Source organism: Mytilus trossulus, chromosome 6, assembly GCF_036588685.1.
Source record: "Mytilus trossulus isolate FHL-02 chromosome 6, PNRI_Mtr1.1.1.hap1, whole genome shotgun sequence".
Taxonomy (NCBI): domain Eukaryota; kingdom Metazoa; phylum Mollusca; class Bivalvia; order Mytilida; family Mytilidae; genus Mytilus; species Mytilus trossulus.
The window spans coordinates 31,803,154-31,947,332 of NC_086378.1; the positions used below are offsets into that span (position 1 = coordinate 31,803,154).

Here is a 144,179-nt window from a genome sequence, read left to right on the forward strand (position 1 = left end):
AATTTATTATTCAAATATTCAACTTTTGATAATATGTAAAGAAACTGATTTTTTTTGTGCTGGTCATTAAACTTTTGGCTTTAAGTTATCCCCAAAACCACTAACTCTTTCATGTTGTAAATGTTTAAATATAAAGTTGACACTTCTGGTAAGGTACAAAAAATGTAAGTACATAATACCCAATCATCATTCTCGTTAGGAAACATCTTGAAACTGTACCAACAGTGGGTGTTGTGTCGGATGAGAACATAGACAATACTGGTAGTTTGATAGCTGTTAAAAGAAGCAAGAGCACAAGTTAGGTGAAAGGGCATACACAATGAATCCAGAGGTAAAAACATCTTCCAAAGTGTTCTAAGAGATGACATCAACAAGATAATTATTCACCACTTGATGATGTTTCAAGTTTAGCACTATGTTTACACGAAGAGACTGACACTAGAATCAATATCGAGGTGTCTGATGCAGCGAAACACAGACTTAACTGAGTCATGACTCAAACAGTCGATACTCATGTCATTGCTGTTTCGCTATTCCGTGACATAGGGGCAGACAAACTTTGGTTTGCATTTGGAAGAGGAAAAGCTTAAGATATATATATACTATATATATCTATCCATGACCTTTCAAATGTACTAGGCGTTAAAAGATAACACGTTTGCTGGAAAAAAAACTGCGTTAGTTACATTAATGGCGTTTGAGGATGTGATTTTAGCATTTAGAATGATGATTGACCAGTCAACATCACAATATGGATTTGATAAATTTAAAATCATTGAAAACAATACGTGGTTTTGTTGTAAGATCGAAAAAAACAAAACTTATCAGATTGGGTTAACAAAGCAAGAAAGTATTTGTTTTTGGAATTGAGGGATGTGAGAAACAATACCACAGTTTTTTTAAATGTGGTAAATCAGCTCTCCGATTGTGAATTACGGAGTTACGAGTATGCTGATTGGGTAATATGTCCTTGCCTTTATAAAATACCATGAAACTGTAATACGAGTGAATGAAGTCTTGGATGCGTATGGTAGTTATAGCAACAAATGGTAAGGATATTCTATCTTAGTGATCAACCAAGTGATGTATTTAAAACTGAGCACCAAGTTCACATTTAGAGACAGACACTAGAATCATGGAGCACGTGTTTGATGCAGTGAAACACGTACTTGAACGAGTCATGATTAGAACAGTTGTTAATGATGATGCTGTCACTACTCTTTCGCTATTCCGTTACATAGGGGTAGACGAACTATGGATTGTGTTTGGGGAGGGAAAAAGACATTGGATTACTATCAATCAAGGGTCTTTCAAATGCATTAGGCAATGAGTGATCTGACACACTTATTGTTATCCATGCCTTTACTTGTTGTGATATGGTTCTCTCTTTGCTTGAAAGGAAAAAAAGACTAAGTGGGAGACATTGATCATGTTGATTGCATTTGAAGATGTGACTTTAACAAAAAGAATGATGATTGATCAGACTAAATCTCCTGGGTTTTTACTGTAAGATCGCACAAACTTAACAGTTGGGTATAGCATGGTTAACGAACCAAGAAAATAACTATTTGCGCAAAAGAGAAGGCTTTTTGAGGTTATTCCCTCAACTTGGTCTAATTTTTTGCAGCATGTAAATCATGCAATAAATTAAGGTAGGTGTTTAGAGAGACGAGCTTGGGGTTGGCTCTTATGCTTCCCACTCCAGGCGGGGACAATGAGGATAACTTCAAAAACACTCTTTTTGAGGCCTCATCATTTTGTCAGAAGCTTGTACATTGTGGATGCAAGAAAGGATGACGCGGTCATTTTTAATGTGGAAACTTTTGTATCCCGTGCGCTATGATGTGTGCATTTCGTGGTGATCGTTATTTTTGGCCGTAAATTATAGTAATTTTAAATATGTTTTAGTACTATAGTGATTTTATTTTGTTTTAATCGATCTATCCAAAACTCTACATCGAAGAAATTGATTGAGGACTCATCTTTGAAATTTACTTCATATTTTTACCGGAAGTGTCAACTTTATTTTTAAACATTTACAACATGATAAAATTAGTGGTTTTGGGGATATTTAATCCAACAGTGTAATGATCAGCACAAAAAAAAATCATTTTTCTTTACATTTAAAAAAAGATGATTATTTGAATAATTAAATGATATTTCTATGTCCGCCATTTTGGATATTACCGGCAGTAAGGATTTTTAAGACATGTCATGTACATTGTATTCGTCAGAAGCACCAAAGAAAGGTTTCGGCACAATGTAATGATAGTAGCAAAACGTTAAAACACATTACAAATACCCTCCCTAAATAATAAGCTTATTTAAGTACAATGTCATGTTTTGAAATCTGCAATGAACTTCCTTTTACCGGTTTCGTATTGTATGAATCTTTGAGTAAAATATTTTTTTATCAGTCTAGTATAAAATAGGAAGGAATGCAATACTAATATATTTCATTTTTAATAATTTTTGATAATATGAAGCAGGCATAACCTGTGAATGGGGACGGAGTCTGTATGTATTATTTTTCATAATTCAATCATGTTGATAAAAGAAACCGAAAAACCGTACGTAACGTTCCCGATTTTGGTTCTGTTGTTAGGAAATACGCTGTGACGTTCTTTAAGTTATGACGTCATATTCGATGTAAACAAAAGAGACGCTCTCATCAGGTACGTTTTTCATATCAAACAATTATTAAAATTGAATTTGTATTGAGATCCAATCTTATATTTTACTAGACTGATAAATATAAAAAAAAAAATCAAAGTCTCATGCAAACAAGACAGATATCTGCGCAAATGCGGAGAAAACCGGAACAGGAAGTAGATCTGAAAAAAAAAGTTAACGATTTTGAAAAACCAATTTTGGTTGTGGCAAATACATTAAAAAAAACCCATAATGAAACATAATGAAAACTCGACAATAATATGAGGCAGGCGTAACCTGTGAATGGGGACGAAGTCTGTATGTATTATTTTTTTCATTCAAAATGTTGATAAAAGAAAACGAAATACCGTGCGTAACGTTCCCGATTTTGGTTCTGTTGTTAGGGAATTAGCTGTGACATTCTTTAAGTTATGACGTCATATTCGATGTAAACAAAAGAAACGCTTTCATCAGGTAACGTTTTTTTCATATCAAACAATTATTAAGATTGAATTTGTATTGAGATCCAATGTTGTATTTTACTAGACTGATGAATAAAAAAAAATCAAAGTCTCATGCAAACAAGACAGTTATCTGCGCAAATGCGGGGAAAACCGGAACAGGAAGTAGATCTGAAAAAAAAAGTTAAAGATTTTGAGTTCATTAGTACAATGAAAAATTCGGGAAATTTTCCCGATTTTTTTTTTTTTTTTTTATTGATTTTTCTACCGTAATTGGGGACTTCGTCCCCATATTATAAGAAATATAATAAAACAGTCACTGTTCTCCTTTCCTCAGTTCTAATGACTCTTTAATAAAAGAAACAACTGTTTTTACATCATTTGGTGTTGATGGATTAAGTATTATCACGAGTTTATCAGTAAAATTAAGTGTATTGAAATTTACATATTTTTGTATATAATATTTTAGAAAGATTTCTCTTATATTTTTATTTATTTTACAGTTGAAAAAAAAAATGAAATTCATCGTCTAAGATATTACATATTTTACATTTTCTTTCATTTCGTGGTATTTTGGTATATCATCCAGTTTCTATGAAGAGACAATGATCGCTTATTCTAAATTTGGTTAACATTTTTCTTGTCTCTTTACTTGGGTGTGATAGGTAGTATTGCATTTGGTTATTTATATTAGATTTAAGAAATTTATATAGATATATTTTATTATTTTCATTTAAGTTATTTATTTTATCATCAATAAGAGTTTGATAATAGTTGATATAACTTTTTTTTAATTGGGGTTTTAACTTTTTAGTCTGTTTTAAAGTTTTAGTTTCCTCAATAAGTTTAATGTCAATATTTATATCTTGTGACACATTTTTTGCAAAAGTAAACCAAGAGTATGTTCCCTTGGTATCTAAACTTTTAGATAATTTAAAGGCTTCATTAAGAAGTGGGTTTAGATTTTCATTATTTAATCTAGATAGGTACATCATAGTTTGGGTTTTTATGAAAGTTTCTAATGGCAAAAGTCCTAGTTCATTTCTAACAGATAGATTTGTTGAGCTTCTTTTTGTCCCCAGTACTTGTTTCATAAAATGTAGCTGGGTTTTTTCTAAAACAGTTTTATCAATAAAATGAATAGCATCTGGTGTTGAGCTATTTTTGTTAGCTCGGAGTTTAGCTCTATAAAATTGAATAAAAGTGTCCATATAGCATATTTCACTATAATATGTTAAAATAGGTTTGACCAAAGTTTCAAAAAGGTTGCAAGACACTCTCACAGGAAATTGTCCAAAGCCTGATGAGTAAGATTTAATAGCAAATAAAACTTTTCTTGCTTTTTTTGCAAGATCTGAACTACAACTAGTTAGACTGACATTAGATGTTATAACACATCCAAGGTATTTATATTCATATACTTTTTCAAGGTATTTTCCTTTAAATTTCAAAAAGGGTATATTTATTTTACTTGGGTTATTTTGTAGTATCATGGTTTCAGATTTTTTTGTATTAACTGTTAATTGCCATTTATCACAATACTCAGAGAGATTATTTAAACTATTTTGCAGACCGTTGTCGCTCTCTGATAATAGGATTAAGTCATCTGCAAATAGAAGACTTCCTATGTCTGAATTTATAAGTTTTACAGGGGTAGAGTTTGGCTTTTCAAATATCTGACTTAAGTCATTAATAAAAATATTAAATAAAGTGGAGCCTAAAGAATCTCCTTGTCTTACACCTTTATCTATAATAAAATGTTTTTACTCTGAGTTCTTATGTTTGAAAGAACCAAGAGTATGATCGAATTGTGCTTTAATAATGTTAAAGATGTGTTTACCAACTCCTAGTTTACACAATTTATACATTAGTCCTATCCGCCAAAGAGAGTCAAAGGCTTTTTTAAAGTCTTTAAACAAATATATATTTTCTTTTTATTTTCATGAAGGTATTTATTTATAATAGATTTAAGAATATTAGTAGAATGAAAAAATCGGGAAATTTTCCCGATTTTATTTTTTTTTAATTTTATTTAATTGATTTTTCTACCGTAATTGGGGACTTCGTCCCCATATGAAAAAAAGTCACCTGATGATAGCGTTTCTTTGTTAACATTACTTAAATAACTTAAATAACGTCACAACTAAAATCCCTAACAACAGAACCAAAATCGGAAACGTTACGGTATTTCCGTTACAAAAAAATATTTTTTTTTATACAGACTTCGTCCCCATTGACAGGTAATGCCTGCCTCATATTAGTTGAGGACTAATACTTGAAATTCGAAAAGGATACATTTTTACGTGTAGTGCATTTGAATGTGAACATACGCCTTCACAAGCGCTTATTTTGTTTATTTTTTCCTTTGTGGATACTGTACAAGATAATCCGTATGACTGAATTAGCGCTTTGTTTCAAAAGATATTGACACTGATTGATACCATTTGGTTTTCCGAAATATTTGCAAATACTGTTTCATTTTTATCTTTGTTAGTATCGTGATGTTGCACAAACCTTACGATGGATATTTGACTAAATAGATATAGGAAGATGTGGTGTGAGTGCCAATGAGACAACTTTTCATCCAAATAACAATTTAAAAATTAAACCATTATAGGTTAAAGTACGGCCGTCAACACGGAGCCTTGGCTCACACCGAACAACAAGCTATAAAGGGCCCCAAAATTACTAGTGTAAAACCATTCAAACGGGAAAACCAACGGTCTAATCTATATGAACAAAACGAGAAACGAGAAACACGTATATATTACATAAACAAACGACAACTACTGTACATCAGATTCCTGACTTATACCTACAATGATAAACACATTTTTTTTTATAGAATCATAACTTTTTAATGTTCTAATTCAACAGTAGGACAACTACCGGACGATATATCGGTAAAGGTGGGCGAGAGTGTTTCGATAAGAGCAGTAGTAGACAACGCAACCACTGTCAGTTGGATTAAAGGAGCAGAACGAGTCATGAGTTCTTCTACATCTCATACGGAAGAGTTCGATATTAACAATGGATTAGCTACATTAAGAATTACAAATGCAAGACTCCAAGATGATGGTGATTACACATGTGCTGCAGGAATATATGGGAGCTCAAAGCGAGAATTCCATCATAAAATTCGATTACACGTTTTGCCTGGTATGTGTGTCTTTTGGTCATTGGATTGTGAAAGCAACTAATTTTATGTAAATGCACGAACACACAGAAACATAATCGTGTTTATGCGCAATACCTGATTCTAATCTCATATTTTAGACAAAAAACTTATTTTAAATTATTTAGTATATAATGATATACTTAAATTTATACCAGCCCAGTAGCCAGTACTTTGGTACTAGCATGAAAATACGGATTTTTTGTGTTATTAAAATTTGCTGTTACAAAATATTAGAAATTATTAAAAATTAAGGAATGTATCTCCCTCATGCATAGCTCTGAGTCCTTTCACGGATTTGGCTATACTTTTTGAACCTTTTGGATTATAGCTCTTCATCTTTTATGTAAGCTTTGGATTTCAAATATTTCGGCCACGAGCATCACTGAAGGGACATGTTTTGTCAAAATGCGCATCTGGTTCAAGAAAATTGGTACCGTTAATTTTATTATACTTAAAACCCTACATTGTATCTGATTTTGACTTAAGGTCAAGTTACAGTAAATTGGCTATGTCTTCGATTTCAGTAAAATTTGGCAAACAGCTCGTGCTCGATGAACTTCAACTGAAAATCGAAATGATAATGCATTTATCTCAATTATCATTTGAATTATTACTGATTAAATTCTTACAAAATGGGTGAACATTTGTATAGAAAGCACATAAAATCGGCGAAAACCCTTCTTAAATTTGTCTTAAAATCGACAAATCTTTAATTCTACTCCATAGATTTTTCTTAAAAAACTATATGTTGTTGATACATAAATTTCCGTTATAATGATGCAAAATAAAGATAGGGTCACCGACTTCGTTTGTACAGTATACATCATTCAAAGTTGCGTTCTGTGTGAAAAAATCCAACAAAACGTCGAAATAATCGTAACGTTATCGCGGTGCAGGCCGTAAAACGTTGATTTTTGACGTTTTTCACTACCAATAAGGTAACAAATTGATTATTAGATAAAAAACGAAGTCGGTGACCCTATGATTATGTTATATCATTAAAACAGAAATTTATGTGTCAACAATATATAGTTTTTTAAGAAAAATCTATGGAGTAGAATTAGAGATTTGGCGATTTTAAGACAAATTTTAGAAGGTTTTTCGCCGATTGTATGTGCTTTCTATACAAATGTTCACTCATATTAAGAGAAATCAATCTGCAATTTTTCAGCAAATAAAAGATATAAATGTATTATTTTTTCGATTTTCAGTTGTAGTTCAACGAGCCAAGGTTGTATGCAATTTTGTAGCAAAATCTGCGACATAGCCCATTTACTGTTCCTTTACCTTAAGCGAATAAACTCATCATATACACCAGGAATAAATTTTGTATATACGCCAGACGCGTGTTTCGTCCACAAAAGACACATCAGTGACGCTCGAATTCAAAAAAGTTTAAAAGGCCAAATAAAGTACTTAGTTGAAGAGCATTGAGGACCAAAATTCCTAAAAGTTTTGCCAAATCAAGCTAAGGTAATCTATGCCTAATGTAGAAAAGCCTTCTTATTTTTCAAATATTCTTAATTTTGTAAACATATAATTCATGAATATAACCATATCAATGATAATTCATGTCAGCACAAAAATGCTGACTACTGGGCTTCTGATACCCTCGGGGAAATAAATCTCCACCAGCAGTGGCATCGACCCAGTGGTAGGAAATGAACTCATCACATATAGATACCAGGACTAAATTGTGTATATACGGCAGACGCGTTTCGTCTACAAAAGACTCATCAGTGATGCTCGAATTCAAAAAAGTTTAAAAGACCAAATAAAGTACTAAGTTGAAGAGCATTGAGGACCAAAATTCCTAAAAGTTTTGCCAAATCAACCTAAGGTAATCTATGCATGAGGTAGAACAGCCTTCGTATTTTTCAAATATTCTAAATTTTGTAAACATATAATTTATGAATATAACCATAAAATTGATACTTCATGTCAGCACAAAAAGTCCTGACTACTGGGATTGTGATACCCTCGGGGAAATAAAAGTCCACCAGCAGTTGCATCGACCCAGTGGTAGTAAATATCCTCATCATAAATACCAGGACTAAATTGTGTATATACGTCAAGCGCGTTCCGTCTACAAAAGACTCATCAGTGACGCTCGAATCCAAAAAAGTTTAAAAGGCCAAATAAAGTTCTAAGTTGAAGAGCATTGAGGACCAAAATTCCTCAAAGTGTTGCCAAATCCAGCTAAGGTAATCTATGCCTGAGGTAGATGTTGAGGAATGTGCCAGTAAACTGTTCTTTAGAAATTTGTGTTTGGAACATTTTCATTATGCATGAATGTATATATTGGGGTCTTTAATCATGAGACAGCATACCAAAAAAAAAACACCTGGAGGTTAACAAATATAGACCGGTGTCTATACCATATGACAAGTTCTTAATCATCCCAGTTTAAAACGTTGTGAAGGAATTAATTATCTACTACTAAAGATCTACCATGAAACCAAAATAACAAAATAGCAAAAGAACATAGTACAATAATTGTCTGATCATAGATCATCTTGTTCGAAGAAAAGGTCCGGAAAACAAAATGTCCAAACCATTAACAATCGAATTATCAACTTGTATTTTATGGTTTATGAAATAATGATAAAATCTAATTAAAAAAGTATTTTGAACAGATGTTCTTTGATTATCATCCCTGTCTAGGTACAGTAACACACACATGCTGCAAGATTAACCCACCTTTCCAAGATTTATAAACAGTCATACCCGACACCTTTTTGTAGGTTGACCTAAGGACCATGGAAATGTATAAAACATAACACGCAATACAATCTGTTCATAAAAAATCTCTTTTACAACGGTATAATTTATAACGCAAAACAAATGCACAACCTAACGATGTTATATCATTTCAAAAGCAACAGCTCATACAAAACAAAAGGCACGACCTGATGCAATACATGTCTATAACAAACTTGAACAGGGTATCAAAACATAAGGAGAAAAGAACTGTTTAGTTTCTTTTCGAACTTATAATTAGTGGTAAGTTGTCTCTGTATTCATATAAAAACACTGATTCTAAACTAAGGCCGTGTTCACATTGACCTAAATTCGGTGTTGTGTTAGTGTAACTCACACGTAAACTAAACACAATTGCGTTCCCATTGATAAAACTCAATGTTTACATGCAGTTAAAATCATGGTTTATCTACACACAGTCGATAGTCAATGTTGGCCTTGTGTAGGTTAAGTGTACACAAAACTAGGCATTTAGGACATTAGTTTTACCGTGTATATGTTTAAGGAGGAAACTATTTTTGAGTAAAATTGATATTTTTGATAATTATTAGTATAGTTCTTTACAGAAATTGTTGTCTAAATTTTACACGTACAAATTTTACACGTACTTTATTAACCCCTGATCAAGACTCAAAGCAGCATCATTGCCGAACCCATAAGACAGAAACCAATTGATTTTTCGGGAGGGGGGGCTATCATAGTTGAGTGTAAAACATAAAGGCAAGGGGTGGTGCTGGTGAGCTAGGGATTTTGTTTTGGAAACAAAAATGTTTCTAGTTTTTGGCCCTGAAATTTTTTTTGTTTGTTTCACTCTCAGATGCCACTTATATATGCTAAAATTGATTTAGACTTGTCATCAAAATTTGTCCTGAAAAAAATCAATAGCCCACGCCCCTCTATCCCCCTCCCCTCCCCAAAAAATGAAGTAAATAGTTGCTGCCTAATACATTTGAAAAGGTCTTCCCAAACCGACTTGACGTACACAGAAATATTCGCCACTGGTATTTACTCAAACAACGATTCACGCATTAAGTCATGACTAAAAAAAGTGTTGGGTAAATGATACGTTTGTCTAGTTTCTCAGATCCGTTAAATAACACTTAAAATAAATAAAAAAACGTTACCCTATTCCTTTACCAAATACTCCTTGGAGAAGAAATACCATTTGAAACAAACAGAAAAGATAAAAATGTAGTGATCCTTAATATCTCAAACCTTTTTTTTCGGCTGTTAGCACGCTGCTGCAGCTAACGTTCTAACGCGTAATCGAGACCTCTCTTGTATATTCAAACTATTGCAAATTATAAAAGTGGCTTTCTTAAAGTAGCAACCACTTAACTAAAAAAGGGGGAGGGTTGTGTATTTTTTTTATCTGAGTCAGATTTTTTTTTTCGCGCGTACGTTTTTATTCCTTTCTTTTCGATGCTTGTAATCAAATTCAATTTTTTTCAATATTCAATACTATAATATATGGGGAAATTCTTGATTCAGAATGTATTTTATCATCTGTATGACCAATTTTTTTTTTAATAAATTGTGGATCGGAATATTTCCATTCCCACCACCACCCTCCTTTTGAAGTCAAATGGTTCTTCCCTTATCGCTAGAAAAATTGTCAAAAAATTTTGAATTCAGTTCTACGTAATGAACATTTAAATGACATATAGTTTACAAGTGGGAACAAATCTTATGTACAGGTAGCTAAACAAGGTGTATAGATGTGAACAAAATGTAATGTGAAACCTGTGTACACTACACTAAACTAATTGTAAACATGTTTACTCTACACGGCGTTTGGTGTGAACACGGCCTAAGAAAAACATATTAGGCCGTGTTCACATAGAACTAAACTCGGTGTTGTGTTAGTGTAACTCACACATAAACAAAACACAATTACGTTCCCATTGATAAAACTCAATGTTTACATGTAGTTAAATCATGTTTTGTCTACATGCAGTCGGTAGTCGATGTAGGCCTTGTGTAGGTTTAGTGTACACAAAACTAGGCATTCAGAACTTTAATTGTCCCATGTATATTTAAAAATGAAACAATTTTTAAAGAAAATTGATACTTATAACACTTAATTAAGCTTGATATATTTATTTGTTATAAAAACACGTAACGTAGCCATATTAACCCCTATAACAAGACTTAAATCCATCATCATTGCGAACACATAAGATATTTGCCACTGGTCATTATACTCAAACAACGATTCACTCATACATGCATTACTGAAAAAGGGTGAGGTTAATTGTTTGTTTGTGTAGTATTTCAGATCCGTTAAAATACAATTAGAAATAAAAAAAAAATAAAAAAACCTTTGCCAAATACTTCTTGGAGAAAAAAATACCATTTTAAACAAACAGAAAAGATAGAAATGTAGTGATCCTTAGCATCGCAATTTCTTTTTTTTCCCCGTCTGTAGGCACGCTGATGGCGAGTCTACGTTTTTAATGGGTAATCGACACATCTTTAGACTACTGCAAATCATCTAATTTGCGTTTCTTAAAGGAGCAACCACTTTACCACAAAAATGGGGGAGGGGGGTCTGAGTCAGATTTGTTTTTTGCGCGCGAAAGTTTATAATTTTTTTTTTCGATGGTACCAATTTAATATTTAACACTGTTATGAATGGGTAAACTTTGGGTTCAGAATATTTTTTTTTCATTCTAATCATCTGAATAACCAGATTGTTTTTTATTCAATTTGTGTAAAAATCCACTCCCCTTTTTATTTTAAAGTCAAATGGTCGTTCCCTAACTGCTAGAAAAGGTGATCATTAATTTGAATTCGGTTCTACGTAATGAACATTTAAATGACATATAGTTTACAAGTGTGAACAAATATTATGTACAGGTAGCTAAACAAGGTGTATAGATGTGAACAAATTCAATGTGAAACTAGTGCAAAATACATTAAACAAAATGTAAGCATGTTTACTGTACACGGCGTTTGGTGTGAATGCGGCCTTAGACTGAATAATATCTAACATCCAATATGACGGACCATCAACAAACAAAGAAAATTTATGATTTACGTTTTGTTATTTGATATTTTCATGATATTGAATAATAGAAATAAACATTATACCTATTTGTGATTTTGAGATATTATATTTCCACAACCGTTCTAGTTGAACGGAGAAATAAGTAAAAAGGCGTAAAAATGAGGGTTGAATCTTGTCTCGTTAAATTGTGAACATTGTACAGGAAGTAAGATATAAACATGGAGATTACAGAAACATGATCAATAAGATGATACCACATTGAGGTCCAAAGGGTCCTAAATTAAAATGTTGTTGAATTTAATAAAAAAAAAAAAAAGAATTCATTGGATTCTTTGATATGCCAATTTTAACATAAGTTTAGTTGTTAAATCATATCGAATTTTATTGATTTTAACTGGAAAATAGATACTAGTATATCATTATATCTAATCTAAGAGAACTATTGTTAAGTGGATAAATCATATATAATTTTAGAAGACTAACGGGTATTTGTATATCGTTTATTCAACTTAGAGTTACTTCTCTTTAACAGTAAAGTCCTAAGTATATGGATAACTTTAAAAAAAATCATTTTAACAAAAAAATAATACTAGAACATTTATGGTTCTTTCAAATGCTAAATCGAAACCTGTATATAAATATTGCCTTTTTGGCCCAGTTTAGAAGTTTGTCGAAATATCGTGAGTCTAAATCCATCAATTGGAAACACAACTTTAAAATTTTGATGGATTCAGTCGAGGATTATGCCAGGCAATGGGCTAAGCGCGAGAAGGAAGACGTAGACACTCTATCCGAATGGATTAAGGCAGTGAGGTCGTTAATACAAATCAGAATTAAGAAACTGAATGGGTCCATCAATGCCCATGCTACGTCAATCTTCAAAGATCCAAATGTTGCTAAACACCTATCTGACCTCCATGATGAATATGTTGTTGTCCCCGCAGACAAAGCCCCAAATAACATCGTTTTTATCTGTAAAAGTCATTACATTAATTGCTTGATTAACGAATTAGGTATAGACAATTCACTTGGAAACCCAACATATACCCTCACGACACTTACCAAAGAGGAAATCCTGGATAATCATAGGTCTGTTCTTTGTTCCTTTGGTATTTCAACCAAAGATGAAGAACTGGATCTTCCATCACTGTATTGGATACCTAAACTACATAAGTGTCCTTACAAACAACGGTATATTGCTGGGTTTTCCAAGAACTCAACGAAACCCATTTCTAAACTTAAACATCCATTTTATCAGCAATCGAAGACGGGCTTCAAAGTTATTGTGAAACTGCCTATTCTAGAGGTGGCCTGAATCAGATGTGGATACTTAAAAATTCCAAAGATCTTTAAGAGTACTAGTACATACAATCTAACTCTCTTTCATCTTGTAACAGTATTAAAACATTTGACTTTTCTACTCTTTACACAAGTATTCCACATTCCAAACTAAAAGACAAATTAAAAGAGTTGATATTACTTTGCTTCATAAAAGAGAATGGCCAACGTAGATACAAGTATATTGTCTTAGGGAGGGATAAATCATACTTTGTAAAGAATCATTCTGATTCAAACAAAAAATTCTCTGAAACCGATATTATCAAGATGCTTGATATCTTGATTGACAACATATTTGTTACGTTCGGAGGACGTGTTTTTCAACAGACTGTCGGCATCCCAATGGGAACAAACTGTGCCCCTCTACTTGCTGACTTGTTTCTTTATTATTATGAGGCTGACTTCATGCAGGAACTTCTTAGGAAGAAAATTAAGAAGTTAGCAATATCCTTTAACTCTACTTTCCGCTATATAGATGACGTTCTTTCACTAAACAATTCAAAATTTGGTGACTATGTGGATCGCATCTATCCCATCGAATTGGAAATAAAGGATACTACAGATACAGTTAAGTCGGCTTCATATCTTGACTTATATCTAGAAATTGACAATGAGGGTCAGTTGAAGACAAAACTTTACGACAAAAGAGATGATTTCAGCTTTCAAATTGTGAACTTTCCATTTCTAAGTAGCAACATTCCAGCAGCACCTGCATACGGGGTATATATCTCCCAATTGATACGATATTCCCGTGCTTGCATTTCCTATCATGATTTTCTTGATAGAGGGTTACTGCTCACAAGGAAGCTATTAAACCAAGAGTTCCAAATGGTGAAGTTGAAATCATCCCTTCGTAAATTTTACGGACGCCATCACGAGTTGGTTGACCGTTATGGAATAACCGTTTCACAAATGATATCGGATATGTTCCTTACGTCGTAACTACAATCCCCTTCCCTTTCATGAATTTGACCTACCGAATTAGACTTTTTACCGGATTTGTAATCACATAAGCAACACGACGGGTGCCGCATGTGGAGCAGGATCTGCTTACCCTTCCGAAGCACCTGAAATCACCCCTAGTTTTTGGTGGGGTTCGTGTTGTTTATTCTTTAGTTTTCTATGTTGTGTCATGTGTACTATTGTTTTTCTGTTTGTCTTTTTCATTTTTAGCCATGGCGTTGTCAGTTTGTTTTAGATTTACGAGTTTGACTGTCCCTTTGGTATCTTTCGTCCCTCTTTTGTCCTAAGTGTCTCACGAAATTTAGTGCTTTATGAATTCGCTATTTAAACATCTTTTACGTATATTGGCTATCATAGTTTTACATAATTTCCTGTTGATATTATCTTTACAGTTAAACCCGAATTCATAAAAGAACTGGTAGACACATTCGTTAACAAAGATGATCACTTACTGTTGGAAGCTAAAGTTAACCAAGCAGAATCGATAACATGGCAACACAATGGCAAAGATCTTACTCCTTTAGAAGGAAAAAGAAAGATATTGTTTATGAATGGAAAAGCTACATTGAAAATTTGCAATGCTACTTTAAAGGATGCAGGAGAATACATTTGCAAGGCAAGGTCAAAGGGAGCAACACAAAATGAAGTTGAAACAACGAGCATTTGTCATGTTACTGTTTATGGTAATTTAAATAAATAATTATAAAGCCCAAAACATTATCTTTAAATTCTAATTAACGTTTTTCTCATTTCACCTTTAATGTCAATAATATGTCCCATTGGCTGTGGCGACAACTCGCCATTCAATTAATCTTTTATGGCATGTGCAGATTTGATCTGATTATTTTCTACAAACAATAAAACTTGTGTCACTATAGAGGAACGCAAATTACTTACTCTTTCAGTACATCTCTGGGATTTGATGTGTTCTTGTTGCTAAATCATTTGTTTTTTTTGCATTCGTGTTATTTTTATTTCGTTGCTATAATCCATGATATTGACAGTTTCGCTTTTTTCTTTTTTTTTAACACCACTGGTGTATTTTAGTTTAATGTTTATCATTTGTCAAATATTATCTTGATTTTATATTCCTTATATAAACATGCCGTATGTTTATCCCGAAAGCCATATAATACTTAATTTTCTTTACTTTGCGTTCCTGTTGAAGTTTTTGTAAACCTGCTATTATTTGCATATTCGTGAGTCACACAAAAATCAGGTTTACAGCTGATCACCGTGAGCTAGGGCATTCCGGTGTTTTGTTATCGCCTTAATTTTCATTACATAACTATAGTTTTGGGTTTTTTAATCAATCGATCTTTAAATACGATGAATACGTAGACATCATCAAGTGCAAACTAACATTCCTTATCGCTTGTTATAAATTCATTTCTTCAATGAATGCGCATCAAATACTTTTTTGAGAAGATAAATTCATAATATTGAAATGTTTTTTTTTCTGTATGTATATACTTACAAGTTAAAAATCAGAGATCGATTGATTAGATATATACGGACGTTCAAGTCAGTTGCTTTAGTGGTTGTTGGTGATAGTTTACTGTCACACTTATTTTTTTTTAAACCTGCTTTTGCCTAAATTAGGCCGATGACAATACCTTTGTAAATCTTTCACATTTGTCATTTCGGGACTTTTATAGCTTGCTATACGGTTGGGGTTTTACACAATCATTATTTATTGTCGTTATATGAACTATAGTGGCTAACATTCACGCCTGTCTGTGTCTGATCAATTGATCTCTTATTTTGAATCTTACAAAATCTCCTTATTCTTAAAATAATAATCAAAATTCTACTTACAGACATTTTCATCTCTTTCATTACAAAGCTCGAATAATATTATGTTATAATCTTAACAAACCGTTTCCTATCACCACTGATTTGTTTTTATACTGCATTCGTTTTATTTGAGCAGTCAAAATGTACTAATTTTCTTGCACCAGATGCGCATTTCGACAATACATGTCTCTTCAGTGATGCTCGTGGCCAAAATATTTGAAAATCCAAAGCTTATATAAAAGATGAAGAGCTATAATCCAAAAGGTCCAAAAAGTAAAGCCAAATCCGTGAAAGGAACCAGAGCTTTGCATGAGGGAGATGCATTCCTTAATTTATAATAATTTATGATATTTTGAAACAGAAAATTAAAAAAACCCACAAAAAATCCGTATTTTCATGCCAGTACCTGTATTTTTGGGAAAAAATATTTCACTTATTAATATTTTTTGTTTACAACCTATAAATCATTATGTTAAATGTTTATTGTTGATATTTTAGTCTGTAAACAAACGAATTCGTTCACCATTGATTGCGGTTTTCAACAGGTTATGATATAAATTTCACCGTGTTGTATATTTCTCCGCCTGTGTGATATGAGGCATTTTTAAAGCAGGATTTCCTCCATTATTTAAATCAAATAAATAACATTTACACACTAAACAACAATTGAAAATGTTTTTTTTTAAATTGCTGTATAAAAACAATAATCGTGCATTGACTTGACATATCAACAATGAGAGGATTTGGCCCGAAACGGTGAAAATGCTCGGCACAGCCTCGCATTTCCCCGTTTATAAGCCTCTTCCTTATATCGTTGGTATGTCAAGTCAATGCACTATTATTGTCTATTTATGTGACCGAAACGCGTGTCTCACTGGCTTACGTAATTATAAAAAAACATAGAACGTTTCTTAATGTCGGGAATTATTTTGCTTGATTGTAGCTCTTTGCCCATCATTTGCAAATGTACCAGGAGACCAAAAATTTCGGAATGGGACAACGTTTGAAATCGGAGTAAGAGTAATAAGTTATCTGAAACCCACATTCGTCACCTGGTACAAGGAAGGATATACTATCAATAAAAGTGAAAGAATAAATATGCTGTACTCAAATGGTGTTGCCAAACTAAAGGTGTACGACTCTTGTTCCGATGATTCTGGTCTCTACAAGTGCGTTGCTAAAAATAAACATAGCAGCAGCGCTTGTTGCATATTAGTCAAAATCGAGAGTGACAAGATTGAGGTAATCAATTTGTTTGGAATTGTCATATTTGTTAAGGACTTACAGGAATGAAAATTGGGAGTGAAAAACACTCAAGTAAAAATATATTTGAGGTATTTTCTTTCAATAGAATTTTTGAGATCCAGAATAAACTCATCATAGATACCAGGCATAAAATTTAATATTTACGCCAGACGTGCGTTTCATCCACAAAAGACTCATCAGTGACGCTCGAATCAAAGATGTTATAAAAAGCCAAATAAAGTACGAAGTTGAAGAGCATTGAGGGACAGTTTGACTTTATATTAAAAATGTAAATTATATCAAACACAATCAACGAAAATAAAATCGTATACAAAAGAACAAATTTAACTTTTCATGAGTCAAAAGCTTTAATTGAAAGAAACCTATAAGAAGGTCATATAATATACTTTGAATAAGTATAAATATGAAACTGTCAGTCACAATCGTAAATGGTCGGTAATATTACACACTGTTTAAAGTGTAAACTACTTCTTTCATTTAACTTTAAAATTTTGCATGCAATAAAATATGGTATGCCCCTTCTTAAGCTATGAAATTACAAAATAATCAAACTGCAATGATATCAAAACAGCAAAGATACTCAATATGGGCCATTTTTTACAAACAAGGGTGGCAATTTGGAAGCGTAAAAAACTATCAAAGTAAGTTCAAATATAAAATTGGCTTTTTTTTTTAGAATATTTAGTACCTTTTAAATGTTCTGCACGGAAGGGACTGAAACACAATCTTTTTCCTGCAAGTAAAATTCATCGTTACAGTGCTCTGTTTTCTCAAACACCTCTCCCTAGTGTTCCGTGTTGCAGATTTTGAGGCTTCATATGCAAATTTCTAGATAAAAAAATATTTTAAACGATTTCTTTCCGCATCATTTGTATAGGATTGAATTCCCAACATTGAATTTAAACAGATACCAGCTTCCTACTAAAAATATATTGGTTTTAAAACTAGTTTTTCTTCAAAATATAGAGTGTCGCTCGGGGTGTCAGATGTTGCATCTCAAGGGGTAGAGGCTTCCAATAAAACACGAATAGATTTGCATATAAATCATGGAAATCTGTCTTTATCTGATACTTTAGTTGTTCAAACACATCTACTATATTATGATAACATATTAAAAACTGAAAGTACCTCATTTTGCCTGTTTTGTAGCATTCTAAAACATGTGATTTTGATTTTATATATATACAGTCCCCCAAAAGTTAAGCACCACCTATTTTTATTGCACATTTTTTTTTTCAAATTTAAAAAATCAATTATTCCACGAAAAAAAGATAACAATTATGTAGCAATTTTGCTTATGTATAACATAAACAAACCAGAAATGTAATTTTAGTCACTTATGAAGGTTCTATGCATGTAGGTTTTCCGTTCATAGAAATAGTGTAAATTACACAATTCAGAAACAGAATTAAAGTTTCACTGTCATTTTATTTTTTTACAACAATTGATCACCCAATATTATTAAAATTTTCTACACATAAGCTTTGGTCTGTTCGGCAAATTAAATGTCAAAATTTGAGTCAATAGCATGTGTAATAACCTCACTTACGGTACATTTTCATAACATGACGTATCCTTCTCGGTTCAAGCCTTCAAGCTTTAGTTTAGGAAAATATGTTGCATTAAACAACAATTAAATCGACAAAATATTGTGATGGTTGATATCTGTGATTGAGATTTCCGCCAATGGCATCTCAGACATGTTTAATAGGGTTTATGTATGGGGACATGGAAGGCTAAAAAAAATGTAAATGGCTTGTTCCTCTTTGGACTCGGTTAAAATCCTTGCCCATTGTGTTCTAGTGTTGTCGTCCATGTACAAGGATCTTGGCAATGTAGACGCAAGTGGGGGATTATTAAAATGAGTGAGGGACTACAATGTTTTAAGGCACAAAATCTCTGTATGTCTGTCCGTTTATGTTACCCTGCAGAATATGCGTACCCAGCTTATAAGGGTATAAGAAGTAACCCCGTACTGGAACACCACCAGCACTGAATGCAGTCCTTGTGCAAACATAGTTTTTGGTCATAGGCCGTTTTGTTTCCCCGCGAAAGTCGTATTATGGCATCTACTGGCAGTAAAAGAAACTAACTACATTTGTACCATATGAACAATGAGTGTTTTCTCAGCTTCTTATGTTCAAGCATAGATAGTCATTATCCCATTAAAACCTGACAGTAGAGTGCCTACCTGTAAGTATATGTCTCTTTACACCAGAACTTGCTCTTCGGTTGCCTCTGAGAAGTCGACTGACCAATGAATGAACACTAACACAACCACCTGGAGAGACAGTGTATTTGTAAACGCGCAGATGACCTTTGATAAGAGGTTGCTTGACTGCTTTCTTGGAGTTCAATCGTTTTGGTCGTAATGGATTTTCTTAGGGTATGTTGAAGGTAATTCATAACATCAAACATTAATATTTTTTCCGCAATAGTTATAAAAATATTGCCAGTTATATTTCGGTGGTGCTTAACTTTTGGCGGACTGTATAGTAAAAAAAAATACTCAAATTTTTTTGTTTTCAAGCTTGAAAGTGATTCCTTTTCCTTTCCAGTCACTAAGTCTATTATGGTCAGCATAGAGTTACTGATGTTGCTCATTGCACCGAAACATGGAGAAATTAGAGAGCAGCCCTCCATATAAGATTTTGCCGAAGACAATTACAGTCAAACTCCATCATTGATTCTTCATCAGGTTTCTATCAAAAGCACTCCTGCACGCTGTAAAAAAATATTTCACACCAAAACAAATTGGATAACTCTCTTCAATGAAACACTCACCAGCATCTTCATCATCAAATGACAATACAGCTTCAATGAGTCCTGAAGACGATGACACGCCTATTCATATCAATTATAAAAAGCGATTTAAAGCCATAAAAAACTTAATCCGGCTGTTGATTTTTCTATCTTCTATCCAAATGATAATTAATTATCCTTTCTATAATATTTCTCTTCTTCTTTTTCTGAGGACGGTCAGATTTATGTCAAAAAGAAGAACATCGGAAATGTGGTATCAGGAAACAAGTAAGAGGTTTAGGAAAACTGGCAACAGGCTTTTTCACGTTAAACTTTTATATGTTATTCGTGGATCAAGACGTTTTGGATACATAATCAAATACTTGTGTCAGCGCAGAATGGGCGATCCCGAAGACGCAAGAATTAATTTTGTAGTTCCAAGCCAAAAGATATTATCAGACATCATCGCCATGGACATTGATGTCTGACCTCTGCTTTAGATATCTTGTTTCTATCGTTCTCCAGTCATTTTTTAACCTGTATTGAATATGTTACGTAACCATCAAAATGATGAGTTTATGTTATGTGCTGACAATTGAAGATGGAATAAATTTAAGGAAAGACTAAAAGACTAAACAAATACAAGGCAAACAATAATTGAATATAGAAAAGTGTTTGGAACTTTTTCTTTGTAAAAGGGTACATGAAGCGCCTTACGTTATAGGTCTACGTTTGAAAGGCTGTACGCCGTACGCCAAAACATTTTGTCTTCATAAGTTTGAAGATTGACAGGTGACAGTTGGCGTCAATCGAGATTTGTGTGTGATCAGTGGATTACAGACGTCATTGTTTCAGCTAACGGAACTTGTTGGAAATTGCTATTTTGTATCAACTCTGTTCTTTCTAGTGCAAGTGACAAATTTGTAACACAATCACATTATGTGAATGAAAGCACAGTAGACATCTTGTATCAAAGTAACCATTTCAGCCGCATGGAACATGATGATTTTTTTCAATATAGAACCAAGATATCTTAAGCAGAAGTCAGACTGTGTGATACTAGTATCAAGGTCCTTGGCGAAGAAATCCGATAGCATCTTTTGACTGCAAAATGTTTTCATGCTTCTTGGGGTCGGCCGTTCTGCGCTCACATACGTTATCTGTAATGTGTCCAATACAGTTTGGTCCACCTATTATTTTTTTTTCTTTCACCATTTGGAAATCAGCAGCCAAATTATTTTTTTCAAGATATTGAATAGTGGTCTTGAAATCGTTAAGAATAGTAGTGTCATCGTTTTCAGGTCTCCTTGAAGCTGTATTGCCATTCGATGTTAAAGATGCTGGTGAGTGTGTCATTGGAGAGAGTAACCGAATGCGTTTTGGAGTTAGTGCTTTTTGCGGCGTGCACGAGTGTTTTTTGGAGGAGCCTGGTGATGAACTTTGATGGAGTGTGATAGTAACTGAAAAGGAAAAGAAATCATTTTCCAGCGTCAAAACAAAATATTTTGAGTAATTTTGTACTTTTTATGAAATCAAAAGCACCGATTTTAATATGTTATCATAATATAGTAGATATGTTTGAATAAAGAAGTATTAGGTAAAGACCGATTTACATGATTCATATGCAAATCTGTTCGGTTTTTTTTTTATTGAAAGCCTCTACCCCTTGAGATGCAAATTCTGACACACCTAGCGACACTTTATATTTTGATGAGAAACAAGTTTTTAAACCAATGAATTTTAAAGAAGAAGCTGGTATTTGGTTAAATTCAATGTTGGGAATTCAATTCTATATAATTGATGCGGAGAGAAGTCGTTTCAAATAGTTTTTTATCCAGAAATTTGCATATGAAGCCTCAAAATCTGCAACACGGAACACTAGGGAGAGGTGTTTGGGAAAACAGAGCACAGAAAACGACTGATTTTACTTGCAGGAAATAGATTGTGTTTTAGTTCCCTCCGTGCATTACATTATATGATACTAAGAATTATAGAAAATTAAATAGATACTTGAACTTACTTTGATAGTTTTTCTTCGCTTCGAAATAGCCACCCCGCATGTGGCGTTCTACACGATGAAGAGGTTTGTGTTAAATAACACCAAGTTATTTTTGTAGAAAATCTACATTCTTTCATATAGAGATTTTTGTTGTAAGATTTTATAATTTTTTTAGGTAACTCACTTATTTTTCTATGATGTGCTAGCATTTGTTGTAAACAACCTTTAAATTCCAAAAAAAAATCATACTGAGTCACTATACTCCAGCGCACCCTAGAAGACGTACTTCAACTGTTCAATTTATATATATATTTTAACCAATTTCTAAATTTATAAACTTGTTATAAGGAAATCATTACAAGCACTGCATTATATAAAATGTCCATGTGTTTATAATTAGCATTTAGTCAACACAAGGGTACATAATTTGAAGGATATTCTTCTGTATGCACTAGACAATGTTAAACGTCTCACATTTTCCTGATAATGTAGTTGATCAAACCTTTACTTATTATAGATAAAATAGAATGTTGTGATTTCTGAATGATGAATGTAGGAATTTTGGAATTTAAATTCCTTTTTTATTTATCGTTGGATTGGATAGGAAACTTTTAAGACCTTTTTTTTTCTCACTACTTCATGACAGTTTTAATATTTTTTTTATAGAAGCAAGAAAACGTTGCAGAATGTCCAGTGTGTATGGATAACCCACCAAATAAGTATCTGCCATGTGGTCATGTCATTTGTGCCAAATGTATGCAAAGGATAGGAGGAGTTTGTCCTATCGATCGAGCGCCATTCAATATAAATGCAGCTACTGATCTCTATCTAACCTGATATTGACATTTATATTATGTCCATCGTAATCAACTTATACTGAAGAAAATGTGTATTATATACTGTACGGCTTTTGTTGAACGTAATATTTCTTACTTACTTTGTTAAGTTTTCTGTTAAGAGCTGTATCAAACAATATATGAATATATCACTGTCGATTTAGATCAATAAATGAAAAAAAAATGCACATTCAAATATTAATAGAAATTATTAAAAAAAATGTAAAATCAATTGTTAAAAAAATGGTGTGGTAAAACTATGAGCTCAAAATTCTTCGTCGTCAAAAATCTCCGCATTACGCCATCATTGCTCTTCAGTTGTAGAAATGTAAGGATGACACGCTGTCAATTTAGCTCATGAAAACCGATAGGTTTATCCACATCCACATCATCATGATTCTTATGCATCTAACGTGTTTAAAACAACAAATGTCTCTACTAGCTAATAAGCATTGTATGATCGGGGGTCAGCGGGAATTGTCGAATGTTCAAAAGCACAAACAAAAAATCGATTTAAATATTTCGTGTTTTGGCATAATATTCAGATGTTGCAGATGAATTACTTTAGATAATACACATGTATTATATAGAAGTATGTCGTCAATGACATTTGGTAAAAGACTGAAATTCAAACACGTCAATCCTCTTTATGACTGATTCAAAAGTATTTCACTTTACTCATGTAATTCACTGTTTTAAAGAGTTTAGGTATCAGCCTGTAGACTGAATATATACATATAATAGAATCTGAAGCGAAATGATTTATCAAACATTTTTTGTTTTATGCGTTTTCAAGACAAAATAGTCGACTCAAACACGACTTAAAATTAAAAAATGTAATCGATAAAAGTAAAATCACAAAAATACTGAATTGAGAGGAAAATCTATTCGAAAAGTCCATACCCATATGGCACAATCAAATAACAAAACGCATAAAAAACAAATGGACAAAAACTATCATATTCCTGACTTGGTACAGGCATTTTCAAATGTAGAAAAAAAGTGGATTAAACCTGGTTCTATAGCGCTAACCCTCTCCCTTTAATGACAGTCTCATCAAATTCTGTTATATTAAAATTGATGCGTTAAATAAATTGACACTATAAATAAAATCGTATATATCAATTTTATAAGGAACAATTTAACAGAACAGAAAAACATCTACTATCTACGAACACATTCATCGATTTTAGTGTCTGACGTCAGAAAATTTTATACGTCACATGCATTTGTCATTCAATGTGCATACAAACAATTTTAAAATTTACATAGGCAACGTTAGCATACAGGGTTTACTCTGGCGTTTGTGGTTCAACGTATTTTGTAATTCTTAATATAAATATATTATAATGACATATAATAGAACAATATCATACTCACGGGATCTTTTAAAGTACAGAGTCACGTTATAAGAACAAAAGAAATACAAAAAGTCGCATATACAAAACAAACAACTAAAATATCAAAGCCAATACAGACACATTGACGAGATGTATACACGTAAGTACCGAGCCACGTCAAACGGATATCACATAAAACCATTCAACAGTAAAAGTAATATTAATTAAAGAAAAAATACAAATGAAAGAACTATAAAACACGTTGTTAAGATGATAAACAACATCAGTACACATAATCTATACATCAAGACCATCGTGATTAATTTGGGATGTTGATACGGAATATTTATCAACACGGTCTTGGTACCTCCCGATGAACTTTTTTTTTTAGAAAAAAGGACGAGACGTTCTTTCACATACCCCTGGTTCATCAACTTTCTACTAGAGAATTTTACGTTTCACGAAACTTACATACGTTAACGCAAGAAACTTAGGCTTAATATAAATTGTGGTTGTCTCCCTTCGCCGGTTTCTGTATTTCAGATTTCAGTCGGATAGTTATAATATTGTTTTAATTCTAAAATACCATTCATGAACCAGGCACGGACCATTCGATTTTCGAGGGGGTATTTAAAATGAAGATATTTCTGCCAATTAGATAATTTTCAAAACAAAATTTCCCCGTCAGAGTCTCCCCCTTCCCCAGTGTAAAGGTTACAGGTTAACAGGTTGACAGGTCAACATGTGGAAAAGTCGATGAATGCATAGGTCGACAGGTTGACAAGTGCAAAGATTAACAGACCTAGGTTGACAGGTCGACATGTTGAAAAGTCTATAAATGCACAGGTCGACATATTAACAAGTGCAAAGGTTAACAGGCCTTGGTTGACAGGTCGACATGTTGAAAAGTAGATAAATGCATAGGTTGGCAAGTGTAAAAGTTAAATCTCGTGTATTGCTACATTATGTGTTGGACCTGCACAGAGAAGATCTGAATTTATAAATAATCTTGATGAAGAACTAGATGTTCCTACGGTTACATAATAAGGCCAGGCAAGATTTGAATTTATTTCGTTCTTACAAGTTAAAATTGTCAATATTTAAAAACCTTTTCAGTCCATTTTCAAATCACAGTCATCGTGTAGGTAAGCAAGATTTAATCAGACTCAACTGATGTACATTACAGCACGGACTGAAAAAAAATGATTCTCAGTCATTAAACATGTTTAAGACTTTTTACTTCGATTTGGCCGCTTCAGTCTGATTATTGGTAAATAATGGCAGGTTTTACATTGCACTACGAAATGTTTTTGTGTATTAAGTTTAACTAATTTAAGATAAACAATTGTAATGTCTTAAACGTTTGTTTCATGATTATATGACTCGAAACACAATAAATGTTAGATATATCGAGGAAAACAGTTATACTGAACAATAATGATATATTATTTGTACATTTAAAAAAAATGAACTTAAAAACAACTAAAAAAGGCAAGTGTCAGGGTCGTCAATTATGGGATTCTGCACATCAATTTCAGCTGATCACAAGAAAGTCAAATATCGTTGGTACTTCTCGGTAGTTTATCTGCAGACCATGCAAGCTTACAATGTACTACAGATAAAAAGTTACAAATAATTTACTCAGTGGCTGTACCAGGGCTGGGGGTTTGTGATTGGGTCCTACTTTTTTTCTCGAAAATACATGAATATTACGGTAAAGGAGACAACAATTCTTTGTTTTCTTTTATTCTGGAACCCTCTGTCCCTCTGGTATCTTTTTTCCCTCTTTTATCACGAAGCCGATATAGTGTGATATCTACCCAAATTGAAACGACAGAAATTTTAAACGAATCAAATATGCTGCTTCATTCAGCTTTGATTGTCGCTTGTGCCTATTATTTGGCTCCAATATTTAATTGAATGCAACTGGGAAAATTATAAAGATTACTTTTTCCGAAAATCCTTCTCATCATGGTTCACCTGTTCTGGTAATGTATTGTTTTTATTGACATCTAAGCCAGTACAGCATTGTCGGAGCCAGTCAATTTCTTAAGTTTATACGCTGATTGTCGTAAAAGGGTCCAATAATATTAGCATCAAGTCACGCTTCGTTGACATAAATGGTTGATATATTATAACATATTCTGCATCATTTGATACTGTATCTCACCTTGGATGAGATACATGTCGCTTTTAATTTTTTTTTGTAGAAAGGCCGACCTTTTTATCCTGCGACAGCTTTCTTTTTTCCAGAGTAATTACCTTTGACCAGGGATGCTTCGAAAGGTAATAGTTACACAATGCTACCTTTAATCGAGCTGTCGGTTCGTAGGTCAGTCCGTTTGTATCACCCCTGTTGCACTCTTCAATCTGCACCCTCAAAGGCATGGCAATTTATCACACCGTGATATGTATTTTTTTCACTTGCAATAATGAATTTTGCAGGTAAAAATTTTCTTGATAGATTGTGGCACACACAACCCAGATCATTCATTGGAAAATAAATGAAAACTGAGTTATCAATAAGTAACAATATGTTTGGCATTCTTACAAATACTAACAAAAGTCCTTACTCATGTTAATGGCAATAAAATAAAATAACACCCAAAACGATCTGATAATCAAATAATCCAGGTATTTTGATATGCCTAAATATTAGGAAAACACCCACTTTAACCGACTACATGTATATATTAACATAAATTACTGAACTTGTACAAGGTCCTAAATCTTAAATCAATTTTATCCTTTTTTAGAATAAATTTGTCCAGAAACTCATTTCCCGTAAACTCACAAAACGAGGCACGCCATATTCACAAGTAAGTTGAGAAGAAACTCTCTTTTTTTTTTAAAGAAAATAGAAAACATTGTTAACTGTATATCATTCAAAATATACCTTTGTCTCTTGTGAACAAAGTTTGCAGTTACGTTACTTCAATTAGATTTGAACTAAATGAAAAAAAGGGAGACACACACAATTTTACAGCGACGAAGTTAAGGTGTATTACGTACGTCAAAGTATATGACTTTTGTATTATTTGCAAGTTAAGGTAGCACAATACATTTTTTTTTTACTTCCAATCACCAACCTGTGAAATGCTATAACTTTCTTATGAATGCATAGAAAATAATAAAAGAGGTATCTATAGATAGATAAAAGATTATTCTTTTAAATGAATGCAATATTTTTATTATGCAAATATCATGTAATCAATTATTATGTAATTAGTGGCAAAATCTGGGTAAGTTCACTTGAATGAATTTAGCTCTTCCATCTCCTCAACTATACAGAAAATTTTAATGGAATCTTAACCAACACATCATGGGCTTCAAAGAGTGTCTTAGATTGTCTCTATAGTATTCCATTCTTTCATAATTCTCTAATTAGTGTAAACATCCTAACCACATAAAAGAAGATAATGTTTAATAAGGTGTAAAATTTGTTCTATACATTCTATCTGAAATCTAAGACACCCTTTTGTAGATAATGGTCATAGAAACAACATATAATAAAATCATCCCTCTAGGGATACCTATGAAGAAGCCAATTTCATTTGAAAGTAGAAATTTGGTGAGAAATATTTTAGACACAGTTAACATTATAATTGGTTACATAATTGTTGCATTATACAAACATTGCATCAATTTGAAAGAGTAATCTGTTAGCTATCCATAACTATCACTTTTATAAATTTTCAAGCATTATTGAGAGAGTTACAGGATTTTATAACTTGGGAGTTGGAGTCATAAAATCTTTGTATTGTGCTACCTTAAATGGTGAACGGGAGATGACAATGAACATTTTTTGAAATGTTAAGGTATGTTGCATATTACGTACGTCAAAAACCTAAAATTCTCTACTCAGACACTGATGACGTTTTAAAAGGTCTGCGCCTTTCTCTTTTTGATGAAATCATTGCCTATTTTGAGAATTTATTGCTAAAAATCTGTCGGCAGGTATAGATATGCAAATTAATACTGTAAAAAAATCTCTCATCTATCTTTCTGTGAATTTTGTTGGAGCAATTTATGCTTAAGCGCATAAAAGATTAACATACATGTATACATACATTGCACCTGTGAAATTGTTTGTGATATAAGAGTTAAAACATATCTAGATTTTTCATTCTGTATTAAATCAAAACACGTTCATGCTTGTAAGACGCGTATATTCGAAATCATGGACAAATATTTTACCTTTAAGTCCAAAGATACAGATGATAAAAAAAGTATTTCACTTTACTCATGTAATTCACTGTTTAGTACCTTGAGTTTTGAAAGAGTTAAGGTATCAACCTGTAGACTGAATATATTAAAATTATAGAATCTGAAGCGAAATGATTTATCAAACATTTTTGTTTTATACGTTTTTAAGACAAAATAGTCGACTCAATTCTAAAATCGCAACTTCGCCATTTTTACCTTCTCTAATAAAGAGTTCCATTTGTGGTGTTTAATTTCAACATATTTCAACTTTCAACAAGGTTTAAACATTGTGGTAGTATAAATTAGTTTTAAGTTTTACTACTAGAAGTCTTCTTAGTGTAGATTAGTAAAAAAAAATGTGTTATAAAAAGAAAACTTTATCATTGAATTTTGAGATAAAATGTCAGATGGTAGCACTTATACAATGTTTATAAACAAGAACAACAAAAAATGAGGACGGGAACTCCTGCTTGTATGGCAATGTGAAAAAAGTTATCGCTAAAATGACAAGACTACGTGATACAGCAAAAACATCAGCAACAACTCAGAGAAATATAATAGTCGACACATGAACCGAACAACAAAGATCAGCTTCCGTCAACGACAGACATTATTGACAAATAGGTGATCTTAAATTTCACACAATTATTTTCACAATACCAGTCCAAACAATTATCAATGATGGTCCTGAAAATGCTATTTCATAATTATTTGTACTATAAATGATAGTTTTACACATTATTCAACCGAAACCACCAAAAAACATCACAATTTAGTACATGAATGTTGATGTATAATATTAAATACAGAGACACGTCGTCTAGCAATGCAAATGCATATTCGAGAAAATGGTCATATTCTGGAATAGGTCACGTTCGGTACTCAGCAGCAGACGACAATACAGATGTTAAACCACAATCTAAGACATGATGAAAATGTCATAAGTTAGTTTAGACACAGAAACATCGTCCATATCAACCTTTTCTTTCTCAAACTATTGCAATTTCGAATCAAATAATAAAAATTGTCTAAACTTATAACGTAAACTAATGACTTTATATACAAGTACTAATATTTTAAGCGTACTGTTGTATATGGGGTTTTTAAATTAATTTTTTTATTCAAATACGCGTTGTTACGAAGAAATTTCACTTCAAAGTCAGTTCATCTGTAAGGTACATTTAAATAGACACCGACATAATTAAGTATGAGATAGTGCTAAAAGATTATATTACCCGTTGTAAAACATTTATCGGAATTATAAAATGCTAAAATTAACAATTTGCAAGGCATGGACTCGAAACTATGTTGGTTCGTTTCGAGTGTAATATAGACTTGGCGCCATCTAATTAATTATCTTTTTGACCTCCAAATACCGTTGATGGTCATATAAATTAACTCATCATAGATACGAGGCTTAAATTTTGTATTTACGCCAAAAGCGCGTTTCGTTCACATGAGACCCATGAGTGACGTTCGAATAAAAAAAAGGCCAAATAACGTGCTCAGTTGAAGGATCAAAATGCATATGAGCGATATCAACATAAAAATTAACATAGATAGAAAGCTAAGCGAACTCGTGAATTTAATTTGTTTAAGGTCAGTTTCATTTTATATTATAGATAATTTAAAATAAATGTTAATTATCGGTTTTTACTTGCATGAGTATGATTTTTTGTTGATCGAATTAGTCAATCAAGTTTTTATCTTTTGTTTCACTTTCAATGTTGACATTTTTTTCAATTAGATAAACGAACACGCCCAGTTAATGCGTTATTCATCTCTAGCTACGGGGTGATGTATGGAAACATATTGCATTTTACCTTCGAAACAATTCTTCAAAAATTTTATGCGTTATAATTACGTGTAAACATGTACAGAAGTGATCGAAAAAGAGGAAGTTGATGAGCAACAAACGTATTATAAAATTCATAACTGTTTTTATTTATTTAGATTAGACATTAAACATCTCTTTCAAACACCACGTAATTCTTGTCAGTTATGAAAAAGGATGGCTTTATTATCATACATCTATGAAAAGTCATTACCTGTAAAACATGTTTTTTTTTCAAATGGTCACTTTAATCTGAACAGCTCTCACAGGACCGAAAAATATAACATTATTGTGCCGTTTTCAATCTTTCATTTGTCTCATTTTAACCCAACTTCAACGGTAAATCGATGACGGTTCATACTATTCACTTGTTTTTAAATATCTGTTAAGTTGATTTTCATATGTTGTTTATAAGTAAAATCTTTTTTGTTGCTTGAACAAATTAAGGTGATGTAAACCTTACAGATAATATAGTTAAACTAACAGTGTAATTTTTCTAACCTTGTTTGTGATATAATTTGTTAAAAGAAGTGTGCGAAGACTGAATCAGATAAAGTTAATGTTTTAAAATTTAAAAGTCTGACCATGTACTCACAAATTTTGACCACATTAGCGATGTTGATTGTTGCATGGATAAAGTGCACCAAAGGATGACATATATTGTTGAATAAATTGAATAACTTTTTGGAAGAAAACGTTGAATAAATGGAATAATATTTTGGCAGAAAACAAAATTATGTGATGCATTTACATCTTCATTAAAAAATTAAATTAAACTCTACACTTTTGATAAAGTTCTGCAAAAGGTATTTAAAAGATTTAAACCAATAGATACCATTATATTCACAGTATGGAACACAGTTTTTGAATAAAGAATATACATATAAACCATTTTATTAGGAGAAAATATTTTGTTATAAAAATTCAAACAAGTTGGTGTCCATTACGTCAATGAGTTTGACAAACATTATATCATTGGTCAGATTTGATATTCATAGATCTTCTCAATATAATGACCATATTTCGTTATTCCTATTATGTTTGTCCTTGTCCGCTGATGATTCAATGGTTCAAATTAGTTTGTAGTTGTTAAACAAGTTTGTATATAATCGCTGATGTTATCATATTTGTATATCACTATTTTATAAGCTGTGTTTCATTTGAAATAATAGACTATTATTTACATTTGAATAGACGTTTAAATATGTATGTTTTGGGAGACAATCTTTTGTTGAGGGGTGCTCTCAAGATTTATTATGATCACAGTTAGTTACATAAACAGTTTTTTTAAATTTAGTATACTATAACATTAATAAATTTCAATGAAATTACTTTCTTCGAATATTTAAAAAAAAAAGGAAAACTAGAATAGGATAACAAAATAGGAAAGTTTGAACATTTTTTTATGTAAATCACACTTTATTTAAATAATGTTATGTTTTTATCGAAGAACAACTGACCTCAATGATCAGGAAATCCAGGCAAAAGTTCACTTGTGACAGTTTATAAATGTGATAAAAAGTAAAGTAACATATTTACCGAACTCCAATGTAATTTCAAATAAAGAAAATCTTTAAAAAGGCAAATTCAAAAGTTAAAACACATCATGCAACGTTTGGACGCAATTTAAAGATAAAAAATGAAAACAGGTACTTTTTGTTTTGAAAAACAACATTGAATGCTGATTATAGATACATATTAATAAAAGATTGAATATTTTATTTTCAATATACTATTTTTGCCTGATTTTAACATTGGTCTGTTTGCTGCTGTAAACTCTTTGAGTTATATCCAGCGTTATAGAATAAGAAAAAGAAATATATTCAAAATATATCGAGTGATATAGTACATGTATTTTAAACGAAATATGATCATTAACGGAATTCAACATTTCACAATGGCATATCCTCTCTTTTTTCTAATAAGACTGATAAATTGGTCTTAAATTTTGTAATGTTTTGACTGATTTTTACTGGCAATTTTCCATCGAAATTCAATCAATATAAGTTCAGAGTATTTAAATATTTTGATATGCTCCCTTTATATTTTAGACAGAACTGGGTAAAGGTGTACTTATAAGTATTAGTATAGACGACTTTTTGAAAATGTCTAATAATAATTTAAATGATCAGATAATTGTTCCTAATTGTATATTTATTCTTTTCAAAAGAAATAAGTGACGTACATTTAATATTGGGTCACACCTGGTTTTAAAAGTTTAAAAATAAAAAAATGTTCTTAAACAAAAGTTGCAATATTAAGCGCCAGTGGACGTTTTACACTTTGTTAATAAATACATAGATAAAATGGAATTAGTGAAAAAACATGCAATTTTAATCATAATTGGATATTTGTTTATTGAGGCTGGTCTTTTATGTGGTCTGTTTACAAACAAATGGATAAAGACTAAAGAATATCATTTTGGCTTAAGAAGATATTGTAACAATACTATAGATGGCACCATCTGTCACAACGTTGTGGATATACTCCCAAATCTTGAATGTAAGTAATAATACTAATAATGGAGCTATGAAAAAAGAAATATAAATTTTATTTTTGAATAACTGATGCGACGTAGAACATGTCCTTCTATATTCATTCTTGCCTAGCTTAACCGAACATAAATAGTTTTAATTAAAAAAAAATGCAACATATGTATACATTATAGTGAGCTCTCCTACTGAATAGCACACTTGTTAATATTTTATTCAGATTATATACTTAAACATCAAACCAACATTGCACACCAATGTATCCATTTAAATACGCTATGTGTATCGGAATTCCTTACAGCAAAAACAAAACGTGTTGATTAGACCGTTGGTTTTCCCGTTTGAATGGTTTTACACTAGTAATTTTGGGGCCCTTTATAGCTTGTTGTTCGGTTTGAGCCAAGGCTCCGTGTTGAAGGCCGTACTTTAACCTATAATGGTTTAATTTTTAAATTGTTATTTGGATGGAGAGTTGTCTCATTGGCACTCACACCACATCTTCCTATATCTATGTACATATCAAACAATTACAGAATTTGTGTATGATATTATTAACAAATAAATGTATTAGCACTTTAAATATTCATGTGGAAGACATATACTTGAAAAATTGGGAACAGTTTGAATGACTTAACTTAAAAAAACGGATACATTTTTTTATATTTCTTAACTGACCGAAAAAAAATCGAGGATAATTTCTTGTTCAAAATATCAACTATTCAATATTGAATTAAAAGAATGAATTAAAATTATACAGTTTTGAAATGATTTTGTGCACTAAGGAAATAATCAGATTTTTTTTCATGAAATTTGGAAATTTGTATTTTATTTGTTATTAGCATTCTACCATATTTATATCAATATGTCAACAGTCTCTAAAAACCATATTCTTTATTGTTATGATGCCTTAATTATAAGGAAACTTGCCTGTTTTACAGCCAGGTAGTATGTACACAATATAATATATATTGTGTATTAATTTTGCAATCGTCAGTGGCAGTCAGCAGGGTTTCAGGAAATCAGTTCTTCGACCACTAAGTCAAATGCGTTTAATTAAAAAAAATCTTTTTTTCTCTTTTTTGGTGTTCGAAAAATGTATTTTGTGTTGTATTTAGACCCCTCTACTAAGAAATAGGTTATATATAGTAGGATCCGTGCCTTTATATAAATTCACAGTGAAGCCGTCAACATGGAACCAATCCGCTCCTCTCACTTACAAGTTTAAGACAATATGTAGCACCGGTTTGAGCGGAATATTTACTCAACTGTCGATCACACCATAATTGCAAATTTAAGAACAAAGCCTTGGAGTATTAAATATGAATGAAATATATCTGAAAAAGAATTGAAGCCTTCACACCCACATTTTAACCCGATAAATATAATGCAAAACCAATGCACATACCAAGACAAACACGTACGTGGCACATCGATAAACATTTTGATAGCTTTAAGCGAAGAAGTAATTTATAGGGCAAATAATTCGAGTAGACGTTGTGAAAGTAAACAACACTCATTTTGTTCTGGTCAAAAGAATATCCAGTTATGTACTACATATTTAAAACAATAAGGTGTATACACTTATCAAAATAGAAATAGAAAACTATGAAGAATACATGTTGAATTTTTTTTTCTAAAAATGTCTTTTTTTTTTAGTCAGGAATATATAAGTTGTTATCAAATAGTTGATTCTATGTTGGTGTTTGTTGTTGTTGCTTTTTAAAGTTTCTGTTGTTCCTTTGTTTTCCTCTTAAAGTTGTTTCGTGTGTCCCTTTGTTTGATATTGTAATCCGGATTTGTTTTCTCTCAATCGATTTATGACTTTTGAACAGCGCAATACAGTTGCCCTTATTTAAATGAAATATGAAGGACTTGTGATTTTTGTAGATAAACTCATCATAGATACCAGGACTAAATTTTATATAAATGCCAGACGCGCGTTTCGTCTACAAAAGACTCATCAGTGACGCTCGAACCTAAAATAATTAGAAAAGGCCAAATAAAGTACGAAGTTGAAGAGCATTGAGGACCAAAATTCCTAAAAGTGTTGCCAAACATCTTTTAGGCTGATAATGTTAGCAAAATCATGACTTGAAAATCGTGCTTGAAATTAATACAAGCGTACATATAACATCTGTATATATTGCTTTGACATCTCAAACTGTTTTCTTAATGGAAGATAATTTGCAAAAAAATATCGCTCCTTTCAAAGAGTTGGTTTCATTAATTGGCGTTATATCATTTAATATAAAATCACCTTAACAGTTATTATATTATACAGATTTTCATCAACGAGGTAGTGTTTCTTGCTCCACCCAGTACGTACAAGTGCTACATGCATTCATAATCGTAATGACAATGTAATTACTGATAACCCTAACATTGTAAGAACTATTCTTTTCTGACAACTTTTATTTACAATGCAGCGCAATTAGTAATTACCACGAAATGAAATTAGCAATGATAATGAGCTATGTGACAAGAACCCGACCAAAAAACAGCACAAGATCAAAAATGAGTCTTCAAAAAATTAAAATCACAAAAATACTGAATTCCATGGAAAATTCAAACAGAAAAGTCCTTAATCAAATGGCAAAATCAAATGCTCATACATCAAACGAATGGATAACAACTGTCATATTCTTGACTTGGTACAGGCATTTTCCTTTGTTGAAAATAGTGTATTAAACCTGCTTTTATAGCTAGCGAAACTTCCCCTCATTTGTATGACAGTCGCATCAAAATCCATTATATTGACAACAATGTGTGAACAAAACAAAATACAATTAGTAAAAATGTCAAAATTAGGGGTACAGCAGTCAACATTAGTTTATAATCCTAATCGCTACAAAAACCAACAAATTTGTAACACAATTCGGCATTAAATACGTTTTGAAGACATTTACTATGTATTGAAAATCTTGCGTCGTGTCAGCGTTAGCTGAACGTATCTTAATCTTTTCAAAAATCTGTATTTGTGTTATACGGGTGCATTACCAAAAAATAGAAGAGTAATTCACCCGCTACCAATTACATTTGAATAGTTCATTAAAAGTCTGAGAACATGCCAAAAATACATGGCTTGGATTTCATTAAAAAAATATAAGATGAGGACTTAACTACATTTGCATTTGTACAAAAAGGTAAACGTACAACATACAAATAAAGCATAGCTGAGAGGGTGATAAAGCTGATTATCACCCGAAAAAAAACCCATTGCAACCTCGGCAAAGCCAATGTTGACAATGCTTTTTCGAGGGGTACCAATCTGCTCTATCACCCTCTCAGCTATGTGTTATTTAATTTATTATACTGAATGTCCTACCATTATAGAATTTTACGGATTAATTTTATTTTAAAGTAGTTTCTATTCACGTCACTTACATAACAACGTTACGGGTAATAAAAATGACAAAGATGTGGTTTTGCCTTTTTTTATTTTGACAGTTAAATGATAGATTCTGAGCCAAAACGTAGAACTTAGCCATTGCATTTAATAACTTGATGTAAATTCGATTTATTGTCCTTTAAACTATTTGATTTTTCATTGGTCTAGACGAGGGGGTTACATTCCAAAAAAAATATCACGCTCTCAGCCATGTGATAGAGTAAGTTAACACCCTTGTATCAGCCAATCAAAATATGCGATGTAACGTGAAGTATGATAAATAAACTCATCATAGATACCAGTACTAATTTCAGTGACGCTCGAATCCAAAAAAGTTAAATTGTCAAATAAAGTACGAAGTTGAAGAACATCAATTATAACTAATAAATATTTGCTCATACTTGAAAATATATTGCTCAAAATATTTCAAAGTTCTTTAAAGTGGTATGGGAGTCTAAAATAAAAATGATAGAATTTGTTCATACTTTGCCAAAATGTAGTATCTATTGATATATGCTGAAAAATATAATAAAAATGATAGGTCAGGACACATTTTGTATGGATTATACAGAAAAAAACACCATTTTGTGATTAGAAACTAAACAAAATGATAGAATTGTTAAATACTTAAGGAAAAGATAGCTTTCAGACAATGCTTTGAGAATATCAAAAAAAAAGATAGGGTCACCGTACTTTTTTCCCGGCTAAAACACAAAATAGGAAAATTCCATGTAGAATCCTTCAGAAAATGCACTGTTTTAGAGTTACTTCCCCTTAAAATGCCATTTTTTTATTTTTTTTTTTTAAACAACCAAAAATAATAAACATTTGCAAAAATATTAATACTAATAAGTTATATTCTTTTAAATTGGTTCTTTTAAATGAAAATTCATATTAAATATCTGCATTTCTGCATCAAATTTTGCTAACTCGATACAAAATCTGGACCTTTGGTTCTCTGTTTTTTACAATCCAAGATAGAGGAAGACACCCATTCCACCTCAAATAGAAAGTTCAATGTGTAAAAGTTAGATAATTATTAATATTTGCATACTTTGTTTTAAAGGAACGCAACAATTGGGTGACATATCTTAACGTATCTATAAAAGAGTTTTATAAATATAAACATAAAAAAGTGAATAGAAACCTAGATGGCAAAATACAGTCGCAAACAATATAAAAGCGTCTATACTGTATATGAAGCTAAAAACGCCAGCATCCTTAGAGCGCTGTAACAGATAGTGAAAAAAAAACGTTCACAAAGAATAAACAAACAGCACTTAAATTGCTGTACGGTTCTTTGTGTATTGGGGTAAAACACCAAAAGAAACATTCGGACAAGCACGGGGTTTACCAAAATATATGGTAGATGAACTGGTAGGAGATAATATACTAACATGATATCTAATTTACTAATTACAACAACGCAAAAACTAAGTCGACAGGTAACTTCAACATCGGTGTAACCTTAATTGTGTTTTTTTGTAGATATGTTTGATGTAGTGTACTATCTTTTAATTGCATCATGTAGTTGGATCAGTTTAGTTTTTATCGTAATGTTTTCTACCTTACGTTGTAATGGATGCAAAGGGAAAAAGACCCGTAGATGTACCAGCTTGGTTATGTTTTCTTGGTGTAAGTCATTTCTTATTACTTTGCTATCAGTAATGAATAGATTAAAAATTTTCCCTCCAATTTTCAAATGTTCTATATCAAGTTACACTATGAGATATTTGTACATGTAGTCAACTATTTATATAAATAGTATGAAAAGTGAAAATCAGACAATTCTATATCAATAGCAAGGTGCGTTTTAATTACCTCAAAAGGATGTCTTTTGTACATATCTGTATCTGGATATATTCACTAAATGAATAAGTATGAGATGGTCCTTATACATCCCCTGCTTTCAAAAATTCCGCTTTAAGAGTTCTAGATGTGGGTAAATTCAGAAAAGCGCGTAGGACTTTTAATAAACTAGCAGAATGACTTATTCAAAACCACGATTATAAAACGGTGGTTGTTAAATGAACACGAAACTGAATGTCTGCGGGATAGAATAATTCTTTTTAATGTAAGAGAACATTTATGCAAAAAATGGTAGAATAGGAAAATATTCATGAACATTTGTACTATCTACGAAAGCTGCTGATAAGTTATTTCCGTACTAAAGTACTCCTCTTATGCAAGACAGACGTTCATCTCTTATGAAAAACACTCAAAATGACATTGAACGACCCTTGCGGTACGAGAAAAGAGAGGAATCGGAACCAACAATAAATAAAACTTTTCTAAAAACTTGACAAAATATTGACTAAGACCCTTTGACAAAAATATACACACACTTTATCGGAAAAATCATTGGCTATATAACAGTTTGTCAAACACTAATTTTGATCATTGGGCAGCTTTTAATTATATAACCTTAACCTCAGAACGTGATTAAAACGTTCAGCTAATATTTACATAGTTATCTCCATGTAGTGTTATGTACCACCTTAAAACCTGTTTCAAAGAATTTTCGATATTTTTTTTTTGTACTTTGACTTTACTTCTGGACTATAATGACGAAATGATTTATCGTAAAATTATATGTTTTAGGCCTGATACAAGGTGCAGTTCTAACTATTTTCGTGACAGCAATTATAGATAGAATGTCTGCAAGTTTAAGTGATGCTGGATGGTCATTATATTTGGAAGGTGCCACTCTTATTTTATCATATGTTCTACTAACTATACAAGTCTGCTGTGAGTATTAATATGACGTGTTTAGACTTTTGGTGAAATTTTTCACAAAAAAGTGACGCTGTTAAATATTAAATGAACGTTCTTTCAGTCTGAAACCAAATATTACTTGAACAAAATGTACATTTAATGGAAACACAATGAAAAAAATCGAAAATAGGAAAGATTAATAAAACATTTACCCGATAAAATGTGGCGAAAATATGTGTTTTTCAATTAGGACGTTAACTTTTGAATGCAAATGTTCAGTGCAGATTTCAATGACTTTTATAAAGAATATACATATATTTATTTTTCAATAGTTGTTCATATTATTGCGCTATTATTCAGATACTGTTTTGATTATTCAAAAAACCAAATAAGTACGATATGTCTACTCTCAGGTCACTTGATGTCGAAAACAAAAATGTTTAATAAATCATTTAATCAAATATTCTGCAGATGCATATGTAAACAAGATATTCGTTTAGTCTCTCAGATACATGTAGCCATACCAGTAATTATATTTATAAATTATGTTCAGCATATTTGCTTTAGGCAATACATTTCGTGCTGTACTGCAAAACACGAGTTGGGTGTTTATAGTCACTATACGTATGATGTGTTGATTAAACTAGATACAATTCTGGAGTTAATCTTTTAAAAAAAAACATTTCATAATCTTTCATATTTTTTTTCGTTATTTTTTTTTTAAGCATTACATGATTGTGATCTGAAATGGTAAAATATATGCCTATTATTATTCCACATCATAGTGGGTTTTGAATCACGCAAGACAACAAAACAAATAAAAACGGTTTTGAATCATTCAAATTTAAACCTTGCATTACTTCAAACATTTACAATTGCTTTCTTTATTCATGAAACTTCAAATGTGAAATGCAGAATCTTGATTAAAAAGTTATCTAATATATAAACACAAAACATTATAATAAACCATATGTTCTTGAATCCAATAATATTACGTATTAATATATTTTTTTCTGTTTTTAAATCCAGGTAAAGATAAATCTGGTCGAGACAGCGCAACTGTTGATATAGTAGACGAAAGTAAGAAATGTTAATAATTTTTACATTATTTGCATATACTAGTATATATTTTGAATGGCAATTATCACTTTGCAGCGGTAGATATGGATTACCATCATAAATATATTCACGACTGTTGCTTATTTAAGTGTAAGCTTTGTAGTTTATGATATTTCTTTCTTGATCTTTTGTTTCGTTTAATGCCTTGAATAAACCTGTGTGTCTTACATCCTGGCTTCATATCGTGTTTTAAGTTGATTGTTCCTTTCCCGGTTTTTTTAATGTCAAATGATGCAATTCAACCATTTTTAGCTAAAATTTTATAGCACATGTTTTATCATATCAGGATATGTAGTATAAGTGCCAATGAGATAACTCTCCAACCAAGTTACTATTTGTAAATCATTATAGGTTAAATTAAGTTCGTCAACACAGAGTTATTAGATAAAGGAAGAGGTGGTATGAGTGCCAATGAGACAATTCCAAATCCAAATCACAATTTATAAAAGAAACCATTATAGGTCAAAGTATGGCCTTTAACACGGAGCTTATGCTAACATCAAACACCAAGCTATAATGGGCCCAAACAATAACTAGTGTAAATCCATCCAAACGGGAAAACCAACGGTCTAATCTGTATAAAAACGAGAAACTAGAAACACTTAGGAACTACGTAAACAAACGACATCCACTGAACATCAGATTCCTTATTTTGGACGATATCAAGTTAGCTATTACTTTGATAGGTTATCTACGAGGTATGTCGACTAAGGCAAAACTACCTCTGGAAAATTAGCCTTGCAACAGACAACATGAAGACCAATAAAAGAGGTTTTCCAATGGTTCTTTCAGATTCAAAGGCAGCAGATATGCAAATAAAACATAGTAATGTCAACATGAAGCACATGGCAAATCTACAATATATGCCATGCTCGCTATCGCCATAGTATATGGAAGTGATAAACAAATTAAACAAAATGAATTAATAGTCTGCCATCAACACCGAATGTGTTTTAATTTACGAAACACATACAAATATGATATATGACAACTTCTGACAATGTATATGTCAGTCACACGAATTCGAGACGGAATTTAACTTGTACTTTAACCTTAAACTTTACCAAAAAGTAATAGTCCTCAATGTTGTTGTAAACTTAATATCATAAATTGTTGATTTGATAAACAAAAATCATAAATGCTGGCGTAAATAACAAAACATAAATGTTTTAGGCTCTAATGACAATCTGTTTATGTCAATTATCGAAAAAATCATTTCTACCTTTGTTTTTTTTACAGCTATGTCATACTCTATTGAAAATATATTAAGAGAGGAGAACGTAATTGAAGGTAAACAATTTAAGCTTGAAGTTGAAGTAAATGATTATTATAGACCGCGTAATGTCTACTGGTATAATAAAGACATTATTATTTAAAAAGAAGCAGCACGAGTACATAGATAGTATTTACGAAGTATGCCAAGGACGAATCCTTCAATATCCATTTTTTTCGATAAAATGTTTTCTGTTTTCTGCTCTTTGGTCGTGTTGTCATATAAAAAGAAGGTGTGGTATGATTGCCAATGAGACACCTGTTCACAAGAGACCAAAATTACATAGATATTAACAACTATATGTCACCGTACGGCATTCGACAATGAGCAAAGTCCATACCGCATAGTCAGCTATAAAAGGCCCCGATATGACAATGTTAAACAATTCAAACGAGAAAACTAACGGCCTTATTTATACATAAAATGAACGAAAAACAAAATATGTAACACATAAACAAATGACAACGACTGAATTGCAACCTCCTCACTTGGGACAAGTACATACATAAATAATGTGGCGGGGTTAAACATGTGAGCGGGATCCCAACACACCCCCTAACCTGGGACCGTGGTATAACAGTACAACATAAGAACGAACTATTAAAATCAGTTGAAAAAGGCTAAACTCATGAGATGGACAAAAATACAAGTGGACGTGGCCGGGTACTTGTACATCCCGACAACAAAAAGACACTAGGAACAGATCTGAGTACTTAGTTATCTTATAGCTACTTCAAAGCCACTAACAATTAATAAAAAAAAATCATGCTTCTAAAACTAAACTATCAATCTGTACACATCCAACATCCTTTGGATTTAGTGTAAAGACGTCATAAACAGTCAGAAAAAAGCACGACCTTGTGCAATGCCAAGTTACAGGTATCGATGTATTGTAGATCCGTGAATGTGTTTATGTATATCACATATTAGTAATATTTAGTTTGCCTTTAATTTACTGATAACAAAAATCAATATTTATACCAATAAAAACAATATTCAATGATCTTATTACAGTTTTGAATTGGTAACCTTTTAGAAAAAGTTTATTTACAGGAGAGATTAGTTTATTCTCTTTGACGAATTCCCCATTTTCATTCTCAATTTAATCTAATGTTTGTTTTTGTCAATCATTTGCAATATTGGTGCAGATCAATGAATGATTCATATAACCATATACTATCTGTCGAGAACAGATGATTGGCATAGGTTCCATGATAGATTTTATACGATGAAAGCGGAATCTCTCTCAATATGGATTCTAAGAGACATTCTTTAGAACTTATATATCAATAGTAGTCAGGTGTTAAAATGACTACTCAGTACAAATACTTGTTTAAGATTATATATAATTGGAATCAGAATTTGGTCGTGTTTATAACATGTATAAGGAAAAATGTAGCAATTTCTACATCGTACATAAAGATTATGAAAAGAAATATCTCATAACATAAAAGTCAGGTCATGTGTATACCGATGAAAGCATATGGTACAGACACGTTCAAGATAATCAAAGCTAAGGATTTTATGGATTGTATCGACCTCTTTGGTGGTACATTTGCCTTCTCCAGAAAAAAAACACAACAGTAGATACAAACATATTTTTTTTCAAAACCAAGTTACCGTTCTGTCCCCCGTTAAACAAAATGAATTTGTTATCATTTTAAAATTCTGCAAATCATTTAAGATTTTTAATTGTTAACACTATACCAGTTGTTTTCTATTCATTTGATGTGTTTAAGCATTTGTTTGTATAATTTGTAAAAGAATTTTCCTTATTGAATTTTCCTTGGAGTAAAATTTATTTTGCTATACTACATAAATACCAACAAATATTACTTTTTGTTAGGGATGTCAAAATAATTGAAATTTAATACACGGATACCCTGTCATGATTATTGAGTATTCGCGAGAACTCAGATGAATCTTAAACGCCTATTGAAAAGTTTAGATTTTAGGTCAGATGCAGTTTGTTTTATTATAATCTTTCATAAACATATTAACGAAAGACAAACGTACTACAAACATTCCTTGATACTCTGTTTTTGTCTCAATTTAATAATGACTTACCGATGCCGTTTCTACAAATAAATTGTATACGTGGTCATGAACTAAATTCCGATAAAATAAAACAATATTTTCATATAAAGTCCGACAAAGTAGATTATATATGTATCATATGTGAACTGACTTGTCAATAAATTTATCAACAACAGAATTGGACTTTCATCACATTCAATATCTTAATGAATGTCAAACAATTTCATTTTTAGGAGGTCATGCACCTTTGAATCACATTATGAATGATCCAAATGCGATATATATCGACGAAGGCAAAGGTAACTACCTCTGAAAAATAAGCCTTGCAACATGAAGACAAATCAAATAGTTTTTCCAATGGTTATATCCGATGCAAAGGTAGCAGATATGAAAATAAAGCATTGTAATGTCAACATGTAGATAAGCGCATGGCAAATCTCCAAAACATCTTAGATGATTTTCTTTTTTGAGAATAAAAGAAGACATCGGATAAACTTTAATGAGACAACAACAAATAACAAGACAATACACGCATATAGATGATGTTATATTTTTTATTCTCATCGGATTTTGTCTAATGCTTAGTCCATGTCTGTGTGTGTTACATTTTAATGTTGCGTCGTTGTTCTCCTCTATATTTAATACGTTTCCCTCGGTTTTAGTTTGTTACACCAATTTTGGTTTTTGTCCATAGATTTACGAGTTTTTAACAGCGGTATACTACTGTTGCCTTTATTTATAGAGCAAAACATATAAAAAAATATATAAAATATGCCAAGCTCCATATCACCCAAAGTATATAAAAGTGATTAACAAATAAAACAAAATGAATTAAGATATCTCATCTACACTAAATTTCTAATTTATGGAACACATACAAATATGATATACGACAACTTCTGACAATATGTATGTCAGTCACATGAATTTGAGACGGACTTAAACTTGTATTTTAACCTTGAACTATCAAAAAAATTATAGTCCAAAAAGTTGTAGTAAGTAAAAAATCATTAATATCAATTTGATAAAAAAAAAATCATTAATGTTGGTATTAATAACAAGTTATAAATATTTTAGTCTCTGATGACAAACTGTTTATGTAAAAAAAAACTTACATTTAGATTATCAAATAATCATTTCATTTTTTTTACAGCTCTGTCATACTCTATTGAAAATAAGTTAGGAGAGGGGAGCGTAATTGAAGGTAAACAATGTAAGCTGGAAGTTGATGTAAATGATTATCATAGACCGCGTAATGTCTACTGGTATAATAGAGTTATTATTATTAAAAAGAAGCAACAACAATACATAGATAGTATTTAAGTAGTATGAAAAAGACGAATCCCTCATAATCCAAAAAAGAATTGATAAGATGTCTTCTGTTATCTGCTCTTTGGTCGGGTTGTTGTCTTTTTGACGCATTTACTATTTTCGTTCTAAATTTTATTTAATGTTTATTTTTGTCAATCATTTGCAACGTTGGTGCAGTTTAATGAATGATTTATGTTACCATATAATAACATTAGATGTATTTTTCATTATAATACGTTATTCTGATTGGCTACACTGCAATCTAGCGTTATTCTTTAATCAACTTCATTACACAATAAAATTTACCATTCATTATGACACGAGGTTCCATTGTAAAGTGCACAGGTAAATTTAACAAAACCTTGATAAAATCGTGTTTTCATGATCCTTGCTAAACAAATGTAATTACAAGTATTGAATGCTTCATTTTGAAACTTCATATGGTTGTAAAAGCGTTGACTGTGCGCACGGTTTTAGAATAAAGCGCTTCCTCGCTTCATACAACATGAACTTCGGTCAGCGCTTTATACCCTAATGAAGTTACAAAAAGAATTATTCAATTCTTAAATAATGTCTGTCTAGGACTGATGATTGGCATATATATTATAATAGATTTTATATGATGAAAGTGGAGTCTCTCTCAATATGAATTCTAAGAGACATTCTTAAGAACTTACATGTATATATCACTAGTAGTCAGATGCTAAAATGGCCACTCAGTACAGATACTTGTTCTATATTGTATATCAGTGGAATCAGAATTTGGTCGTGTTTATAACATGTGTAACGTTTTAACATTTCTACATTGTACATAACGCTTATGAAAAGAAATCGCTCATAACATAAAAATCAGGTTATGGGTATACCTATTAAGACATATTATACAGACACGTTGCAGATAATTTAAACTAAGGATTTTATGAATTTGAAAAATTCCCCTTCATGGTTCATTTGCCTTCTCCTTCGCCAAAACATCAGTAGGTACAAACATTTCATTCGGGATATTTTAAAGAATTATCCGTTTGAATTTTCCTTGGAATTCAGTTATTTTGTTTTAATACTTTCTAATGCTAAAGAACTTGTTCGTACTATTAAATACAAACAAATATTACTTTTTATTTATCAATGATGCAAAAAACAAGGAATTTCCTTCCTTTTTATACTGAGAGAACGCCTCAGTATTTTACATGAAACTGTTTAAAGTATCGTTTATAATTGATATCTCAATTGATTCGGTCCATTAAAATAAAATTAACATCCTTCTTTATCTTAATAAATGTCAAACAATTTCAATTGTAGGAGGCCATGCACCTATGAATCACATTATGAATGATCCAAATGCGATATATCAGTAAATTTCAGTCGGTAAGTATCAAAATGTTTTAGTATATAGATTTGTATTTATAGTGTTTGCATTCAAATTGAAGAAATGAAGAAAATGAAAGTTTGGAATAAATATTCCTACGTAATAAGAAAACAGAATCAGAATTATTCGAAATTATCATTTTGTAAAACGTAATATTATATTTAACCAGTTGTTAAACTGTTGATAGCTTTGGATATGCTTATCTTTTTTACAGAAACATGATAACACAGCTGCGCGTAGCCACCAAATACGGGTGCAAGTGAACGTGGTCAAGCCTTTTGTGAATTGTATTATGAGGAGATCCGTTGAATATGTTCCAACTGTCGGGATCCGTATAAAGAACCGTCCTTCCTTCTTCTGAGCTGACTATTTTGTAGTTATTTTTATATTCAGTTAATTAAAGTTAAAAGATTATATGATTCAGTTTTCAAAATAAAAGTGCAATGTGCACTTAGTGTTATAGCTTTCTTATAGTATTTGTTGAACATCTTCAAACAGACTGTGTATCTTTAAAATCATTAGTACCTTTTAGTTCATGTTATAAAGTTGTGTGCAATTGATATGCAGATAAAATCAATTTCTAGTCTAGGAATATTAACTTAGAAAATGTGTTTTTTACCATTTACCAAATCGCCTTACAAAATAAATTAATATATCATTAGAGGTCCATATTTTTTTTCATATTTTATCCAGTATTTGTTGTTGTTTTTGTTTAATATGTTTATTTATGTTTATTCATTCATTATTTTTATAACTTGTATCATGTTTTAAACTGATTGTTTATTTTTAATTATTCCTGTCACATAACATTGTCATTTTAACGCCTGTGTAAACATTGTCATATAAGTGGGAGGATTGGCTAGCCATAGCCATAGAACCAGGTTCGATCCACCATTTTGTCTTAAAATGTCCTGTATCAAGTAAAAAATATGGCAGATGTTAGCAAATAGTTTTAGACATGTATGATTGATTTTGCAGCACTTCAGATTTTCTGTTTTCCGCTTAAAGTTGATGGGTTCCCATTGCTCTCGATTCATGACCTGACTTGTTTTGTCTTAATCGATGTATGACTATTAAAACAGCGGTTTACGTTTATGTACCACTGTTGCCTTTATTTCCTACTCTGGCCATCGCATGAGAGCTATTTCTCACTGATGATCACCCCGATATAAGTATACAATGCACAATAAGTTGATTAGCTACGGAGAGGAAGAAACATCAAACGGTAAAGGCTAAGCATGCTTATGTTTATTTTTTAAACTCTATATGAGGGAGTTGAAATCTTAGTTTCCTTGTGATTTCGTTGGTCTGCTTTTTTTTGTATTTCCCCTTCTCATAAAAGGAACAACAAATATATAGTTGGTTTTCATATATATCTGGGATGTCATCTTTTTCGACTTCGTTTACAATCAAAGACTAAACAAAAGATTTGATCAATTAGACTATTAGTGTTAATTGTTAGATCTCTTAATTGTTAAACCTCTATTCAACTGATATTTATTGATTCTTTTCAACACTATTGTGCTACTTCCTTTTGGTCAGTTTTTATTGTTGGAGTAAGTCGGAGTTTCCGGAGGGAATCAACGACCTTTGGTAAGAAAGGCAGACATTTCTAGTCAATTAAGATTGGAGTCGAGTGCACCTGTCCCGTGCAGGAAACAAACTCACAACTTCAGTGTTGACAGCCTAGTGGTACAGTAACTCGGCTAATAGGAACATTTGGCTACTGAAGACCATGTTATTTGAGAATAAAGTATTGAAACGAGGATTATAATGACTCCTTTAAAGAACAGGTAACAGAACAAAGGAAGCAAATTGACAATTATCAAAATGTATAAGTAAACAGACTTGTAAAAAACTTGACAAGAAAGCTGAAGACCTCAATTATATTGATGGAAGGGTTATGTCTTATAAAAACAAACTACAAACCCTTCTCTTACGGGTTAAGTTTAATGTAATCAGAAATTATACAAATAGAACCTTACAGGTGTCATGCATGCCAACAACTGATATACTTCCGATGCAAATACCATATGAATGAATGCATATTAATTCGAGAATGTTCCATCTTTAATAAATTAAATACAGTATTGTAACTACATCCTTTGTGAAATGATGTCTACAGTTTGAATGAAAAGACAAGTACTAAAGCTGCAACACCCATCATAGAACATGTAAAGTGAGGCACATTTTTAAGTACATTATATAGCATATGCAGTGATTATAATTTATTGTTTAGTTCTTAGAACATCCCTCTTAATTAAGTAAAAACCATGGTATTATCAGATAATACAACAGGAATAGCGTGACGCAGATTCTGGCGCGAAAGTGGTACGAAAGATACTAGTTGGACATTCAAACACATAAGTCGAAAATAAATTAACAACGCCATGACTAAAACAAGACGGACAAACAGACAAAAAATAGGATAAACTACACAACATAGAAAAGTAAAGAGTTTGCAACACTAATACCATAAAAACTAGTGGTGGTCTCATGTGCGTAAGAAGTGTAGGCAGATTCTGCTCCATATGCGGTATCCGTCGCGTTGCTAATCTTAGTACAAACCCAGTAACAATTCTAATTCGGCTGGTTACATTCGTGAAAAGAGGGTTGTATTATAGTAACGACATTCGGAAAAAAATCGCTATTATCTGACAAACGTGTCTTCTTTAACGGTCAACCATCTCGTGATGGCGTCTGTAAAATTTACAAAGGGTTGATTACAATTTCACCATTATGAACTTTTTGAAAGAGATGTATTATGACTGATAATAGTACCAAATGCAGACATAATTTGTAAAGAAATTATTACAGAATGTCTCCAAAAAAGAATAGTAACTATATCAATAAAAAGTCTATGTCATCTATTTCTGACCTAAATTAGGGAGACAAGGAAATGCCTCTCTTCCATGAGCTGGTAAAACATATTTTGTTAATACTTTTTGGTATTAAAACATGTTTGTTTTCGACTACTAGTAAATTAATCATCATAACAATAAGCGTCGATTGGATGCTAAAGGTTTTAGATGGGTACAAATAACTGTCCTGATTATTAGAAATTATTTGTTTTATCGGGAAACTAAAATTTTCAGAATTAAATGAAGTTCTGATGATCATAAATAATAGGTTATTTTAAAATGTATCAGACTTATTTTATTGTACATGTATGTCTTATAAAATAATCGGATACCTCAGCTTTCAGTGCACGAAGGAGAAGGGCTAATATATTTTTTTATAACTTGGTTAACATAACATTTGCTGAACGATAAAAAGATAAACTCTTCCTTTTTGTATGATTACTGATTTTAATCCGGTTCTGTTCCTTTATGTACCACAGTTTGAGATTCTGTGATTGTAAAATTGTAATGTACCATGCGGCAATGAACGACAACGGTTATTTAGAATAACATTATCTTACCTGGGTATTTTAAGTATAAGAATTTGTTCAATTGGTGCAAATCGCAATATGGCAACAGTACATTATAAAATAATTACATTAGATGTAAGTTTCATTATAATACGTAATTCTGATTGGTCTAACAATAAAGTGCAGAGGTGAATTAAATGAAACTGGATAAAAATCGTGTTTTCATGATCCTAGCTAAAAAAATGTAATTAAAAGTATTGAATGCTTCTTTTTGAAACTTTATAGGGTTGTAAAAGCGTTGACCGTGCGTACATTTTTAGAATGAAGCGCTTCCATGCTTCATACCAAATGTACGTCGGTCAACGCTTTTACACCCCAATAAATTTACAAAAAGAAGCATTCAATTCTTAAATGAAAGCAATGGTATAGCGCTCTTTATTCACCAATTAATTGTTAAGCACGTATTGAAGTCGTATTATTCACTATAAATTGTTTTCCTCTTTTTGAAGACAGTTCTTTCACTTTCTTTATAATCTTCAATCTAAATTTGTCTACAAATAAGTTTTAATCCTAAAACAAAAACAGACAACAATTGTCATTCCAGACCTTTCACGTGCTATGCAAGAATTTCCTTTGAGAAATATTCGACGAGCTGGAAAAAAGAAAGGACATGCGATGTCATTGATAATGGTATATAATAAAGAGCTGCGTTTTATGTGGGTGGATTGGAAATTATGCGCATGATGACACTCAACTTATTCTTTCGAAGAGCTGTAAAGCGCAACAATTGCATTTAAATGATAAGTAATATGATCACCGTTCAACTAAATAAAATATAAATGATTTTCAGAAAATCGTGACAAATATTTAATATAAGAAAAGGCTTGGTAATAAGAACTGCCATACCACAAATTTCATTTTAAATACAACAAGCAATATTAAGCGTCAGTTTTGACTTATTATATTTGGTTCATAATTTACGATTAATGGATTTCAGGAAAAAGTTGTCAATTTTAGTAATTACTGGATATTTGATTATTGAGGTTTTTCTGTTATGTGGTTTGTTTACAAACGAATGGATAAAGACAAACGAATATCATCTCGGCTTAAGACTATATTGTAACGATACCAACTATGAAACCAGCTGTTACAACGTTCATGACGATGTGGATATACTCCATAATCTTAAAAGTAAGTAACACTGATTTAATAGGCCTATGAAAAAGAAATGTTGTGTAATTGATTCAACATATGTTTTTCGACTTTGCGTATGCATGTGAAAGACAAATACTTTTATGTTTTGTAATTGTTTGAAAGACACAACTTGACAAAAACAGATTCGGTTCTTGAAAAAAACGAATTGCAAAAAACGTCTTTGATAAATTGATAAATGCTACCATATCAACTGTTCCGTATCATATGAGCATTTCGACAATAAGCATCTCTTTATTGTTCCTCAAGGCCAATATATATAAAAATAAAAAATATATTAAAAACATGAAAAAGCTGGTAAACAAAATAGGAGAAACGACGGATAAGGAATTAGAGCTTTACGTGAAAGATATATATTATTTTATCTAAAAGGAAATTCAAAATTTTGTAATAGGAAATTTTAAAACGATAATATCCGAATTGTCATGCCAGTACCTATTCAACAGACTAAATTATCAAAGAAATATATATGAAAAAAAATGTATGTAATAATTTCATTTACAAACACCAGAGACATTACAAACATAAAAAGTGGGCATGATATAATGTACGAATATGTCAAATGAGTAACCAACGGTATAGCTACAGCCAATATATAAACACCAATAAGTCATTCGATATGTTAATCGTTACTTTTTTGCAGCTGATCTTAGTGTTTCTTTTTTTCTAAAGCTTATAGTAGAAGTTCCTTCTTGTATTTGCTTGATACAGTGTTTTATCTGTCAATTGGGGCATGTAGCTGGGCCGGTTTGGTTATTATCGTTATGCTGCTTTCTTTATTTTGTAACGGATGTAAAGGACCAAAGACCTGTAAATGTGCCAGCTTTGTCATGTTTGCTTGGTGTAAGTAATTTCTTATCACTTTTACTGTATAATAGTTATTTTCTCCATTTTTTACATACCAAACAAGTACGCTGTTTTTATTTTTGTATGTATTTACATGCAGCCAACTATATTTTAAAGCTATTGAAAAAGTTATAGAAAAAGTGTAATGAGGATTATGTTATACCAATTGCAAAATATGTTTGTGGTTATCACAAAAAAGTATTTATCTCTTGCACATGTATATGGTAACATGCATTATAAATAATTATAGACTAACAGACAGACTATATCGAGGCTAAGAACATGAAACTGATAATGTCAAATTAACATTACATGAAATTTTATTGGTTTAAAAAGGTAGGTTAGACTTTTTTTGCCACAAATCATTTATGGAAAGTATGATAGGAAAGAAACATTAACATTCACGGTACTATCAACCATAAATTCTGACAGGTTCATCCCGTGGTAGCAGCGGGATATATGGTACAAACATTCATTTCAAACGGTGGACGTCGTTTTTGATACACTCCACACAACCTTGGACGACCGGAATAAATAAAAATTAATATCCCGGATCCCTAAATCCGAGAAATTAAATCTTCACATTCCTACAGTATCCATTTAAATGCAAATGCTCTTAGAAAGAATTGTTTTTTACAATTTCTGGTACTCAGTTTTTACTTGTGGATTGAATGATACATTAGTCATTAATTAATTTTGTTGCAGGCATGATACAAGGTGCGGCTTTGAATATATTTTTTACAGCAATCATGTCAGCACTTTCTGCAAGTTTAAGTGATGCTGGATGGTCATTCTATTTGGAATGTACCACACTTTGTATATCATGGTTTTTACTTATAATGTATGTCATAACTTTGTGCTGCTGTGAGTATATGTATATATGATGTTTTCATTTGTTGGTATTAATTTCGTTATAGTAAAAAGATACTGTTTATTCTTTTGAAAAGTATGATAACACCACTTTTGATCCATTTATTTTGAAAATAGTGTAAAATCCTTCCAATCAAAGCAACAACATTACACTATGGTGGCCGGTTAAGGCCATTTCGTGTTTTCGCGTTTTCGTGTTTTCGCCTTTCATATTCTATAGGACAAAAACGCAAAAACGCCAAATCGCGAAGTCGAAAACGCGAAATCGCGAAGTCGAAAACGTGAAAAGGCGAAATATTTGTTCTTTCCTATTTCGCGTTTTCGACCTCGCCATTTCGCGTTTTTGCGATATACATGTTATTATAACATGTATAATTTTAAATATAATTGAAGAAAAGAATACAAAGTATAAGTCATTCAAATGATTATCATATAAATTTCATTTCTGTGACGTATTTTAAATATTTTCATAAATTAGACAATTTCTTTACATTCTTTGTTGACAATTACTGAACAAATTTAAAAACAGATGCATTTGTATAAAATGCCTTTTAATATACAATTTGCTGAAGTTATAGTTGGGACATTATAAAATAAATGAAATCAATCATTATTATCGCCATGGTTACTTAAAGTACATAATCTTTCATTTAATGCTTTTGTTGTGAATCTAGAATTTTTAATATTTAAACTAGCTTGTGTGAAAAAAGTTAAACATTTTTAAAATACATTGTGAAGATACGATTTTAGTCAAATAAAACTTAGGACGGTTTCGCGAAGCTATCATTAGACCTGTTATAAGATACTAGAATATCTTATGACATTTCTTATGATCATCTTAGAACTATCTCAGACCTCGCCTCAAAACTGTCGTAGGTTGATCTAAGCAAAGATATTCTAAACCTGTCGCATGTTCTTTGAATTTAAACAAAAAGTAACCTGGATTTATGGAATATTCATGTAAATGTAGTATGTGTTTCCCATATATTACTAAACGCATTGATAAATATTTCAAATTTTCAAAAATGGAAATTTGTTCATCAACAAGAGACACCAAGGGACAAGGGATATACTGTTAAACAGTAGACAATAACAACAATCCTCCCCGTGTCAGAACCAGATTAACAAAACAAATAGAGAAACTGAATCTGGTCAATTAACAAATATATTTTAAAATGTCACAAATATGATTTCAAGCAAATTGTATACTCAAAGGCATTTTATACAAATGCATCTGTTTTTAAATTTGTTCAGTAACAAACAGACAAACAATAGAACACATGACACAACATAGAAAACGAAAGAATAAGCAACACGACCCCCACCAAAAACTAGGGGTGATCTCAGGTGCTCCGGAAGGGTTAGCAGATCCTGCTTCACATGTGGGTGCATATTAATTTTATTTTTCTGTAATCAAATATAGGTGAAGATGGTTTTTGTCGAGACAGTGCAACTGTTGGTGTACTGGACGATAGTAAGAATTTCTTATAATTTGCTTAACATCCACAAAAAAGTATACGTGAATAAAAGTAGATGTTTAATTAAAGTCAATTAGAGAAAAATGTCAAATATTTATTTCATCCAAAGTCTATGAAAGGGGTGAATAAATTTAGCAATATAAATTACTGATCAACCATCAACACGAGCCGATTCACCTACTAGCAACAGACATGGTGACACGATGAATTATTTACGATGAACATGAAATTTAACATGCATTTGTTTAGGGATCAGGTTTTACTTATTTTAAAACCTTTATCAAAAGGTATATGGGGCAAACGAGAAAAATTGTTAGCTTAATCGATTAAACATTTTGGTCCTTTATTAAAATTCATAACAATGTTAAGGTGTCATGTTTAATCCCACGTGCGGTATAGTTGTTTAAGCCGGGGGGCTTTTTGTTTTTATTATTTTTGTTTTTATTGATGTCATTGACTTGAATCATTTTGTGAGTATTTTTTCTTTAAAGTGGTATCGTTCCGTAGTCAAATTGTCAATAGAATACGAACCGAAACATAATGGGTTTTTTTGCATTTAATTTGTTGTCGTTTTTGAAATATTTCGTGGTCTGTTATTACATTAATGCCCTTGAAAATGACCTGATGCTTTGTTTCAATTAAAGAAATAAATATTATTTTCTACATTTGCTAGTTCCCAGATTCAAACAACCACCAGTTGATCAGTCCGTGAGTGTCGGAAACGACGTCACAATTCATACAATAGTAGATAATGCCAACAATGTTATTTGGAATAAAGGAAGCGATCGAGTTATCAAGTTTTCGACATGCCATAGAGAGGAATTTAATGAAGCCATTGGGCATGCCACTTTAATAATCACCAAAGCGAGGTTTCAGGATGATGGCGTATACGTGTGTATTGCTGAAAGGTATGGGAAGCCCACAAAACAAGTTCGCCATGAGATCCACTTGAATGTTCGACCTGGTATGTATTCATTTAGATAAAGCATATAAATATTAAATATCTTTATTTGTCATATAAGTAACATTATACTTGTGACATAAAGTAAAACAAAAGTAACAACAACAATGAACTAACTGAGATGAACACACACATATCTATATATATATATACAAACAAGTAAAACTAACTAAGAGTCCCCTGTCCTCAGCTCTGAAGACAATTTTTTCTAAAGGAACCGGTTTTTTCACTTGGTTTATATTAGAAGGATTTAGTAGGGCTACTAGTTTTTTGAGTATCAGAAAGATTTGGAAACATAGGATTATCTATTGCCATGTCATTAAAAAGTTGTATACGTAAAACATTATTAATTTGACAGTAGAGGAGAAGTGATTTTATCTTCTAAGGTTTTACAACTTGGACATGTTCTATTGTCTCGAGGTGTTTTTAGATATCTGCCCTTCTCAATGAGCAAATTATGGTAACTAATTCTATTTTTTTTTAAATAAACGTCTAGTTGTAAAATTTGGATATTTTAGATAAAATTCTTGGTCTTGTTTGACTTTAATATTTTTGTATAGAAAAAGTTTGTTTTTTTCGTTCAAGCTTATTATTTTATTTTCCAGTAGTTCTGAATAAAATTTACCTGTAATATTCTTAATCCATATCTTTAGTTTGTTAACTTGTTCCATATTTTGACAGGACATTATTTTTTTGTTTATCAATATTCATTTCTTGTTTTGAATCTTTGATAAAAGTAGACCAAAGTATAAAATCCTTGTGAATCAAGGTGCTTACTTCATGTATAACTTTCATTTAGTAACGGGTTTATGTTTTCAGTATTTAATCTAGCCCAATAAAAAATTGCTTGTGTTTTTATATATTTTTCTATTGGTTGTCTACCAAGTTCAGCTTTAACACCTAAATTAACAGATCTTTTTTTAGTACCTAGAATATATAAACAGAAATTAACATGAACCTTTTCGAAATATTGGAAATTATCTATATCTTTTTTTCGGGATTTTAATCTGCAATTTGCTCTATAATAAGATTGATATGTATCCATGTATGATATTTTAGCATTATATGCTAAAATTGGTTTTATAAGAGAATCAAAAAGATAACAGGATACATTAACAGGGAAAAGGGGTGCATGTGTTTTTAATGAAAACAGAGCTTTTCTAGCTTTTTTTGGCTAAATCTGTTAAACTTGCATTTAGATTTCCATTATTTTTTATCAGAGTGCCCAGAAATTTATACTCAGTAACGTTATCATTTTTTTCATTGTTGAACCTTACAATGTATGGTTCCAGTTTTGTAGTTCTTTGTTCAATGATCATTGTTTTTGTTTTTTTAGTATGTAGACATAACTGCCATTTTTCACAGTAATTTGAAAGTTATTTAAGCTATTTTGAAGGCCTTCTTTACTTTCGGATAAAATTATAAGGTCACCGGCAAATAAAAGACTTCCTATATCAGAATTTAATATTCTCAATGGTTTTGAACCTTTGTGGTCAAAATTTTGAACTATGTCATTGATAAATAAATTGAAGACAGTCCCCTTGTTTTACTCCTCGGTCAATAGGAAAGAATCTAGAATGTTTATTATTATTATTTAAAGATTCTGCAGTATGAATAAACTGTTGTTTTGTTATTTCAAATATATGTTTCCCTACACCCATTTTAGCTAATTTATAAAGCATTCCAATTCTCCAAAGGGAATCAAAAGCCTTTTTAAGATCTACAAAACAGACATAAAGTATTCTTTTATTTCTATGAATATATTTATTAATCAAATTTTTAAGGATGAAAAGACTGTCTGCAGTTCTATGATCACTCTAAATCCATACTGGGCATAACTTTTTTTCCATAGTTTTAATCATTCTTTGATTTAAGATACTGATAATAATTTGGATATACGGTTGAGTAAAGAAATTCCTCTGTAATTGCTTGGATTACATTTGTCACCAGATGCTTGTACTAAAGTTATGTATGCAGAATTCCAGGAAGTTGGATAGTATCCTGTTTTTAACATAAGATTAAATAATTTAGCATATGCTTTGGTAGTTACTGGACTACTAAATTTAATTATCTCGTTCAACACACTATCTGGACCGCTTGCTTTTCCATTTTTTAAGTTTTTTTTATAATACATTTAATTTCAGAGCAAGTAATAGGCCTGTATGTCTCCGGGTTAAAAGAAATAGTATCTTCAATATTGTTCATCTTTTGCTCAATTTTGGTTTGAAAATCTTTATTTATTTTTGAAAACTTTCCTTGATTTTGGAAATGTTTAATTGTGTTTCATCGAATCTGAAAGTTAATCAAAGATTTTCTTTTTACATTCTATTTTTTTTTTGTTTCGTTAACTTTCTAAAAGATTTGAGTGAATGAAAATATGTATGTTTCAGTGAACAGTTAAAGGGATTTTGTCTTATTTCTTTTCCGACTGCATTTATTGACTTTTTATATTCATATACTTCATTATCTGACCATTTTTGTTTCTTTTAAAGTTTAGTTAACCTCTTACATGTCTTAGTGTACAAGATTTTTCTGTTAAGATGCATAAAAATAAATCAAGCTCACTAGCTGCCTGATCTATCCCATTTTGATTTTCACTGTATTTCTTTGATTCTAAGTTTATTATTTCATTTACAAAATTTTCAGCAGATAGGGTTTGAATTAATATATTCGTTCCACTTATAAGATTTCATTGTTTTCCATTTGTCTTCTGGAAACAGATATTGTTTTTTACTTGTATCACATTTAAGAAATATTTTAATTTGTGCATGATCTGAAAGGTAGTTGATTCATTAGTTTTAAAGTATATTCCTGAGGTCAGGAGACTCTTACTTACAATAGCATAATCTACTGTACTCAAGCCATTGGGCGTGAAACATGTAAAATATCCCAAAGAATCACCAATGTACTGCCGTTAAGTATACGTAGTCTTGATGACAAGCATATTCTAAAAGATTGTTACCCTGAGCATTTAGTATTTTATCTTGGTTATTTCTTTTCAAAAATTGAACCACATCATAATTTTGAGGTAATATATATTTTAAGAATGAACATTAGATAGATCTTGATCATCATTTTCTATAAAATCTGGATGACTGCTAGAGCGGGAGTTCAGATCTCATATTAAGGCAATCCTTTGTTTGAATATGTACGTATTTCCTTTTCTAGCTGAATATATTAAATAAAAGTTCATAATTTTAGGCTGTTTCCCAAAATATTATGTTTTTTGTTCATTGTGTCAAAAATCCATCAAATTATTAGTTATGTGTTATTTTTTTTTTATTAGCTTATATTAAAGGCCGATAATTCATTCTTGTTTGAAATACAGGGAAATAAAAACATGCATGGTTATGTCTAAAACTACATAATATCATAAAAGGATTTGTCAGAATGTACTGCGTTGAATTTTAATCGTTTTAAATTACAGTGAAACCGGAATTTCTTCAGAAATTAGTAGATACCTTCGTCGATAGTGGGGAATCATTTAATCTTGAAGCTGAGGTCCGACCGTCTGAATCAGTCACATCAGTTACCTGGCAACATAATGGGGAAGATATTACGTCATCAAATGTAAACAGGAAGTTGTTATGTAGGGATGGAAAACTAAGTTTGAAAGTTTTAAATGCTACTACTAAAGACTCGGGGAAGTACTCTTGTATCGCAAAATCAAAGGGAACTTCAAGCCATGAAGAGGAATCTATATCTCACTGTCATGTCACAGTTCACAGCGGTAATATAATACTTATTTTGTTACAGAAGCAAAAATATCCCAGCAACCTAACATAATCTAATAACAAGTCTTAATATTGTAGCCTTTAAAAAAATTAGTCAGAATTTGAATTAATCTTATCTTTGCACTCATTAAATGATCGAGAAAAAGGAGAAGAATTTCTTTTGAATATAAGAATATAGAATTCACGGACAATGAACAGTATTGCAAGATTTTTCCATTCTGGGATTGTATTCTATATATGTTACATGAATTAAGGTAGAACATCGGTATATATTTTCTCAGGAAGAATTTTCAGAAACTTTGTTATTATGAAGATTTTACTATTATACTTGTTTTGTAAATATAATAAGAAGTGTGGGTACCGTGCTATTTTTCAAGCTACGAGTTGTTCAAAATTGCTTAAATTTGACGATTTGGGCAAAGTACTAAACCGATTGTGTTCTGCGATTGTTACACACAATCCGAGATTGCAGTTATATTAAGTTATAATAAGTTAGGAAAAGACAATGCAGCACACACAGATTCTTCAAGAATAGTTCGATGTCTTTACAATATACTGAAGCTCTGAATCGTCCAGAGTCCCTACAGATTATGAATATATAAACAGCAACTATATATATCAAAGATTTGCAATCAGTAATAAATTCTCCAATTAACAAAATATTTGTTAAGACAACAGGCAACCACTGAAATGGCATAGTTGTGGTACAAACTAACTTTAAATTATTGTTGCTAACATAGGAAACGACTTTAATAAAGAGTTACATTTCTATCATTCCCGACTCAACATGTATTCGACTGTCATAATTGTGTTTTATGACTACTGATTAGGCGAATAGGGAAGATTAAAATGTTGTGGTATCTGTAAATGTTCTGATTATTTCAAAGCCAATTCTTTAAACTATTTTTTTTCTCTGTTTACAGCTCTTTCATCCGCAATTGAAAACGTATTAGGAGATGAACAGGTTATTGAAGGTAAAATATTTGAACTTAAAGTTAAAGTAAATGATTATCCAAGGCTGCGTAAGGTTTACTGGTAAAAAATGATGGGGCGTTATTTTTCAGGAACACAGAAGAGTAAATAAGCAGTATTAAAATCGTAGTCAATAGAAGAATCATGCAAAATCCACTTTTGTGTTAAAATTCAAGAACGGCTTCAAATGTCTATAGTTGTGAATCCGTTGCAATATGGTTGTAGATGAAAGGAATGAAAACTACCTGAACAGTACGGTTAATCGGCATACATTATATAACAAAGTCTATAGGATGGTATTGGCAATTGTTATCAAATAGTCCGTTTGTATGTATATAGGTATTTGTTTTTTGTTGCAGTTCAGTTTTTCTGTTGTTTGCTTTTCGTAGTTGATGTGTTTCCCTCGGTTTTAGTTTGTAGAATTGTTTACGGTGACTTGATTTAACTATTGAACACCGGTATACTTCTGTTATTTATTCATATACTTGTATAAAACTAGATAGCATTTGAATCAGAATCTTCTCAAGTTCGTTCAATGCATAATTAAGTAATAAAATGTAATTTTAACATAATGAAAAAGTTCTCCCTAAAGAACATGAAATGAATGTGCTTACAACATTAACTAGATCATGTCATGTGAAACAACATGACGAAATGATACAGACATTATTCATATACTTGTATAAAACTAGATAGCATTTGAATCAGAATCTTCTCAAGTTCGTTCAATGCATAATTAAGTAATAAAATGTAATTTCAACATAATGAAAAAGTTCTCCCTAAAGAACATGAAATGAATTTGCTTACAACATTAACTAGATCTTGTCATGTGAAACAACATGACGAAATGATACAGACATATTTTTGATAATCAAAACTGTATAGATTTTCATTGATTTAACCTGGTTCATTGAATAGGTATCGCTAAAGGATACATTTGACCACTACAGAAAGAACTTTAGAAGTTTCAAAAAGAGGGGCCAAAATACCAGAGGGATATTCAAATTCATAGATCGAAAACGAATATTTTAAAAAGAAATTATCAGTTTTGTGTCCGCTTTACTGAATGAATCAAACTTTTTTAATCATATTTTGTTTCATTTAGCATATTTTAGTTAAAATTGATACTTTTTCATAATTTATGTTAATCAGAAGGAGTTCACTGTATTGCTTTCTTTATTCTTTTAAAACTGTTGAAAACATCCTTTAGAATTATATATCACCTGGTAAGGGTTCATTTGAAAAGTTATTTATGAATATCAATATCCTTATGTATCCTAAATAACATATCAAAACATTTGTAGGCTGTGCACCCATGAATCACATAATCCATGTACTGCCTGATCCAAATGCCGTACATATGTAACAGTTGAGTCGGCAAGTATTAAAAGGTGTCAGTATATCAGTTTTTATCATATACTTAGCATTAATATGATAGCTTTTGCATATGTGTAACGAACGGAAGTACACAAGCCATAATTTCCCACCCAGGCTGATAACCCATATCAGCCCGGTCTGATAACCCATATCAGGGGCGTCTCGTGCAAAAACCCATAACAGTGCTTCTCGTGCAAGTTACTTCCGGTGTTTCCGGTATCGGTTGTTTATTTTTCCATTGTGACGTCAGATATTGATGACGACGTCAAAATTTACGGGAACTTTTGTGGGGATAGTTTAGTACTTGCTAACAAATGCCATTGGCAATAATTAATCATATTATAGTACAACAAACATGGAGTAATAATGATCATGAAACTCTTCCAAATATTCAATGTGTCAAAATGCCTTTATAGGAAATGTTACCATGCAATGTACATATATATGGAGGTAGTGATGCTGTTGGTTGACAATTATAGTATATTGGATTTATAACTTAACTTCTTTATAAAGTTTTTGACTGTTTTAGCTGTTGCATTTGTTTGGGTTTTTTTTGCCTTACATAAAACTATTATCGGAAGTATATGATAAAGCGATTAATACATGGCCTTTTCCATATCAGCCTGGGTATCATCCCTCGACCCATATCAGCGCCTCGACTCCGTCTTGGGCTGATATGGGGGTCTCGGGATGATACCCAGGCTGATATGGAAAAGGCCATGTATTAATCTCTATGTATTTATAGTGTTTATATGTAATACTAGAACACACCCGTGATATCGCGGGTCCGTGACTGAATTAAAGTATATAACTATGCGCAAGACTTGTATTAGTATTGTCATCTGATAAAGTCATGCCGCCGATTATAAAATAGTTATCACAGTTTTCTCTGCTTTCAAATCTTTCTGTTTGAACCCGTCTAACTGGAACTTATCAATTATTGGTAATATTAATTATTTGGAAAACAAAAGGTCCTGGGATGGAGTATTTTTTTAATCAACAGCATTGTCCTATATTAGTTATAAATAAAGTTGAATTCTTTGATTCGCTGTTTTCATGACGTCATGCCCGCTAACAAATTAAAAACTGTACCTATACGCCTTATTTTTAGTATTCGTATTGTTATCTTATAAAGTCTTACTGATTAAAATACTACAATAGGTAACAATTTGACAATTTAGAAGTGTCAACCCTGTGATTATGACCCGTGTATATAGCATATCCTGAATACACCGTTTGGTGGTGCGCCTGCCAAATGCGGAACGTACAGATAAGGTAATAGGTAACAGATGAATATACTATTGGTTACGGTATCGGACTCGACCCGGAACTTCTTAATTATTGGCAATATTAAATACGTGGAAAACAAAAGGGCCTAGAGTGGTGTAATTTTTAATCTACACCTTTGTACTATATTAGTTATATATAAAGTTGCATTCTTTGATTCGTCGTTTTTACGTGATGACGGCTGACAAATTGGACCTCGTAATTTTAGTATTATAGATGGATAATTTCAATGTTTCGCTGTTGAGACAATTATCACAAGTGACATTTGAAAAAACGATATACATGTACTTTGAATTCAATTTTAAAATGTACATATAAAAAAGAAGATGTGGTATTTTGGCACTCACACCACATCTTCCTATATCTATGATTGCCAATTTGACAACTGTCCACAAGAGACCAAAATGACACAGACATCAACAACTATAGGTCACCGTACGGCCTTCAACAATGAGCAAAGCCCATAACGCATAGTCAGCTATAAAAGGCACGACAATAAATAACAATTCAAACGAGAAAACTAACGGCCTTATTTATGTAAAAATATGAACGAAAAACAAATATGTAACACGTAAACAAACGACAACCACTGAATTCCAGACTCCTGACTTGGGACAGACACATACATAAATAATGTGGCGGGGTTAAACATGTTAGCGGGATCCCAACCCTCCCCTAACCTGGGACAGTGGTATAACAGTACAACATAAGAACGAACTATAAAAATCCGCAATTGAGAAAGGTTTAACTCATCAGATGGACCAAAATATAAGTGGACGTGGCCGGGTATTTGTACATCCCGACAACAAAAAGACACTAGGAACAGATCTGAGAGTACTCGCAGTTATCTGACAGCTAGTTCAAAGCCACTAACACCTAATAAAAAAATCATGCATCTAAGACTTAACACTTTATTTTAAAATCAACTTTAGAATAAACGCTATATTTTTTTTAAGACATAATGCTACTATTTTTTTTTTTTTACAAATTTTGTAGTACTTTCAAAAGAGAATTGTAATAGACAGACGAATGTAACATTAATCATTTAAGAAATAACTATAACTAGAACTCTCTTGCTCCGGAAGAATCATACCTGTTGTAATCAAGGTATACAAAGAAAACTTTTGAGAAAAGAAGATGAGACCACGTGCGTCTGTGAATGTGTCACATGACAAGCGAATCCACACTTAGTCAAAATTATTACGTCACAATCACGAATACGACACAATTGGTTTATTCAAACGCTTATTATTATGATATCTAGATCACTTGAAGCACGCCTAAAACATATTGTATATCCACAAAACTTAATAAAGTTCAATAATTAGCAATTTTAACACTAAAGTAACGTATTTACTGAAATCTCGAGACAAATGGTATCATGCTGCGAGAAATGGGAATGTTGACAATTGAGAAAGTTGAAATCATTAGGTTGTTATAGATTTAAAGTCATACCTTAATGTCAATATCAAGGGAAAATCTCGAAACAACAATGGTGGCAAAATTATTTGCCAAAAAAAATTCTATAAAAACAGGAAAAATGAACTCAAATCGTGGAAGTAAATTTTTTGTTATCATACTAGTATATCATTGATAGTACTAAACATACTTATATTTTACAGAAACAAGACAACTGTTAGTAAAGAAAAAAAAAACAAATAGGGGTAGTGAATGGCAGGTCTCGTTTAGAGACTCTATTCATCTTTTTAGATAATTTTGTAGCTATTTTAATCAGTGAAATGACTTTAAGTTAATAAATGATACTATTTCGTAGTAAAGGAGATGCTATGTGCAATCAGTGTTAGAGCTACCTTTTAGTTGTTTATCGTCTCAATTAATTGTTAGACAAATGTATTGTTCTTTTATTTGTCTTTGTAAATTATTACTTTTGCTGTTAAGTCTTTTTTTGTTAAGATCCACTACACGTGGCTCGGTACTTATACATCCCGTCATTGTATTATTGTGCTATGTAAAATGTTTGTATTATTGTCTTTCGGTTTTGCTTATGTGCTTTGTCTATATGTCTTTGTTTTATAGTGATTAAGATTATAACACAATGTTGACTGTTGTGTCTCTATTTGGACATTTTTACTGATTATATCTGTTTGTTTTGTTCACACATTGTTGTCGATAAAGCGTTTTTGTTATTAAAGTTTCTCTTTATCATTTAAAGTTTTCAAAGTAATAAGGAAATCTAAAAAAAAAATAGGTTGTTAGATTCTGCTAAAAGGCTATAGCTAGTATATATGTCCATGGAAAGTGCTCCGTCGATATTCATTTGAGGGACCAAATGTACTCCTATATTTCCAGTCCTTTTCTTCTTTTTTTTATATACGAAGCAGAATTAAACCATGGACACTTTAATAAGAGGGGGACAAAAGATACCAGAGGGACATTCAAACTCGGTAGATAGAAAATAAACTGACAACGCCATGGCTAAAAATACAAACAGACAAACAATAGCACACAAAAAACATAGAAATTAAGGACTAAGCAACACGAACTCCACCAAACTCTAGAGGTAATATCAGGTGCTCTGGAAGGATACGCAGATCCTTATCCACATGTAGCACCCTTAATGTTGATTATGTTAGTACAAACCCGGTAACACATTACAGATCTAATTCGGTAGGTCACATTCGTGAAAAAGGAATGGGATGCTCTATGTTGATTAGAGGCGAATTTAGAGGGGGCCAAGAAAACAATTGGTTGAATATATAGGGAATAATTGAAGCATGACCGAAGCGCGCCCCCTCTTAGGCAGTCAGTGGGCCCCCACTTACGAAAATTTCTAGATCCGCCACTGTGGTGATAAGATTGAACAAATGCTAGCTTTATTAATTAACTTCAGTTTCCGATACATAGATACCATACATACAGTTTAAATTAGTCTGCTTCATATCTTGATTTTCATCGAAAAACTGACAGTGGTTGTCAGTTTGAGATTAAATATTACGATGACCACGGATAAGTTCCACTTGTCGCATCCACACTCTCCTTCTACGTAATTTTACTGAATGTGACTCATCACCAGAATTTGACTTAACACGAACAACTTGACAGTTGCTACAAAAGGATCAGCTTAACCTTTTCAATCATTGCTGATTACTTAACGTCCAGTAGAAACTATTTCAATCATATGTAGTATATGTATACAATTTATGTTTACAATTTTGACTGATCGTAATGGGGTCAAAATGTATGCCTTGTAACAGGTCAGCTATATGTAAGTCGCAAAGAGTTGCTTCTATGTTATATTTATCATGCAGAGGGTGTAACATGTCATCAAATGTGCTACCGGACGTGACTGCGTATTTTTTCATCACGCATAGCCTTAAAGATATGCCCCTCTGCAGCATTGGTGTACTGCTATATGATAGTGAAAAATCTATTTGACCATATTTAATTCAACAAACGTTATGCGTATCTGTTTCCAGTGCAATATTCTTTTACATTTTATCAACATGACAGTATATATATATGACAAATAAATAATGTGCATTCAATTTAATAGGCATGTATGCAAATTATATTAGGTCAATGTCAGAAAAATATCAACTTTTTTGTATGAGGCTGAGAAACTGGGGAAGGGCGAGGTTCTACCAATTGCAAGCGGCGCCGAGTACAAAAAAGTTTATATTTTTCTGACATTTTCCTAATATTGATTGTTTACTGCAACTCAGATAAATAAATGCATTGCTATTTAAATTGTAACTCAAGTTTCAAGCTTATTTCCACCCCTTAATGAACCCCTAACTGTGGAAAAAGTGTTCCATGAGGAAATTGACATTGCAAAAAATATAGATGTGTTACTATATTTAGGCAATATAAACACAACTATTTGCAGTATAAATATCAAATATGTTTTCTTTTCAAAATTTGGGTTGTCTCTCTTACCATTGCCAGGATCCGTTCATACTCTTTTTCTATAAGCATAATTAATAATAAACTTCCTGAGATTTAAAGGAATTTGTAACATCTATAGATGTAGGAAGATGTGGTATGAGAGCCAATGAGACAACTCTCCATCCAAGTCACAATTTATAAAAGTGAACCATATGATATATAAGTAAAGGTACGGTCTTCACTTTTTCAAAATACGCATACGGTCTGACTAATATTAAGAAGTTAATCAAGTTTATTACATACAAATAAAATTGAGAAAGGAAATGGTGAATATGTCAAAGCGACAACCCGACCATAGAGCAAACAACAGCCGAAGGCAACCAATGGGTCTTCAATGCAGCGAGAATTCCCGCACCCGTAGGTGTCCTTCAGCTGGCCCATAAAATATGAATAATAGTACAGTGATGATGGACGTCATACCAAACTCCGAATTATACACAAGAAACTAAAATTTAAAATCATACAAGACTAAAATGTATATACAACAGATCCAATTAATATAAAAATTTCAATTATAGTAATTGAAATAAAACTTGACTTAATATCTTAAATTTTTTAAAAATCACGTTTATTTAATCTGTTAATCTCCTGTATTAAGCATGTCAGTAATTCATTAATTTCAGCCAAGTATGCTCATTGAAATTATCGGAAGTAAACATAATGTGGGAGGACAATTGTTGAAGAATATTTAGGAACTTTACAAAAGAATGCATATGCAAAGGAACATGCATGAAAATGTAAAAAGGATATGACGTTCCTTGTGGAAGCAAGTGTTACCTTGGGCCAGAGTAACAAATATAAAATCAAACAAATATTAAATTTCAATTGTTCGCTTATTCACTTTATCCATCTTATTGTATTAATAACAATATGTATAACTAAAAATTTGTAAGGGTTCCGCGGAACCCAGTGTCTCGCCTACTTTTGCTGTAACTCCCTGGCTCAACAAAAATGAGGAAAACAACCAATAAAAATATTCCTCTTGATACCATCTTTTCATTGCAGAAGTTTCTGTCCTTGTTTGGTAAAAATTTCAGGATAGTTTATGAATCGAATAAATGTTTTAAAACTGCAGACTGTATGTAATGTTAACTGGAAGAAAAACTAAGTCCATATATAAGTAAAATACAGATACACAGGTACCAAATATTAACAAAATTTCTTCTCTAGATACTAGCTTTTAATCATAAACAAGCTTCTGTCCAAGTTTGGTACAAATTTAAAATAGTATAAAAAAGTCATTAAATTTTTAAAATATTTGACCACAGAGTGAATGTGTTGTTTCCTGGCAGAAAATCTAAGTCCATTTAAAAGTATAATACCGAAAAAAATAATTAATTTTTTTACAAAATTTATTTCTGGATACTACATGTATCTCATGATCATAAACAAGCTTCTGTCCAAGTTTGGTAGAAATCCAGTATAGTTTAAGAAAGTTATTAAATTTTCAAAAACTTTTAACCACAGAGTGAATATTTGTTGACGCCGCCGACGACGCCGACGACGACGGAATGTAGGATCGCTTAGTCTCGCTTTTTCGACTAAAGTCGAAGGCTCGACAATAATAAGGATTTTGATAAATAGTTGTTTAAATTTAACCCATATGATCCCAAAACATGTATGGTCAGCTGGACCGTAGGCGTATGGTCGGACCGTATGAGTATACGTATACGGTCCAGAACATATATACAATTTATACAAACGAGAAATGAGAAACATTTATGAACCACATCAACAAACAACAACTTCTGAACATCCTTGTTTGCATAAAACGTCGAAGAATATATCAACCTTGTTCTACAACAAAATTTGAGTAGGAAAAGTTATGCTAGGTCTCTGAGCTAAACCCTTAAAGCATTAAATACGAAACTAAGTCTTATTGAAATTCACATAAACAACTATTATACATCGGTTTTTGCCGACATGGTAACGTTTTAGAGGGGAAAGGAACGAAGAGCAAAGGTTCAAACGTTTGGTATCAAGTTTTAACATGGTTGATCTACATATGTTTTACGTATGTTTAACTTTTGTATTGTTTTTTTCCATAAAAACTTTTGGCTGGTATGTCGATCGATCGGCTACTTATTGAAATGACCACAAAATGCGAAGTATGATATTGGTCAAACTTAGAAAAACTTTGTGCAGGAGTTTTGGAGATTATTTAAATCATTAAGGGCATAGAGTCATGTCAATATTTTTCATTAGGGACAGATAATGTTGTCAATAATACTCATATACAAATACAGTTTAACCTTGCCAATTCTGTATGTTGGTAGCCTCATTGGCGAATCCAGGAGGGGGTCCGGGGGTTGGAACCCCCCTTATTTTTTACCGATCTATGCATTTGAATGGGGACATATAGTTTGACCCCCTCCCTTGTCCTGGGTTAGGAACTCCCCTTTTTAAAATGGCTGGATCCGCCCCTGAGCCTGTAGTTGTGGTAGTCGTTGGTTCATGTCTCTCATGTTTGTTTTTTTCGTAAATTATTTTGTTATAAATAAGGCCGTTATAGTTTTCCCAATAGAATTGTTCCATATTTTTCATGTCGGGGCTTCTAGACTTTAGCCGACTATGTGGTACGGGGTTTTTCCCTCATCGTACGGCTGCATAAAATCACTAATATCCACTCCATTTTATCTTTAAGATTTCACATTACTTTTGCAATCATACCACATCTCCTAATTTTTCTAAGTATAAGCATATAAGTATATACCTCGGTTTCCTTAAACACCAAGAGCGGATCTAACCATTTTAAAAAGGGGATTCCCAACCCAGGATAAAGGGGATTTCAACCACATGTCCCCATATAAATGCATTGATCGCCCAAAACAAAGGGGGTTCCACCCCCCCCCCCCCCCCCCCCTGGATTCGCCACTGAACAATAATATGCTTACACTTCAAATATATTTACGTGGTAGATCGATGCACATGTAATATTTGGTACATTCATAATACATAGCTTGGAATACGTGTTATTGGACACAATCTTGTCAGCACTATCATTTCATTGTTGTGTTTGAAACATTAATTTCACGAGTTGTCGCTCTTGTATTGTTTCATATACTGTATAAATTACTATAGACACATTTCGTTCGTTAATTGATTTGCTTGAAGACAGACGAACCCTTCTTCAAAGAGTTAGACTACACTTTCGGCATCATCCAAGGTTAAAACACTAAACCCATCAATCCATTTATAGCTACATTTGTATCACAACAAAGTCAGGAGTCTGTGGTTCAGTGGTTGTCGTTGGTTCATGTCTTGTCCCATTTGTTTTTTGGTAAATTGTTATGGTATATAAGTAAGTACGTTAGTATTCCACAATAGAATTGGTCCAATGTTCATGTCGGGGTCTTTTAAGCCGACTATACGGTATGTTTTGTTTTCTTTTTTGTTGAAGCTCTCGTGGTTGCCTATTATTACTATAAACGTACAATTTTATGTTTTTTACATCGGGGTTTCTTTAACAGTAGTATGCTTACACTTCAATAATATTTACGGCGAAGATAAATGTATATGCAGTATGGGGTATACATTCAAGCATTATACATGTGCACGTTATGAGGGTTTGGATGGGGTTAAATGATTAAAGAATAATGCCCTTGAAAAATGAAAATTAGAGAATAACGGGTAAAAAAAAAGAAGATTAGAGAATAACGGGTCAACAAATGAAGATAAGAGAAAAAAGGGGTTATTTTTTTTGAAGATTAGTGAAAAAAGGGGATAAAATTAAATGTTTACAGAGTAACAGGACCCCCCCCCCCCAAAAAAAAAAAAACACACACACAATCCAGACCCTCTGTTATGGGACACACACAGATCATTGTGATTGATACTTTAATTTCACGAGTTGTCACTCTTGTATTGTTTCATAAACACATTTCTGTTGTGAATTGATTTGCTTGCTTTTTCCATGTCTGCACTTTGGACATCATATGAGCTCCAGGATTAATGTTTTACACATCAACTCACTTGTATAGATTCACTGGGGTAAAGCTGATGACCGTAACTGCATTCACGGTCATCCCAAGATGTCGGATGAAAAATTAGGTCAGTATTTTTATTGTCTGTTAAGGTGTTTCTACATCATTTTCTTTACAAAGCATACTTTGATACGATGTAAATATATAAAAGATTCACACGGAAGTCACAAATCTCTACCGAGGAACGTGTAGAAAACGGGAATTTGGATTTGACAAATTCGCGAGGATGACCGTAAATCGAAATCGAGATGACCGTAACAGGATTAGCGATTCATAACAAGGCTGACCGTAATTGGTTAAAAGATGACCGTAAATTGTTAAGAATGACCGTAACTTATAAAGAATGACTAAATTTAAAAGGATGACCGTCAATTGAAAGAACTATCCATATTTGTATATATTGTTTTTTTGTTGAGTTTGTCGCAATAGGGGCTCGGTTAGTTCTTTTTAACTATTTGGCCTGTAGTTGGATGCTACATATGACGAACCATGTATTTGAAGCACGTCTTATTTTTGTCTGCCTGTAGGATAATGTTGTCTTCAAAAATTACACCTTTGTTAAGCCAATTTAGTCTTACTCAAATGATAGATGAACCTATTCATTTTACTGAATCGTCGTCATCATTGTCAGACCTTTTTATAACAAATGTTGCTCACATAATAAATTACTGTGGAGTCGGGCCACCTTTATTAGACCACAGGTGCTTGAGGACAGGATCCTGTATGAGCCCCATATAGTCCCTCCCATTTTTTTTTTTTTTTTTTTTTTTAATCATAAATCTCAGATTTTTCTATATATATCACTTATTTGTACCATATATATACTAATATACCATATTTATACTCTAAATATGCATGTTTACTATCAACGTGAATCTCGACTATAGAGCGAAGCTAAGCTCTATAGTCGAGATTCACGTTGATAGTAAACATGCATATTTAGAGTATAAATATGGTATATTAGTATATATATGGTACAAATAAGTGATATATATAGAAAAATCTGAGATTTATGATTAAAAAAAAAAAAAAAAAGGGGGGAGGGACTATATGGGGCTCATACAGGATCCTGTCCTCAAGCACCTGTGTATTAGACCAAATACGTTTTCACTGTCCTATAATCAGTCCTTTTAAGTTTCCAAAATGTCGTCATAAATCATTTAAGCGGAAAATTTGGCTATATGATCGAGGAGACTATGACAGATATCGTAACATTTTATCTGAAAAAAATTGGGATTCCGTAATTAACTTAAATAACGTTGAACAATTTACAACCGAAATAACAAAAACTATCATAGAAGCTGCTGAAAAATGTATTCAAAATAAAATAATAACTGTTCGCAAAAATGAACCTCCATGGCTAACAAATGATGTTAAAAAAAGATAAGGAAAAAAAATAGAATCCACAGAAAGGCTAAAAAATATAATAACCCATCGGAGTGGTCAAAATTTAAAAAAATACGAAATGAAGTTACTAGTTTAATAAGAAAATCGAAGGGTGATTATAACAACAATTTAATTAAAAAAATCATGAACAGTTACCCGTCAACTACTTACTGGTGGAAAACGGTTAAACAAATATCCGGATTAAAAACAAACGACACAAGTGTACCCCCATTAATGGTGAATAACAACTTAATATTTGATGAAATCGAAAAGGCAAAGAATTTAATCGATTTTTTTCTTCCCAGTCAAATATTGATGATCCAAGTGCTGTGTTACCTGAAGAACTTCATAATATTAGTGATGACACTAGTTATATAGAACTTACTGTTACTGAAGTTGAAGATATATTGAAAATTGTTAATCCCACAAAAGCTCTGGCCCAGACCCCATAAGTCCCAAATTGTTAAAAGATCTTAAAAGAAGCATCTTCTGTTTGAAAGTATTCACTATGTAAACTATTTAACTTATCGTTAACATGGTTAATTACGTCTACTTTTCCAGATTAATGGAAAAGAGCAAATGTTACCCCAGTTTATAAAAATAGTAAACCGAATGACGTTAAAAACTATAGACCTATTTCCTTGTTGAGTGTATTATCAAAGTGTATGGAACGATGTGTATATAAACATGTTTACAATCATTTTATGCGCAATAATATTTTAACGAAAAATCAGTCGGGCTTTACACGGGGGGATTCAGCAGTTAATCAATTAGTTAACATTTCGAATGATTTAGGAAGGCTTTAGATAGCGGTAAAGAAATAAGGGTAGTATTCTGTTATATAAGTAAAGCGTTTGATCGAGTCTGGCATAAGTGACTGCTATTCAAACTTCAACAAGCGGGCATACCGGGTTCTTTACTAAGGTGGTTTGAAAATTATCTTACAAATAGAGTCCAGCGGGTGGTTTTTAACGGTTCAAGTTCCGAATGGTTACCTGTAAATGCAGGCGTCCCACAAGGGTCCATTCTAGGCCCATTTTTTTCATATTTATAAAAGATATTGTAGAAGACATTCAAGCTCAAATTAAGCTATTCGCAGATGACACTTCATTATATATAATGGTTGACAATCCAACAGAAACAGCTAAAATCTTAATGACGATCTAGATAAGATTTGTCATAATATTGGTCAAAAAAATGGTTTGTTAATTTTAATGCCAAAAAAAATGAAAGTATGATAATTTCAAAAAAAAAAAAATAGACCCTTTCATCCTCCATTAAATATGAACATCCAAGAGCTACAAACAGTAAGTAAACACTTTCTGGGTGTCTTTTTTCTATCAACGGATCCTGGAACGACCATATTGAATATATAGTTTCTAAATCTTACAAAAGAATAAATATAATGAGAAAAATGAAAAATGTTCTTGATAGATTTTGACTTGAAAAAATTTACATAGCATTTGTTCGCCCAATATTCTTGAATATGCCGATGTCGTTTGGGACTCTCAAAATCAGAATTTGATTGCTAAACTTGAAAGTATTCAGCTTGACGCAGCGCGTTCGTCACGGGGGTACTAAACTTACCAGAATAAAGGTGTAATACCACCAAATCATGGTATGTCACATCCGGTTGCATACGAAAGTAGGTCTAAAAAAATATTCCCTTGAATTTGACCGTTGAAGGTAATTAATCATACATTTTATTGCAGTAAAACTATTTATGTGTCGTAAACATATGTCTTGGGTATTTCAAAACACCATTATTTTTCATTTGTGATTTCTATAGAAAATTTTGTAATCTTGAGGTAACATGGTGACTAAACCTTGTACTCAGATAGAATAATGGGAGACATTGGATTGGTTAACTTGTAATGATGGTTATTTTCTTATATGCAATGAAATGTTATGTGAAACTTTTTCTATAGAACTGGACAGAATAAAACTTTACCCATGCCAAGTATTTCATTATTTGAAACAAAGATAAATTCTACACAATTTTTTAAAAAGTGCAAATTTAACAAAGACTAATAGAGAACATCAATGGTGGTATAATACCTAAACAATTTATATGTTGAAACTCGATGGGAAAAATTATCTGAAAGACGACGCAATCACAGACTAACTCATTATCACAAAATTTTGAATAATAAAACTCCAGAGTATTTTAGAGACTTATTGCCTGATTCAGTAGGCAGTAGGCATGATCATAATACATGACAGAGAAATAATATTTCACAAGTCAACACACGGACCCGTTTATATTCTGAATATTTCATCCCTGCAACAACAAAATTATGGAACACTCTTAACTTAAACATAAGAAAATGTGAATCTTTATCATTATTCAAAAAACAAATTAGTTCACAAAAAAGTAAGATCCCAACGTATTATTATATAGGACATCATTTTGGTCAAATTCATCATGCTCGCTTAAGAGTGGATTCAAGCTCATTGAATTCTCAGCTTTTCTTCGTAACTTAGAAGACTCTCCAAATTGTCGTTGTGGTGATGTAGAAACAAATTCTCACTTCCTGTTATCTTGTCCTATATATACTAATTTAAGACAAGAACTATTGGATTCTGTTTCAGTTCTTCCTGTCCAAGTTAACACAAAAACTTTGCTTTCGGATCAACGGTACACTCAGATGAGCAAAATAGTCTTTTATTTAGTTTGGTGAAGAAATATATTATTAAAAGTAAACGTTTTAACCCTTGATGTCAATGCTTCATCATTATTATTTTTGTAAAGGAGACGGATTTGTAAAAGCAAATTGCATGTTTCTGAATCCTGAATATTATTTCCTTTGTATAATATCGTATCATGATGAATTATCTGAATAAATATTGTTTAAACTAATGTTGTCTTATATACGTCTTACACCAACACAATTAATTATTTGATACAAAAAAGGTAATACAAATACGGATATTTCTTAGAAATGACAGTTATACTATGAAAGGTACGGTCATCCTTTATAAATTACGGTCATCCTTTCGAAATTACGGTCATCATTTTACCAATTACGGTCATCCTTATTATATGTTACGGTCATCTTGAAAATATTTTAAAGATGATTTACGGTCATCTTAGCGAATTTTTCAAATCCAATTTCCCGTTCTATATACGTTCCTCGGTAGAGATTTGTGACTTCCGTGTGAATCTTTTATAAATTTACATCGTACCAATGTATGCTTTGTAAAGAAAATGATGTAGAAACAACTTAACAGACAATAAAAATACTGACCTAATTTTTCGTCCGACATCTTGGGATGACCGTGAATGCAGTTACGGTCATCAGCTTTACCCCAGTGAGATTACAACAAAACATGGATATTCTGACGATAGTCTTCGTATAATGAACACTACATTTTATTTTATTTATAAAGTGCAGTGTTTATATACCGAGCCAAGGATAGCAAAGACGGCGTGCACAAAGATGAGTCCAAAACCGTAACGTCTTTAAATTACTAAAATGATTTACGACGTCGGCATTTCCCCCCAGAAAACAAAAGCGTAACAAAAACACTGGACAATTAGGTTATCACATAACTTTAAACATAAACCTTTAACATTTTTTTTTCGAATATCAAAGCACAGCAAATGCACATTCTGAAAATCTAAAATATATGTATGCTTAGAGCAGTGTAATGAAAATAATTAACGACTATGTCATGGACCCTATTCAGAAAATTGCGTTTTAAAAACGTCATTTCTTTAATTTGTAACATAATGACTGGACATTTAAAAAATTCAGGTGTTGCAGCCTGGACTATCGAATCATTCATATTTTGCAAATTTTTTTAAAACTCTTTTTATGCACATTTCGAATATCAAGTAATTTCGCAATAAGAAAATAGCAAGAACATATTTTTTAACGATTCTTCCATGTTTTAATATTAAACCTTCAAAATTTCTACTTCTTTAATACATATAACGATCTTCATTTCAAACTCATCCTCCATAGCCGATTTGGATTTTTTTTTGGAAGCTCGTATGACTTCATAGTCCGAATCCGAAAAAATCTACTGTAAATGCAAGAAAGTACATTGAATTTGTACAAATTTCAGGTCAAAAACTCTATGTTATGCTTATTTAATGTTACAAGTTACACATATTTTTGCAGTTTTCCCGATGTTCGTTTCACACTTTATAATAATCTTTTGATGTTTTTATATTAAAGACAAAAAGTTCTTTGAACTGTTCTACATGGGTAGAACTGACTAAATCAATTCTAGCCGTAGAACTGACAAATGTAGGTCTAATCGTAGAACTGTTCTACTAAATGTAGTCGTAGAGATTACCAAAGATTTGGTCGAACAGTAAAGATCAGTTCTATTTGGAATTGTCAGAAACAGTTCTAGGTAGTACTCACTGTACTGTCTAGATCAGTTCTAGGTAGAACTGACCAAATCAGTTCTAAGTTAGAAATGTCTAAAAGTGTCAGGATGACAGTTCTGCATACTGTCCTAGAACAGTTCTCCTGACAGATTCAGTCAGATTTAATGAGAGGTCAGAAGTGATCTCCACTGTAAATACACATACAAATACATGTATCATGCATATTACCAGTTGACAGATAGAAGTACTTGCCATAATATTCATGGAAACTGGCAACATGTATACATGTAGGGTTGCTCAACAAGTAATGTTCAATTGGTGATGGGTTACTATAACGTATTATTTTATGTGTTATCCGCTATCGTGTAGGGTCCATCCTCTCCCTCTGAATATGTTTTAAAAAGTTACTTTCAGCTATTTTCTACATGTGATAACAAATATTCACGGGACTCCATTTTGGATCATTTTGACACTTCATGGTTCGCATCGGCCTTTCGGGTTTTAGAAAGGACGTGAACAAATGGTTATCAGATTTTGTTTACAAGTAACATCATGATTGATAATTACTGATAGGCTTCCATTGTTTTACAGGTCGTGTTAATGTTTTTAAATACCAAGGATTAACTCGTCTTACAAACTGTTGATGGGCAGACGATACTCTGATGTCTGTAGCCTCGTTGTGGTTCACCGCTGCTATTATTCTTATATTAAAGCGTTGTTCCGTTTAAGAATAGAAACATATTTATCTGATCATTAAACAAAAAGTTTTTAAACAAAACATTGTGAATTGAATACATTAAATTAAAAGGAAGTCGACTGGTGTGTAGTTCACATTTATACCTTTGTAATGAATGTATACTGTGTGACAATGGAAACGCAAGAGAAACTCTTCTAGATCGGTTTCTTTTATAATTGAAAACATACTTATTGGTTAGCATTTGACTACATGCTACATTAATAGCTGGGTCTGGCATCCGTTGTTTTATTCAGTTCCAAAAATTTCAAGAAGTGTCATATATGAGTCAAAAGATAATACCACCGTTTTCATCTTTATGGGAGCATACCGCCCTAAATGACAATGCACAGTATAATTGTCAAAATGAATATAATATTATTATCCTTAGTTACACGGTATAAAAACAGAGACACGGATGTAAACAACTAAAGAACACAATACGGCCTTAGACAATTAGCAACACTAATACCGTACGTTAAAAAATCCCAATCTTTGACTTCCCAACAAAAAAAATCTTCAGCATCTTCATACAACTTAGAACTGGATATACCATCCTTAATTACTACAAACAACGTCAACAACGCACAGGTCTAAACACCACCGAATTATGCAACTATAGAAACACCACAACATAGCCTCACAGAGTGCTCGAACTATGAATGTTAAGGAGAAGAAATGTACCACCAATGCAAATTACAAAGGAAATAGGCATCCGTAATATTAACAAAGGCATCTTACTAGCAAGATTAGAATAAGAAAACACTGAAGAATATAAACGGAATTCATGATCAGAAATAATTTCGGTCTTTATTGCAACACCAGGACGTTTTGACTTACCAGAACATCCGCAACCTCAATCGTAACAGCAAAAACTAAATTAAAGTACATGGAGGAAGATTCACATAGAGCGTAATATGCAGCAATGAGAACAGTTGTGCCATAAGGCCATTAGATTGAGGATTGAGGACCGTATAGGTTGTGGAAGAATTCGACGTGACTTATGGAAATATAAAAGAGAAATAATTAACTTGTTAACAGATATGTCTCGCCTGTATGCAATTCTGATAGTTGAGATGTGCCAATTCTTATATCGTTAGTTGATACAAATACTGTAGGCAAATATAATTGGCCTTCCACTAGCGGTTCCCCTTAGATTGAGAGAACTACAAATTATTGTATTAGTGACGCAGATGGAAACGGCTGACCAAACTTAAGTCTCGCATTCACGACTTTGTAGAGGCGAGACAAACACAGTGGGCTTATTTATGCTAAAAAACAAATGAGGCAGGCAGCAGCAACCAAAAACCATAACTCAACTGCAGGCACAGGACTACGAATAGATAGTCGGATCTTTTTTCGTGGGAAAAAAATTGGTTGATTATATAGGGATAACTGAAGCATGAATATGCATATAAATCCATAATATTTGAGGTTTGGTACTTCCATAGATACTTTGGTCCGATTTTTAAATTTGAAAATGTATACAGGTGTTGTGTTATTATTCCTACTCAGTATAGAAAAGAATGCAAGGACAACTTTTGACTATTATAATATAGTCAAATAATTTGTCGTTCAACATTCTTTGTAATATATTATATATAAATCAATCGAATGAACCGAACATCATCTCGTAATAAACAAATATCAATATTTTCAGGAAGAAAAAGATCAGCTTCCAAATAATCGTGACCACAGCACAGCGAATTATATTCTTGCGAACAACCGTCGTATATTTCCGCTGAACTTGTGTTTTACGTTGTTTTTTCTTCTGTTTTTTGTTTTGATTTTTTTTTCTTTCAACATCTGTACTTTCATGCGAGTTCAGAGTGTCTTATTTAATATGTGATACATCGATTTCTCAACACAGAACAGCAAATCAAGAAATAGCGAAAAGGAAACAAGTTGTAAAGATGGTCTCTCTATATGGTATATAGCATCGATATTTAACCAATCGAAGGTCTGTCAGTTTTTTCACAGGTTCTATGGTGTTTTTGAATTAACATACAGTAAAGCTTAAAAGTAGATCAGAGCCAGTCAGTAAGATTCTCTACATGACAATTAAAATGGCTCACAAGTACATTCCCCCTTCCTTAAAAATTACTCTTAGGTTCGACTATTAGCCCATAGGTTACCCCTTCTTAAATCGTGTGATTGTGGAAGTCGGAGAAGAATGGAAAAGTTAAATGTGATTTCAGTATAATAAAGACGTGACCTACACATTTTCGTATGACATGATTGGTATGTGTTTTTCCTTAGGATATACATCAGTTGGTCTTGTCATTCTCAAATCGTAAACTTTTCGCTCATTTGCATGAAGTTGCTACTTCAATAAATCATAAATTAATCCTAGTCACGAAAGCGAGGCAAATGGAACAGTAGTGTCCTATATACTAGTAGGTATAGGAAGATGTGGTGCGAGTACCAATGAGACAACTCTCCATCCAAATAACAATTTAAAAAAAAGTTAAACCAGTGGCGGATCCAGAGGGGGGGTTCCGCACCCCCCCCCCTTTATTTTTGCCGATCAATGCATTTGTATCGGGACATATGTTTTGCACCCCCCTTTGCCCTGGGTTAGCACCCCCCCCCCCTTTCGAAAATTCCTGCATCCGCCCCTGGTTAAACCATTATATATATAAACAATTATTATATGTCTTAATATTGTATGTGTTGTTATTGTTATTAATGTCGGCAAAAAGCTACAGAGCTTATGTTTGTAGTATTTCACGTAACCAGACATAAATTAAAAAAAAAATCTATTCTATTCTATTCTAGTGGCTGACAGAATATTTGAAATAGGAAATGTAACGTAGGTACTTCAAATATCTGTAATCAAAATTGTAGTTGCCAACTTTCCTTGGCAAAAGGGTGCAAGTGGCAATAACTATTGATGTCAATTGGTAGTTACAAATATAAACATTGCATTTTCGTATCGCCCATATCTAAATTATGAACGTTCACAATCATAAATATGGCACTCTGCAACACCATAAAGACTTTTTAGCGGATATTGATGGAGTGTTTGCTTAACGTCCAGTGGAAAATACTTCATGCATGTTCAGGACAAAACCGGGCATTCATAAATAGTTGTAGTTATAGTGATAGCGTACCAGGTCATGTTCCATTTGTTTTATCTAGTCTGACGGAAATCATAGGTACATGTAGTTTTTAAATTTTATGGGGAAATGAGGAAAACCAAAATCACTGAACACAAATATATAACTTAGATCAGTGGCAGATCAGAACGATCAATACATTTGAATGGGGACATGTATATTGAAACCCCCTTTTCTCCTGGGTTGGAAGCCCTTTCAGAAATCGCGGTATCCGCCCCTTGAATTTGAGATCAAGGCAATATAATATGCAAAGTCGAATCTCTCAGTTAATAAACCGACGAGGGAATAGCAGGACATTACATTTGTTCAAGCAGTGACATGTACCTTTTCTATCTCCTGTCAATTTGATTTATAAAATTATAGTAGCAGCATTTATAAAATATGTGCCATTAAAACATTGATTGGTTTTCAACAAATAGGGGATATAATTAGTTTTGGTGAAACACGTGTGGGTCCTTCATTTCCGTGTTATTTAATATCTAAGGTTATATTTTTTCGCTATTATTCTTTTTCTGTACTCTTTAAATTTTGGCACCAAAATAATCTTCTTTATTCTTTTTTTATTCTTTTCATGTGTCCGATTTCCTAAAGAATTCTTTATTACGTAAATCTGATTTAGACTTTTTTCATACTAAAACATAGAGCTAAACCATTTAATGGTTGTCAAACTTAAATATGTGTATGAAATTAAGCAAACCAATCGGTTCGGGTTAAATTTTATACTGCAAGATATGGAGCGCAGCGTTTACGTTTGCAGAGGCGGATTTAGGGGAAGGCTTGCTCCTTTTTTTTTACGGGAAAACCTGGTTTATTATATAGGGAATCACTGTAGCATAATTAGAGATGACTCGCTCTTAGGCAGTCAGTTGGTCCCCTTTATCAAAATTTCTGCATCTGCCACAGGTTAGAAGTTCTTCACTTAACACAGTGACGATGTAGGGATTATATTTAGGTTATTGTTTAATGACATAATTTATTCAATAATAAATTTGAAAACAAATATTAACAAAATAATTTAGAACACAAAAAGGTATTTAAACTTACCTTCTAGTAACAAATTAATAAATTTTGATATGTTAAAACTTAAAATATGATATGTTTATATTAAAAAGGTGACATTAAAATATGAAAATGATGTGTTTAAATAAATAAAATCATGCATCTAGTAAAAATAAACTGACTAGTATAAACACCAGCAACATGCTCCCTACCTCCAAGAATCGGATGAAGGATGGTATATTGCACACGAGGGAATACAAGCAAGATGGTATAATGCTACTGTTGGAGACAAAGATAGGATGAAGATTGGCACAAGTAAACCCAAAAGATGAGTATTGAAGAAGAGTGAAATATGGCACATACGAGTTACCGTACCATCTTGCCTATCAAGCAGCATATAGTGTAATATTATCTGCCTCACACACAACGTTGAACCCATGTTACCTCGGATGCTATTAGTTATAAATATACCCAATCACAGTACTTGTAACATAACCGTTTCAGGGCTTAACCTTCACCTTTGGCAATTATTTTTCACAATATGATATCTGGAGTAGAACAGGGTTCCATCACAAGAATTACCTTATTCTGAATCACTCATTTATAACAAATCCTTCATATATGAAAATATCAAAATTTATTAAATTAATATTTAAATATTATCACAGATGGATCAGAAAAGCTTTATATAAACATATGTGTGCTTCTGCTGCAGTTAACTCCCCTATCACCAGTCAAAATTGTGTTATTTCAAACTTTATAATCTTTGGCGTTAAAACAAAATGCTTATAAATTAATAAAACAAATAAATTAAATAAATATTTCCATATCTACAATAAATAGTTAAATATCCCGTTCCCTAAAAAAAAGCTACTGGCCGAATCATTAAGGCGTGCTTCAGCTGAATGCCATATGTTGACTTCTTGTCCAATCAAACAGTGTTATATAATTGAGTATCAAAATTGTGATTCTTGTGATGGCCCACTATTCCAATGCTCAAAAAGAACCAAGCACAAGCCGCCACCATAATGCCAAAAACCGCACCACCACCAATATGCAAAATTATGTTTTTATTGCAATGAATGATTCATTAGCATACAAATAGTATATACAATGCAAATAACATTTGCGTAGAGCAATGTACAAAGTAATTACAATCAAGTGAGGTACATCATGTATATTACATACAAAATAAAAACACAATCTTATATAACATTAATTTCAAAGATTTATGGTTAGTCAGAATGAAACCAAAATACCCTTCTAGGGTTGAAAATGTGTTATTCGATAAAAGTTATATTGCACTTTTAACAATAATTTAGTAAATTACAAACAATATCAGTTTAAAGACTAACAAAATGATACCTAAAATCGAATCAACTTTTCACAAATGTCATGGGCAACTCTCTTTAAGGAAATATTAAATATATCATTTTTCTCTCCGAGAATATTTATAATTTGAAGATTGTTCAACCAACAGTAATAATAAAACTTAGAAAAGAAAGCATACACTGTATTCCTCATTAACAATTTATATGTAAAATGTAATTTGACTAGACTCGGTACATACATGGGCTAAAATGAACACATACAGTCTGGTTCAAATAAAGAGATTGCCAGTTTAAAAATGAAGCATAAATTCCAAAGATGATGCTACGGGATGTCTACTAACTAATGAAATAAATAGATCTGATTAATTTCTTTGCATAATTTACAAATTAGCCGCATGTAAATGTTTGATTATCAAATATAGATTTTTGCAACACCAATTAATTAACAGATGACACTAAAGTAGGCAACCCTGGCGTACGCGTCATGGAATGTTGAATGATATGTTGGAAGAACTTGAGCTTCATAAACCTCTCAGATCTCAATTGAAAGACATTAAATATCGCAATAAGGCACTTAATATGCATGCATAATAAAATCTCAACAAAATATCAACAATAAAACAAATAAAATATACACAAAAAACAAATACATCTGGCCATTTTATGACTCCAAAAAGCACTACCATTTTGTCACAACCTATTCACTAAGACTACTTGTCAATGATATCAAATGTTTAAATTCAAAATTTACGAAAATCGAGAATATTTTTGAATTCACAAATTATGTTTTGTTGAAATTATGGTCAACATAGGCAATGCATATAATTAAGCTTACTGTAAATATACTATTAATTGTACTTGATGCCTAAAAGCTGTATTGCTTTTTGATTGAAGAATATATACTTGAAAAGAATACTTTTACGTATCCAAAATTGTTTTTCTGCACTTAATATATTTAACCAATAACAAACAAATGGCCAGAAGCAGTTTATACATAAACAACAGATCTAAAGATGAGAGACAGGCAAGATAAAGACTCATAAAAGTAGTATGTGCTGCATATATATAGAGAATGAATTTCCAATTTCTATAAATAGAACACTATTGAACTTTCAAAAAAGAATAAAAGAAACTAATATACTTGTACATACGTGTACTTTTCTTGACTAATTTTAGAAAGAAAATGTAACTTAGCACTAAAATGAGCTGAACTATTTCAACAGAAATAAAATAAATATGCAACACATACAATGAATCAAATAAAACATTTCATTCATAAACAAAAAATAACTTTAAATGTCGTGAAAGTCTATACTATGGAATGCAAAATGTTTATAAATAACATGAGGGTCTACACCATGATAAGGTCGATAATGAACTGTCCTATAGTTTGCTTGTTAAGTGTATTTATTGCACGTTCTGCCTCCGATCTATTCATGAAGGTTATAAGAACATCACCACTCGATCTACCATCTGGTGTGTATTGAATCTGTATACCTTCGGGTGTTACCTGTTAAACAGAAAACAACAAATTAATAACAGAACTGACAAATCGAAATTACATGTAGTTAAGTTTAAACGAAGCATAGAAGTTTAAAAACTGGAAACAATCTTATTTCTATTTTTTTTAAATTTTATTTCAAGTCTCATTTCTTTCTTCTATTCTCTCATTTCTTTTTTTCTTCTCATTTCTCGTATATGTTTTTTTAATTATTTTTTTTATAGTTTTTCATCATTCATTAAGTTAATAAATTAAACAATTGTCTTTTATATTTTTAAAACTCACTAAGTATGTTTTACTAAAATTATTGTCAAATAAGTATTCATTTCATGATTTCATGTGATGTTCAATAAAGAACTTATGTAAAGAAGATATATACACTATTAATCAACTAAGACCGTTTTGCTCAACAGACATCATAGTGGTTAAAAACAAGATGTTTGTGAAGTTCATGAGGGTTCAAAGTTCAAAAGTAACATACTTCTAACTGACTTTCTAACCTCTCCAACTGGACAGAAGTTGACAAACAATTCCAAAAAAAAAAACGCAGCCAAACTCATAAAATTTCCTTCTTTTAAATGCGTTATTGAAGTATGTGATTGAAATATATACAACTTTCCAAATTAATACCCCTTCTCCCGGGCCCATTCACGTCCATTTTGGAAGCGATTCGAAATTTATTGGTTTATGGTACTGTTATCAGAAGAACATGAAAATGCTTTGGTAGTTGCTAAATCTTTATAAAAGAAACACAATCAATAATCTTTCAGAGCAAAAGAGTGTGTCATGGTATGTAAATAAATGCTCTCATTTGGTCCATTTTTGGTTTTTTTTTCAATAAAAAGATTTGATTTTTTTTTAGGCAACCTGTTACTTTCAGATTGCATGCTTACCAACATTTGACCAAAGTGACCACTGCAGGTTTCAAGAATGCACATGAATTTTTGAGATGGCTATTTTTCAGTTATGAAATTATGGAAAGTCAGCATACTTCAATAATCTACACGTATATAAAATTTTCCCAATTTATTTTTTAGTTTTAGTGTAATCAAATCATCACATTCTCGTTCAGAATGAAATTTTAGAGAGGTATTTTCATTGAATATAGAAAGATTATTGGATTTTATCAGATATATAAAACAAGCATAATTAGTATCTAGCTAGATATATTTAATGGATATATATAGATTGGGGAAGATACTAGAAAGAATGTCTAGTACTTCCGGATCAGTATGTTAATTTTGTGTCCAAGATATAGGTGAAGAAATGACAACAATAGTAATGAAATAGGAAGTCTGATCAACTTTTAAAACATTAAATACATTGAAAATATTTTTTAGTTTTTTTCTGCTTTAAATACAATTTTAGACAATTAAACAAGATGGATATAATGTCATTTCTTCAAGATAACTGCTAAGCAAAACGGTAATGGTTATCAATTCTGGTTAGTTGCAGGTAATAAAATTAATACTAAAACCAAACTATAGACTAAAAAGCAAAGTGTATATAAATATAAGTGCTCTAAGAATAGTCAAAACCACACAGTATACTTTACACATTTTATGAGGTATTCCAAAGGTTTCTGTAAAAATACTTGTCTTCAAATTATAAAAATTGTTTGAATTTGCACACGCTTGATTGCATATTCAGGACAGTTTCATCCCAAAATATGCTTGATTGAATATTCAAGTCAGTTTCATCCAAAAATACGCTTGATTGAATATTCAAGTCAGTTTCATCTAAAAATACGCTTGATTGAATATTCAAGACATTTTCATCCAAAATTACGCTTGATTGAATATTCAAGTCAGTTTCATCCAAAAATACGCTTGATTGAATATTCAAGTCAGTTTCATCCAAAAATACGCTTGATTGAATATTCAAGTCAGTTTCATCCAAAAATACGCTTGATTGAATATTCAGGTCAGTTTCATCCAAAAGTAAACGCATAATTTCATACAAAAAATAAATTTCTGAAAGAAGACGTACCTCTGGAAAACCTTGGAAGAAGTTCAAGATGTCTTGAACAGTAGCATTAAAAGGCAGTCCCCGCATGACTATAACTGCGGGTCCTGTATTAGTAAGATAAGTCTGTGGTGAAATTGGAGGGCTTGGGTACCAGTATATAATCTGTGGATAAAATGCTGGTCGTTGTTGATGAAACGCCTGGGCAGGCATGGCTCCTGGGAAAGCTGCAGGCAGTGGCTGTGGAAACTGAGCAAATGGCATCATTGTTGATACTGGCTGTGGTATTAACGTTGGTGCACCTGAAATTTTTAAATTGTACAAGTCAAATTAATGCTTAATTTTAAAAGCCTTAATAATATTAACCGACCAGTGAGCCATCTAGCATGCAACAATGACTTTAGTTTTAAATATATAGAGCTTTGGCGTGGACACAGCTTTAGCATATAAACAGATTGAATAATGTTTCATCACAAATTTAAAAAATAAAAAAAGAGTTTTTAAAACAAAAATTTTAAACAAGAAAAACAAGAAAGATTTATCTTACCTGGTGATATCATTGGCCGATGTTGTGCTAAAAGCTGTTGAAGATGAGCTGCAGGTTGAGGTAAAGTTGGTATACCATTTGTCAGAACGAGATTCATATCTTCTCCAGAACATTGAATGACTTCTATAACTCGCTTTTTGTTTGCATGTACCATTGCTCGCTTACATCTGTTAATGGTTGTCAAAGCTGCAGACTCTTCTGAATCCATCTGAATGAAAGCTTCACCAGACGGTTCACCCTACAAACAAACCAAAAAATGTAAATAACTGTCGGAATCAGTAACGTCAATTGGGGCACCTTTGCATGGACTATAAAACATACAGAAAACGTGCATCATAAGATAAGGAAAAGAAAAGAAAATCATTGTTAAATCAAATAATTCCCTTTCTTGTGAAAAGGAACCCTTATTTTTGTTGATCATATGAATTTAAACACATGTTAATTTTTTTTCCATAAGCATAAAAAGGGGTAATTGTATGAGAGGATGATTTCAGAACATGTCATTGATCTAAAGATATTATAATTTGACATGAGTAATAAAGGTTGATATAAATATACAAATTATACATGTAAACAAGGAAAACTAAAGAATGAAAGAAAAAAACCACCAACCTGTGCTGTATAAACCATATGCACTCCCTGGTATACAATGAACTGTGAAAACTCCCCAAGAAACGTCAATAAATCCGTTACTTGGGATGTATTTGGGAGATTACGTAATCTGATGCAGTCCTTCTTCGTTCCGCTTGTTATAATATTTTGTGGAATGTATGGAAGCGAATTTGGTGGTGGAATCTGGGCTATCAAAGGAGGTAATTGTGTTTCCAGAACTGGCTCCGGGTTTCGTGGGTCCATGCTCCTATTCAACACCTATAAAATTGAGATTACAATATACAATCTTCTGTTTACGACAACCGTTAAAAAGTCTTAAATAGGCCGGACTAAACATGTTCATAGAAGTAGATTTTTTAATGTTAGTGTTACGTCATGCACTGCACCAATGACTATATAATTCTAACTGGTTAATATTTCACACAATACATTAGTAAATAAGTATCAATCATTAACAGAAAGTCTGCTGCTGATATATTTCCTATCATAAACAATTATGCACAATTTTCCTTAAGTTAAATTCCTTTTAAATGGTGACTCTTAATACCTGTTGAACTTCAGCTGCGGTGCTCTTGAACAACTCAATATATCGAGTTCCCATGATTTCCCTGTGTTTCTTTAAAGCTGTGTTCGACTCGTCCTCCGTATCAAACAAGACAAAGGCATCACCAGTGGACCTTCCGTCGGGGTAGTGGACAAACAGTATACCTTCCTCTCCGTCTAGGACATTGGATGCGTGTGGCTCTCTGGCAAAGAACTCTAGCTGGAAGCGCAAAGACACAAAATAGCTAATAGCTTTGTACATAATAAGTTTGAAGACAATGTTTTTAAATCACACCAACATGCAGCAGAGTAAAAGCGACTTTCTTTACCAAGTGACCTAACCGGACATCTCAATGCACACGTGATTTAAAAATTTTTACCGGAAATAGAAGTTTTAAAAAGCAAATATGATCTGCAGAAATGTTGAAACAGGGTTTGATCTGAACAGTACTTTTTGATTGTCAAGAGTTATTCACTACAGGACATTTGGGGTTTATTTAAAGGGGAAAACACCAAACTGTAAAAGCATGCTTGATTATGATGGATTAGAAGTGCCATAAAATGCATTAGATTGGGTGAAAATTGTGTCATTATTCTATTCTCAAGGAATGGTATAACGATTACTAAATATTGTTAACATGGAATTATTGGAGCAATATTTTAAGGTTGCTTAGAAAAGGGAAAGATGTTTTGATAATAAAATTCCTACTGCTTTATCAGGGAATCTTTACAAACTGTAAACTTGTATGCCATTGAGATGTCCGTGAGTTTAAGATTATGTAAAAGGATTTATTTAACATACATAATCCGTTACCTGGGCACCCAAAATATTATAATGGTTATAACCAACTCCACACCTAGGTGGAAGTTTCCATAGTTACAATAGCCTGCAACCTACTGCCCCGCACCGTTTTAAATCTTGCAATACAATTGGTTTACCACTGTCACCCATTTTTCCCAATATGGCGACCCCAAACACGTTTAACCGTTGACTATTCCTGTTACCTTCCTCCACACGTTTTGTTTATTGTTTATCAACTTACCTTTCATAGCATTTTAAGCTAACGGACCAAAAGCTGAAAAACGCATTAAGTTATTTTGTAAAACAAATTTCAATCTTTGCATGATATTGCAAAACCCACACCAACATGTAAGTTCTCTGTTTGATTTTATGTGATTTTCTTTGGTTCTAAAAAAACAACTCATTGTCAAAGTGCATCCATAATGTGCCTGGCCCGTCATCCATGACTATCCCGATAAAGAACCAAATGGTATTTTAAATTATATATTCCAATAACATCTTGGTTTTAATAATATTTTTCGATGATCAAATTATTTCTCTGGGCATTTCATTTAGGCCTAACAAGCCTCTATATGGACAATGGCCAATATCTTCCTATGGTCTTGCTTATGTTAAAGATAAACCACAAGAAAGTTATTTTCTATTTTTTGAAAGACAGACCAACATGACAAACTTCAAAAAGATTCATGCAAAAAGCTCCAACACCAAACAAGTACTTACCACCTGAGAGGCAGTTGCTGTGAATGGTAATCCACGCATGCGTACGATGATCTGGCCACCACGAGACAGAAATGCTTGGGCTTCTGTGTTGCTGCCTATAAGAAAAGAATACATATTCTTAATAATAAGGCTGTAGATAAAAACCATGGACAAGAGAGGTGAAAGTAGCCAAAGGGCCAGATATGTGATTTCTGTTTCTTTATTAGAATGCAATAATAATAAAACATTCTACTTCTTCTTTTTAATATGCACTGTTAACTGTAATGGGTGCTAGTTAGTCTATTCATACATGATTGCATATTAAAAAAAAACTTTCAACAAATCAACAGACTGGAAGAAACTAAAAACGAAACCGGCTTAATGCAAAATGATTGGAATAAACGTTTGGAGCAAAATAATTATATTTTTTTTAAAACATGGAGTTTATTGTGAAGAAAAGCAGATGACATACCTCCAGCTACGTTGACGAAGTCCTTTCCGGTAGCTTTGTATACTTCGATATATCTCTGTCCTATGTGATGTTTATGTCTCTTAAGGGCAAGATCACGGTTCATTTCGTCGTCAAATCTTATCAGTGCTTCGCCATTTCTCCGTCCCTGGGGACTTAGACATAATGCAACTCCTCCTCTGTAAACGGTGAATCAAAGATATAGAAATGTTTTCTCTGCCATTTGATTACGTACATGCATTTCCATAAATTATTCATACATGTATATCATGTATATGTATTGTATTTATATACAGATCAAGTTGAACAAATTTGATGGTAAGATTACATCTTAAAAAATAAATTGTGCTGTGAAATTTATTCGAAATTTATTCATATGCATCGCATAATATGATAAAATTAAATATTACATCACATGCATTTCATGTTAAGCTCATTTAATTTATCAATTCAATGATCTAAAGTAAAAACAAATTCAACACAGAATGGGCTTGATCTTAGTGTGTGTCCAATGGCTCCACTCATTGCCACAAAGTAAATTAGCAAAAAAAACTCAAAATTGAGCATAAATTTTTAACTTAGAAAACCATTAATTATAAACGTGACTGGAGAATATAAAATATTACCTATTTGCGTCAGTCTCCATGCTGGTCATTTTGGTAAATGAAATTATAAAACCGTTGTTTGTGGGGGTATGAAAGAAACAAAGATAATCTCATGAAGTGTCCCAATACCAGGATGTCTACTCAAAACGTATTATGTGATTAACCTCAGACGGACTTTTACGTCGATTAAAAGTAATTACACTAAAAGCTGAAACGGATGTTATTGCTGGATAAACTTAACTAGGGGAATACTACAAATTTCTATACATACTTGGCAATGTTTAGGCCTTTGAAAAATCTGGCAATATCTTGGTCTGATGATTGCCATGGCAACCCACGTGCACGGACTACTGATTCGTCATCTACAAGGTCACTTTTACTACTGTAAACATATTAAAATGAACAATATGTGAAAATGAGGTTTTTACAACAAAGTATAGTTGTGTTTTTAAATGCAGTGATGGTTTAGATTATCTTGTGTTGATTTTCTGGTAAATACTTGAAAAGATGTCGAAAAAGTGCATTTGTAATTAACTGTGACTTTAAATAGAAAAAAGAGAAACTGCCTAATAAACAGGCTATGTTACACAAAAATAATATATAAAAGAAAAAAACGTTACTTTAAAAAACATAAATATCACTTAATAATAATCAGGAAATACGTTATTAGTTTTGAATAATGGTTGTTGTGTAAATCGTTTTTACGAATCGGAACGTTTGTGTAACAGATTTCTAATCAAAAACATGAAATGAACATTTTACCGTGTATTTTGACATTTTGTGTTTAATTAATTCAAATGAAATGTTCGATCTTTTGAAGGTAATAAAATATGGTGACTTAAAACTTTCAATATGTCACAAACGTTTATTGACCGCCTTAAACAAAAATGAATCGGAAGTTTCAATTATTTGACGATCTGTTACCCCGAATCCGTTAGTAAATAAACCGACAGACTTAATATCTTGTATTTACAAGAAGCTTTCTATTCAGACCACAATGGTCCGGAAGCTTAAAGCTGTTTCTGTTGAACCTAACATCGTAGGTATCCAGAGATTTGCTTTTCATATTTACATATATGTAAAAGCTCGGAGCAACATATTTTTCTTTTATCTGTCATTAATGTATTCCATCAAAAATGTTTTACGGTCGATGTATTTGCATTTTATCCTTTAGCCAAATACACAGATGGCAAATATGTTAAGAATTGCATAAATATTTTCATTTTTGTAAATTAATAACTAATTCTAATTTTATCTGACTTGCATTATTTAACTTTCGAGTTTAATGAGTTTGAAAGTGTTGAATTTGAACATATAATATGCAAATTGTCCACGAAATTACAACCATTCTTTCTATATAAATCATTGCTTAAACCAAGATGGCATACACATTATATAAAAAAAAGAATAGGGCGAACAGAAACTTATTTAGAAAACAATGGGCTGTTTAAGACCATATCATTTTCGAGTACAAAAATGAAGTGTGCACGCCTTTCACACACTACAGAGTTTCTATAGTTTCTAAGTGTATTTATTTTTCAAGCATGATTGACCGAATTTGCAACACCCTTAAAAAATGTCCACATACCAGATCCCTGGTTCTAATCTCTCATTAACAACTTCTGGACTATTGAACACATGGCCTGTAAAGAAAAAATTGCAATTAAGAAAAAAGACAGATATTTGTAGGACACGAAACTTATAATTTAATAGATTTACACATCACAAATTTTAAATAATTATTATCACATTAATCTTGTAGGTAAGTAGATAAAGTCTAATAATCCCTGAGAATAGCATTTGTTTTGTGTCAACATCAATATAGCTATATACAAAGAAATAAATCAACAAAAACACCTCACGTCAACACTTCATTGTGTAAACGAGATGCGACAAGGATAAACAATAAAGTGTTGATTTGGTGATATAATAAAGGTATATATCTGGTCTTCACGGCCCAGAGCCCCAACACAAATCGATGACCAATGCAAGACTGAAATACACCCATAAAGATGACTATATATTCGACCCTTAACATATAAGCACTTTAAGATATATATCTGCACACAAGACAGGGTATAGAAGTCTTTATAAAAGAAGTTGTTACTAACAAATATTTTTCTATCAATCCATCGTCACAAAAACAAACAGAAAATGCTGACAAAAATAAACATGAATGAGCTTGATGGTGTTAATGTGTGCATAGGCTGCATTGTACTGAGATTCTTCAACACATTAAAATCGTACGGTCTAGATGATAAAAAAAGAAGATGTGGTATGATTGCAAATGAGTTAACTCTCAGTCAGAGACCATATTACACAGAAATTAATAACTATAGGTCATCGTACGCCCTTCAACAATAAGCAAAGCCCATATCGGCATAGTAAGCTATAAACGGCAATCAGAATTGTTCATCTCTAAGTCTTAATATAATTATCAAGTTGCTCTTCTTAAATCGTACAAGATTAATGGTCATATAAACACTTCCTTCTTACGATGTGCAATACTACCTAATCAAAATGTTAATGTATTATGATAAATACAGTTTCCATTAACATAACTTAATCATAATCAATTTTAAACAGTTTGTTATAGAAATAATTTTACAACTTACCGTCGTTTATAAGTCGATGCATAATGTTAGCCATTTCTTGGCACTGTCGGACACCATATTCTACAGAATGATCCTCTTGTAAGCCTAAATCTGGGAACATGGTTAAGGAAATGTGTATATTGAAGTTGTTTTTAAGACGAACGAAATTATAATGTTTATTTGTTGGTTGTTGGGCGTTCCATTAAAGTATGAAACATTTTCACATCTCAATTAAATATGAAGCGTGAAATCGAAAGTATGAATTGAATAGAATTTTTAATATGGTAGATGCTTTCATGTGTAAATAGTAAGGAAAAAAAACAACATCGAGCACGATCACTCACTAGAAAAGTAAGTAAGTTAAATGACTAGACATATAGTTGCACATTTTTATAGGGGAGAGGTAGAGGCTGATTTAGAGGGGGTCGGGCCCCCTTTCTGTGGAAACAAAATTGGTTTATTATGTAGAGAATAACTTAAGCATAAAATTGATGGACCCGCCACTGGTCCGAGGAGCAAAGTATGTTCTTATACTGGGAACCAGTACACGGATGTAGCCGACAACCATCGGACTCGAACATAGGAAGCTAATGTATTGACTTCCAACAGCCTTGGAAGTGTCATTTGGTTGATACTCGAGGGTTGATATCTCAATATCACTTTAAGGGGATCGGAATGTGACCGAAAACAAGTAAACGAACATATAAACAAACCTAAATAAGTAAAAGTATTTCGATCTATCATAGGTATTACATATAAAACTTTTAATCAACATTTCCTTTATATAAATTTTCTCAAACATTTGAAACAGTTGAGTTATGACAGTTCAAACAATTGATAAACGTGTGACTAGCTTCTGATAAGGAATTTTAAGGGGTTTAAAGCATTAAGAAGATTACAATTGGACAAAATAAAAATTTATCCACTAGACAATACAAAATATACATAAATATTTATTTAAAGAATTAAGAAAATTCAGTTTTTATAAACGATGTAGTTGATCAGCTGTGGGGCCTGTAAAAATAAAGTAAAATCTTATCGAAGCGTGAAATTTAATCAAAATGTATTTATTTGCCGACTGTATGCTTTGTGTATCAATTTTATAGAACTTTAATTCAATTATAGTTCATTTAATGCTCCTCCCTTGTCGGTTGGGTAATCTAAAGGGAAAATCAGTAGGAGCAAAGCAAATGATGAACAAATACATTACTGATAAATTAAAAAAAATATATAGGTGAAGGTTAACTTTTCTGTGGTAAACGGAGGACGAAAAACTAATTATGTCCTCGTTTATCTTGTGTTCATTGATCTGACCCATACATGAGAAGTTTGCTCATTATTTATTTTGACAACTCGAAGTTATTTGTCAGAATTCATACTCTTTTATTTTAGCAATAAAAAGACATTCTTTTCTCTTCAAAAGAATTTAAAGAAGACCTGTTATCTAATTGATCGTGTAACACAACCTTTTGTTTAGAGACTAAATATAAACTTTTGTTTAAAGGCTATCAGAACAAAAGCATGGTATAGTGTTTTCTTTTCTTTTGAAAAACAAGATCACAATTGAAAGACGACAAATGATCACAAACGAAAGAAAGTTTGAAAATAAACGATCTTTGCCACCAAGTCAAAATTCCTTTCATATGTTTTAGTCTAATCAAAGTTTTTGTATGTAATATCTTTAAAAATCAACCTAAGTCACGCTAATTTCACTGAAGGTGGTCAATAACAATCAAAATTAGGAACGCAATAGATTTGATGAAATTGAAGATTAAATTTGAACAATACATCTGGGTATAGTATTGTTCTTTTTTGAAAAAGGCAAAGGTTATTCACTTTCAATAAACAAGGTCCAAATCTTTTGTTTTCGGATCTTCAAAAAGCAATATCTTAACCGTATTTCATTTGAAAGTAAATTTGTTTGAACATGTATAAGCAACTATAAATACAACTAAAAACAAAGGGACCTGACGTCGGACAAGTTACTCATCTTAAAAATATTCTTTTTAAAATGTATATTAAAAGGCCATAGGGGACATTACAATATTAAATTCACTTTTCCTCTTTTACAAAGCATGAAGAACCACATTAATACATGATGATCTAGTGAAAAGTAGGACAGGTTATGAATATTATGGAATAGCTTTAGGCTACTTCAGATCTATGACAGTCAAGTCTATCTGACAACAGCCCTAGGGCCTTAATATTTCATTTACATCATAAATCACCATACCAAGTCATGTATATGTCTTTATTGCTAGACTTAACTTGTTTTTGTCTTTATACAACACAAAACATAAACTTGCTTATATAGTTCATTTCCAAAATCGTAGAAATTTCATTCCAGTGTCTAAGATGACACTTTGAGATTGATTGATGGTTCCTAAACGTCCTACACCATTTGAGGCATTGAAATTTTAATACTCTACCCGTACAACCTATTTTGAATTATTTGAATGCACATTTATAATATTTAGTTGGTTATCCGGGATATTGTTTTTTAAAACTCAGATATATACATGTATATAGAGGTCTTAAAAGCTTTCTTATGTTATTTATGGTAAAGTTCTTTTATATCAATGAATACACTACGAGCTAGCCTTTTAATATGACCACTTTACGTTTATCGTTATCTTTGGTTTACCCAATATTTAGATAATTTACAAAAATAGTCTATCGTCGGGTACATTAATGATACAATTACAAACAATTTAATCAAACAGCTACCCGGAATAGACTGGGTGAAAGCTTTTGTGATGGTAGATAAAATTCTATACATCGCCTGGTAGTGGAAACACGTCTGTAGACATTGATGGTTTGTTTATAAATCAAGTTTTTAATAACCCCAGTTAGAATATGGTATAATTTTATAATTATATTAGATCTAGGGGCATGATATTCAACCCGTACCCCCTTGTGGAGCAAAAATGTCAAATAATGATAAATTTGACCTTTAAAGACCTTCACCCTTTTCTCTCATTAACCATCCTGAATTGGTGTGGAGGGACGTGTTTACAACTTAAACATATATCAAGATTATTAGAGAAAGTTCGTCATTGTGTCAATTTTTTCATTTTAAACTGTCCCCAATGTTGATATGACATACGAAGACAAATGTTAGAAAGACATAGAAGGGCCAAATCCAATGGTGGCAAAACCATAACCCAGTCAATATTTGGTCGACAATTTTTGCTTTCAGATATTTTACAACCCCAACGTATTGTTTGTCAGTATGCACATCTGAGTCCGCCTTATCATACCGAAAGTCCATGATCCGCTAGTCTGTGTCAGCAGTATTTCTTCGACGGGAAGGGGGAGGACATTACAATATATATAAAATATTAACGTGTTACATAAAATAACCACAAGATAATTGATAAATGTATATGTAGTATTACATCTACTTTAGAGGGATTAATGGATGTCCTCCAGTGCAAAACAGGAATGAGTATTTAGTCATCATATTAGTCAATTTAAAACACTTAAATACATAAATTAAGTTTGTATGAAAATATTTAAAGAAAATTATAGAATTTCTTTCTTATGGAGACGTTTCTGGTATTTAAAAGGGGCTAATATGTTCACTCGCCTAAGCAAACAGCACTTCAAATAAATTTACGTACATATGTAATGTTTATATTTGATTACAAAAACTTCAAGTTGTGAATTTCAAAGTTTTGAAAAAAGGCATGATTGAAAGCATCTGGTCGTGATCAGGTAGTTTATTTAAATCAATAGGTTGACATTTGTGACAAGCAGTTGATGTTTAAAATATAGACATGTAACAAAAAATGAAATGTAAAACTGATAGTGAACACGTATGCATGCTACACTTTGAAGAACATGCATTTGATAAAACGTCGTTTTCGTCACCAACATGATCAATATCAATGCATGTGATATTTGCCACTGGCCGTTTAGCAAACACAAGCTAACATGGTTGCAATATAATCAGAGTACGTTTCAAACGAAGCAAACTAACTAATTACATACCCCTCTTCTTCCAAATCTCTCTATATATAGACATACACATAACCAATCAAAATGTGAGATAAAAAGGATACAATCTAACATAGATTTAATGTTCTGTATATTGTCTGTTTTGTAATATTTCTTGAATTCATTCCGTAAATCATAGAATTTTGAAAAGTAACTTGGTAAACTGTAGTTCTTTGTACATGTTTCTGGGTGTAAACATTGTCTTAAATGGGATTGACCATCTGTTAATAAACAAAATGATTTCCCGCCGTTTTCGGGATGAACACCTTTGGCTGACAAGAATCGTTCGAACTGAAAAATAAAAAAAAGATGATTTTTAAATTAATTTTCATGTTATTTTGTAACAAATTCATTATAAAACATCTTGTGAACACAAAATAAATGGAGAGTTTTGGGTCGGAGATGGGTTATGCACGAGGTTCAGACATGCGAAGAGGTCTTCTTCAAAAAAGGTCCCAATCAAAAATGGAGAAAAAAAGTACAAATTTGAAAATTAAACAATTCTTCATGTTCTAAGTCCTGTTGTATACATTTTTAGATGTATGTGTGTACGTCAATTTACTCTCAAAAGTTAAATAAACTCGTTAGAATGTAAAAGATTTTGTAGAGAAAATAGACGATATAAAACAGGCGATATAAAACTATTACATTTGTCAAGATAATTACAAGGTGTCGGTTAGTTGACTTGTATCACTTTGTTTCGGTATACAATGATTAAATAACTTTGTACTACATATTTAAAAGACCTGTCGATCGGTTATCCATTGAAAGCTTTACCAGTTCTCTGTCAAATCTTACATTTTCTCATAGTATAAACACGAACATTGACGAATATGTGATTGTAATTTGTCTTGATTCTGATAAGTGTAGATTTCAAGGTTCAGAAAACAGAAGGGAAAAATTTAAAATGTAAATATTTGAAGGCAGAGTGTTTTCGACAATTATTGGGCCTAGTGGTGCACGAAAATCATTATTACAAGATAATATCTCGATATATATATACTACAAAATTAAATTTAGTTCAATAAACTCAGACTTGAAATGAATATTAAAAACTGCAATCGTCTTGTAAATTTTAAACAATCTTAAACGCAGTTTTTAAGATAATATGTTAAGAGCACGACCCGATGGACTAATTCACATAGGGTCATGGCTTGTGTAATAGCGAATTTGGCAGGTGTAAGGATAAATAATCTCGTCTTGGGAAAACGACTGGTGTATTTTGAAATGATAACATTCAAACGGTGTCTTTTTCAAGATAATTTGAAGAATTAGTGATTATTTTAATCCGAGCAATTTGCAAGTTGGCCAATCCTTAAATAGCATACTTCAAAAAATAAATAAACAAATACGTGAAGTCATCATGTAGTTCAATTGAGTTTTATATCAATCAGGTAAAAGAAAAAATTGTCATAACTCAAGATTACTAATTCAATATTGTTATAAGACCTCTCTAACAACTCGAGTTTATACGTCAAATTCTCGGTTTTACTGATATTTTTGTTCATAAGTTGTCGTAATTAATAAAAGTTTTCCATCTGTTGCTTTGTGTAGCCGTATACAAAAGTAATAAATTTATCCAAAATCAATATCAAGCGGTGCAACAGATTGTTGGTGGCATTGGATTTCTATTTCACAATCCATTTCAAATTGATAATATCTTTCTCTATATACATGTAAAACTCAATAAAGGGGACAGAAAAATCATAATCCATATCCATATTATGATATGATCAATAAATAATTGTCCTCTACAAATTTAGCTCGTGCAGCTTGCTTGCAAATAAGATTAAGCATGTTAAGTAGTATGTAAATAATAAATAATATTTTTTTCTCACCTCGTCCAAGACGACTTCAAGAGGTTGTGCATTTTTAATGACTTCTTCATTGAGACCCGTTTCCAATTTACAATCTTCTGTTAGTACAGTTTCTGATAATTCATTTGGTTGAGGTTTTACATAATGTTGTTGGACAGCAATAACCTGTAAAATCAGTTCAATTACAAATAATGTTTGGACTATATATAAACAACATTGCGAAAACAAGCAAAAACTTCTTTTTTCAAATTGTGCAAATAACTTTTTTTCGCTTTTTAATGTATTCCAATATTTTCACCTATATTTGATTTGTACACGTCATACAATTTGCAGTTGCGCCACCATTTGCAGTTAAATAAAGTCGAACATATTGTATAAAATAAAATGTATAATTGTCCATTTCAATAATTTTGGGTCAATTTCAACAATACAAAAATCCGGAAATGGTCTAATTTGAATCGGTAGCAGATTTTGAAGATCACAATAAAATTAAATCTCTTGATGTTTACTTGATCAATAGATAGCCCACGTGGAGTTTTCTTTTCATTCAATACAGACAAAATCACACCTAAGAAAAAGACTTAATTTAAAAGTTTAATAAATTTACAAAGACATGATATGTTTGAAATTTTAAAACAAGTTCTTATAAATCATGTCAATTATATACACATAATTGTGTGGTGTTTATCACTCAACGATAACCGGATGGGTATAAGAAGAATACCTGAGAAGTGCGGGAAATAGTTTTACCTGAACGAAAAACTTACCTTGCAATTACTGACATCATATAGAAGGTAAACAAACAAGACTATCTGTTCCTCATCATTTCCTAATTCTTCACCGTTTTTTCCAGCGGTGGCACAGAAAAAAATAAGAAGATGTGAAGTGGCCATGTTCCCACTTAAAAATAGTCACTTCACAAACAGTTCACCTGTGTATATTAATCGCCGTGTGTTTTCTTTCTTGAGTCAACCATGTGCGACGTATACGGTCTTTTTATCCGAAGGCAATGTTATTGGTGGTTATTTTCGCAACGTGTTGTCGAATATAAAAATACCGCCTTCCTTGCGCACGCAACTTTTATAAACCTTTTCCAAAGTTTTTACCAAGCTGTTACTGCATTCAAAATCAACGAAACAATACGAACAGCGTAAAATCGATACGATCTGTTCCTTCTTTGTTAAATTGAGTAGACGGTGACGATTTAAACCTTAACAAATCAACTAATCAACGGTCCCTCTTATCTTTCCAAAATACACAAATTGTGGAAATAGTTAAATCTAGTTCAGATAATGACCACCAACTGCTTGCTTACAATACCAACAAGTGTTTGTGCTGTGGACTCGTTTATCCCCTTAATATATCCACAACTATTGGTCATCAATTATATTTGTATCTATTGTCCAATAATCCGTATTTATTAATGAATGTCTTCTACGTGCCCCTGGGACAGGTCATTCTTATCTCTGGCCTCTTATTGCACTATTATGTGTAGATATACTCTCTCTCACTTGCGCTTTAGGCTAATTGACCCCCCTGTTATACATGGAAGAGTTGACACACACAGCATATCGCAAAAATCAAATTGCTCAAATTATATCATTATATGTTATTATCATAGATTAACATTTGAAATTTAAGGCTGGTCATATTTTTGTCATATTATTATGGTGTTATAATCTGATGTGTATTATGTCTGAAGGCCAAACGAGAGTTCAATTATTCGACTCCCAAGTTTATTGCTGCAACAGCACACTAAATATTAAACGATTTTAAAAATTAGTGGTAGTGATATTATATAAATTTAGTAATTAAATCATTTGGTTGATAGTTTTGTTAACGAGAGAATGAAAAAAGTTTGCTTGTTGATTTAATAATAATTTATAAGAGTTTTTCTGGTGTTTTTCATACCTCTGTTATGTTTTATAATGGAAAATTAGATCCGTATAACCGAAATGATATTTTTTTTTTCAAAATATGTAAAACTGTGAGCTAGATGTACGCGTTTCCTGAAACGAAACTGGTGATGGTAAACCCTTAAAACAATAGTACAGCATGTTGATATATATCATAAATTGTTTAATATATATTGTATGTAATCATTAGATATGATTCACTTCTTAAATAAACTTATTAGTAGTTCCACATTATAACGTAACTCATTGATATTATACCGTTACCTACTTTTTGGAAGTGTACGTTCAAGGCCATATTTTTTTCTTGTGTTCTCAAAAGGTACATAGAACGTTTATATGTAATGAAAATCAGAAACAACAGTATCATACACAAAGATTACAATGATACAAAACAATGCATTCTCATTTTTGCTATAACCTGCTAGCATAGAATTTTCTTGGTCCTGCTCTCTAAAATCAGTTTTTTTTTTACACAGTATATTTTATACAGCAAAGTGATAAATAGTGTAAGAAGCATCTTTTAAATTAAAAACGCGATTGTGCATTACAAAGTTAATTTCTAGAAACTTCAATATAGGAAAATATAACGATGAATTTCAATTTAACTTGTTTGGTCTTTTTAACTGTTTTTTCAGTATTCGAGCGTCACTGGCGTGCAAATGTTTAAACCTTGTATATTTGTAAGGAGATTATACTTCCAATTATGAAAGTTCTCCTCTACAAAATATTTGATAATTCTGCATATAGATCAACAATTACTGTAATTTACCTATATTGCAACCTCTAATTAAATTTTCACACTAATAAAACGTTAGGCAATAGGCTAAATGGAGCATAAATGCTAATTTTTAATGGTGTATACAGACAAATATCATGGTCAAAAAGAAAATCGACGAAATTCATATAATAGTCAACAAAACATACTGCAGAGGATTTGATAATTGAACAAGTACGAACCCTGTCTACTTAAAAAACGTCAAATATCTTTTACATGATACACGTTTTATTAAGGGGCCAGCTGAGGCCCTTCTCCTGGTGTGGGATTTTCTCGCTGCGTTGAAGATCCAATGGTGGCCAACGGCTGTTATCTGCTCTCTGGTCGGGGTGTTGTTTCTTTGACATTTTCCCAATTTCCATTCTCAATTATATATAAAACCATGTAATATACTGACAATGCGTCTCTGCTTTTACAAACTGACAACGGCCATTACAGTGGTATATATATTAAGAAGACTTATATTATATACACAAGTATATACATATATATTTTTCTTCTGGTTCAACATTTTGTCCAAGACCCCAATTGTACTATACTTATGCAAAACAGTAAAACAAACAAATGATGCATAACTGTAAATACAATAACAAAATATTGTGATAGTTTACATGTATAACGTTAAAAGAATTAGGCTAATCACTTTGTCGTATCGTAAATAATTTATAACTATAATTATTTGATCTTGAATTAAGGTTTATTTCATTATGTATGTCAAAACGGTTACAAATCTTTACCGATACCCTCTCTGTGATTGTGACTGTCACATGATCTTATGTCAGCAACCTCGTTAAGAAATGCATTGAAATATATCTTAAATGTATTTGGTATATTTATTTACAGTTTTTCTAATGAATCTGGCCGATATGATATTTTGTTAAGACAATTGTCTATTGTCGAAGACTTGTTGTTGCACACAGGAAGTATATTTTGTTATTTTTGTGTTTTGCAGGTTTTCTGTCTAACTGATATATGTACATGTATATTCAATATAGCCTTTCATTCGGATCGATGTTTATATGCTTAATAGTTTACTTAAATGTGAAAATGTGAATAGTATACAAAAAAAAAACACTTAACTTCAGGGTTTTAAAAAAAAACATTCAAAAATTGACTGCCCCTCCTCCTTCTAAAATAAAAAATATCAGACACTTTGTATGTGAAGTGCCATATGGATATGCTAACAGTAACAAGTTTTAGCGCTCAAAGAAAAATAAAAGATAGAATTAGGTGTCACTGCTTCCTTAACTTGATCTTGACTGGCTGTTAAACCCTCGCACGGTCGGTGCTTCCACCAATGAAACTTGGCCGCCATTTTTATAGCTAGTTGGACAAAACGTGACGTTAATCACCAAAAACTTATCAATCAAACTGATACAGTCTTTTAATGATGTGTGAATACAAGTAGATATAGACAGCAACACAAGCACAAACATACAAGACGTGTAGAAAGTTATATATAATACAGTCCTCGACAATATAGTGAAGTGAACCGTCTGCTGATCTCTTGGTATAGGATGTTCGCCTCGAATGCTGGAGGTCATGGGGTCGAACTCCAACCGAGTCAAAGCAAATACTTTAAAATTGGTATTTGCCGCTTTTCCACTAAACACGCAACATTAAGGAGTAAGAGAAAAGATTAGTCAGCTTTGAATCAGAATATGGTTTCCTGGAATTAATATTGAAATGTCTTCCTGCAGACTGTTATCTTGTGAACTACAGTAGCACGTTGAAAATCCGGCTCAGTGTGTCGTTCTTGTACAAAGCAGGGTTAATATTCGTATTACATTCACACATGAACACGAGAACTTCCTCGATATGCATATAATAAACAGCCATGCAGTTTGTCTTCAAATTATTATCATTACGGATACTTCAATCACTGTGAGGTTCCATACTAGTACTTTATATAAATATAGGGGCAGGTACATGGATATGTGGTGGGGGTAAACAAAACCAAACGGAATAACTTCACACTGAGCACTCACATCGTGCAAATACAAAAACTGGGCGACAAAGCTTTAAACCGCTAGCAATTAATTCACAATTCTTTTTAAAAAAAATCGGAAAATATTTTTTGTTTACTTGTGAGCGGCAATATTAAACCAAAAGCTATGGCTATGTGAGCAAGCTACATGTAATATATAGAGTGCAAACCTTGAAGCCGCCTCACGATTAACATTTTTGTGTTTGTAATGGTCTAGATAAACAAAGGTGGCAGATTCGTGCGCATTTCAAACAATACATGTGCATGCTTTTACCAACTCTTGCTTTCTGTTCCATACTTTGTTCGTTTTTGTTAGTCTTTAGAAAATAGGGAGATGTATAGTGTGATTGTCAATGAGACAACTTCCCATGCTGAACTTAATAACGTAGATTTTAGCAACTATGTGTCACCTTAATGCTTCAACCATAAGCAAAGATAATACTGCATTCGAATAGCAAGCTTTAAAAGATTCCCCAAATATCAGTAGCTTTTCTCCTGGATATATATTATATATAGACAGCATTACCACATGATTTTAGTTAAACAAGAATATAATTCAGCATCCGGTACGAAATGATTTCAGCCATTATCAATTTTGCTTTTAAAAACCTAATATTCCCCTCTTTCAACAGTTTTGTTTCTTTCCTTTTATAAATTTCGGTTTATGATGCACGTCATTAGGACAGAGTTAGACAAAACGAAACTCAAAATAAGACTAGCTTTTTTGTATGATTCCAAGAGTGTAGGTACAGATATTAGGACAACAACTCCTTTTTGAAGTATTCAACAAGAAGGTCTATAGTTTCCACCTGTTTCCATGAGGCCTGTTCACATACATTTCATATTTGAGACAATGTATCTAAAAAAAAAAGAAGATGTGGTATGATTGCCAATGAGACAACTATCAACAAAAAACAAAATGACACAGACGTAAACAACTATAGGTCACCGTACGGCCTTCAACAATGAGCAAAGCCCATACCGCATAGTCACCTATAAAAGGCCCCGATAAGACAATGTAAAACAATTTAAACGAGAAAACTAACGGCCTTATTTATGTATCATGAGACAATGTATCTATAGTTAGTCTATATTACCCTTGATATAATGATGTTTCAATGTTTCGATTGTTCTTTCTTGCCTTTTGAGTTTAAATTTCTCTTTTGGTTTTGCTTTCAGTTTATTTTATTGGGATTTTTAATGTCGGTTGTAATATCTGTGGTCTGTATTTCATTTATTAACAGCTTACACAAATCCGTCTGACTATAGCAATTGACATATATTATATGAACAATTATCTATCTCTGAAGGCCACACATTAACGTCCAGAAATTATATTGGTGTATTTTGTTCTTATTGTTTTTTATGACATTTACATATATTCCTTAATCTTGCAAATACAATATATGATTCGATGGCACATATAATACACATATAAGTAGATATATAACGGTGGCGTTGGATTGGAATAAAAAGTGGGTAGTGTGGGGAAATCCTCCTGTAAGTGACAAGCAGAACAAAAGCTTTTTCTTTTTTATCAAGAATATTATTTCTTTCACATTTTTTGACCAAAAAGTGCGTGTGTGTGTGTGTGATGGAATAAATTGCAGCCTTGGCTCCTACGCCCAAGTTTGAAATATATTTGCAAAATATATTGGGTTCTTTAGCGACTTCTTATTTGCTGACTACTATCTATAAGTGTTCTTACAAATGTATATGTTGTACCTATTTTATTGTTTTAATATTCAGAGTTCATTCAAAAGTTTATTTCTCGGGCGATCCATTAAATGACATGGCTTGACTTTACTTCGTTTGATATATTTGCAACTTGTTCTTGTCTTGACATATTTGTATATTGTTAACGATCTTATTTTGACCTCAAACTGTCGCTTCTGTGTTGCTTTTTGTTGATGATAATGACTGGCTTTTCAATTAATGTACTTGTTTTTGTGGTCTTGTTGTAGCGTTCACGCCTAAAGAACTGGATAATCATATTGTCGGTTCGAGTTCCAGCATGGTTTAAGCGAAGACTTTAGAATGTATATTTGTTGTTTCCAGCTACTAAAGTAATCACACGTTACATGAAGTAACAAGACGGTGTGCATGGCGTATTACCGGATTTATATTAGGGTGAGAGGTATTCTCTTATGGGATTTTGGACACCACTTTAATACAGTAATTTATACTTTAAACCTGATTGTTTTAAATATGATTCAAATATATGTTCAATAAAACTGATTTTTTAGATAGTCGAAGAATAATATATCCTTCTAAGTATATGAACAAAGTCATATAGATTGTTATTATCACGTTTTATGAGTCCTTTTTTGAATAATATATCCTTTTTAGTAGGTGCATATGAACAAAGTCATATAGATTGTTATTATTACGTTTTATGAGTCCTTTTTTTCTGTTTGACAGTCCGTAGTTTCATTTCTGTACCGCCCTAAAGTCCAGCAATTATTGTAGTGTTTTCAACAAAGATTTGACACTGGCTCTTTTCAACTCAATTTAACGGAAAAACGAACAGAAATGAATATGATTGGTTTTACCTCCTGCTCTTGTTAGATAAATGTATATGGTGTCAGGATAGGTATCACTCTTATGGATTGAAATTCTCTCTTTGGCCAAATGTTGGAGACTTTTGAGACATTTTCATCCCCTTGATCGCTAAAATTTGTTTCAGATAATTGGAGGTTATTACCATGGTTACACCAAAGAGAGATTATATTTCACCATTCAAGAAAATCTATGAAAATGCTCTTTTTATAAATATACACATGCATAACACAAATATTAAGCCTTATTTGCAAGGAGCTATAGGAAAGGGAAAGATAGTGGTGTCAATTTTAAGTTTTTGTCGAGCCTGCAGTTATAGTTGTAGAAAGCTCGACATAGGGATAGTGATCCAGCGGCGGCGGCGGCGGCGGCGGTGTTAGCTTACTTTTTAAATGCTTTATATTTTAGAAGGTAGAAGAATTGGATGTCATATACTTTGTATATGGATGCCTCATGCTAGGAAGTTTTCGTCATTCACATGTCCAATGTCCGTGACCTCATTTTCATGGTTCAGTGACTACTTGACAAATAAGTTAAGTTTTTTTGTAATGTTAAATTCTCACTTATTATAAGTAATAAGATAACTATATTTGGTATGTGTGTACCTTGCAAGGTCCTCATGCCCGTCAGACAGTTTTCACTTGACCTCGACCTCATTTCACGGATCAGTGAACAAGTTTAAGTTTTGGTGGTCCTGTCTATTATATCTCAGATACAATAAGCCATAGGTCTAATATATTTAGTGTATGGAACGACCGTAAGGTGTACATGTCAAACTAGCAGTCCTCGGTCTTGTGTCATCTGACCTTGACCTCATTTTCATGCATCAGTGGTTATAGTTAAGCTTTTGTGTTTTGGTCTGTTTTTCTTATACTGTAATAGGTCAACTATATTTGGTGTATGGAAATATTTTATGATCTATATGTCAGTCGCGCAGGTTTTATTTGACCTTGACCTCATTTTCACGGTTCTTTGCTCAGTGTTAACTTTTTGTGTTTTGATCTGTTTTTCTGAAACTATAAGCAATAGGTCAATTATGTTTGTTGTATGGAATATTTGTTAGCTGTACATGCCTGCCTAGTTTGGTTCATCTGACCTTGACCTAATTTTCATGGTTCATTGTTCAATGTATGGTTTTCTTGGTTAATGTATAGTTTATGTGACAGTTGTAAATAAAGCTTTATTTTAGGACTATCAACATAATATCAATGATTATTAAAGAAGGCGAGACATTTCAGCGTGTGCACTCTTGTCCTAACTGTGTATTGCTATCCATGTTATATCCCAGGCATGACAGTCCATCTTTTCCGCCCATTAACAATAGTTAAAAACAAAACGCAGTTTGGATTAGAAATCATTTGTAAGGTGGTATGCTTACGACAGACTGTTACATTGTAAATGAGCACGGTAATACTAAAAAAACTGACTTAGCCTGTCGATCCGAGTGGAAAATCAAACTATATGAAGATGAAAACTAAGGACGCTACCACTTAAAATATAAATTCAATATTTGAAACAGACACTTGTCGATGCATTCTAAAAACTCATTAGTTAACCAAAATTTGAAGTATTCGAATCAAAGTTGAGTGAAAGATCACGAGTAAAGCATAGATTTACAGTTACATACTGACCTGTAAAAAAATGGTATATCTAGAGTAGACTAGGTACGATGTGGTATGTTTGCAACTATCCACCAAAGTTCAATGACGAATATAATCAATAATAAGTTACAGTACAGCCTTCAACCATGAGAAAATCCCATTTATGAATACGGTAGTTACTGAAAGCTATTTTGATAAATAAATGTGTTTTCCTGCATAAAGTATCAATCAGTACACATCCAACGGATTTAATGTAAAGGCATAAAAACCATCTGATAGAAGAAAAACGACCCTGTGCAATGCCACCAGTAAACAGTAGTCAGATAGATATGTAATCAGTTTAAAAATAATCCAGAAAGCTAATTTTACATTTTGCAAGGAGTCTATTGCACGTGTAGCTATCAAATATATACATAATTGATAAGTCATCTACACAAAGTAGTACATTTAAATTTATTTTAATTTTAAAAAGGTAGAAGCCTTCGTATGTGATTGTCAACTGGAATCATCTATAATACTAGAAAGCTGAATGTGTGTGTGTTTGTGTGTTTTAAATGAACATTCAACTTTTTCAGAGATGATTTTATTTATCCTCAAATTGACAGGCACTTTGGAATTGAATTTCCCTTCTATGCATTTCTATTTGTATTTAACTTTTTAATACTTTTTTTAATAAATATTCCTTGATATTTTTGCTTATTTTCACATATTCAAGATGTTCTTAACTCAACAGAAGAAGGAAAGATAGAAAACTAAATATCAGTAAGGACACAATAAATAAGTATTAATAAGTTAGATTAGTAAGGAACAAAAAAATAATATTTGTAAAAGTGGGGTTTTTATGATCTTTTATTATTCGCATGTGCTTACATAGCCCGTGGAGTTCTATTTATTCTTTAAATTTGTGTATCTATATTATTTGATATTATATTGAATTTTTATATGTTTGTATATTCTAAAAGCTGACGTATAAATTACTGAAAGCCTTAAAACTGTATTGCTTTTGGGGGAAAAAGATATTATTTATAGTAACAGCTTGGTATCTGTCGACGGATTTAGACTTTGCGGTGCAAATAAAAGTTACGAGACGAACATCATATGATGTGGGATTTCAAGTTTAATGTATGGACTTATAGATCAATATTGTAACAGATGATCGAAGACTAAATGTTCATGTACATACAATGTGTTGCATCGTTATTGATTCGCTTTATACTATGATATTACTGATTGTAATTTTATTCTTTGTTAGATTTTTTTTCAAATTTGAAAAATATTTTGTTGAGCTGTCACCAAATTATAGTTACGTTCTGTCTTTGTTTATTACTTTTTAAACAATGTTTAGATATTAACGAAGAAAATATTTAAAATTAAGAGCAAGTTTGAACAAAATTGAAATGGTCATTTTGAAAATAGATCAAAGATGACACACTAAACAAGAAAATTGTGCATTGTGTGTTGATTTCTTTGTTTAACTGTTATCTTTAAAAACATGAAAAGTTTTAAATATTTTAAAATTTAATTGCTATGAGTAAAAGTAATAGTACTTTTAAAGAAATTTCTGTATTGTAATGTACTTTGAATAAACAGAGAATTTTAAACACTTAACACTGTTTTTCAAGAAATACATTTTTCATATATGATAGTTTGTCATGTAAAGCGGTTGAACGTATAAAATGCACTTTTTTTTACTTTAAATAAGTTGAAATTAACTTAAATTCTTCTTATTAATTAATTATTAAAAGGCTTCAAGAGAAGCAACCCAATGTTTTAATCATTATCATTCTTATTCTAGAAATTTAGAGTTTGCTCCCTTTTCCTTATTTTTCTTTTTCTTGTTAAGGATAAACCTCGGGACATGTATATATATCATTATGTGTCATAAGTTTTTTCTTCTGATGATAATGAAGTTTTTGTCCCCCCTTTAAATTATTATAATTTTTACGTCATGTACGATATTTTTTATATTGATTTAAAACATATCGGCTGCCAGCTACCATCACGTGGTTACAATGAAGAGCTGTCGAGCGAGCACAGAAGACGAGCAGTAAATGTTATATTCTTTTTTTTTCATGAAAGAAACTATATTAGATTTTGTTTGTTTTATTTATAAGCTAAGTTTAACCCGTTTACTATATATCGTTTTTTATCTTGTTTTTGAGTTGATTAATTGACTGTTTGTTGGTCGTTTAACGTCCAGTGGCAAATATTTCATGCATATTCAGACCTAGAATTTTGTTTACAAAATACAAAAGGTATGTGATGTAGAAAAGGCGGTCGGGATTAGGTCGGAGAAATTTAGACTGACACGGGCAATGAGAGTAAATTGGATAGGAATTGAAATGTATAATAAAACATGCTATAGATGTAAAATATTTTTTCGATATTGAAAATAATTAAGAAAGAACACAATTGAAACCCCTTAAACAGGAAATTCATGCGATGTATATAAACATATTTCTATGTTTTCAACTATTACAATTTCTTTTCTGTAATACTGGTGCTAACATGAAAATGTTTGACTTTTAAAAAATAGAAAATATTATATTGAAATAAGAAGATGTCGTATGAGTGTCAATGAGACAACAGTTTCTCCATCCGAGTCACAATGTGTAAAAGTTATAAACCATTAAAGGTCACGTTCTTCAACACGGAGCAAAAAGACAGAAACGAGAAACACTTATAAAACACATTACCAAACGACAATCACAGAACAACAGGTTCCCGAACATAATAAAACTTATATGACGTGTCATATAAATTATGATAAGCAGACATTTTAAGAACTTAGCAAATACTTTTTTTTATATATTTTCGCTGAAATTTGAAAATGTCTGCATAGCATACCTACATATTTGGATGGTGATTAAAGCTAGCATGTTAATAGTTTAATTTCTAGTGTGAAGTACACAATAAGCTAATGATTATTTTTTACTTAAAAAATGCAAGCAATAAATATCTTTAAAACATTTAAATGAGTCATGGAATCAATACACATTCTTTGTACTTTTGACTTAATGAGGATAAATGCCACTTTACTGACAAAAAGATCTTCAAAATATTTACTTTTGTAATTTTTTTTCAAATATTATAATACTCTTTTCAATATATAGATAGCTGAATGACTAATTCAGTCCAATTTTATATTTCAATGAGGTTCCATTCAGAAAATATATAAAGGGAGCACTCATTTAAAGTGGCATATTGGCTACGATTAAGACAAAAAGATAAAATACGATTTTCAAAATTGTAAAAGGAAATGGGGAATGTGTCAAAGAGACAATAACTCGACCAAGGAGCAGAAAACAACCCAAGGTCAGAAATGGTTATAATTTTTGTTATATTTTTTTTGTTTCAAATATTCATAAAAGCGGAACTTGAAATGATCTTTCGCTATAAGAAGTACTAGTTCGCCGTTGAATCTCTTTACGCATTGTCTCCACCAAATACTATATAGAGCATGTTTAAACTCTAAAACCTCTGCATTTGTTTGCATTTGTCCTAAGTCAGAAGCCTGTTCAAAAGTTATCGTGTGTTGATGCGTTTCGTAAATGTTTCTTGTTTCATATTTTTACATAGATTAGACGGTTGGTTTTCCTGTTTTAATTATTTTATACTATAGTTATTTTTGCGCCCTTTATAGCTTGCTTGAAACTCGGTAAGAGACTGGAATTAATGGGAATATGTAATAATTATAAATGCTTGATCAAAATTGAAATGACCAATAAAGTAATAGGGAAGGGATTTTGATTAACATTATGTGCCTGACATAGATCTATTCGTCTGTGCATGCTTTGTTTGCTCAAGCCAAGTGGTATCAGTTTTAATATTTATTTCTAATCCATGTATTGTTGCTTTTATTTTTTTGTTTTATTTTATAAACACATGTATATGTTCATTTGTGATTATCATTTGATGATAGTCAAATGTCTGGGCTTTATTTCAATAAGAATAATATACGTATTTACAATGTAATTCAAAAACAGAAATCATGTTAATGTATGTTAATAAACCGTTTCCTTGGTGGCCTATGATAATGAATAGTAAATGAAACGTGTATAAGGTTATCACTGGCCTTTGCATATCTCTGCCTTTTAAAGAACTCAGATAATTATTTTTTTACGTCTTACTAGAAAATTCACGGTGTTATTTGTAAAAAGAAAGACAACTCGATTTGCCTTACGTACACTTTATAATGTATCATTTTTTGTGTACAACTTATTAATAGGATATGGTCGATTTTAGAGTAAAATTTATTGTGCAATTATCATGACAATCGTATGATTAATAGATTTTTTTAACATAGTACAAGTCAAGAATATAGCAGTTGTTGTCAAATCGTATGTTTCTATGTTTGTTGACGTTTGCTTTTGTTGTGCTTATGATCCAACAGTATCAGATCATTGTCCAATAACAGTAAATATCATGTCTCAAATAAATAGGCAACCCCCAGAAAACTTAAAAACTCCTTTAAAGTGCATAAAATGGAGTAATGAATATGAAAATACATTTAAATTAAACTTATTAAAAACTGACTTCCAACCAATTATTTCTGAAATAGAAAACTTATCAGAAATTCCTGTTCAAAATAACTTGTCCAGTGTAGAAGAAAAAATTAATGAAAATGTTTCTAATATATCATCTTTATTGTATAATGCTGCTTTTCTTGGTCCAAAACAATCCACGCTCAGGAATAACAAAAGTAAATTCCGAAAAGTTAAAAAACCCTACTATAATAATGAATGTGAAGCACAATTTAGAGCTTTAAAACACCATACTAGGAAATTGTGTAAAGAACCATGGAATAAGCAACTAAGATTAGAAGTTATGTCCAAAAAAAAGGTACTTAACAAATTAATAAGGAAAAACTATAGACAATTTAGAAATAAAATGCTGACAAAAATTTTGGAATCAAATAATTCTTCAGATGAGTTTTGGAAAACTGTTAAAACTTTAAAGAAAAAAGAATTGAATGATCCGAGTTCAAACATTCAAGCTAAAGAATGGTTTGAAAACTTCAAAAATCTAATGAATACTACTCATGACAAAAATTCTGGTTTTAAATCATGTGATGATGATCAATTTTTGAATAATTGCAACAAAAAACTAAATGTTAGGATAACTGCAGAGGAAGTGCTTCTTGCTATGAAAGCCTTGAAAAATAAGAAAGCATGTGGTTCTGATGGAGTAACAAATGAAATGTTAAAAATATCTTGTACTATGAACGTCAACATGTATGTTAAATTATTTAACTTAATTCTTTTTACTGGCATATATCCTTCTAAATGGAGAGAAAATTATATTAAACCAGTATTCAAAGGAGGGTGTTTTAATAACCCCTCAAACTACAGAGGTATAGCACTTTCTAGCTGCTTAGGAAAATTTTTCACAAGAGTTTTGTATAACCGTTTAGAAAAGTATTCAGAAACTAATAATATTATTTGTCGTGAACAGATTGGATTCAAAAAAGGATGCAGAACTAGTGATCACATCCTAACTTTAAAAACTATTATTGATAAGGCTTTTAAATCAAACAAAAGAATATATGCATGTTTTATTGATTTTAAAAAAGCTTTTGACACTATAAATAGAGAAGCTCTGTTGCACAAACTTGATGAATATAACATAAATGGACCATTCTTTAATATCCTTAAAGATATGTATAAAGAAGTTTTATTTGCAGTTAAAGTCACTGAAGGCGTTACTAATATGTTCCCTTCCTCAGTTGGAGTAAAACAAGGCTGCATTCTAAGTCCTACCTTATTTTCTTTTTATATAAATGATTTAACCTCAATGTTTGATAACACATGTGATCCTGTAACATTACATGACATAAACTTGTCTAGTCTTTTATATGCTGATGACTTAGTATTAATTTCAGAATCCTCACAAGGTTTACAAAATTGTCTAAACAAGTTAAATACTTATTGTGAAAAATGGAACTTGACTGTCAATCTTGACAAGACAAAAACAATGATATTTAATAAAAGTGGTAAAAAACTTACAAAAGACCAGTTTGTATTGAATAATGAATTAATTGAATGTTGCACAGAATATAAATATTTAGGTATACTATTCAAGCCATCAGGAATTTTCACTAATGCTGTAAATCTCCTATGTAAAAAAGCTTCTAAGGCATTGTTTTGTATTAAAAAAATACTCTACTCAGATAAGATGGATGTTTCTTCCCATATGAAACTATTTAATTCTTGTGTTAGTCCAATATTACTGTATTGTAGTGAGATATGGTCGCTAAATATTGTGAAGAACAACAAAACTCTTGAATCTCAATATTTATCTATGGAATCAGTAAAACTCCAAATCAAATTTGCGAAAGGTCTTCTAAATGTTAATTCAAAGGCAGTAAATACAGCTGTATTAGCTGAATTGGGAATGTACCCTATTGGTATACAGGCCCTTAAGTCTTCTATAGGATTTTGGTTACATATTTTAAAGTCAAATGAAAATGAGTCTTTATTATATAATGTTTATAAAGCTAACAAGCAGTTAAATGATGGATTTGCTTCAAAAGTTAAAATGCTACTTTCAAAATTAAATTTCACTCATGTTTGGGAAAATCAATGTACCTTCTCTAAAAAACGATTACTATTAGCCGTCGTGAAGAAGCTCAATGAAAATTACATTATATTTTGGAAAAATTGTCTCTTTAATGATGAAAATTCAATAAATGGAAATAAACTAAGAACCTACAGAAAATTTAAAGTTAAGTATGAACTAGAAAAGTACCTTTTATTGAATTTAGATAAAAATGTTACAAAAAATTATGCTAAAATAAGAATAAGTAATAGTATGTTGGCTGTTGAACGTGGAAGATACAACAAAACAGCTCTAGAAAATAGAATATGTCCTTTATGCCATAAAGAGTTGGAAGATGAATTTCATTTCATCATTACATGTTCAGAAATTAATAAAACTAGGATCAAAATGTTTAATGAAATTTCTAATATTGTCCCCTGTTTTAATTCCATGAGTGAAGAAAATAAATTTGATTTTATATTTTCCTGTGAAGAATGTGATATTTTACTTATCATTGTTAACTACATAAGTGAAATGTATAATGAGAGAAACAATTATAATGTCAATATATGAACTGTGTAATGTATATTATAACATATTTTTTGATACATAAGCATAATATTTTAATACATAACTTTAAAGAGGAGGCATGCTGTCAAAAATAGTATGTTTTTGTTTTTCTTTCAATGCTACATGTTTGTAGTGTAACTGTTTATTGACTATCGTTTTGTAATTTTAATATGCCTGTTTGTTTGTTTTTTTTGTTGTGTATTTTAGTAACAATCCTATTGTTTGGATTTCAAACTAATAAAAATCTTATTCTTATTCTTATTCTTATGATCAGTGTTTTTGTTGTTCCGTTGTATTCCTCTAATTGATATGGTTTCCTCGTTTGTAACTCGGATTTGTTTTCTCTCTCAGTTTTCTCTCGATCGATTTTTGACTTTTCAACAGCGGTATAGTACTGTTCTCAGTCTGAGGGGTTCTGAGTCTTGCTACATACGTCCGCGTATTTGGCTGTGTGGGGATGTACTTACAAGTAGACATGTCTGACCAGGATGAGGACTAAAGATCCAATGCCTCGTTCAGGGAAAGTCTCGCGCTCTCTTGCCGCTAAAGAACTCTACAAAAAGACTTGGGGTTAGTAGATTCATGGCCTGTTGCAAAAAACAAAAAACTCAGTGTATTACCATCATGTCCAAACTTTCCATTGACCGGACAAATCTGCTCTTCGTCTGTTTGCAGAGCCTGTAGAGCCTACCTATTTTTGGTTACTAGTAATTTGTTATCGTCTTAAATGGGCATTCAATATTAACTATGATTAGACTTTAAACAAACAACCATTAATGTGACAAAATAGGAATAAAACAGAGATTTCGCTATTGTACTATTGGTTTATTGGGATTAATTATTTTCCATTTTCTGTGGAGATTTAAAAGTTCAATATATTTTTTAATTAATATTTAAGTAGAAAGTATATGTTCCTTCTCCATTCATGATCTAAATCTTAAATCTATTTTTTCTAAAAAAAAAAAATATAATTTAGGTTTAAAAAGTGTTATTTATTGATATTAGATTAATATTATATCGAACACTTTTAATTGCTTTCAATGTAAAATAAAATCTTCGATTTAATCATCTAATCTGAAATTTTAAAAATTCATAAATGAATTAATTGTTATCTTGAAATTAAAAAAAAAGGTCAGTTTCACTTTATATTACTTTCATATCACACGATGAACATTTTGTTACACTAGACATAGAGAGTCTTTTATAACCCTCATATGGGTCAGGATTCCTAATAGACCTTGAGATGAGGAACGTAATTAAAAAAAATGTTAGTCCGTCATACAATTGTGGATGCTGTGATTTTAAAAATGGACATAATTGAACAATAAAAACTGTTTTATAGAGCTAATGTGATGAGAAAAGAAATATGCAGATTTGACCTGAAATAAATTATTAGAAAGGACAATTTTTTTATTGAACTTTATGATCAGAATTTTGAGATTATTTGAAGAGAGTGACATTTTTCACCATCTTCTGGGGTCCAGCAATTTGCGAAAAAAGTATTCTCACTTGCCACCCCGAAAATTTAACCAGACATGTATAAATGCAGCAGCTTCGATATGAGCCATCATACATGTTCAAGTAAACGATATGGAGGCGACTAAGATTGAGGTTGGAGAAATTTCGACTGCCACGAGCAATGCTAGAATAATGGATAGGAACAGAACAAAATTTTAACCTTGCGACAGGTCACATATACGGACCCCTCAAAGAGTTGTTGCAAGGGTTCTTTGCGTGCATTGTTTGTTTAGCAATAAGGTGTATTACGAAGCAATAGCTCTATTTATTAAGAAATTTTATACTGTCTCCATAACATACCTACATATTTGGCTGGTGATTAAAGCTAGCATGTTAATAGTTTAATTTCTGGTGTGAAGTACACAATAAGCTAATGATTATTATTTTCTTAAAAAATGCAAGAAATATTTTAAAAACATTTAGTTGAGTCACCGAATTAATACACTTTCTTTGTGCTCTTGACTTAATGAGGATAAATGCCACCTGACTGACAAAAATATCTTCAAAATATTTACTTTTGTATTTTTTTTTTAAATATTATAATACTTCAAGTTGTTTCAATATATAGATAGCTTCAAAATATTCACTTTTGTATTTTTTTAAAGGTTATAAATACTCGTTTCAATATACAGATAGCTGAATGACTAATTCAGTCAATTTTATATTTCAATGAGCTTTCATTCAGAAAATATATAGGAAGCACTCATTTAAAGTGGCATATTGGCTACGATTAAAACAAAAAGATTGAATATGCTTTTTTAAATTGAGAGAGGAAATGGGGAATGTGTCAAAGAGACAATAACTCTACCAAGGAGCAGAAAACAGCCCAAGTTCAGAAATGGTTATTTTTTTTTTTATATTTTTTTTGTTTTAAATATTCATAAAAGCGGAGCTCGAAATGATCTTTCTCTATAAGCAGTACTAGTTCGCCGTTGAATCTCTTTACGATAGAGGTTGGATTAAAAAAGACAGTACCAAATCAGAAAGGCAAACATTTACAAATGTATAAATGTAGCAGCTTCGATATGAGCCACCATACATGTTCAAGTAAACGATATGGATCGATCAACGGAGGAAAACGTCTCCATTACCGTTTATGAAAAATTAATTGTTAAGGTTGACATATATAATTTATAAATATATAGAGGTATATCAACCTTCTTTTTCTTCGTGTAAAATTAACATATGACCGAGTTACTGTCGTTTTAAGTTTTTAATTGTTGCCACTGCTTTTATACTTTTTTGACTTTAAAACTGTAACCATTTTGATTTTCTTATAGATTCATTGGGTCACAAATGACCAAAAATACATGCCACGTGTCACAAGTCACAACGTTTTAACGCCAACCCCTTTTTTCTCGTATATACGACATCAACGAGTGCGACTTATTAAGAATACAGTATATTGACTGATGCGCAATTTGGATTTGTCCCTGGATATGGTACACACGACGCGATTTTTGCCCTTCATTCTATTGTATCAAAAAGTTTACGTAAAGGAAAGCGTCTCTATTGTTGTTTCATTGATTTTGTCAAAGCTTTCGACAGTGTGTCACATTATGTTTTATGGCAAAAAATGTTAAAATGCGGTATTAGTGGAAATTTACTGAACCTTATTAAATCAATGTATTCTAAGTTAAAAACTTGTGTTAAATTAGATGGTGAATTTTCAGATTTCTTTCATTGTAATGTTGGCCTAATGCAAGGCGAATCATTATCACCATTTTTATATGCAATTTATGTAAATGACATAGAAATTGAGTTAATTAAACAAGGAATAGAACCATATGAAGTAAAATTGTTAAATCTTTATCTTTTTATGTATGCTGATGATACAGTTCTCTTCAGCGAAAGTATTTCTGATTTACAAAAAATGATAGTCACTGTATATGATAGTTCATACAAGAATGGTCTTGATATTAATTTAAGAAAAACCAAAATAGTTGTTTTTCGTAACAAAGGTGTACTGAAAGAGAACGAAAAATGGTATTTGAATGGTAAAATGATAGAAATGTGTGATCAGTTTGTATATCTTGGTTTGTTATTAAACTATAACGGTACTTTTACTGTAACACAGAAAACACTATCTGAACAGGGTAGAAAGGCTACATTTTGTTTATTGAGTAAGATTTATGATGATTGTTATAACACTGAGACTTTGATGTCCCTTTTTGATACATATGTAACAAGTATTGTGAATTATGGTTGTGAAATATGGGGTTTCCATAAGGGAGCTGATATAGAAACGCTTCATTTGTATTATTTAAAAAGAATTTTGAAAGTGAGAAAAACGACTGTGAACCATATGGTGTATTTTGAACTTGGGCGTTTACCATTGTATGTTAATAGATATGTAAGAATGGTACGTTATTGGTTGAAGCTATTAGAATCTAATATTTGTATATTGAATAGTATTTATGAAGATATGTACGAATCTAGTTTTGTTAAACCGAATGATAAACTCAATTGGAGTTGTAAAATAAGAGACATACTAAACAGGTATGGATTTAATGATATATGGTTAGCACAAAGTGTTGGAAATAGTCAATTATTTTTGCATGAATTTAAAAAAAGAATTGTTAATAATTATATAGCCGAAGCCTTGTCATTGTTTGAAAACACATCAAAATGTTATTTATATCAATATATACATGATGGACATACTTTGCAATTTTATTTGAATCGACCATTGAACAGTTTATATCAGTCGTATGTAACTAAATATAGAATAAATTCACATTCACTTAATGTAGAAACTGGAAGATACTTTAATATTTCCAGAAATGAGCGTGTTTGTAATATGTGTAATAAGAAAGTCATCGAAGACGAATATCATTTTATACTAGAGTGTGATAAATATGTAAATGTCAGAAGTAAATATATTAAGATATATTATTACAGAAACCCATCTACCTTCAAATTAGTTCAATTACTATCTGTAAGAAATATTAAAGAATTAAATAATCTGGGTAAATATCTGTACGAGGCAGAGAAAATTCGTAATACTTGATTTTTGTTTTGTACCTTTATTACCAATGTAAATTATATGCCAAACTCCGCTATATATTAATGCTGTATATGTTTATGTATATGTTTATGTAAACTGTATAATTTGTGTATGTATTTAATCCTATGAGCTGTATATTTGCTTACGGAATAAAGAATTATTATTATTATTATTACCAGGAGCGGGTCCAGGTAAGGGCGTAATGGGCATACCCCCTTTAAAAAAAAACCAACTATTATAATCTGCTCATTTTTTATTGACTACGACAATTTATCATATTCTTTAATTGAACATGTGTTCAATTAAAGAATATTTATTTCTTTTATACTGATTCCCCCATCTGATGGGTGACTTGGACACCCTTTTTGATCTTTTTTAAACCACCAAAAACGGTAAGTAAATCTATTCATGGAACTATTATAAATACAATGTTACACTATTGTTATTGCAAAAGTTAGATTCTACGCCCCCTCTTTCGAATATCCTGGAAACGCCCCTGATTGCCATAGTGTTTCTTGCTATGATCATCATGATGTGCCTCTATAGTGGACAATAAATTGTTGACCCTGAAGATGTTTTCCAGTTACCCCCGGGTTATTTCTGGAGCCCATGTTGCTCAATATTTAGTTTTTCAATATATTGTTTTGTTAAATTGTCTTCTGCGCACTTTTTTGGTTATTTCAACAATTATTTGTTCGTCTTTGGTTTTGATTTGGACCATGACATTTTCTCCCTTTTTGTTTTTAAAACCTTTCTTGGAATATTTATAACTTTATTTTCAATGCCGTTGCAGATTATACCTGAATCTATTCATGATCTAACCTTTGCTAAGAACACCTCTCATAAACTTGGTTTTATTATACACAGACACAGAACACTTAGTGCCATTAATAAACGTCAACAAAACTATTTGTATGAAATATTCGATTAGAACAATACTGATCCATTTATTTTATGTTTAAATTGTTCCACTAAAACACAATTAAAATAAAATATTTTAAATGCAATTTAATTGAAAATATAGATTTACATGATTGTCCTTGCAAAATAAAATCCGGAATTAAAAGTAATGGTTTACAAATTAACAAAGTAACATAATGGAAAAACGTGTCCGAATAAAGATAAATGAACAATAAATCACATTTTCTCTTTATTAACATAGGAAATAACTGAGGAAACACAAGATATGGACACTTTATGTAGTTGTTAGTACTTTAAATACCACTTAAAACAATCGTGCCTATATCAAGGCGGTCATATTATATTGGTAGAGAAAAGGGTACCAGGAGAGAGTCCCAACTCAGAAAACTGGTTTCATGTATCTTTATCAACTAAGATAGATTTCGATCCCACCCGGCGACTAGCAAGATTCGAAATTCACATCGTCTTTGTTGACATGACAGTGATAACTGCAGATGAACTAAACAGACTAATTATCAGGCCCGTAGCCAGGAATTCCCAAGAGGGGGTTCGTTTGACTCACAAAATTGACTTTAACAGTCACAATTCGAACAGAACATTGACTTTAACAGTGCTTATTTGTTTTCAAGGGGGGGGGGGGGGGGGGGGGGTCGTCCGAACCCCCCCACGAACCCCCCTGGCTACGGGTATGATTATACATATAAAAAAGAAAACTCTCCACAAAGACCAAACGAGACTGTAACTTACAACTAAACGTCACTGTACGGCCTTCAACCATGAGTAAAGTTAATACCGCATAGTCAGCGGTAAAAAAATAGGTGCCGACCTATTGCTAATCAAATGATGGATATGAAAAAGGGAGAAGAGTGTAGTATTAAAAAACTCATGTAACCCTGCGACAAACGCATGTGCCTGTCCCAACTAAGGAACGTGATCGGTGGTCTAGACTAGGAAATGGTCTGGGCCGCGTTCAATATCGTAGCTGCTACGTAGTGCTACGTAGATTTTTGTCTATTGAACGTGTAGCCTGCCTATAGTTTCTACATAGATATTGATAGCTGCTACTATATTGAACACTAACCTGATCATGACATTAGAATATATTCAATGCAAACCATAAACACCCTTCTATAACATGAAAGGTAAACCACATTACATGATTGTTTAGATAATGCTGTTTGCAGAACGTCCAGTAAACAATATTTCAAAAATATTCTTTACATAGTTGTCAATAAAACATATATGCAAACGTTTTATTAGTCATTTTAATGCAAAGCCTTGCAGACTAAGTGTTTTGAAGAAAAGTGAAACGCTGTTAAAAAGACTTTTTTTATTACAAAAATGGATTGTATTAGACAATTTTACAATGGTTTGTTTTCAAGAGCCAAAAGTATCAATCTTCTCGTGGATCACCGTGCTTTGTTCTCTGACCCTCCGTGCACATGGAATCATTTATTAATACAATGTTATACACATTGTATAAATTAAGGTGGCTCCATGCTTGATATTCATAAAATGTTGACAAAAATACTGGTTTACTTTGACAATCTGACAAAAAAAATCAAAATTAAAAAAATGCTTTTGTGATTTTCACACTTTATCGGGAATACTTTATTGGGTATATTGCAGTTTTACAAACACTGAGTTTGGTCAAAAACTTTAAACTGATTTTACAGAGTTATCTCCCTGTATTGGTATGTGTCAAACAATTGACCTTATCTAAATTAACAGTTTCGTTTACGGCTCAAAATATATAGTATGGGCAAAGCAAATTCCAGTTCATAATAAGGTGCTAAAATGCAAATCTAGTTTCAGGCAAATTACAAAACAAAGTCCTATAATGTATGATCGCAAATGTAACCACAATGTAACAAGAGTTCGAAGAAATCAACTCCATGCGTCAGGCTATAAATATAGGAACAGATCCGATGTTGCAGGATAAAAACAATCTGACGTTGCCGACTATACCATAGTTATGGAGTGTGCAACACTTGCGTGTTAAATTTGGAAATATGCTTTTGAGTTGAAAAAAGCATTAATGATATTTTAAAAACGGTTGACCTTATTTGTAACATGACAATTCATTAGCAACTGCTCGATAAAGCTATGCATAAAGTGAGCGGGTTCAGTGAGATATATTCTTAGGCTAGATTCAAAAATGTTCAAAAGAACCCTGGTTCACGAAAATTTAACGTACATAATTGCTTGTAATTTGATAAGATAAGTGTTCATATCATGCTTTCTCGTACATAGTTTTGTCCAGATTTTCTTTTACATAAAATGCATATAATCGGTAGATTTATTAGACGGTGAGGACGAATCATTCAAACTCATGCTATCATCTCGGTCATATTGTGAAATATCATTGTAGGGTGCAATATCAATGACATTTGACGGGTGATCGTCGACATCGAAGACGTCATCATGGTTCTGATTTCTGCTATACGAAACAGAGGCTGCAGCACTTGATTTTGCGCGGGAATAATCAACGCCTTCCATCTGACTCATGCAAATTTCAAACTGCTTCTGTGCTTGTAATCTGGTTGGTATAATTTGCTTGCTCGCCTTGGAATTTTCAGCATACTTTTTCTCCTGTTGAAAATTACAGCAACATCGACAAAGTATGCAAATTATTATTCCAATACCTAAAAATATTCCAAATGCAACTGACATCCCGACAATCATGTCCGAGTTGATACCAGATGAGCCCTACAATAAGTAAACATTGAACACTATTATAATAAAAAAAAATGTTTAAATATCAGCTCATATAATTGTAAAAAATATACTAGTCTTCCGTGTATTTGCATTTGTTTCAAAAATATTGTTTAATTTCAGTCAATTTACGTTACAAATTGATTGAAAAAAACGCGAATACTAGTAGTATGAGGTAAAGATTTACATACCAATCAAGGCCCTAAACCGCGAACAAAACCCTACTCGAAAATAACGTGATATACACGTACGGTATTTAGAACTTACCGTGTATACTGCTGGTGTGGATGTTACAAGATCTGAAAATTAAAAAAACAATAATATAAACTATATATTCAATACTTGAAATCTCATTGAAAAACAGCGAATGTCCAAAGAAGAGCAATATTGTAACACTGCAAATATACAACCGAACCTATATATCGTTATTACGTTAAATTTAATAAGAAAACAAATTTAAGTTAGCACAAGTGTAGTATTCTTCAGACGTGTAATGTAAAATATATATGTTTACGTTATATAGGCTTTCTTCTTCTCGGCACACTTCCGCATTTTGAAAGAGTGATATAAATCTTTAAGGTTTTTTTATTTGTATGTAAGAAAAATATTTTTTGTCTAAGGTGCTTGAAGAGTAAGCTATATATCAGATTTATCTTTATAAGTAACCTAACAATTAACATATTTCTTAAATATCAAATAATTAATTTTGTTATTTCTTCAAGTTTTGATTAATAATATAGAAAAAGAAACGTCAACAATCGATAAATAAACAAACAAGCAAACACAAATACATACATACAAACAAAATTGAACCGACTGGTATATGTAGTAAAATTACATGCAAGCAATGGTAAGGTAACAGTTTATTTGTCTAGACTACGCATGCTCTTTGCAGGATGATCAAAGCTGTATACTTTTGCAATACACAAAACTTATTAAGTATAATACTGATCGTAGTAAGGAAAATGTGCGCTTATTTGAATCTTAAAATATTTGCCAATTTTTTTTCATTGACGTTGTCAGAATCTTTGAACTGTGAATTGACTTTTTCTTCGAGTCCCTTAAAGTGCCATGTAAATATAAATATGACTGATTGGTGGAGATTTATGCTTGTACGCATCAGTTTAAAACTGATTCACAGGACTTTTAAACTAGTGCACACGACTTTAAAACACATGCACACGACATTATGAAACTGTGGTCATGACGTACAAAAACTGGAATGCACGATTTTTTAAATGGTGCGCATGATTTTCAAAGTGATGTGCACGACTTTAACATGTTAAAAATTCGTGCGCTAGTCTGTTTGAAAAAATTTAGACAATTGTTTTAAAAACATGCGCATGAGTTTCAAAGTCGTACTCAACAGTATTTGAAAGTAGTTCGCAACAGTATTTGTAAGCAGTCGGAACAACTCGGCCTTTCTGGTTGCACGAAGAAGCTATTGTACTGCGTAGCGAGAATGGCCGAGTAGTTACGATTGTATTTGTAAGTAGTACGCAACATTTTAAAAGTTGTTCACAACAGTTTAAAAGTCGTGTGCACAAATTTAAAGTCGTGTGCATCAGTTCTTAAGTCATGTACACTAGTTTGAAAATTTTGCGCATAGACTTTCAAACTGGTGCTCACCAGATCATATCTTCGACGGCCGAAAATATCTATAGTTATATAAACATTGCACTTTATAGATTCTCCGTATTCTTCTGAAAAAATATTTTATTGTTAAGTATACGATCAGGATTATACTTCAGATTGTACTGTCACTATACTATTGATTGGAATAAGGATTCAGGTTATGGCTATACTATTGATTGGAATAAGGATTCAGGTTATGGCTATACTATTGATTGGAATAAGGATTCAGGTTATTATAGCTACATGTATACTATTGGTTGGAATAAGGATTCAGGTTATTATAGCTACATGTATACTATTGGTTGGAATAAGGATTCAGGTTATTATAGCTACATGTATACTATTGGTTGGAATAAGGATTCAGGTTATTATAGCTACATGTATACTATTGGTTGGAATAAGGGTTCATGTTATGGATTTTATTTAATTTAAATATTTAGTAAAACTGATGATACCTTGCACTACAGGATCTGGTATATATACTGTACATATAAAACAAACATTTATAATACCTGTTAAAATCACATATTGTTAAAACCAGTTCAATATACGTTTATAAGCTTACTATAAATCTTATTAACTCTTGTTAGATTAAAGAAATTATATGTTTTTTGCTCATTGTTGAAGGCCGTACGGTGACATATATGCTAATACCAAGTGTGCAAGTATAAAAAAAATCAAAAACGAAACATTGCACCCTTTCGGAATGTTTGGTTCTCAGTGTTTTTTTTTTATTTGAGCATCACTTGTTAGTTTCTTGTACTAGGCTAAACGCGAAACTTTAGATTGTACTGTAACTATACTATTGATTGGAATAAGGATTCAGGTTATGGCTATACTATTGATTGGAATAAGGATTCAGGTTATGGCTATACTATTGATTGGAATAAGGATTCAGGTTATAGCTATAGTATTGGTTGGAATAAGGATTCAGGTTATGGATTTTATTTATAATTTAAATATTTAGTTAAACTGATAATACCTTGCATTTGGTATTAGCATATATGTTGTACAAAATCGAAAGCCTGGTATCTTTTGCGAGTCTTTTCTTATAGTCAATAGAATCGGTGAGATCAGCAAGTAATGAAATATTGTCAGTCAGGCCGAATTGAAAAATGTGAATCACTTTTCTGGATTTCACATAATAAGGAACATCCGCATCAAGAATTTTTATACGACCGCAAATTTTGAAAAAATTTTCGTCGTATATTGCTATCACGTTGGCGTCGTCGTCGTCGTCGTCGTCGTCGTCCGAATACTTTTAGTTTTCGCACTCTAACTTTAGTAAAAGTGAATAGAAATCTATGAAATTTTAACACAAGGTTTATGACCATAAAAGGAAGGCTGGTATTGATTTTGGGAGTTTTGGTCCCAATATTTTAGGAATTAGGGGCCAAAAAGGGCCCAAATAAGCATTTTCTTGGTTTTCGCACTATAACTTTAGTTAAAGTTAATAGAAATCTATGAAATTTTGACACAAGGTTTATGACCACAAAAGAAAGGTTGGGATTGATTTTGGGAGTTTTGGTTTCAACAGTTTAGGAATTAGGGGCCAAAAAAGGGTCCAAATAAGCATTATTCTTGGTTTTCGCACAATAACTTTAGTTAAAGTAAATAGAAATCAATGAAATTTAAACACAATGTTTATGACCACAAAAGGAAGGTTGGTATTGATTTTGGGAGTTTCGGTCCCAACAGTTTAGGAATTAGGGGCCAAAAAGGGACCCAAATAAGCATTTTTCTTGGTTTTCGCATCATAGCGTTAGTATAAGTAAATAGAAATCTATGAAATTTAAACACAAGGTTTATGACTATAAAAGGAAGGTTGGTATTGATTTTGGGAGTTTTGGTCCCAACAGTTAAGGAAAAAGGGGCCCAAAGGGTCCAAAATTAAACTTTGTTTTGATTTCATCAAAATTAAATAATTGGGGTTCTTTAATATGTCGAATCTAACTGTGTATGTAGATTCTTAATTTTTGGTCCCGTTTTCAAATTGGTCTACATTAAGGTCCAAAGGGTCCAAAATTAAACTTAGTTTGATTTTAACAAAAATTGAAACCTTGGGGTTCTTTGATATGCTGAATCTAAAAATGTACTTAGATTTTTGATTATTGGCCCAGTTTTCAAGTTGGCCCAAATCGAGGTCCAAAATTAAACATTGTTTGATTTCATCAAAAATTGATTAATTGGGGTTCTATGATATGCCAAATCTAACTGTGAATGTACATTCTTAATTTTTGGTCCAGTTTTAAAATTGGTCTAAATTAAAGTGCAAAGGGTCCAAAATTAAACTAAGTTTGATTTTAACAAAAATCAAATTCTTGGGCCTCTTTGATATGCTGAATCTAAACATGTACTTAGATTTTTGATTATGGGCCCAGTTTTCAAGTTGGTCCAAATCAGGATCTAAAATTATTATATTAAGTATTGTGCAATAGCAAGTCTTTTCAATTGCACAGTATTGTGCAATGGCAAGAAATATCTTATTTCACAATATTGTGAAATAGCAAATTTTTTTTTAATTAAGAGTTATCTTTCTTTGTCCAGTAAAGTAAGCAAGAAATATCTGCAAGAATTTTTTTTAATTGGAGTTATCTTTCTTTGTTCAGAATCAACTTAAATCTTTGTTATATACAATATACAAGGTATATTCACTTTTTACTACCAAATGATAAATTTAAATTATCTTTACCATTCAGTGATAACAAGCAGTTTTTTTACATCTTAATATTTTATGATGTATTTAAATGAGTAGTAATTGTTGCAAACTCCATTAGAATATTTTAATTGAAATTAGTTTTGGAATAAGGGAAAGGGGGATGTGATTAAAAAATTGGGTTCAATTTTTCTCATTTGAAATTTCATAAATAAAAAGAAAATTTCTTCAAACATTTTTTTGAGAGGATTAATATTCAACAGCATAGTGAATTGCTCTAAGAGAAAACAAAAATTTTAAGTTCATTTGAATACATTCATTCTGTGTCAGAAACCTATGCTGTGTCAACTATTTAATCACAATCCACATTTAGAGCGGAATCCAGCTTGAATGTTGTGTCCATACTTGCCCCAACTGTTCAGGGTTCAACCTCTGCGGTCGTATAAAGCTTCGCCCTGCGGAGCATCTGGTTGAAAATTTATAGACGATTACAAGCGCGGGAAAATTGGTGAGACGTCATTATTAGCTGATAGAGCTCATTTGTCCGACGACTAATTGTTGGATTAACGGGGTGTCATCGGAAAATTAATTGAGATAAAAAATAGAAAAATCAAAACGTTGACACAGCATTAAAACCTTAAAACTTTATGGTATTTATGGAAAGACAATAAATAATATTAAGAAGAAATACATCGGATCAATAATTTGTTCTATAAACTAATCATATATACTACGATTAAAATTCTATACACCAAACGCGCGTTTCATCTAATAAGGACTCATCAGTGCCGCTCGAATCAAAAACGTTAAATCAGACAAATATATTGGACAATGACGATTAACGTGGACTTTTACCTATAGGAATTGCAACAGAGCGGTCAGTTTTTGTATTGTTTGTTTTGAAGTGTTTTTTTAAATGAGGAAAAATCTTGATCATTATGAAAAAGTTTATGCATAACGTTCAATAAGTTTTACAGAAGAAAATTCTGCTTTGATTATATGGCATTTTGGGACAATTGATGCAATAGACTAACGAGTTCTGTCCCCTGGCTTGATACCTTGGACGACCAGATTTGGGACACATTCGTCGGTCTATTGATACAAAAACCAGACTTTTGTATGCCCATTATACTTCACAATATTTGCATGAGAGTTTCAGGACTTTTGTCTGACTAAAGTTATGCTTCTGATAGCAATTATAATGTTTTATAATGTTTATATTACAGATATTGTACACATTACCGCTCTATGACATGGTATTATATCAATTATTGCATATCGATGAAAATATAATTCCATCCACTCCCATAATAACTTGATATACAACGAACTTCAAGAAATTGTCTTCAATCGATGGTATCTTTTGTAGTGTGACATTTTTTGTTCTTTTTAAATGTGACTTTGGTTTTTTTAATAATCAATATGTTTTAAACTAAAGTAGCGAAGTATTTGCGTCCAAATTAATCTATGAGACAGAAAATTGACAAAGATTAAATTGAATTCTCTAATCTAACAGAGATGGGTCATTAGTTGAATAAGCCGTGTATCAATTATAAAAATGTTTTACCTTGCTTGAAACATCGCAATATATTAGATTTAAAACTGGAAATTTTATGAAAAATGCCAGGAAATTCGAAATTTGTCGATTGACACATTGGGGTTTAAAGTCTTCTTTTTTAAAATTAAATTCTATATCAACATATAATACTACTAGTACTCTTTAATTTGATTCGATACTAGATGAAGAATTTGTTTATTTAAGTTCCATTTCCTGCCGAGAGAAATTAAAATCTTGCACTGATTTTATTGACAGAATCAATAAGTGTTCCTGATACTATTTGGTGTATCTAGGCACAGTACTACAGCAATGTGTCAACCGGAGACCTGTTACGTCAATATTACATTACAATGGAATGTATTGGATAAAATTATGTTCTTTTTCCGGAGCATCAGGAGATTGATGTCATAAAAGAAAATGACAACTTAAGTTGAATACTGAAACTGCTAACATTGTAGCAAACGGCATGACAAAAATGTGGTTTTATAGAAAGGTATAGGCAAAATCAATTTTTTTCTTTGTAGTTAAGTTTTAAGAATTATTTTTTAGATCAAGTATAGTTGTTATTATTCATATCCAGGCCTCAATACACCATAGCTCCTACTTGATTATTATATATCCTTGAAAACATAAGAATGGTAAGATGTTCTGTTAATTTAATCAACAGGGTATAATATTCGCTGATTTTTTTTTCAAATCTTACCACTTTGCCATTGTTTGAACAAATTTCTATATCTCAACATACGAATTCAAAAAAAAGATAAAAATCAAACAATAAAATGCTCGCAATATTCCTGCTGTTCGGTGTGTACCAAGGATACGCGTTGAAGACCGTTCTTTGACCTATACTTAAGTTGTTGTTTACTTATTTATTTATTTTTTACAGCTGATGACCTTGAGAGGTCAATCTGGTGTGAAAGCCTGGAAAGGAATCAGACATTTTGCATGAGGGAGATATATTCCTAAATCTAAATGATTTCCATAATTTTGTATACATTTTGAAATTATTAAAGAATCTAAGGTTTCAACTGTCTCAGGCAAAGTTGACTTTAGATGAATTTGAATATCAATTTTAGGTATTTTTGTCATATAGCGGTTTCGGTTCTTATACATCATCGGATTTAAATGTTTGGCTTTGAGCGTTCCTGATGAAGGTAAATCCGGAAAAGCGCTTCGGACGCATTGAAATTATTAAACGTGTTGTTTTCAAATTTTTTTGTAACAGCTAATTTCAATAACGCAAATTTAATATCCGTGTTTACAAGCCAGAAGGCAGATAAAATATTCTTACGTTGCATTGTCGACAAGCATTACGAGTTTTATATTGCCATGTAATGTCAAGCCCTACTTGATTATTAAACACGTGACCATAATTATAGACATAGTACGTACCTTCATATGAACAAGCAAAATGATGCTTATAAGAACAATCACTTGTTCTAAAGGAGTAATCTGTATAAACATCTAACCTAACGCAATGTCTTGTATCAGTAAAGTATGGTTCGTTGTCATACCATTTTGTCCATGACGCTTGTACTCCATTGCTCCATGTAAAGTTGTTTATACTTCCGGTAAACTGTAAACCAATGTATACATCTGCAGGTGCGGTGTATCTACAATATAATATTTCAAAAAAAATCTACGTTATGGTTTTTTATTATTAATTGTTTTGTTTGTAGTGGAGTGAGTGTTTTTGTTTGTTTGTTTGGTTTTTTTTTACTTATGTTTTCCAATTTTATAGTTTTGCCACTGTTTCTGGATATAAATCTTTTGAATAAATGTCATGTTGGAATAAAATATACCGCCTTTTAATTGTTCGCTGGCTTACTGTTTTCTAGCTTCAGCCTGGTTGAGTAAAGTACATGGCTACTTTAAGAAGAATTATTTCGTTTTTCTTTCCATTAACATCTTCCTTTCAAGTCTTTTATTTACAATTTCGGTTATTACGTGTGCAGTTGGTTTTTTCTTTTCTTTAGGCAAACAAATAACCATGTATTTCTGTTAAGTTAAGCCTATTTCAACTGATCTTTATAGTTCGTTTTTATGTTTTACTGTTATACAACTGACCCAGGTTAGGGGAAGGTTAGGATCCCCTAACATGTTTAACGCCGTGACATTCTGCATGTATGTGCCTGTCCCAAGCAATGGGCCTGTAAGTGGTTTTTGTTTGCTGTTGTTATTTTTTTTTTGTTCATTTATTAGGCCGTTAGTTGTTTAGTTTGAATTGTTTTACGTTTGTCATTTATGAGCATCTTTTAGCTGACTATGCGTTATGGGCTTTGCTCATTGCTGCAGGCCGCACAGTGACATATAGTTGCTAATTACCGTGTCATTTTTGGTCTCTTATGAAGAGTTTTCACCTTGGCAATCATACCATATTGTCTGTCTTATATACACTTGTATATATATATAAATATTTTACCTGTTTCCTCCTGTTATAACATATTTAAGCTTTTCCCATTTTTCCTGTGAATCAACAACAGCTAACACTTTCCCGTTTTCTTTACATATTGTATCTGCTTCCTCCCAAGTGTAACCATTGGAGTTGTCCTTATGGTGGGTCACCTCCCAACTGATAACACAGTCTGGCATTTTCAAAATATAAAATTATAAAATAAAATTGAGAATGGAAATTGGGAATGTATCAAAGAGACAACAATCCAACCATTATTATATATGATAGAAAAAACAACAGCAGAAGGTCACCAACAGGTCTTCAATTTAACGAGAAATTCCCGCTCCCGGAGGTGTCCTTCGGCTGGCCCCTAAACAAATACTAAATATATACTAGTTCAGTGATAATGAACGCCATACTAATTTCCAAATTGTACACAAGAAACTAAAATTAAAATAATACAAGACTAACAAAGACCAGAGGCTCCTGACTTGGGACAGGCGCAAAATTGCGGCGGGGTTAAACATGTTTATGACATCTCAACCCTCCCCCTATACCTCTAGCCAATGTAGAAAAGTAAACACATAACAATACGTACATTTAAAATTCAATTCAAGAGAAGTCCGAGTCTGATGTCAGAAAATGAAACCAAAGAAAATAAACAAAATGACAATTATACATAAATAACAACAGACTACTAGCAGTTAACTGACATGCCAGCTCCAGACTTCAATTAAACTGATTGAAAGATTATGATTTCATCCTATGAATATCAGGCACAATCCTTCCCTTTAGGGGTTTAGTATCATACCATCATAACATATATGAGAAGAACATAACCCGTGTCATGCCAACAACTGGTTTTTGAATAAACAAAAAAATATCTCCAAATCGGATTTGTCGCAGTGAATTTGTGTCCATTATCTTTGTGTCAATAGACGTTTTTTGTCACAGTGACATTGTGTGAAGTGACTTTTTATCACAATGACATTTTGTCACAATGACTTTTTGTCACAATGACATTTTGTCACAATGACTTTTTATCATAATGACATTTTGTCGCGATTTTTTTGTCACCGTGACTTTTTTCACGAAGACTTTTGGTCACCGTGACTTTTTTCACGAAGACTTTTTGTCACCGTGACTTTTTTCACGAAGACTTTTTGTCACAATGACCTTTTGTCGTGACTTTTTGTCACAGTGACTTCTTATCACAATGACATTTTGTCACAATGACTTTTTGTCACAATGTCTTTTTATCATGATTTTTTGTCACCGTGACTTTTTTCACGAAGACTTTTTGTCACCGTGACTTTTTTTACGAAGACTTTTTGTCACTGTGACTTTTTTCACGAAGACTTTTTGTCACAATGACCTTTTGTCGTGACTTTTTGTCACAGTGACTTCTTATCACAATGACATTTTGTCACAATGACTTTTTGTCACAATGACATTTTGTCAGTGATTTTATACCACAATGACTTTTGGCCACAATGAATTTTTGTCACAATGTCTTTTTATCATGATTTTTTGTCACCGTGACTTTTTTCACGAAGACTTTTTGTCACCGTGACTTTTTTCACGAAGACTTTTTGTCACCGTGACTTTTTTCACGAAGACTTTTTGTCACTATGACCTTTTGTCGTGACTTTTTGTCACAGTGACTTCTTATCACAATGACATTTTGTCACAATGACTTTTTGTCACAATGACATTTTGTCAGTGATTTTATACCACAATGACTTTTGGTCACAATGAATTTTTGTCACAATGTCTTTTTATCATGATTTTTTGTCACCGTGACTTTTTGTCACCGTGACTTTTTTCACGAAGACTTTTTGTCACCGTGACTTTTTTCACGAAGACTTTTTGTCACCGTGACTTTTTTCACGAAGACTTTTTGTCACAATGACCTTTTGTCGTGATTTTTTGTCACAGTGACTTCTTATCACAATGATATTTTGTCACATTGACTTTTGGTCATAATGACATTTTTCACAACGACTTTTTGTCACAATATCTTTTTATCACGATTTTTTGTCACCGAAACTTTTTGTCACAATGACATTTTGTCAGTAACTTTTTGTCACAATGACATTTTGTCAGTAACTTTTTGTCACAATATCATTTTGTCAGTTTCTTTTTTGTCACAATGACTTTTTGTCACAATGACTTTTTATCATAATGACCTTTTGTCGCGATTTTTTTGTCACAGTGACTTCTTATCCAATGATATTTTGTCACAGTGACCTTTTGTCACGATGACTTTTATCACAGTGACTTTTTGTCACAATGACAATTTGTCAGTGACTTTTTCTCATAATGACTTTTGGCCACAATGACCTTTTGTCACGATTTTTTTGTCACAGTGACTTTTTGTCACAATGACATTTTGTCAGTAACTTTTTGTCACAATGACATTTTGTCAGTAACTTTTTGTCACAATATCATTTTGTCAGTTTCTTTTTTGTCACAATGACTTTTTGTCACGATGACTTTTATCACAGTGACTTTTTGTCACAATGACAATTTGTCAGTGACTTTTTCTCATAATGACTTTTGGCCACAATGACCTTTTGTCACGATTTTTTTGTCACAGTGACTTTGTAGCACAATGACTTTTTGTCACAGTGACTTTTGGTAACAATGGTTTTTTTTCACAATGACATTTTGTCACGATTTTTTTCACAATGACTTTTTGTCACAATGACTTTTTGTCACAATGACTTTTTTCACAGTGACTTTTTGTCACCGTGACTTTTTGTAACAGTGACTTTTTGTCACAATGACTTTTGGTCACAACGACTTTTTTAACAGTGACTTTTTGTCAAAATGACATTTTGTCAGTGACTTTTTCTCACAATGACTGTCGGCCACAATGACTTTTTGCATCAATGACATTTTGTCACAATGACTTTTGGCCATAATGACTTTTGGCCATAATGACTTTCTGACAATGTCGTTTTATCACGATTCTTTGAACAGTAACTTTTTGTCACAGTGACTTATTATCAGTGACTTTTTGTAACAATGGCTTTTGGTAAGAATGGCTTTTTGGTCTGAGACATTTTTGATCACAGTAAGTGATTTTTTTGTCCTGTGACATTCTGTTCTTCATTTGACATTTGGATCAGGCTACATCTAATTAGCAAAGGTTTATTTTGAACATTTAGACTTTAAACGACTGGACTTCTTGGAACCAAATAATACGGATTTTAATGGTTCGTCATTTAATTCAAGAAAATAGAATGGAATTCATTTCTTATATTGGTGAGTTTGTATAACCAAATCCTACGTTTTTTTTATAACATTTATTCTCTTTTAGCATGCATTGCACCTTTCAGTCTCTTGGTCCTCATTCGCATGTCGAGCTGATGTTAACAATTTTGAAACAAGAATAGCCGATTTCAACTCAATTTATTTTGTCATGAAATAGAAGTAACTTAATATCATTAGTTACAAGTTGAATACATTGCGTTTTAATGTTTTTTTTCCCCAAATATTGCAGTATTTGTACCTTAAGGATTGAAGGGTAAAGAATATGTGTTTCCATAGAAACAACAGTTACATCTGTCATCAGCTTTGAATCGTTCAAGAGGCTCCTGACAAACAATGAATCAAAAGCCCTTGTTTTTGAATCCCCACTGTTAAATATTTGTATAGCACTTTTTTTGTTTTTGTATGATATTTTATTCAAAATCATATTTGCACACACCCAAAAGTGACAGAATAGTCAACGATTAGTCTTCTATTTGTTTTCTCATTTGTTATACAACTGACATGTTTTGACATTTCAGAAAAATACGCAAAGTACATTTACAAATCAAATGCAATCTAAACGAATTACGCAAATGCAGGTGAAAATATTTTGAAACATGTTCTTCAAAAGAAATTTATAGAGATAATGAGAGGATTGGAAAATTGATTTCCGTGTTGTTTGTAATGTTAATTAGTTATCAATTTACTAAATTCGCATTAAAGTTGGAATTCAAACAAAATTAATTCAAAAGGATGAATTATATGAGTGCTCTAAGCATCCTATTTTAGCTTAGGTTTGATTAGTCCATCCTGCATTGAATCATTTGATTTGATTTACATGTCTGTTGTAAGTAAGCTACTAATTTTAATGGAAAAGTGTTCGTTCAAAGTCATGAATATGAAATTTCGTTCGGGATATATTCGATTTGATTGACGAGTTCAGTGTTCTTCGCTTTTAAAAAAAAATGTATTTCGTATTAAGTTTGGGGTAACTTTTTGATGGTGAAATGAGTTCAGGTTGCAAGTTATTTTTATCTTTCATTTTTCACGATTTGCTTAGAAATAAACTAAGTTAATCGTTGATTTTTTATTTGTCGCCAAAGGAGTTTTCGGTTCAAAAACGTTTTTTTTCTTTTGACAATTGGATCTATGAGTATGAAGTTTCCATTGAATTCTAATGTTGTTGTATAGCTGTAACTTGTGTCCTATACCTTTTGCTACTTTTGATCATAAGATATGTTTAAACTAAACTATGTTCCCATAAAAACATATCTGAGGCTTTATTTGATTATATAATGTGGCAAATGTTGGTGTTTTTGGTAAATAAAATGAATAGTTACTAATTCTAATATGACCTACTTTTTGTTTTAAATAAACTTTGTCTGGGCAACATAATTCATCTCCACAAATCAGACAAGAAATTCTTAAAATAGTGAAGAGTTTGGCATACTCGACTACATAGGTAAGCGTAGAGACTGGAATACTTTTTGACCAGTTAGTGTATACCATGTGCATTACCGATTACATTTGTTAGCATAGAGCCTGGCATATTAGTATTCAATTAGACTGTCTAATGTAGCATCTTGATTTAATAGGTTGTCCTAGACACTGGTAAACTTTATTTAACAAGTTAGTGTATACCATGTGCATTACCGATTACATTTGTTAGCATAGAGCCTGGTATATTCGATTGGACTGGCTAGTGATTAAATAGGTTATCTTAGAGACATGTATACTTTATTAAATCAGTTAGTGTATACCATTCGCATTACTGATTACATTAGTAAGGTTAGCACAGACCTTGACATATTCGATTGCACAGGCTAGTGTAAAGCCTGAATTACTTAGGTAAGCCTAGAGATTGGCATAGAGCCTTGCATATTCGATTTTACAGGCTAGTGTAATGCCTGGATTACTTAAATAGCCTAGAGACTGGCATACTTCATTGCATTAGTTATATAGCATAGAGCCTTGCATATTCAATTGTACCGGCTAGTGTAATGCCTGGATTACTTAGGTTAGCCTAGACACTGACATATTTTATTATATTAGTTATATAGCATAGAGCCTTGCATATTCAATTGTACCGGTTAGTGTAATGCCTGGATTACTTAGCTTAGCCTAGAGACTGGCATTCTTTATTTCATCAGTTAGTGTAAACCATTTGTATTACTGATTACATTAGTAAGGCTAGCATATATGGAGCTGGTCATATTCGATTGCTCAGGCTGGTGCAATGTCTGGATTACTTCGATTGGCCTAGAGACTGGTATACTTTATTACATTAGTTATATAGCATAGAGCCTAACATATTTAATTGTACCGGCCAGTGTAATGCCTGGATTACTAACGTTAACCTTGAAGCTAGCATAATTATTACATCAGTGAGGGAATACCATGTGTTGTACAAGTGTAGTGCCTGTGTAATAGGTAATTGTAAATACAGGCTTACTCAATTGAGAGGTTGAAATAAGGGAAGAGCCGTGTGTATATCCGATTGCGCCAGTAAGTTCTTGTGATAACCTGAAATTCTCGATTGCAACGGTAAGTGTATAGTCTTGAATACTCGATTACAACGGTAAGTGTATATAGTCTTGAATACTCGATTACATCGGTAAGTGTATAGTCTTGAATACTCGATTACATTGGTAAGTGTATTGTCTTGAATACTCGATTACATCGGTAAGTGTATAGTCTTGAATACTCGATTACATCGGTAAGTGTATAGTCTTGACTACTCGATTACATCGGTAAGTGTATAGTCTTGACTACTCGATTACATCGGTAAGTGTATCTAGCCTTTCATAATCGATTACACCCATTAGTGTAAAGTCTGGCATACTCGATTACATCGGTAAGTGTATAGTCTTGAATACTCGATTACACCGGTTAGTGTAAAGTCTGGCATAATCGAGTACATCGGTTAGTGTAAAGTCTGGCCTACTTGATAGCATCGGCTAGTGTAAGTACTCGATTTCATTTGTTACCTTAATGCACCGAACAACATGAATTCAAAGGTTAAATTTATACCTGTAAATAGATTAATAATGTTTAAAAACCTTTGATAACATGGAACCAAAATGGATTTTATCATGGTGCATATATTTCTGCATGATGAAACTTTTTTTTCTGTATGACATAACAAATTGATAAAATTTTCTTTTTAAAGCGAAATAAGGTTTATGAGTTCCTTGTTTTATGGTCTGTATTATATGAATGTTAAACGTTTATTTTTTTATAATATGTTCAAGATTAATGCAATTATTGAATTAATTTTCTCTTCATCTAAACATATATGTTAGTGCAGCGAAATAAGAAGATAATAAAACTTGTCTTTGATGTGTTAGGTATGGGATATATTACAACAGAAACGTCAATAATTACTAGAAATCTAATTAAAATAATCACTCATCTTTTACAGAAAAAGATAGCTGACACCTTTGGTATTTACATGAGGTATACTAATATGCAATTTAAGTTTACGAAGAAGATTTAATGAAATTATATGATTAATTATTTAGAAGTAATCGAACACCTCGTTTCGAAATGTACAATTGGTTGTTCTGTAGTGCATTTTTCATTTTAGAATGTCAAATACAATATTCTGTTTATATAACAGATGAAAAGGTCTGTTAATAGTTCTTGTATAGCTGAATTCAAAATTTCGTATTGGAATTAGTCGTAATAAAAGAATTTACTCGAGTATGAAATCAAATAAAAAGTTTAGTCATTTAATAGTGATGCTATTTGTTTTTTAAATTATAAACATCAAGTTTCCACCACAACATCAAGTGTGTTACGATATTTCTCAACTCGAGACTGTTTAATTTTAAAATTCAAATCTGGAGACTTGCCGAACATTTTGAATTTAACTGTTGAGAGTGGAGAAATATTGTAACATGAGAAATAGTGGTTGAATCTGTTTCATTAAAAAAAAAATGACATCATTATTGAATTTCGACCAATCATTAGGCGAGAACAAACTAAAATTGACATCATTATTGAATTTCGACCAATCATTAGGCGAGAACAAACTAAAAATGACATCATTATTGAATTTCGACCAATCATTTGGCAAGAACAAAGTTTTCTCTAGAGATATGAAATATGAAAAAAGTAAAATCACAAAAATACTGAACTTAGAGAAAAATCAATTCGATAAGTCCATAATCACATGGCAAAATCAAATAACAAAACGCGTCAAAAACGAATGGACAAGAACTGTCATATTCCTGACTTGGTACAGGCATTTTCAAATGTAGAAAATGGTAGATTAAACCTGGTTCTATAGAGCTTACCCTCTCACTTTAATGAAAATTAGAGGGAAAAGCATCACAGAAGGGAAAAGAGAAAATCAAAATGATGCTAAACTTTAATGTTACAATGATTACAACTAATTGACGCTGTCAAAACGTCCAGTGTAAAACATTACATGAATATAAAGATGGGAACATATTGCGATATGAATAATTTGCACTCGAACGACAAACTAAGTCGGATGTTTAGCATACTGATTTACAAGGTAAAAATGCTACCGGAAGACACGTCTACTTCGAATGCAGCATGCTTGACGGAAAAGCAGAAATATTTCAAGTATTTTGTTTTATACATTCTTTAATAAAACGGTCTAGCGTACTTGATGCGTGCGCGCTACCGAGAGACCACAGATGCAATGCATTAACAGAAAAGAACACTAATGAATGCTCTGGGGCTAATTGTTTTTTAGAGTATTATAACCAAAAATCAATTCTGAAAAAGTGAATACGTATAAAATGCACCTGCAAATAGACACGAATAGATTTTATGTCCGTTAGAGTAGGTTCCAAATTAAATAACTTCCTTTACATATAGCTCTAGATGCTGATTTATCTGTTTGAGCCACACATTTTCCGGGAAGCCCGTCAACTTGTTTCTTAAGTGTTATATGCTTGCTTGATTGCTTAACGCACTGAGGCAACTATATGTTGAATCAGAATGCATATTCAGGACAAGAATATTTTAGTAAAATTCGTCGAGGAGGATCAATCTAGACGAGGGGCTGGAAACTTTGAATGAAAATGAGAATATGCTGGATAAGGGTGGAAATTCTGATTCAAACAAATTATGTACCGACATCTCTTACGAAATTTTCATATATTGACGTCCAGAAAACTATTTTCTTTACCAAACACGAGTCATCGGATTTAATAGAATCCTCATTCCGACTGGATAGGGCTATGTATTTTTACATCCTGTAAATCCAAACGATGCCCATTTTAACAAATTTTGCGGCGACTTACTATATATATAGTTATGATACTGGACGGCAAAAATCATGGAATGATAATTCTTTTCCCCAGTCATAATTTGGAGTCCAATAAGTATCATAGAAATAACCAAACGAAATCCCGAATTCACTTAGAAATGTAGTGGTTAATATGTTAACTATACATTTAAAATGATCTGTTAAATATATCAATGTGACAAACATATTTTGCATTTCTTTATTGTTTTGGTCAATTGTTAAAGGTGAATTCTATCTATCCCATTTATTTATTTTTCAAAACATTATAAATAAAAATCGAATACTTTCCTGTCTTACTGATGTCTCAGTTAAAGCAACAGATTGTGGACTTCAAACGATAGTAAAAATTTGTGTCATTTTGTGACAAAAACACAATGATAGTAAGATCATTTTTAAAATTCTGCTGAAATCCTCAACCGGACGTGTTTCGAAGTAATTTGGTAAAATGAGTAAATAAAAAATAATACTCAATTAAATCGCATGCGTCCGAATCGCTTTTCTGAATTTACTTTCATCTGGAACGCTCAAATCAAAACAGTAGAAAAGTAGAGATGTATTGAAATACACAAGGCAACGGTAGGAGCTTTATGAAAACAGAATATCACCAGAATATTCAATTTAAAATACTTGTTCAACTTTGTCTTATTGAGTAGAAACCTTCGTTTTATAATAATTTCTCAATCATCGACAGGAATTATAGAAAAAATATGCTTTAAAATCATTACAATACAGGCTACTGAGCTGGTGACACCTTCGTTCTATATTTTAAAACAACTGGAAAAAAAGTATGTGTTAACGCTGAAGTCACTGGTAATTTAAAAGGGGAGTATTCATTTACTTTTACCGTCTTCTCTCGCGTTTGGTGCTCCTTGTATTTTATTCGTGGGATATTCAAGTGAATGAGTTTATTTGTTTATATCATAACTTTGTTAAAATAGAAAAAAGAAAATTTACAAAATTTGGGCATTATTTGGAGAGTAAAAATGTGCGATTGCTGGTTTTTTTCTGAGGAATTCGTAATTGTACGTAGAAAACAGACTCACGTTGTTTTGCTTTCTAAAATAGTCGCGTAAACCAATTTAAATGGTCTTTTTCTTTTATTGATATTTTATCTCTTCGTCTGTTGAATTATGTATATATTTCATTGTGAAGACAAGTTAAAAGTCAGACTTCATAATACTAATAATTCACAACAGCTATGGATCAAAAATAAAGAAAAACACTTACTTCATATTAAGGATATTAAGTTACGATCAAATATAACTATTTTATTCTTTTCAATCTATATAATATTCAGTTTGAATTTAAATACATACCTCCTATTTTCCAAAGTATTCCAGACAAAAGAAATAATACTAAATTGAACATGTTTTCTTTATTTCTTATTTTTCCATTGATAAATCCATTTTATCATTAGAACTGTATATAATCCTTATCTCACAGACATAGTCAGTTGACACAAGGAAACCGGACCAGATTTCAATATTTGTTGTCACATACGGCGCATGAGTTCTAAAGCCTTAAGTGGCATCGATTTTTATATCTGCAGCTTTTAACAGTTGAATTTAAAATCAACACATACATTTTCCTGTTGGCACCGGCCGTACTACCGGTATAACAATTAGAAACATTAAATCGTACATTGATCTTTCGCCATCTGATATTACAAATAAAATTTTAATTGTTCGCCTGAACCAAAATAATTTTTATCAATATCTTTTAGTTTTCAGTATAAAAGCCAATTTAAAAGGGAATAAATATCATTAAAAGGGTATTTGATATTAATGACAATTAGTTTGACATATATGTGTACAGAACTTAATACTTTTTAATTTGATTCTGTATCAAACAGAAACGCATTGTTCCCGATTTTTTTGTTCTGGAATAACGTTGCTTATACATAAGTGTCAACGTTTTGAAATCTTCACATTTTCTAGAAACAAAGAAAGGAAAATTTATTAAAGGGAAAAATGGTCCAAAATCAATATCATAAGTTTTCCCAGGTATATGATGAACACAATTTTACATTAATATATATCTTGAGGACGGCGCGATAACTTTTTCATGGATGTTTTTTGTATGATACAATGCTTTTGGAAAATATAAAAATTAAAAATAAATGATAACATGTACTAGTTTTTTTATTAAATGATTATAAAACTTGTGCATGTATCAAGGTAAATTTGATTATTTGATAATATCCAATTAAATTTAAATATAGAGTACATAAGTATAACTCCACCTACTTATAATGTTTGCAGATGTCTATCTTAATTATAATGCTTAAGCAAACATTTATACAAAAAAGCCAAGCAAGCCAACCAAACTCTTAGTATACATGCTTTTAGAAAGCAAACACTATGAACCTCATTTAAATAGACTATGACCATATGAACCTCATCTTCATTGGACTATGACCATCTGAACCTCATCTTAATTGGACTATGACCATATGAACCTTATCTTAATTTGACAATGAAACAGCCTGAACCTTATCTGAATATGACGATGACCATATCAATATAAAAAGAGTCGAATATATATTTACATATGCGCGTATACACAAATTTCTCTAATTCTGTGGGAAAATATCCCTTTCCGAACCCATTGTATAAAAAAATTTAATCAACGTGTGGTTGCGAGTGATCTCAGAAGATGATTGGCTGAGTCAAAGGGTCATAACCTTTCTCAGCGCCCTGAAATGACCAAAATGTTTTAACACGTGTTAATGAAATTGACAACTTCGTGGAAAGTGGAAGGCACTCGAAGGGGATTTTGTTTAAGAAAAAAGAAAATTTTTACTTTTACTCATTAGAGAAACAGATTATTACATAGTAACGCGTGGATTATCGGATTTGTCCAATCTCGATAGTTAAATTATGAATTTTAAAGTCCTCGCCGAGGCTCGGTCTTTAAAATTGATGTTTTAACTATCTCGATTGGATAAATCCGATAATCCACTTGTCTCAATGTAATAATCTATATGTAAATCAGTCCTACACTTTGTTAAGAATGATGTTTTTATCGTATTTTTTTTATGAAAACTAGATTTGATTAAATCATAATGATGTTAAAACCTAAATCACGAAGTTATAGAAAAATGTTTATAAAAAGATCCAACGATTTTGTCCAAGCTTGTGAAAAGTATAAACCTACGTATAATTTTTTGTATAATCTGATTTTACGTTTATGTAGAGAATATTTTCAAAACAAAGTATTATTGACAAAAACTGTTTTAGTGTCACAGTACAAAAGATACTATCATTACTGTGTCTAATTATGATTTCATAAGCAAATTTACGTTATATTGAACAAATATAAAAAAAGAAGATGTGGTATGATTGCCAATTAGACAACTATCCAAAAAAGACCAAAATGACACAAACATTAACAACTATAGGTCACCGTACATCCTTCAATAATGAGCAAAGCCCATACCGCATAGTTAGCTATAAAAGGCCCAGATAGGACAATTTAAAACAATTCAAACGAGAAAACTAACGGCCTTATTTACGTGAAAAAATGAACGAAAAACAAATATGTAACACATAAACAAACGAAAACCACTGAATTACAGGCTCCTGACATGGGACAGGCACATACATAAATAATGTGGCGGGGTTAAACATGTGAGCGGATCCCAACCTTCCCCCTAACCTGGGACAGTGGTATAACAGTACAACATAATAATGTTCTTCATTGATTTGTTATAGTATCTTATCCATCAAATTCATGTCAGATATTGTTACAACACCTACTTTATAGAGAAATCAATGGTATGAACAATTGACACAAAAAGGTTTAATTCAAAGAGCGAACGGAACAATATTACGGTATGTTAGTATTTTATTTACCTTTCGAAAAATGGAATCAAAATCAGAGGTAGTCAATATCAACCAATCAGAGTATACACCCACGCAATTGATTTCCTATTCATAATTGTTTCAGTTTTGGAATATTTTTTTTTTGAGAATTGATCATAAAACTCTGACATTTTGGATGACATTTATACAAGTACTTTTTTGGAAGATAAACTATGCAAAAACTAACTTTAAAAGTTTTATATAGTGAATAACTGATGACCATGTTACTATAAAAGCCCCGCCCACAAGCAGAATGCTTTAATGAAACACCATGCATATGTACAGATCAACGCATGCAACCATATGAGCACAGCCAAAGACAATGTTCACGAATTCTAACATGGTTTTATACATTATATGGTCTTATAATTTAATAAAGCAAATATCAGTCGTTATTAACAATTCGATATGACGGCAATTTACATCAACTAAATTTTACTATTTACAAAACTTTGAATTTTTCGAAATACTATCAGTTTTCTTCGCAATGAATATATTTAAAGTCTTTAATAACTGTATTTATTGATATAGACACATATGATACAGACGTCAAAGTTTAATATGATTCTAATAGCAACAGAATTAATATTACAATACGTATAACATACTAGCAAGTAAACATTCTGGAAATTGATTTATGCTACATAAAAACGAAATAAAATTACATCATCATTATACTTTACTCATTTCTAAATTTAAGCATGTGCTATATACAGTTTATTACTTTTATTATACGCAAATATGAAGCCAGTATATTTTTCACTTTAGGTTATTTTGGCAGGTAAGTGGAATTGAAATGTTTCAGTTGATTCAATTGTATTTTATATTTCAGTAAATGTGTATACAATATTAGGAAGATGGTTTGTTAATTTAGTATTGCAGCCGGTTGAATGCATGTCCAGTCATAGACCAGCCACTTGTGAGACTTCAGATGATTTATAAAGATGTAATAAGCTATGTGTAGGTATTGGCTGTGTATTTGGAGATTGCGACGTATCATGTAGATGTAGATGTAGATGGGGTCAAAACAGTCTGTTCACAGGTATACTATGTGGGTATCCATTGCATAGAAAAAAATTGAATTACAAAAATACTGAACTCTGATAATACTTTATTTATTTCGAATATTAAACATGTGTTATATGAAGTTTTTATTTGGTTAAATATAAGGTAGCAATACACAGTTAGGAGTTTAGTTTCGCCTTTTGGTCCCCCCGGTTGGATTTTTCAAACATGAAAGTTATTGTGTAATAAAATTAATTTTTAGACAGCTGAGTACTAA

General features: G+C 31.8%; 5 protein-coding genes across 8 annotated transcripts; 3 read left to right on the plus strand and 2 right to left on the minus strand.

Moving 5' to 3' along the window:
• Positions 1 to 690: 690 nt before the first annotated feature.
• LOC134722489 (striated muscle-specific serine/threonine-protein kinase-like) lies at positions 691 to 23,003 on the plus strand. The gene is made up of 5 exons (XM_063586111.1): positions 691 to 799; positions 5,991 to 6,272; positions 14,755 to 15,045; positions 17,103 to 17,401; positions 22,833 to 23,003. Exons 1-5 carry the CDS (start codon positions 691 to 693, stop codon positions 23,001 to 23,003), a joined length of 1,152 nt encoding a protein of 383 aa, XP_063442181.1.
• Positions 23,004 to 32,650: 9,647 nt separating this feature from the next.
• LOC134723322 (uncharacterized) lies at positions 32,651 to 46,747 on the plus strand. The gene is made up of 9 exons (XM_063586941.1): positions 32,651 to 32,884; positions 37,751 to 37,897; positions 38,864 to 39,010; positions 40,007 to 40,057; positions 41,336 to 41,386; positions 43,640 to 43,705; positions 44,560 to 44,610; positions 46,017 to 46,082; positions 46,298 to 46,747. Exons 1-8 carry the CDS (start codon positions 32,689 to 32,691, stop codon positions 46,070 to 46,072), a joined length of 765 nt encoding a protein of 254 aa, XP_063443011.1. The 5' UTR covers positions 32,651 to 32,688; the 3' UTR covers positions 46,073 to 46,082; positions 46,298 to 46,747.
• Positions 46,748 to 50,342: 3,595 nt separating this feature from the next.
• Positions 50,343 to 63,898, plus strand: LOC134722492 (roundabout homolog 2-like). Its single transcript, XM_063586112.1, has 9 exons — positions 50,343 to 50,644; positions 51,338 to 51,508; positions 52,217 to 52,375; positions 53,805 to 53,855; positions 54,533 to 54,823; positions 58,248 to 58,550; positions 59,478 to 59,528; positions 60,831 to 60,917; positions 63,813 to 63,898. The coding sequence occupies exons 1-8, from the start codon at positions 50,440 to 50,442 to the stop codon at positions 60,890 to 60,892; spliced, it is 1,293 nt and encodes a 430-aa protein (XP_063442182.1). The 5' UTR covers positions 50,343 to 50,439; the 3' UTR covers positions 60,893 to 60,917; positions 63,813 to 63,898.
• Positions 63,899 to 81,713: 17,815 nt separating this feature from the next.
• Positions 81,714 to 99,516, minus strand: LOC134721122 (epithelial splicing regulatory protein 1-like). 3 transcript variants are annotated; one of them, XM_063583880.1, is made up of 13 exons: positions 98,910 to 99,516; positions 98,164 to 98,307; positions 96,391 to 96,616; positions 92,348 to 92,437; positions 91,321 to 91,375; positions 90,004 to 90,114; positions 89,127 to 89,306; positions 88,680 to 88,770; positions 87,162 to 87,377; positions 86,615 to 86,872; positions 86,003 to 86,240; positions 85,480 to 85,757; positions 81,714 to 83,499 (listed from the first exon to the last, which is right to left on the minus strand). In XM_063583880.1, the coding sequence occupies exons 1-13, from the start codon at positions 99,033 to 99,035 to the stop codon at positions 83,341 to 83,343; spliced, it is 2,172 nt and encodes a 723-aa protein (XP_063439950.1). In that variant the 5' UTR covers positions 99,036 to 99,516; the 3' UTR covers positions 81,714 to 83,340. The 3 variants fall into 3 exon arrangements, with proteins under 3 accessions (XP_063439950.1, XP_063439949.1, XP_063439951.1); XM_063583879.1 differs by having other exon boundaries at positions 88,680 to 88,774; positions 89,131 to 89,306; positions 98,910 to 99,515; XM_063583881.1 differs by having other exon boundaries at positions 85,610 to 85,757; positions 88,680 to 88,774; positions 89,131 to 89,306; positions 98,910 to 99,512.
• A 21,332-nt stretch (positions 99,517 to 120,848) lies between these two features.
• LOC134723323 (chondrolectin-like) lies at positions 120,849 to 140,524 on the minus strand. Of its 2 annotated transcripts, XM_063586942.1 has the most exons (6): positions 140,351 to 140,524; positions 130,520 to 130,682; positions 129,490 to 129,710; positions 124,339 to 124,365; positions 122,516 to 122,547; positions 120,849 to 122,242 (listed from the first exon to the last, which is right to left on the minus strand). In XM_063586942.1, the coding sequence occupies exons 1-6, from the start codon at positions 140,400 to 140,402 to the stop codon at positions 121,805 to 121,807; spliced, it is 933 nt and encodes a 310-aa protein (XP_063443012.1). In that variant the 5' UTR covers positions 140,403 to 140,524; the 3' UTR covers positions 120,849 to 121,804. The 2 variants fall into 2 exon arrangements, with proteins under 2 accessions (XP_063443012.1, XP_063443014.1); XM_063586944.1 differs by lacking the exon at positions 124,339 to 124,365.
• Between the last annotated feature and the right edge of the window lie 3,655 nt (positions 140,525 to 144,179).

What these genes read in the sequence shown, in the direction of transcription:
- LOC134722489 (XM_063586111.1), top strand. Translation starts at nt 691, where the DNA reads ATGGCGTTTGAGGATGTGATTTTAGCATTTAGAATGATGATTGACCAG. An exon ending in TCGATTACACGTTTTGCCTG is followed by an intron (nt 6,273 to 14,754) that starts GTATGTGTGTCT and finishes TTATCTTTACAG; the next exon opens with TTAAACCCGAATTCATAAAA. An exon ending in TCGAGAGTGACAAGATTGAG is followed by an intron (nt 17,402 to 22,832) that starts GTAATCAATTTG and finishes TTTTTTTTATAG; the next exon opens with AAGCAAGAAAACGTTGCAGA.
- LOC134723322 (XM_063586941.1), top strand. Translation starts at nt 32,689, where the DNA reads ATGGAATTAGTGAAAAAACATGCAATTTTAATCATAATTGGATATTTG. An exon ending in TATACTCCCAAATCTTGAAT is followed by an intron (nt 32,885 to 37,750) that starts GTAAGTAATAAT and finishes GTTTTTTTGTAG; the next exon opens with ATATGTTTGATGTAGTGTAC. An exon ending in ACTAACTATACAAGTCTGCT is followed by an intron (nt 39,011 to 40,006) that starts GTGAGTATTAAT and finishes TTTTAAATCCAG; the next exon opens with GTAAAGATAAATCTGGTCGA.
- LOC134722492 (XM_063586112.1), top strand. Translation starts at nt 50,440, where the DNA reads ATGGATTTCAGGAAAAAGTTGTCAATTTTAGTAATTACTGGATATTTG. An exon ending in TATACTCCATAATCTTAAAA is followed by an intron (nt 50,645 to 51,337) that starts GTAAGTAACACT and finishes TTTTTTCTAAAG; the next exon opens with CTTATAGTAGAAGTTCCTTC. An exon ending in CCACTTGAATGTTCGACCTG is followed by an intron (nt 54,824 to 58,247) that starts GTATGTATTCAT and finishes TTTAAATTACAG; the next exon opens with TGAAACCGGAATTTCTTCAG.
- LOC134721122 (XM_063583880.1), bottom strand. Translation starts at nt 99,035, where the DNA reads ATGGCCACTTCACATCTTCTTATTTTTTTCTGTGCCACCGCTGGAAAA. An exon ending in TTGAAGTCGTCTTGGACGAG is followed by an intron (nt 96,617 to 98,163) that starts GTGAGAAAAAAA and finishes TTTATTTTTCAG; the next exon opens with TTCGAACGATTCTTGTCAGC. An exon ending in AGATTAGAACCAGGGATCTG is followed by an intron (nt 90,115 to 91,320) that starts GTATGTGGACAT and finishes ATATGTTTACAG; the next exon opens with TAGTAAAAGTGACCTTGTAG.
- LOC134723323 (XM_063586942.1), bottom strand. Translation starts at nt 140,402, where the DNA reads ATGTTCAATTTAGTATTATTTCTTTTGTCTGGAATACTTTGGAAAATA. An exon ending in TTTTGCTTGTTCATATGAAG is followed by an intron (nt 124,366 to 129,489) that starts GTACGTACTATG and finishes TTATATGTACAG; the next exon opens with TATATATACCAGATCCTGTA. An exon ending in CCACACCAGCAGTATACACG is followed by an intron (nt 122,243 to 122,515) that starts GTAAGTTCTAAA and finishes TACTTATTGTAG; the next exon opens with GGCTCATCTGGTATCAACTC.